At 39.8% G+C, this 125,551-nt stretch overlaps 6 protein-coding genes across 7 annotated transcripts; all 6 read left to right on the top strand.

Moving 5' to 3' along the window:
- Positions 1–5,407: 5,407 nt before the first annotated feature.
- acer3 (alkaline ceramidase 3) lies at positions 5,408–13,866 on the top strand. The gene is made up of 11 exons (XM_063014183.1): positions 5,408–5,510; positions 6,517–6,627; positions 7,839–7,891; positions 8,294–8,346; positions 9,520–9,601; positions 9,816–9,851; positions 10,213–10,271; positions 11,482–11,583; positions 11,898–12,002; positions 12,111–12,156; positions 13,281–13,866. Exons 1-11 carry the CDS (start codon positions 5,408–5,410, stop codon positions 13,332–13,334), a joined length of 804 nt encoding a protein of 267 aa, XP_062870253.1. The 3' UTR covers positions 13,335–13,866.
- Positions 13,867–24,406: 10,540 nt separating this feature from the next.
- Positions 24,407–37,381, top strand: LOC134332829 (collagenase 3-like). 2 transcript variants are annotated; one of them, XM_063014661.1, is made up of 11 exons: positions 24,407–24,443; positions 28,968–29,167; positions 29,247–29,491; positions 30,676–30,824; positions 33,825–33,953; positions 34,078–34,239; positions 34,895–35,030; positions 35,113–35,246; positions 36,148–36,307; positions 36,895–36,998; positions 37,083–37,381. In XM_063014661.1, exons 2-11 carry the CDS (start codon positions 29,072–29,074, stop codon positions 37,175–37,177), a joined length of 1,410 nt encoding a protein of 469 aa, XP_062870731.1. In that variant the 5' UTR covers positions 24,407–24,443; positions 28,968–29,071; the 3' UTR covers positions 37,178–37,381. The 2 variants fall into 2 exon arrangements, with proteins under 2 accessions (XP_062870731.1, XP_062870730.1); XM_063014660.1 differs by lacking the exon at positions 24,407–24,443 and having other exon boundaries at positions 28,812–29,167.
- An 11,944-nt stretch (positions 37,382–49,325) lies between these two features.
- On the top strand, positions 49,326–66,430 carry mmp30 (matrix metallopeptidase 30). The gene is made up of 21 exons (XM_063014742.1): positions 49,326–49,427; positions 49,943–50,178; positions 50,314–50,462; positions 51,453–51,581; positions 51,676–51,837; positions 52,203–52,338; positions 52,423–52,553; positions 52,645–52,804; positions 54,051–54,154; positions 54,254–54,349; positions 54,703–54,729; positions 56,788–56,906; positions 60,741–60,979; positions 62,062–62,210; positions 62,448–62,573; positions 62,687–62,848; positions 63,064–63,241; positions 65,247–65,377; positions 65,485–65,644; positions 65,923–66,026; positions 66,129–66,430. Exons 1-21 carry the CDS (start codon positions 49,326–49,328, stop codon positions 66,227–66,229), a joined length of 2,901 nt encoding a protein of 966 aa, XP_062870812.1. The 3' UTR covers positions 66,230–66,430.
- A 2,746-nt stretch (positions 66,431–69,176) lies between these two features.
- On the top strand, positions 69,177–81,869 carry acat1 (acetyl-CoA acetyltransferase 1). The gene is made up of 12 exons (XM_063014334.1): positions 69,177–69,264; positions 69,668–69,715; positions 70,474–70,591; positions 70,705–70,800; positions 73,996–74,096; positions 74,291–74,434; positions 74,561–74,711; positions 77,779–77,874; positions 78,955–79,068; positions 80,019–80,083; positions 80,159–80,316; positions 81,460–81,869. Exons 1-12 carry the CDS (start codon positions 69,223–69,225, stop codon positions 81,578–81,580), a joined length of 1,254 nt encoding a protein of 417 aa, XP_062870404.1. The 5' UTR covers positions 69,177–69,222; the 3' UTR covers positions 81,581–81,869.
- Positions 81,870–94,199: 12,330 nt separating this feature from the next.
- LOC134332735 (transmembrane protease serine 2-like) lies at positions 94,200–98,582 on the top strand. Its single transcript, XM_063014503.1, has 7 exons — positions 94,200–94,284; positions 94,789–94,957; positions 95,040–95,212; positions 96,390–96,491; positions 96,597–96,736; positions 96,840–97,001; positions 97,933–98,582. Exons 1-7 carry the CDS (start codon positions 94,203–94,205, stop codon positions 97,939–97,941), a joined length of 837 nt encoding a protein of 278 aa, XP_062870573.1. The 5' UTR covers positions 94,200–94,202; the 3' UTR covers positions 97,942–98,582.
- A 3,076-nt stretch (positions 98,583–101,658) lies between these two features.
- On the top strand, positions 101,659–120,970 carry LOC134332907 (transmembrane protease serine 2-like). The gene is made up of 14 exons (XM_063014741.1): positions 101,659–101,664; positions 109,592–109,744; positions 110,425–110,439; positions 110,639–110,708; positions 110,815–110,931; positions 111,037–111,166; positions 112,005–112,118; positions 114,568–114,611; positions 115,867–116,035; positions 116,157–116,329; positions 117,807–117,902; positions 119,235–119,377; positions 119,487–119,639; positions 120,909–120,970. Exons 1-14 carry the CDS (start codon positions 101,659–101,661, stop codon positions 120,915–120,917), a joined length of 1,392 nt encoding a protein of 463 aa, XP_062870811.1. The 3' UTR covers positions 120,918–120,970.
- The last annotated feature ends 4,581 nt before the right edge of the window (positions 120,971–125,551 follow it).

Here is a 125,551-nt window from a genome sequence, read left to right as displayed (position 1 = left end):
AGTGAAATGTATCATTATTTTCCTAACAAACAAGTCCCTGTTGGTCCAGTATGGGCTCATTTTGGCAGTGTTGGTTTGGGGAATTCCATACAAAACACACATGGGGCTTGCATGTGTAAGCTCACATTTTGTCCACAGAAACTGGACACACAGAGCCAAATACAGACAATATATTATGTTTGGAGCGGCCCAGAATCAGTTAGGGCTAAGTCAGGGCTACATATAGGGGGCATATTGGCAAATTCTCATGGCCCGCTCAGTCCAACCCATAGTGGGATTGAATTGGAAGTCCGAATGACATGACTTACAGACTCATCTTAACTTGATCTAACCACTACTTATTTATATAATAGTTTGCTAATTACATGTCATGCTTACTAGTTTGGTGTCTACTAGCCAGTGCTAGAATAGTCCCAAATAGATAGGAAAGATGACTTCTCCAAAAGTTAAAGGGAGTTGGTAAAACAGATACAATGCTGGCCTTGTTATCACTATCAGCCAATGAGAACAAGTTTTCTTCTGCTTCCATATGAGTTCTCCTATCCAAAATTCCAAAATTAGCCTGGCTCCGAATTATTCAATTAAAACGTAGCAATATGATGTGCTATCAGTCTGTTGCTAGGCTAAATTAGATTAAATAAAAAGTTTTCCATGGTTGTGCTTTTTATGTTTTACCAGTGTTGTATTATCTTCTGTGTATATGTAGGACCTGAATTGGTTTATCAAGTTAATACTTAGAGAGTAAATTGCATTTATGAAGCCTGACAAACCAGAACCATTTTTTTTATTTTTTATGTTTTATCATTGCTTTATCCTTGTCAATGTCGTGGTGGGTCCAGTTTTCCTTGAATCACTAGGCACAATGCAATAACACAACCCAGACAGGATGACAATCCATCACAGCACCACTAGGGATTCAAACCCGGCAGTAATTTACTGGTGCACCGCCCAAATGCCCAGAGTTATTTATTGTTATTTTAAGTGCTGTCAAGAGGATTCCACCTCCTAGTGACCATATGTTTAGTGTTTTTCCAGAACATCCTGTCTTCTGTTTAAGTCTACAGGCTTTGTAATAGCTGATTCCTCTGATTGTATCCACCATCTTTTAAGCATATTATTTTTCCTCCAATGAATTGGTTCATCTGTGTCCAAAATAAAAGAGCTACAGTTCAGCATTGTTAACTAAACGAAACCTTTCCAGTTAAAATCTTCCTAGCTATGTTACACCGATTCACAAAGCAATTCAAGTGGAAAGTAACTGATCAGGTCTTAAGCGTGTATGTAAATTCTGTCCTAGAATAAATCTAATTCCTGAAGCTAGAAGAAGTACAAACTTTATATAGCACTATTCAGAACCAGTTTGTGTCCGACCTGGTTCCAGTCTGCACTGAAAATGCTCCTCTGCATTACAAGACCTGAGATTACGTGTGTTAAATGTTTGGCCTTTTTGCATATAAACTATTAAAATCAATAAAATGAAATAGCTGTCTTTTAAATGATTTTTCCAGGTACACAAATGTTTTCTTTCCTATAGAATAAAAAAGTCATTTATTTCAAACAGTTATAACAAAGCAAAATGTTTCTATTTAATACATTCAGAAGTAATGCTTGTACTACATTTATAGTACCCACCAATACATTCAAAAGTCTAGAAACACTTGTAAAGGGCATGTACTGTATGTCATGGCATTACTAATTTTTGAAAGATTTCTGCAAACAATGGAAAGTTAAAAAGAAACAAATTTAAGTTTATTGTGGGGAAAATATGACAACATATGGATACAAGAACTTAATTTAGAGATTTTGAGCAGAGATTTTGGAAGTTCTGTATTGTACGTGAACTTTGGCATGTTGGTGGCACTTCTGTGCTCATATAAATAAGGTAGCTAAACAACACCCATTACAAAGTACATGAAACAGTGGTCTCTTGCCGAGGTAGCTTAACCAAAGTTTGTTGCTTATTACATTAACAAAAAAGTCCAGAAATGTCCAGAACTCACTACTGACTTTATTACAGACTGGAGTAAATAATGAAAAGCTCCAAATGTTTGTTTATTCTTTTCACTAATTATAACTTTTAGTTTATTAATTTTGTGTATGTATGGTTTGTGTAAATCATATTCATTCAGATTAGTCTCCAGCCCTCCCTGCTGAGTCTGCATAGTTTCTCTCAAGATTTCTTCCTGTAATTTTATTGGCGTTTTTCCACTGTCGGCCTTGGCTTGCTCAACAAGGTTGCTTTGAGACAATAAAAAGCGATATACAAATAAATTACTTGACTTGACATGTAGGGGGTTTGGGTTCTCATTTCTAAACAAGATACCACTTTTTATATCCAAGATGAAATTAATCGAGATAAAAACTATCCTTATTTATATGGACACAGTCACCAGATATAGTTAATCATAACAACAACAAGAAATTCAGAGGACAAGCCACAAAGTTAAATGACATTAAAGAACTTTCTATATCAAAAATTTGGCTGCTATACATATATTTCTGACCCATCATATTATTAGATATAAACATTTTTAAACAAAGAAATTTGTGTTCTAATTAGTAAGTCCCAGAAAAAAGGACAGAAACAGAAAATGAATTAAACCCAGACCCTCATTTTCCATCTATTTTTACACATGCCCAAACGTACCAAACTCTGGGTCCAAATAAACCCAGACTCTGAATAAAAGTGCAAGTGTAAAAACACCCAGAGATAGTGGCTTTGTAAATGTAAAATGTGAAGTGCTGGCTGAATTTCTATCTGTTTCATACATTAGTACAATACAGATGCTAAAACTGGGTTCGGAAAAGCCCTGACTTCATTTCCTGTTATGCATCCTAAAGTCAAAACACCACCTCAAACAATAGACCTGGATACTGAAATCGGATAGAGAGGAGTCTTTTCTTCACCTTCCAGAACATGCAGAAGGCGCACTGGCTGCTCTAAATTGTCATTTTGAAGGAGCAAGTAAGTGTGTTGCCTGTAGATAAATTGGTGCCCAGTGTTTCTGGGTGGCACCCGGCCTACTGCAGCCCTGACCAGGATAAAGAAGTTAGGAGAAATAAATTAATAAATAGACTTTCTGGCTTCCTGACAAGCACAGATCCTTCAGTTTTCCAGTCACTTGGATATAAAAAGTTTTCCACTGCCTTGTGTCCAGTGAATGTATGTCAGTACAGTATGTATATTTCAGCCCGGTGATCAGGGTGTCCGGGTGGCTCTGGACCCTGACAACAATAAATCAGTTAGTAAAGTTAAATTATATGCCAGCTCTGAAATAAACTCCTACACAGCTCTACTTGTGATGTGACCAACAGATCACTATTGGTAAGACGGGATGGCCAAAGCCTTCAGGGTATACCTGCCTTCTGCCCAGTGTTTCCGCCGCGGCCCTGACCAGGACAAAGCGAGGAATAGAATTGTAAATGAAGTGAAACTCTGGTGCCATCTACTGGATATTAGCTTAAATAACAACCAGGATTATACAGTATATAGACACAGAGTGCAGATGTTTACATATAGCTGTACTTGATGATGCAATGAAGTAATTCACCTTATACATATGAGAATTTATCTGAATACAAATGTAAACGTATAGATGTGAACGATTGTGAGGATGTGACACAGTTAGATGTGTGAAACAAACAAAATGGGCTAGCCCCACACTGCTGAGATTCGAGTTCAAAAGTCAACTGTGGTATCAGCTGGCTGGGTGTCTAAGGTTAGAATAGCCATGTAAGAGTGTCAATACCTAGCCTAGCCAACTAGTTCACACCTGAGATACTGACTAAAACTGAAATAAAGCATTCACCATAGTTATTATTATTATGAAATACACTGCCTGGCCAAAAAAAAGGTCACACACTCTAATACTTCGTCGGACCGCCTTTAGCTTTGATTACGGCACGCATTCGCTGTGGCACCGTTTCCACAAGCTTCTGCAATGTCACAACATTTATTTCTGTCCAGAGTTGCATTAATTTTTCCCCAAGATCTTGTATTGATGATGGGAGATTTGGACCACTGCACAAAGTCTTCTCCAGCACATCCCAAAGATTCTCGATAGGGTTCAGGTCTGGACTCTGTGGTGGCCAATCCATGTGTGAAAATGATGTCTCATGCTCCCTGAACCACTCTTTCACAATTTGAGCCCAATGAATCCTGGCATTGTAATCTTGGAATATGCCCGTGCCATCAGGAAAGAAAAAATCCATTGATGGAATAACCTGGTCGTTCAGTATATTCAGGTAGTCAGCTGACCTCATTCTTTGGGCACAAAACGTTGCTGAACCTAGACCTGACCCACTGCAGCAACCCCAGATCATAGCACTGCCTCCACAGGCTTGTACGGTAGGCACTTGGCATGATGGGTGCATCACTTCAGCCGCCTCTCTTCTTACCCTGATGCACCCATCACTCTGGAACAGGGTAAATCTGGACTCATCAGACCACATGACCTTCTTCCAAGGCTCCAGAGTCCAATCCTTATGCTCCCTAGCAAAGTGAAGACGTTTTTGCCGGTTAGCCTCACTGACAAGTGGTTTTCTTAAGGCTACACAGCTGTTTAGTCCCAATCCCTTGAGTTCCCTTCGCATTGTGCGTGTGGAAATGCTCGTACTGTCACTATTAAACATATCTTCTTCTGTTCTACTGCTGTTTTTCTACGATTTGATTTCACCAAACGTTTAAGTGATCGCCGATCACGATCATTCAAGATTTTTTTCCGACCACATTCCTTCCTTCGAAGATGATGTTTCCCCACTGTCCTTCCACTTTTTAATAATGCAATAATTTGACCCTTCTGAAACAGATTAACATCTTTTCCACGACCACAGGATGTGTCTTTCGACGTGGTTGTTTAACAAATGAGAAGCTACTCACTGCATCAGTTAGGGTTAAATAACTTGTTGCCAGCTGAAACATATCACCCATGCAGTAATTATCCAATGGGAGGCTCTTACCAGGTGGTGACTTTTTTTTTTGGCCAGGCAGTGTATCTGCCCGATGGATTACCGTTCTGTTCAGGCAGGAATTCCTTCCTTGCACTCAATGCTTTTTAATGGAACTGAGCCCACCACGACCCTGATGAGGCTTTGTCTAAAAGTCTTAGCTGCCCAGGCTTTTGGAAATATTCTGAGGCATTATGGGAAATGTAGTGACTGTAGTGAATTGGCACGGTATATCCTGTAGTTCTGCTCAGACATCTAGGATAAAACCGAACGTTTTGTTTTGGATTTATTTGAACAAGCTACCTGCGGCTGCACCTCTACTACAGTGCATACACTGTTGTACTGTTATCTCACCTGTGCACTGTGCAGAGGTTGCTGCTTTCCGATTGGCTACACTAGCGACTCCGTTACAACAAGCTCCTCCCACTAACAGGCAGTCGCCTCACCCCTCCTACTCATCATGGCTCCTGCGGCGGACAGGCAGGGTTACTGGGGCGCTCCGACCTCAACACTGGACTGGTGTGAGGAGAACTATGTCGTCTCGTTTTATATCGCCGAATTCTGTAAGTACAACCCGAAATGTCATTATTTGCGTTGGGCTGGTGACTGCTAAAAGCGTTAGCTAGCTATGTAGCATTAGCGTGGTAAGCGGTTCCCTTTAGCCGGGACAAGACTGAACTTAAAGCGTCAACAAAGCGTCTAAACACAAGCTACAATACTATTTATTTCGAAAATGCAATCTAACATGGAGTATAAATTACACCCGTGAGCTACACTGAGATTGCATACGGGGCGCCCCGGTCCTGTATTACCGGGTTTAATGACGTTCCGCTTGCTTTGGCTGGGAATTGATTCTTTGAATCCAGGGATTAAAATAAAAGGAAGTGGATGTGCTACGTTATGTCATTCATAGTGTTAATCATACTATACTACGAGATATTTATACATACCCTGATACATCACATTTCATGACAAATTATTTTCTTTTTGTGTTAAAGTTACAAGAAAGATTAGAGTCGATTCATTTATTCAACTCCAATTCACAACACCGTATATTTGTTTGGAGTGAGTCGACTCCTTGAACCGAGGAATCAATCAGCTGCAGTAATCGTTGAACTAGCTGCTAGGCAGCAAACGCCTTTATGTTCTGCCCTACGTAGTGCACAAATTAAGGGAACAGAAAGGCAGTTTGGGAGTTAACCATTATATACTTACTTATATGCTGTTTGTAAGTTCCGTTTATATCTGGTGTCTGATGATATGGTTTAAGTCCTCGTATCCGGTCACAGTCTCTAAGGAGTTTTGTATGTTCTCACGGGGTATTGCACATCTGGATGGGAGGTATCAGTGGGCTTTTGTCCATCAACTGCATACAGCATATAAATGGGGTGTAAGTCAGGACTTTGACAAGGCCACTACATAAATAAAGGTGTTATTTTGTTTCTTCATGAGTCATTCTGTATATTCCCACATTACAGCATGAAAACATTTAATCAATACCAAAATAAAAGTGAAAGTACTGCTAAACATCTTCTTTATCACTTACCACTGTGTTATTTATCTTTGTAGGGAATACAGTCAGTAACCTGATTATGATCCTCCCTCCAATTTATGGAGCGATACAGACATTAAAAGATGGACTGGAGGTCCGCTACGTCTGGTCCTTTTTAGGGCTTGCAGGTAAGCAGCAACAGGGCATTCTACAGACTGCTAGTGTTTGCACTGAATGCAGCCTGCTTGTGTTTGTAACAGTTAAGTGTTAGTTTATGGTTGAACTCAACCTCTGAACTCAGGTACTGTTTTCAAAACACACCTGTTGTCTTCAGGGCTGGACAGTTTGAGCCTCTGACTTACATGTGCATCTGAAAAAAGCCTGAATCAACTAAGAAACACTCGTACCTATGCGACTCGCATTGTGAATATCAGTGAAAAAGCCTGCCATTGATCTCAGTCTTCAGCATTTATAAGCAATGAATTATTAATCCACTAATGCGCTAGTCTAATAGGACCAAACATATTGAACAATACTATTTTTGTGTTGTTTTTTGGATGTGTCAACGTCTTATCTGCTTGGGTTTTCAAACTTCAGTGATATTTATGACCCTTCCAAGTTTATGTTTATTATTATTATTATTATTTTTCCCTTTTCTCTCCCCCTTTAGCGAATCCAATTGTTCAATTTGCATCGTGCTTCCTCTCTGTCTATGCCGAACCCTGCCCTGACCGAGGAGATCGAAGCTAACCCATATCCCCTCCGAAACATGGGCAGCGGCCGGATGCATTTTTGCCACCCACACCTCAGCCAGCAGAGGTCATAATCGCATTCTGACAGAGAGAGACCCACATCCGGTTCTTTGTCCCGCCCCCCAAATGAGCAACCGGCCAATCGTTGCTCATACAGCCACTCCGCCTCGAACCGGTAAGGCAGAGCTGGATTCGATACAATGTACTCAGAATCCAGCTCTGGTTGCAGCGTGTCTCTTTACTGCTGCGCCACCTGAGCGGCTTAAGTTTATGTTTATTATTAACTGGTACACCCAGTTGCACTGCCAGACACCTGCAGCATTACAACCACCACCCCGCTTCCCAAAAATCCCTTCTTGGTGTATTTCAAATCTGGCATTGTACTTATACCTGAGTAGAGACTTATGCTTGATGGCCTTCTGCGTCATTTCTGCTTCTGGATTGTTGAATCAGCAGCACTCCAGCCATCTAATGTTTATATAACACACTTCACTTAAGCTCTTAGGATGGAGATGTGGTTGTCCTAAATGTGGAAGTGAAAGTAGTATTGGAATGCAGGGTATGCGCTACTGATGGGTGTTTGAGTATATGAGGTGTATTAATCATGTTGCATCTGTTCTGTTCTTTTTTTGCTATTACTAATGTAGCTGTTGGCATTGGTTCTTGGTGTTTTCACATGACACTGCAGTATGAAATGCAGGTGAGTTCATGTTTACTGTTGCATTTAACTATTTATTTATACCCTGAGCTTTAAATGAAAAACTGTAACATGTTTTGCGTCACGGTGGCTTTGTGGATAGCGCTGTCGACTCACAGCAAAAAGGTCCTGGACTTGATTCCCAGTTGAAGCGGCCTGGGTTCTTTTTGTGTGGAGTTTGCATGTTCTCCACATGTCTGCGTGGGTTTCTTCCAGGAGCTTTGGTTCCTCCCACAGTCCAAAGACGTGCAAGTGAGGAGAATTGGAGATACAAAATTGTCAGTGACTGTGTTTGATGAATCTTGTGTAACCAGTAATGAATTACCTGTCCTGTCATGAATGTAACTAATGTGTGTAAAACATGAGGTTAAAATTCTCATAAATACATGTGTTCTGTGTTCGTAGCTGTTAGACGAACTGCCGATGATCTACAGTTGCTGCGTCTTTGTCTACTGTTTGTGAGTGATATTTCACATATGATTTATAGTTCTGGATAAACATTACCTTTATTCTTAATGTACGTTTTGTAACTGTGTGTACTGATGCGAATAAATTTTTAGCCTAGTCAGGAAAGCGGGCAGTCTGGTTTTACTGAGAAACACTGGGTGCATGGCGGGAATACCTCGGACAGGACGCCAATCCATCGCACGGCTTCGGCCACCCCAGACATGGTCGATCATGTCTGTGTTGATGCCCAGCTGGCCGATAGCACTGCTAAGATTCAAACCCAGATCTCAGTGGTAATGAGCTAGTGTAAAACGCCGCTCCTTCAGTATGATATTAAGTTATGGATGTGTGCATTTATATAAAAAACTGCAATATTATTGTGTTTTGTAACCTCCTTGTTTCTACACTCACTGTCCATTTTAATCAGCTCCACTTACCATATAGGAGCACTTTGTAGTTCTACAATTACTGACTGTAGTACATCTGTTTCTCTACATATCTTTTTAACCTGCTTTCACCCTGTTTTTCAATGGTCAGGACCACCACAAAGGAGGTATTATTTAGGTGGTGGATCATTCTCAGCACTACAGTGACAATGACATGGTGGTGGTGTGTTAGTGTGTGTTGTGCTGGTATGATTGGATCAGACACAGCAGCGTTGCCGGAGTTTTTAAATACCGTGTCCACTCTATTAGACACTCCTACCTAGTTGGTCCACCTTGTAGATGTAAAGTCAGAGACGATCGCTCATCTATTGCTGCCGCTTAAGTTGGTCATCTTCTAGACCTTCATCAGTGGTCACAGGATGATGCCCACGGGGGGCTGTTGGCTGGATATTTTAGTTTGGTGTACTATACTTAGTCCAACAGTGACAGTGAGGTGTTTAAAAAACTTCAGCAGCGCTGCTGTGTCTGATCCACTCATACCAGTACAACACACACTAACACACTACCGTCATGTCAGTGTCACTGCAGTGCTGAGAATTATCCACCACCTAAATAATACCTGCTCTGTGGTGGTCCTAAATGCAGTCAATGCAGTCAGTAATTGTAGAACTACAAAGTGCTTCTATATGGTAAGTGGAGCTGATAACATGGACAGTGAGTGTAGAAACAAGGAGGTGGTTTTAATGTTATGGCTGATCAGTGTATAATAATATTGTAATTTTATTTGTGCTCTCACAGATATGAATGCTTCAAGCAAGAAAACGTCATTAACTATTTCCCAATTGCGCTTCTGCTCTTCTTCAGTATTGTCGTTAGTGTGGTAAGGCCTTGGTTCCTAATTCATGACCTCATTTGTTTAACACACTTTTTCATTTAATTTATTTTTCATTTTCAAAGGAAGTGCATTTATTCAGGTGTATTTCCTGGGTTAACAATGTTCTTGACCTTACACCTACTCAAGCATTTCTTTTATGTGCTCAGAGCCCAAAGGTACTGATCTCATATCATACTTTTTTTTCTCTTATCTGGTGCAGGTGTACCTACAGTGGAAAGAACCAGTATTTCATCAGGTAAGCCATGAACTGATACATTTATTTGTTGCTTCTATTTAGTTTGAACCCACTACACCCAGCTTTAAATATGCACTCAAAAACAAAGGTGTTCCACCCAAGCAAAAAACGTCATACAAAGCCAGGCTTAACAAAGTCGCAGAGCCGGTTGTGAGTGAAGGCAGAGCCTCCCATGCTTGCCCTTGTAAGTCTGGCTGATACCCAAGCATGTAGGAGGATAATTGCATTGCAAGATCATGTTTTGTTTAGTCCTTGCTGTCTAAGAGAGCCTTAAATGCACTCACTTTTCTACATGCCAGGTTTGTTTGGATTCCTGTGTTCTAGGCAGTTAAACCCTGAAAGCTGTTTTTCTTTTCTTCAGGTCATGTATGCTGTATTGGTGGCTTTCGTAGTATTTCGGTCTATTTTTATAGTCACATGGTAAGTAAACATTAGCTTCAATATTTGTCCCCACATATCTGTCTCTTTGCTAGTATTGAAAGTTTAGCAAAAGGGCTTTACAGTTTACTTAGGTATAGATATCTAAATATTTCTTACTCTAGATTGTTGTTATCTGAGCAGTCTGTTATGCTAGCCCACCAACACTGAGATCCTGGTTCTGATCTCAGTGGTGGTGAAAATCTTATCTGGGCGTCTACACAGACTTGATTGGCTAAGTCTGATAAAACAGTTTTCCCAATTTTCCTTCCAATCTGGTCGTATCCAATTACTGGATTGCATTACACTTTCTCTCTACCGATGCTGATCTCCATTCCTGATTGTGGAGAGCAGGACTGACACACGCCCCCTCTGACGTGCGCAGTAGCCGACTGCATCTTTTCACCTGCACGAGGCGAGTTTACATGCGGATCAGCTTTGTGTACGGAGAGCCACACCCTGATCAATGCATTATTCCTCGACTCCTATGCAGGCGCTACCAATCAGCCAGCAGAGGTCGTAACTGCATCAGTTATGAGGTCCCTATCCGGCTCCCATCCTGTATAAACAACAGCCAATCGTTGTGTAGGCGCCCAGCCGGATGGCAGAGCTGAGTTTCGAACCGACAAGTTCAAAATGTCAGCTCTGGTGTGCTAGTGTTTTTTACCGCTGAGCGCCACAGTGGATCGTTCTTGACTGAGTACCAGGCTTTTACACCAAATGCCCCTTCCGGACGCAACCTTTTTTAATTTTTATCGGGTTTGGGAACAGCACTGAGAGCGCACTGGTAAGTGCCCCTCCCAATGGCTATTCCCTCCTTCTCAGACACAGCCAGTCATGTTTGTGCAGAACTGCTGAGATTCGAACCCTGAATCCCCAAATCTGAACAGTAGTGAGCTTTTAGAAAAAGAAAAGATTTAAATCTCTGATGTAAAACTTTAACACGTGTCTAGATGTTCAAATGGGGATCCGGCGGGTGTTGCCTAGCGGTTAGGGTACTGGATTAGTAGTTGGAAGGACCACTGACCGTATGCCACTGTTGGGCGCTTAAGCAAATTGTGTAGATTGTATACTGTCACAGTTCTGTAAGTCGCTTAAGGTAAAAGCGTCCACTGAATGCTGAAAATGTAAACGATTATGGAAAACATGTTTTTTTTTTTTTTTGGCCAGTAGTGTTTTCATTCAGCTGATCGAAATGTGCTTCATGTTGCAGGGTGTATCCATGGCTAAGAGCGCTGTGCTACACGTCATTATGTATCTTCCTGCTAGGATTTGTCTTATGGAACATAGATAATATTTTCTGTGAAAGATTAAGGTGAGATTTAATTCCGTCTACAAATTATATAAGACGTTTGTTCACCCCTGTTGTTTTCTAAGTTGAAATAAGTTACCACCTTGTTTAGAAATTTAACATATCTTTTTGTACAGTAACTGTTTAATCACAGAATTTATATGGTACGTTTAATAATGTTACTTGATCTTTTTCATATGTTAAATTGGGCTAATAAATACAAACTATGTGCAACAATTTGCAGACAAATCAATAACACTTATTTCAACTAGAAACCAGATCAACAGATTAAAGAGATGGCTGTTTGAATAACTGAAACTGAACATGTGTTGTTGTAGAGCCACAAGGCAGAAGCTGCCTCCCGTAGTAGGAGCCGTGACGCAGCTTCACGCGTGGTGGCATATTCTAACAGGCCTCGGCTCCTACCTCCACATCCTCCTCAGGTAATTTCAGTTCCATTTCAGCCCTGTGAAACATGACCTCATTTATCCTGCACTGGGTTGTTCACTGTTTAAATTGGTGTAAACATTTTATGTTTTCGTGTATTACAGCCTCCAGATTCGAGCCACCTACCTCAAGTACAGACCAAAAGTGAAGGTGAGTATGGGTTCATGCAATTCCTGTTAGCCCTTTTAGGTTGTTCGGCCATCCCCTCCTTCACAGACACAGCCAGTCATGTCTGTGCAGAACCCTAGGGGCTGGTAGAATTGCTAAGATTCAAACCATGGATCCCCAGTTTGAGCAGTTGTAGGCTTCCAGAAAAAGAAAAGATTAAGCACACTTGAACAATATATTAACATTTAATTCTAATCCAGAAATATACTTTAACTGCACTTAGAAAAGACTTTCATCTACAGTGAAATACGGAATTGTGGGGTTCTCCCTTCAGAAGCCATTTCCCAATTCCTGTATTAAAAGGAAATGAACTTAAAGCACTGCTCAACTACAATCATCACTTACTTACCATTTACTGCATTTTAGCAGACGCTTTTATCCAAAGCGACTCATAATTGTGACTGATTACAATGCAACCAATCCTGGCTCTGCTATTTAGCCACTGTTGGGCACTTGAGCCATAATCTATTCCTTTTGGCTCCAGGGGTGCCATACAATGGTTACCCTGCACTCTGACCAGCTTCCAAACAAGTGTAGATGTATATATGACAAATAAAGTGTTCCATCTGCCAAAGATGTTATCCTATATTTTAAGGGGCCTTGTCCAGGGTCCCAACAGTTGCACCTTGGAAGTAGGTAGGTCTTAATCCAGTGACCTTCCAATTAAGTCCAGTACTCCAACTGCTGTGGTACCACTTACTTACTGCCATCATTTAAAGACATCAAGAGATTTATCTGTTTAGACAACCAATTTATTTTAAATTCTCTTTGCCAGTACACTAAAGAGCCTTAATGCTTGCCTTCCTTAAGCCAAGCCAGGCTGTTTTTAGTTCTGGGTAATGTCACTATGTTGGAAAGGTAGCAGCATGTAACTTTTTGGCTATCTTAAGTCACTGAGCTGTTCAGTGCAAAACGTCTTATGGTCAATGTTTGTCTCTGTAAATAGCTTTGCTTTATGCTTTATTTATCACCTGTCAGCATGTCTAAAACGCACAGATACAATGATTAAAAGCAGTGCCTGCATATCAATTTTGTCTTTTTATTTCATTCCCTTAATATGGTTGATCTTTTTGACCCTTTTAACTGTTTTCCAATCATCCTTACAGTTTGCCTGTGGTGTCTGGCCCATGCTGCACGTTGAGTCTCAGAAGACAAGTTGAAGGCGGACGACTGCAGCAGCCAGTCACAGTGCTCGGATGCTGTGAGAGCCCCCGGCCGCTCGCCTACAGCTTAATCAGAAAACAAGCAGCAGCTGGACATTGGGTTCTCCCATCCCCGTGATCCTTGCTTCAGTTTGCTCTCTGTCCTTTGGAGACTACAGTTCTGCAGTGGAGAGGCTCCGTTTTGGTTGGTTGACCACTGCGTAGATCCGAAATCTGTCAAGGAAGGTAGCACAAGTTTTCATTTGCACATAGTAGTCCTGCATTAACATCCGCTGCCATACTCAATCATGAGGGACAAAATAGATCGTGAGTGGGGGGAGGGGGGTAGTGTCGGCACATGATTTTAGTTTTTGTGCTGATGTAATAATGATTGTGGATTGATTTACTGATGGCTTATTATCTATTTAATCCGATTAATTAGCAACAGAATTTTACTAAACCGCATAATCATGTGCTGATCATAAACGTTGATTTAACAGTCTGAAGTCAATCGTTAATTCATCTGGACCTGATTTGTTATTCTTTTGATTTTTCAAGACAAAACTTAACTACAAAATAGTAGGTCTGTCACAATCATGTGATTTTTGCTATACAGATACATTTAATTAAATAATTAATTTTTTTTCTGTTGAATTTGCCACTGGACACACCATCACCATTGCATTGGACACACCATCAGCTGATGACGATATTCAAAAGCCGATTCAGTCAAACACAAGTTGACACAGCTCTTCTACGTAGTTAAAGGTCGCTGGTTACTACACTAGTGATCACAGAGGTAGCTTATTTAAGCCCCAGCATCACTGGTTGCCGCTGTTGGGCTCCTGAGCAAAGCCCTTAATCCTCAGTTGCCTGCATTGTATTCTGGTGCTTTGGATAAAAAAGTCCACTGAATGAAAACAGGGGCTGTAAGGCTGTGAGCACATGAACATGCTTCTATTTTGGATTTTCCTTGAATTCAGTTCAATCTTTATTATAAATCTTGTAATCAGAGAAACTAATTAATGTAACAGTTGAAACTAAAGACCTGAAGAATTTTTTCCAAAGATCTTTAATGTCTCACTCTAATTCATTCATTATTTAATTGTCTGTTTAACCACTGATTTATCCTGGCCAGGGTCACTGTGACTCCTGATTCCTTAGCAAAAGGCTGGAAACACGCCTGATAAATCGCCAACCCAACAAAGTGCAGGCACACACACACACACACACACACACACACACTGAGAGCAATTTTTAGTAGTTCCACTTGGTCTGACTTGTGGGAGAAAACCAGATCACCTGGATGAAACCCATGTGGACACAGGGAGAGAATGCAAACTCCACACAGAAAGGACCCTGTCTGCCCAGCCGGTAAATCAAACCCAGACCCTTCTTGCTGTAAGGTTACAGCGCCACCTACTGCGCCACCCTGCCCCCTCATTCAAATTGTTGTATTGAATTTGAGACAAATTCAAAATAGAGGAACTACAAGAAATGTATCTGTATTCAAAACACTCTATAGACCAAAACCTTGTGACAGCCTACATATAATCTGTGTACAATTGTCTAATAAATAATTGTGGTCATTTTAAATAATAATTATTCAAGAAAATATTAATTGTGACAGGCCTACCAGGTCTTATTTTTCATTTTTGGGTTTAAAATCCATGTCTTTTAAGGAATTGACTGAAGTAGTATTGTGTAAATGAATGTAGGAATGTAATTTATGAACAATGCAAATTATACCAGAGAAGAGTTTTTTTTGATGGAATCAGTGTGTGATTGCAGTGCCTGTAAAGTTAAATGCCTTACCAGTTAACACTACCACTGGTCTGTTATGAGAATGATCAACAAATCTGGCTGCAGTTTGGTGGTACTAAAATCTGGACACGGCTGGTAAAAAATGTGGTGATTCACACATTATTGCGGTGGGAAAATGTGGTTTTTGCTAATTTGAAAGCATTTATTTGTTGAATTGCAGGGATGTAACGATACACTCTACCTGCGATGCGATGCGATTCACGATACTGGGTTCACGATATGATTTTTTCCCGATTTTTTTAAAATTGAAATTGAAGACAAATTATGACATTATTTCCTTTTATTATTTCTCCTTAACAAAGAAAATAAAATACTGAATTTGTGATTATCTTTTATTTTTCTAAATAATAAATGCCCTTTCATTTCTGAAGTATGTACAAACTATGCAAAACAATTTTGAATAAAGCCCAATTTGGCTGAAAAACCCCGAATCTGGTAACCAGGCGTATAGCGCCAGTGACGTCAACCAGGCGAGGTGTATAGTGTCAGTGCCCTCTGCTGTTTAAAGTGAATATCGATTCATTTTGCATGTCAAATCGATTTGAATCGTGGAATTTTTTAATCGGTTATTAACTGTCTTGTGGTGCATCGTTACATCCTTATTGAATTGTACATACTGGTAAGAAATTATTAAACAAAATATTTAATGTGTCATAACCTACTATGTATTTCAAGTTAAATCCAGCCAACAGTACTTTAACCGGTGCTTTAAAATCTGGAGAACTTTCTTCCCTGGGAACAATATATAATTAATAACTTAAATTACTGTTGCACTTAAATGAACAAAACACAGAATTCATCTGGGCGAGTTCAGACTTTTTGGGGGTTAATACATTATCATTGCTATGCTTGATCAAACCGCTACTCTGCATTTCTGGGAAAATCCAGAAATCGTAGTTGCATCATGTTTTAGTTTTTTTTTGGTTTGGCATTTTGTGCTCCTATTTCTGACTGGAGTGCTTTTCCTCGCCTCCCATCCCATGAAAGCTCATGGTCAGTAATGGACTACATAAACTGCCAGTGAACAATAATTGTTGAATTGTTGTGAAATCTGCATTGCCATCATGTCTGTCTGTATTTTTGTTCTTGAGTTTTTATGTGCAATGTTAGTTACCACGGTGTTAAGGAAGGAGCTACAGTGAACCAGAACAAGCAATACATGGCCAAGTATTTTGACACTTCTTTTCGACACACAGCTATGGCGCCACCTTATTCCACAAGACAGTTTATGAAATTTCCACCCAGTTAGGTGTTCCAGTCAACTCGTAAGTGGCCCACAAGTGCATCATAGAGCACATGCATATTAGCTTTCCTCGCACCAGGTTGCCATGGCTGTGCAGCCGCACACAGGCCTATTGGGACTCGGAATGCAAAGTGTGCAAATTGAAATGATGTAAAACGCACCACCATTAAACACTAATGGACAAATCCGGGATCTTTGGGATGATTCAAAGAGCTGACCCTGAGCCAGGCCTTCTGACTCATACTCAGTGCTTTACTCATCATCAGTACAAATCAAGTAATAAACCTTCCCAGAAAAATTATATTAATTAACAGGTATTTAAGGTGTCCACATACTTTTGGTCATGCATTGTATGTTTAAACTTGAACGTTTAATATTGAGGGTGCCTTAGATTTAATCGTAGCAGATTATTTCATGTTGCCTTGATGTTTTGGGTGTCAAATCCCATTCTTGTAGCACAAAAAACCTTGTCATGATGTTACCATTTATCAATGTTCCGTATTGAGCAAACAGAACAAAGTACTGCCAACATTTTTCCTGTGCCAGCTTCTGCTGGCATCAATACATCATTCCTTCCTATAGTGCTGCATGTAATTGGTTATTTGGTGTGTACTGGCAGCTGAGTATATACGTAGCATTTGTTAGGTAGAACAAACCATTGCTGCTTTCAGTGTTTTTAACTGTCCTATACATTGTCTGGAAGGAAGAGGGTTCTGGTTGAAGTTTGACCAACGTAAGGCCTATAGACCCGTCCAACAATCTGGGTACTGAGGCTGGACTGCATGTGGTGGTGTTGTCGGTAACATAGTTTAGTCAGTAATATGAAAACACTTATTTTAACTAACTTAATAAAGAAAACTGATCGCTTGCTCAGGTGGTGCAGTGGTAAAAACACACGCTGGAACCAGAGCTGGAATCTTACATACATCGTATCTAGTCTCAGCTCTGAGCAGCCACATGAACGACGATTGGCCTGTTGTTCAGATACGGGTGGGATATTAATAGCCGGATAGGGACTCTCTCATAACTAATGCAATTACGACCTCTGCTGGCTGATCGATGGCGCCTGTGCAGAGACGGGAAAATAGTTCGGTCAGGGTGTGTCTCTCCGTACACAGTTCTGATCCGCATTGCACTCGTCAATGTGTAGGTGACAAAATGCATACGGCTGCTGCCCATGTGTCGGAGGGGTCGTGGGTTAGCTTTGTTCTCCTCAATCAGAGCGGGGATCGGCATTGGTGAAGAGGAAGCATGATGCAATCGGGCAATTGGACGCGCATAAAAGGGAGAAAAAAATACACAAAAAAAAAAAAGGTTGGCCGAAGCGATAGATTGATGCCCTGTCTAGGGTATTTCTGCCTTGCGGACAGTGTTTCTTGGGTGAACCAGACAGGCCTCAAACTCCAGGACTGACCAGGATAAAGCAGTTGATGAAAATGAAAAGTAATAACAATACAAAATACATTATGGTGGCACCGCTGGTAGGTTGAGTGCCATACAGCACTGGGGACCTGGGTTTAAGAGTTTGGTCTAAACCCAATTGTATCTGGGTGCTGTAGGTATTTGGGTTTCCTTCAACCTCATAAAATATGCAGAAGGTGTATTGGCTTCATGCAGTGACACTTTGGTGTAAGGAAGTGAATGTATGGGTGTGTCCGGTGACCTATTCAAGTATTACTGCCATGGCGACTTACCAGAATAGAGGTTTGTAAAAATGAACGAATGAGGAAAACCTGTTGACGAAGGTCGACTGTATGAAACGTTATGAAGCTTAGTACACTATACTGAACAACACAAGCTTTTGTTATGTCAACCTAGTAACCAATATCCTGGGAACTCGCTGTGTCGCTGTATCACACACGGGACTGCGTGGTTGTTGCTCCAGATTGACAAAAACCACAACACAAGTTCCTGTTTGGTAGAATCATGTCGTTAACAGCTGTATCTTGAATCATTTCATGTCCAGATTGTGTAATTAAACTTGATGTAATTCACACAGATTGTTTCTTCTTTGCTTGTTTTTGTTATGCAATGTCAAGTTTGAATTCACAAAGGATGTGGAGGACATGATGGAAACACCACAGAGAAATAAGCCTGAATGTGAGGTAAATCGATATCAAACGCAGTTAGACAGGTGACAATTAGCTTAATCGGTAGTAAGCTGCATGTATACGCTATAAATGAGCTTTTAAAAAGCTACATAAAGCAGCATACAAATTTCCTCAGAGCATAAACAATGGGTGCTCAAATAATTAGTGTTTCAGTCACAAATAATTGAAGTCATGTTTGATAGTCTGAAAAGACTGCACTCTATTAACTAAATTCCAGAATAAAACCTGGGACTGTAGGTAAAATCCAATTTAGAAACAATCTGTCATAAAGCTGCACGATTATTTTTTTTATATACACCGATCAGCCATAACATTAAAACCACCTCCTTGCTTCTACACTTACTGTCCATTTTATCAGCTCCACAGCTCCAGTGTTGTGCTGGTATCAGTGGATCAGACACAGCAGTGCTGCCTGTCCACTCTATTAGACACTCTTGTAGATGTAAAGTCAGAGACGATCGCTCATCTATTGCTGCTGGTTGAGTTGGTCATCCTCTAGACCTTAATCAGTGGTCACACGACGCTGTCCATGGGGCGCTGTTGGCTGGATATATTTTTGGTTGGTTGACTATTCTCAGTCAAGCAGTGGCAGCGAGGTGTTTAAAAACTTATCCACTCATACCAGCACCATGTCAGTGTGACTGCAGTGCTGAGAATGATCCACCACCTAAATAATACCTACTCTGTGGGGGTTCTGACCATTGAAGAACAGTATGAAAGGGGGCTAACAAAGCATGTAGAGAAACAGATGGACTAAAGTGCTCCTATATGGTAAGCAAGGACGGATTAAGGATAGTCTGGGCCCCTTGGCAAAGAGAGAACCCCCACCCCCACCCCGCCCCCCCTCCAAAAACATAAATAAATTAATACATTAAACAACCTGTCAATAACTAACTAACTAAGAATTTATTTTATATAATTTTCTTTCTACTCTTCTTTCTTGCAAAGTCATCCACTAATTCATCAAAATTAAGCTGTCTGACCAAATCTGATTCAATGGCCAGAAGTGACAGTGAGTTCAGGCGGTTTTGGCGCATCCTAATCCTGAATGAAATATGAAATATGGTAGCTTGCCTGGCAATTTGTAGGTCCCTAGAAAGTCAAGGAGCCATGGTAAACGACTTCTATGGAAGTCAAGGGCCCCATAGCAGGGGCCCTCGTGATCAAGGGCCCTCTAATGGTATGCCCTGCTCTTCTCTAGGGCCCCCTGGTAGGGGCTCTCATAACCAGGGCCCTCTAAAAATATGCCCCCTCTTTCCTAGGACCCCTAATAGCCAGAAGTCGAAGTCAGAGCAGTGCCACAACGCCTCATCCATTTTCATAAGGGGCCCAAAAGCATGGCTAGGGCCCCCAAGAGGCCCTGGGGTCAAAGTCCCTAATAGTCAGAGGGAGAGTAAAATGGAGGGCCCTCGGAAATAAAAATATATTGTATCATAAATGTTGATAGGCATCGCAAAATGTTTTGGGCCAGGGCCCCCCCGGGGTCCCCTGACCTCAAGGGCCCCTGGGCGCTGGCCCCACTGGCCCGGTCAGTAATCCAGCCATGATGGTAAGTGGAGCTGATAAAATGGACAGTGAGTGTAGAAACAAGGAGGTGGTTTTAATGTTATGGTTGATGGGTGTACAATGACTAAAAGTCTATCTTATCGATTTATTACAGACTTGCAGTACGACTGTTTTGCGGGCAGATGTAGCAATGCCAATAAAATTCTATATAAATTATTGAAAGTGCATATCTTACATAGGGATTCTTCCCATTTCATTTTCTGCAGTCCATTTATTTCTTATTCGGTCTTTCCGTGTTAAATTCAGTGATTAAATGGATGAAAATTTACTGAACTAGTCTATAAACAGTGATATGTTACCCTGATGACCCGATTTACCCAATTTGACTATTCTAATTCCTTGCTGCAGTGCTGGTTTTTATGTTAATCTGAATACAGTTAAATCTCAAATGAGATTCGGTTTCTGAACACTATGATCAACTCTGAGCTTTAATGCTTGAATTACATTGTCATAAATTATGTCACAAATGCGTAGTTTATTTGGTTAAAACTGGCAGTTGTTCATTTTTAGCTTAGTTAGCTTTTCTGTGACTGAATGGGGAAAACCCTTTTATATTCAGCCCATGCTTAAGTAGCTTTAGTTCCAAAATTAGCATAAAGCGTGACTGAAATTTACTGGTGATCAGATAGATGAATACACCCAAACAATACACTCCCAAACACCAGGTACACCCAAATAATACATACACCCTAATAACACGACCACCCAAACACCAGGTACACCCAAATAATACATACACCCTAATAACACGACCACCCAAACACCAGGTACACCCAAAAAATACGACTATTCAAATACCAAGTACACCCAAAAAATGCAAACACTCAAACATCACATACATCCAAATAATATGAATGCCCAAACATGAGGTACACCCAAATAATATGAACACCCAAACACCAGGTACACCCACAAAATATGAACACCCAAACACCACCTATACCCAAATAATATGAATATGAATGATCACATAGAGACCACATACACCCAAATAATACGAACAGCCAAACACCAGGTACACCCAAATAATATGAACACCTAAAGATCACTTAAACCCACTAATATAAACAGCCAAACATCAGGTACACCCAAATAATATGAACACCTAAAGATCACATAAACCCAAATAATATGAACAGCCAAACATCAGGTACACCCAAATAATATGAACACCTAAAGATCACATAAACCCACTAATATAAACAGCCAAACATCAGGTACACCCAAATAATATGAACAGCGAAAGATCACATAAACCCAAAAAATAGAACAGCCAAAGATCACATACACCCAAATAATATGAACAGCCAAAGATCACATACACCCAAATAATATGAACAGCCAAACACCAGGTACACCCAAATAATACAAACAGCCAAACACCAGGTACGCCCAAATAATACAAACAGCCAAACTTTTTCATTTTTATCAACCACTTTATCCTGGTCAGGGTCACGTTGGACCCAGAAAACACTGGGTTCAAGGCAGAAATATGGCGGTGGGTAGCATAAATAGCTCCCAAAAACCAGGTATACTCATATAATACGAACACCCAAAGACCAGATTCTCCCAAACAATATAAATGCCCAAACACCAAGTACACCCAAATAATATGACCACCAAAATACCAGATACACCCAAATAATACAAACACCCAAACACCAGATACACCCAAATAATATAAACATCCAAACTTTTTCATTTTTATCAACCACTTTATCCTGGTCAGGGTCACGTTGGACCCAGAAAACACTGGGTTCAAGGCAGAAATATCTCAGTGGCGGTGGGTAGCATAAAAGAGCTCTGTGCCACTCAAGCACCCTAACATTTTGGTATTTGTATTTTTATATGAATGCTCTAAATTAACTGGGTATCATGTTCTAGTGATGGAAAATGTTCGACAGCAATAATTAGATAGACATTTATGTTATTACAGATTAAGATTAAACTGTAACATGTGGAAACACACAGTTCTTTGTTACACTGAGCAACATTTTATCTTCCATTATAAAACGGATAGTTCCTATTGGCTAAACCGCGTTCAAAGCCGTTGTAAAATCCCCGATATACGCACACCTATGACCACCTCACATCATTCCATGTTAATACGCCACTGAAAAGAAAAAGTACAAACTTGGTTGAACACTATTTTAAGTCATGTACTATACATGGAAATGTCCAGATTAATATAAACAGTAATCCTAATCATTAAGTCGGTGTTTTGTCCAAGAAATAGTGTAATAGTGTTTGTGGATGAATGTTTATTGCGAATGTTATTTTCGCCCTCATGTTGCCTAGCAACACTGTTAACGGACTACCTGATTTCGCGGAAGAATGCTTTTTGTAAGTGTTTTTGTAAATAAAAACATTTATAAATTGAACATTGTTGTATTTTATTATATTTTATGTTGACTGCCGTTTTATAAAAGCAATAAGCCACTTGAGACCGTGCATTACTGCTATGATTTTATCACGGGGAAAGACGTTTTAGGTTTTCAAATAGGAACAAAAATATCAAGTAAAACCGAGACAGGTGTCAAAACAGTCGTAAATGTAAAGTTCTACTGCTACTCTCTTCTACCCCACCAGTCAAACCAGTCATAACATCTAATCTGCTCCTTTTGAACTGAGTAAGGAATGAAGTTGACGTTACACACATTTCCTAATCCAGCGTTCAGCGAAATATTATGACTTATTTCCATAGAACCAGGTTCTCACACAATTCAGAGTTCCTTGGTCATTCATATTCGGTGTTAGCGGGTCCATAACAACAACAGTAAAAATAATAAACCGTGCAAAGACAAGATAGTGGACTTTGGATTTTTATATTTTTTTCAACACATTCCAAAAAAATTTGGGACAGTATCATGTAAATCAAACGTTCACCATTTTTTGTCATGACGGTTGCGTATGTTGCTCCAAAATACATATGTACTCCTCAGACACTGGCTTTAGCAGTTTGCATATTCCATTATTTCCAAAAACAATTGAAAACGTGGACTTTGCAGACCATTTTTTTTTTTTTTTTTTTATTATTATTTTTTGTTTATGCATTTTCTCCCCTTTCTTTAGCGTATCCAATTACCCAATTGCATTATGCTTCCTTTCTACTGATGTTGATCCCTGCCCTGATTGAGGAGAGCGAGACTGACACACTCCGACACGTGTGCAGTAGCCGGCTGCATCACCTGCACGAGGCGAGTTCATATGTGGATCAGCTATGTGTATGGAAAGCCACACCCTTAGCTGAGTTTTGAACCCATGAGATCGAAATGTCAGCTCTGGTGTGCTAGCCTGTTTTACCACTGCGCCACCTGATCGCCCAGACCATTTTTAAACATAAAACTTTCTCTTGTTTCTATTAACCTTTTAATAATGTTATGGACTGTAGATTGTAAATCCCTAGGTTTCTTGTTATTTTGTGTTAAAAGATCTTCTCAAACTATTCACAAATTTTTTTTTACAAATTGGAAAATTTTGATTCACCACTGAGTGTTTTGTTATGCCTCTTTTATACCAAAAATCATGTTAAGAAGGTATCAAAACAGTGGTCATTCAACTAACTTCCCGCTCTTATATTGGCTCTGTCCCAGCTGTTTCTGTAAAATGTTGCAGTCATCAAATTAGGAATTAGTAAATATTTACATAATCTATAAAGCTGATGAGGTTAAACATTATATATCTTTAATTTGTGCTGTGCTGTGTTCAATTACAAACCCCATTTTGCAAAACTGTAGTAGATGAGGAGTGATTATAAGACATCGGACTCCAAGAATGTTGGGCTGGAGTTGAGGCTCCCTGCAGCCCCCGCCCCCCTTTTATTTAGAAAAAAAAAAATGCATTTTGTGTTTATTACAGTATTGAGAAATTAGTTAAATTGCAATCCTTCATTTAAGATTGTAAATAATTCAGGTCTTTCACCCTTTACTGTACATAATATTATAAAAAGATTCAGGACATTCAGAGAAATCTCAGTATGTGTAGGGCAATGCTGGAAACCACTGCTGAATGTGCATGACCCTCGAGCTCTTGTTATGCTACTGTGATAGATAAATAAATATAACAACATGGGCTCAGAAGAACTTCGACTAACTGTTGTCACAACACAGGCTGCTGCTGCATCAGGGGTGTGTGTGTAAGTGGGTTGAGGGTGCATCAGTGCTCATGACATGGTTAATTTCACGAGTGAAGGTACCACTGACATGAAGGTATGTTTTGGGATTTAAGAGAGACATACAGTATGCTGCCATCAGTGTAACGTCTGCCTCATTCTGCACACACTACAGCAGCATGGCTTTGTAGACACAGAGTGCATATGCTTGACTGGCCTGCCTGCTGTCCAGATCTGTCTCCTATTGAAGATAAATGGCACATTGTAAAAAGGTGAATAAGGCAATGGCAAGCACGGACTGTTGTGGGTCCAAGTGTGATTATGTAAATAAATAAATATATAAATAAATTAGGGCTGTCGAAGTTAACGCGATAATAATGCATTAACGCGATCTCAATTTAACGCGATTAAAAAAAATAGTGCCGTTAACGCAAATTCTATACAGGAAAAATTTACCTATACAGGCAGTGAGGGCCATGTAGAATTACATCACAAAGACCCGCATTGTTATGTTTTGTACTTAACCACGAAATACAAATGACACTAATTATGTGGAGAACGTGTTTGTCTTTATTGCTTAATCCACAACTTGGAGCATCACACTTAAACATAACACGCCGTTACCCGCTGGTCACCTGATACACATATCAGCTCAGTGACGTACAACACACAGCGGTAACGTGATACGCAGATCACGTAAATGATATATATCACACGCATGATAATAATAAGCTTTTTTCTCTCTTAATTTTCCCTGACAAGTGAAAAACCAAAATATAGCAACCTTAACATTATGAGGAAGATATTCCTTTGCAATACTTTATCATTTCAAGAATATGATACAGACTGACCAACACTATTAAGCCAAATCAGCACTGAAAATTGACTTTACTTTTAATAGCCTTCTACAATGCTGGTGCTTCTTAAAACTGAATATTTTCTTTTAAACAGAAGTGTTATTTAAATGCTATTAAATTGTTTTCCAACAAAATCCGCCCAATCTGGCAACACTGGAACGCGTTGTTATTATTATCGCGTTAACTTCGACAGCCCTAATAAAAACGTATTCTGATATCCAGTTAGCAGTGTAGGGTTTATATAGCAGCAGGTAGAATAAGGTGAGAATAAGGTGCAAAAACAATGCAATATTGTGCAAAGATGCAAGTAATATAGTCACTAGTATGAGTTGTCAGAACCCAGGGAACAAGACTGTGTTGATTGTGAATGAGTTTTTGTGTATGTTAGTGTATGTACACCGATCAGCCATAACATTAAAACCACCTCCTTTTTATAAAAAAAAAAAAAGGGCGATTAATCACGATTAACTATATGAAATTCAGAGATTAATCGCGATTAAAATTTTTAATCGTTTGACAGCCCTAAAATAAATACATAAAAACTAATGAACATGCTTTTTTTTAAATGTGTTGCAAATCAGATTTAACATTTTTTACATTTTCTAAATACAATTAAGTTGATCAGTGAAAACATTGGAGATCTTTTCTTTGTACCTGTCAGGTAAATAAAGATTTAAGATAATTAGTAAATCACTGATTCTTTTTTTATTGCATCTCACTAGTGTCCCAACTTTTCCGAAAAAGAAGTTTGCAAAAACACACCAAGAACAGTTTACAAACACAGCCAGTGCTCACAATGAGTCACACAAACTGGTAGGAAGTGGTTTGTGGATAGTGTCAACACTTACAAGTTCCAGGATCACGCAATCAACCCCTTGCAGACGTATGAAGTGAATCATGTGACGGTTGTTTCCTACCTTTCACCCACTGAATTGTACCCAGTGCAGTCCTTATTAGGACATACAAACATTAATGATTGAATAATGAGCACGTAGTTTATAAGGAACAAACCTCTGTGCATTTTAGTGAACAACTGTTGTTTTATTTACTATTTTATTTATGCATTTTCTCCTCTTTTCTCCCAATTTCCACTGCTGGAGATCTCGATTGAATACAAGGAGGGTATATTTGCATGACACAAGCTCTCTCCGATGCATACGCAGTCCACCGACCCCTCATATTCGCCCATCCAGCAGACTTTAGTGGCCAGTTTTGTCTTGGACAGTGGTAGAGCTTTGGGCTATCAGTCAGACGACTGTCGGTTTAAATCCAGGCTCTGCTATGCAGCCAGTGTTGGGCCCTTGAGCAAGGCCCTTAACCCTGTGCTCCAGGGGCACTGTACAATAGCTGGGATATGCAGAAAAAGAATCTCATTGTACTGTACATGTGTATATGTGTATATGTCAAATAAAGGCATTCTCCGAAATAGGGCAGTGGTAGCTCAGTGGTTAAGGTGCTGGACTAGTAAACAGAACGGCTGCCAAGTTGCTACTGCTGGACCCCTGAGCAAGGCCTCAATTCGTGTTACTAAATTAAAAGTATCTGCTAAATGCTGCAAATGTAAATGCTGCAAGCACTGCCAATTGTGCCTGCTAGGGTTGCTCAGCTGACCAGTAGCAGAGCTAAGCCCCATGTCCATTTTCTTTCCATGAACTCTCAGGAAAGGCTCTGAAACCATTGTGACTTTAAGCAGGATGGTTAAGCAGTGGTTACTGAAGATGAAAGCATGAATGACATATGAAGCCTGCAGAGCAGAACTGTGGCAACAGACCTAAAGATCCTTGCTCTAATTTCCAAAATAAATAAATCTGGTTCGTCGCAACCCCTTTAGACCCTAGAACATTTATGCCATGTATTGTCATCAGGTGTATGAGGACACCTGTGTATAGGATATAATCTTGATGGACATCCTTTTCCAAAACCATGGGCATAAAGCTGCCCTCTCTGGAAAGCCTGTGAAGTCATGGGTCATTTCATCCCAAAAGTGTTTGATAGGGTTGATGCCAGGGCTCTGTGCAAATCATGTCTTTATGGACCTTGGATCACAGTAATACACCTGTTGGCAAAGGATGTACCTAATGAACACAAAATCAATAATTAAAGGGGTGTCCAGATACCTTTGGCCAAACAGTGCATCAATGGACATCAATGGGCAGTTCTAGCCTAGCACTTAAGGTACTGGACTGTTAATCAAAAGGTTGCTGGTTCAAGCCCCACCAGGTTGTCACTGTTGGGCCCTTGAGCAAAACCCTTAACCCTCAATTGCTTAGACAATATACTGTCACAGTACTGTAGGTCGCTTTGGATAAAAGCAAATGCCGTAAATGTAAATGGTATCAATTAGTGTTACTGGAGACAGTGTCGTTATGTAACACCACACCAAAATCCACAGAATGTAGACAGATCCTTCTAAACATCGTTCACGTCATTTATTAATACAAATCATTACAGTCTAATAGTTAAACAATGCGTATCTTATCACAAACAGATGGAGATTAATAGAAGTCAATGAATCATTTCATCACTAGGTAGACTGTGCCAGCAGGATTTTCCCAGTCAAGTTGGCAGAGGGTGACACATTTACACAGCAGGCAGACTGGGTGTAGCAAGGCAAGATTCTGGGTTCTGGGATTCTGGGTGTAATCCTCGCTTCCAGTCACTGACTGTAAATGTTCTCTGACAAGGCAGAAACGCGACCTGGACAAAAAAACTACAGTTAATTACAGGACGTGACTCACTCATTTACCCAATCACTCACACCTAGGGGTAATTTAGAGCAGCCAGGTTTTGAAAGTTGGAGGAAAACCTGGAAAATTACCTGGTGTAGACACAGGAAGAACATGCAAAATAGAAAATTCATTTATTAGGATTTTAACGTCATGTTTTACATTTTGGTTACATTCATGACAGGAACGGTAGTTACTCATTACACAAGATTCATCAGTTCACAAGTTTTAATGTCAAACACAGTCATGGACAATTTTGTATCTCCAATTCACCTCAATTGCATGTCTTTGGACTGTGGGCTCCCAGAGAAAACCCACACAGACATGCAAACTCCTCACAGAAAGGACCCAGACCGCCCCAGGACCTGACCCCAGGGATCGAACCCAGGACCTTCTTGCTGTGAGGCGACTCCGTGCCTCCCATACTTGCAAAACAGAAAGTGACCATGTTGTTGCGCGGCACTCGGTCAGCTCTGCCACAATGCCATGAATAAATAAATAAATGAATTAGGTTTAAATTGGATTATACAGCATATTCCATATATTTGTTTCATACGTTTATATAAATATATATTAATAAAATATGTAATAATAATAATAATAATAATAACCTAAAATTATTAAAGTTATTTATTGTTTTGGGTTGCACGGTGGCTCGGTGGGTGGCACTGTCACCTTACAGTGAGAAGATCCTGGGTTTGATTCCCAGCTGGAGTGGTCCGGGTCCTTTCTGTGTGGAGTTTGCATGTTCTCCCCATATCTGTGTGGGTTTCCTCCAGGAGCTCTGGTTTCCTCCCACAGTTCAAAGACATTTACATTTGTGGCATTTAGCAGACGCTTTTATCCACAATTATTACTGAATACATTACAAGCAATTGAGGGTTACATGCCTTGCTCAAGGGCCCAACAGTGGCAACTTGGCAATGGTGGGACTTGAACCAGCAACCTCATGATTACTAGTCCAGTACCTAAAAGACATGCAAGTGAGGTGAATTAGAGATACAAAATTGTCCATGACTGTGTTTAACATTAAACTTAAACTGAAGAATCTTGTGTAACTACCTGTTTTGTCCTGAATGTAACCAAAGTGTGTAAAACATGAAGTTTAAATCCTAATAAATAAATAAATGTATTGTTTTACTGCTGTAGGCTACAAATTCAGGGGAATTTATGCAATGAAGTCACTCTTGGTCTCCTTCTACATCTTTCGTAGGTAAATGATTCAGGAAGTCAGGATGTTGCTCAATCTCTCAGTGTTTTACTGTATATAAGCATCAGCAAACTCCAAACCAGATCAGTTTCCAAAAAAGAAGCAAGATGAAGCCGTTCTATCAGCTCTGTTTACTGATGGGTCTGGTGATCCACGCCCACTCTGGTCCAGTAAAGCTGAAGCAAGATGAAGAATTTGCTAAGGTAAGAACACACTGCACTGTAAGTCATTTAGATTTCATTTAGATCTGTATCTAACCATAAATCATTTCTGCTGAACTAGAATTATCTAAAGAAGTTGTACAACCTACAAGACGATGAGAAGAAGTCGCCGCGTGGCCGCAGCGACAGTGAGATGAACCTTAAGCTGGCTGAGATGCAGGAGTTTTTCGGGTTGAAGGTGACAGGAAATCTGGATGCTGAAACTCTAGAGGTGATGAAGAAGCCTCGCTGTGGGGTGCCAGACGTGGCCTTCTATTCTGATGGTCCTGTGAGCCACAAATGGAACACCAACAAACTGACGTACAGGTAAAAAAGCAGCTATTATAAAGCTATAAACAGTACAGAAGACAAATTAATAGTAAAGATCAGCTGTCAGTCAAAGTACATGGTGGTGAAAATACCTAAACTTGTAACTGCCATGCATAGAGTTGAAGCTGTTTGAACACAGGTAAAACCATCCACATTCAAGCTAGCTTTATATTGCCGTTGCCTTTGAGGTCCCTGCTCCATATCAGCAGGTTAAAGCTGGACTAAACATTGATGCAAATCACATGGATGAGTAAAACAGCTTTCTCGAAGAGAGTTATGGTGTTTAAATAGAGAAAAGGTGGGCACCCACACCAAAACTGGGTTTCTGAACTCTCTTGAGTTTAAATCTCAGCTCTGCTACCGATAGGCTGGGCGCCCTCTAGCAGGCACAATTGGCAATGCCTCCAGCAGACAAAATTGGCCACTAGTTTGCTGGGTGGGAATAACCAGACTAAAAAAGGGGGTGGGGTTTTGGTCACTGTGTAAGAATCCTGGTTAGTAGCCTGAGGCACCTGTACAGAAGTGGAGGAATGTGGAGATCAGTACTTGACCAGCCTTGTACAAAGTATGGGCGAATTAGAAGGTGTCGGAGGACTGTGCATGTGTCAGAGGGAATGTGTGTCAGGTATATATACCCCCCTCAGATGCAATTGTGGTCCTCAGCATTGGAAGACGAATTGGCTAAGCTAAACTCAGAGAAAAAGGGGGAAAATGCATAAATAAAATAATAAATAAGTAAATAAATAAATAGAGAAAAGGTGAAGGCTTTAAACATAACAACACTGTACCTGCTGTCAGCATTGTGTTGGTAGTTTTCTTGAAAAATTATTGGAACTTAGAAGCAATCAGGTGTTCCAGCAGGACATTGATCTAAACCCTAAACAAATATTATAACTTTTGGAATGGTCTTTCTAAAGTCCTGATGTTTACCAGCGTTTTATCCAGTGGTGGGTCCAGTTCTCCTGGAATCACTGAGCACACTACAGTAACAATCCTATAAATACTATAACCCTATAAATTTTGCCAAGTACATTGGTCAAACATCTAATTTGAGATGTACCAGAGGGCTGTTGATGGCTAGCTTATGATTAGTTAATAGGCATATCCTAAAATGCTTACTACATTACAATATACAAAGGCTGTGTCTAAGACCATTAAGATATGTGTTGCTTACTGTACAGGATTGAGAATTATACCCCAGACATGACTGTTGCTGAAGTGGACATTGCTATTGAGAGAGCACTAAAAGTCTGGGCTGATATCACCCCTCTGAGGTTTACCAGGATCTACAGTGGCATAGCCGACATCATGATTTCTTTCGTCGTCGGAGGTAAGTCATCTGCTTCCATCAGTCATACTGGTAACCCTATTTGATGATATTCTGTTAATACAGAGCACTTGTTGAGATATAACTCATTCCTTTAACAATAAATGTTGTAGAAGTACTACAGTAAACGGTTATTAAAGTAAGGTTTTGCACAGTAGAGGAGTGTACCACAAGAAGTATGTTTTATAGTCGTTGTTTTTCATATCAAGTTGCAAATGTCATAACACTTGCTAGAAACATGACCTGGCCAGTAGCATGTTCATAATGTATGTGCCAGTCCGAAACAGTAAGTAAACCGTATGGGGCAAGTAAGACACATTATGAAGAAGAATGCCTTTATTTATCATATATACATATACACGTGAACAGTACAATGAAGCAAAACAGGGTCAAGGGCCTTGCTCAAGGACCCAACAGTGGCTGCATAGCAAAGCCTGAATTTGAACTGACTGATCTTCTAATTGATAACACAAAGCTATATGCATATACAGTATATACATTTATTATGGATGTATCGTGTATGACTGTATGTGAACCATGGGGCCAGTATGTGCCCAGAAGAGTGACTGTCTCTTCGTAATCATGTTTATATAAAGTCAAAGTGTGTTAATGGTGGGTGTGCATGCAGGGCAAAATCATTTGGACACCTGACTTGTTGGACGTCCAATTTCAATAACAAATAGTAATAAAATAGTGACCTCTATGGGATCTTTTCAGCTATAACAACACTGCTACTGAGATCCTGTAGCTTCTTACAAAACTTTGAAATATGCTTGTGGAGATTTTTGGTCATTTATTCAAAAGAGCATTTGTATGACTGGGCAATGTTGGTCAAGAAAGCCTCAATTGATGTTCCAGTTTATTCCAGAGCTGTTCAGTAGGGCTGAGGTCAAGACTCTGTGCAGACCACAGGAGCTTTTCTTCATGTCTTTATTGAGCTTGCTTTGTGCACAGGGGCACAGTCATGCTAGAACAGGAAAGGGCCTTTCCCAAACTGTTGCTGCAAAGTTGGAAGCATATCATTTCCTTTATATACTTGTTTATTACAACTGTTAGCAGTTGCTGTGGCTGAAACACATAAATTATGTTGTCATGTAATAACAAGGGGGTGAGTGTAGTGTGCGTGCTTGGGTCCCTATTAATTCCAGGTTAAATAGAGTCTTCTTGACAGTATATATTAGAGATTATGAAATAAGGCAAAACAACTTTGTGTTGTTTGTATTACATGGTTGGGACATGTACTATACATTCCATCCTGAACTGTTCTCATGTCTGACAGACAGGCTGATGTCTGGAATTTTGCCCTTCAGTGTCCTCCTGTCTTCTACAACTTAAGCCTGGTATAGATTAAGCAACAAAAGACCTCATTTCAAACAAACAGGTGCTTTAGAAGCTTTAGCATTTAGAAACCTGATGTGTAAGAGATAACAGACACATAATATCCTTCATATAAGAGAATAATAGAGATATACAGATGTAGATGTTTTGCTTTCTTGTAACTCGGGGGTGTCCAAACTTTTTTTTGGGGTCCCAGATGTGAGGGAAAAGTGCAGTGACGGGCCACTGACACTGTGTAATAAAACAAATCAAATAGATTAATATAAACAACACATGCTTTTTATTTGAGTGAGTAACTTTAACAATCTATCTATGACAGTCTTGTGCAAATTAAGATCTAACGGGAACATTACTACACTCCATCATTGCAGCAAATTCTAACAAATTAAACATACACACAAGTTTCTATGAAGCCACCATGTCTTTCCAAAAGTTCAGGAACATAAAGGCATAATGTTTTGAGTTAAGGGAAATGAAATGGGGATCTTTAGACTGTATTTGTGTAACAGCGAACTAGAAATTTTGTTTCTTTAACCTAAATGTTTACTTTTAAAAAACACCTCACGCGCCGTTTTGAAAATGGTATCGGGCCACAAATGTAACTCAATGACTTAGGAAAAAAGCTTTTTTAAGAGGGACACCAAGGGGCTGATCGGGTGGCACATTGGCTAAGTGGGTAGCACTGTCGCCTCACAGCAAGAAGGTCCTGGGTTCGATCCCAAGGTGGGGCGGTCAGGGTCCTTTCTGTGTGGAGTTTGCATTTTATCCCCATGTCTGCGTGGGTTTCCTCCGGGTGCTCCGGTTTCCTCCCACAGTCCAAAAACATTCAGCCAGGTTAATTGGAGACACTGAATTGTCCTAAAGGTACATAGCTGCTAGGATGCATAAACCATTGGATTGTAGTGCCAGTCCCAAGCCCGGATAAATAGGGAGGGTCGTGTCAGGAAGGGCATCTGGCGTAAAAACTGTGCCACATAAATAATGCTGATCACGATCCGCCCCTAACGGGAGCAGCCAAGGAAATAGAGACACCAAGGGGCTGATCCCTGTAAGCTAGCAAAGAGTATGAAGATGGACAAAGCATTCCATATTGGAGATAAGGTAGATTGGCAGCAACGTTTTTTTCCTTTAAATTAAGCCATTTTTAAAATGCCACATAATACAGAAGTCCAGAAAGGTCATATGTTATTTTTTAATCTTGTAAAATCGATAACACAAGTAACTGCATTTTCATTAGTGCTATATTAGACAATTTCCAAATTAGTATTTGTCACTTAGGATTTGCCAGCGAGTGGAGTGGATTTGGTGGAGTGTACACTTCATTTGTTATCGCGAAAGCCCAGGAAAAATGAATTGTGACCTCAAGTGACATATAAAGAAATAAATTGTGATCTTTTGTCATTTTGAGATCATGAGATAAAAAATAAATTTGTGGTTTGATGTCACAGGCAATACCCCTGCCCACAACTGTACATAAAAGACCAAGTTTACTTAGTATCCGACTAATAGAAATTAATACACACCTACCAACCAGTTAGAAATAAGGTTTTGTTTTAGATTTACATGGTTTAACCAGCAGTATTTACTTTAGTTGTGTGAATAATTTACCTTGAACAAAATAAAAGTCTCTGCTTTACCAATGTGAATATTATTTTCCATTTTCAGATCACCGCGACGGTTATCCGTTTGAAGGACCAGGTGGTTTATTGGCTCATGCATTTTTCCCCTCACCTGGCATTGGTGGAGATGCCCATTTTGATGATGATGAAAACTTTACCTTCAGATCTTCGAATGGTAACTATTTTTCAAACACAACACATTCACAATCCATTATAAAATTCACATAATAAACATGTCAACATGATCAACAAACATGTCAGTCATTGACAACAATGTTGTTTTTACCGGTGTACTACAGGATACAACTTGTTCTTGGTGGCTGCCCATGAATTTGGACACTCCTTGGGCCTTGATCATTCCAGGGATCCTGGTGCACTGATGTATCCAACATACGTCTCCAGAGATGCTGACACATTCGTTTTACCCAGAGATGATGTTGACAGAATTCAGGCTGTTTATGGTAAGCTGAAATTCTTTACTTGGGGACAGAATGTGAATAATACAGTGACAGCTATGGATCTAAGTAATAATTAGGAGGGTCAGACCCCCCAATCCCCCCTGTAATTTGAACCATGCTTGGAGTTTTGTGTACACAGTGAGGGATTGAATTACATAGTGCACAATAATATTTAGAGCGCAGACCTTCTCATGCATTGGACTGCTTGGAGTTATCCAAAATAGTGGCGCTATCGGCCAGTCAGGTGTCGACTTACAGACATGATCAGCTATATCTGGCATATATCTGGAGTTGGCCTTATAATGCTACTTGCTAATAGCTTATTTTATTTTATAAAAAGGCATTAAAAAGGAATTAAAGCATGTTATGCACTTAGAGCTCTACTCAGGAAAATTCTGGCAACCTTAGAGGTGTGAACTGTAAACGGAAACTTTCCAATCTTAATAACCCATCCAAAAATGTGGTTATGTGCCACCATAGCCCAAGTATGAATACAAAAATCTATTAATATATATTTTTAAACCTGCTGACTGAACTCTTCAGCTCTAAATATAACAATTACAAGGGGATAAAAAGGAAATATTTAATAGTAATTAAACTTCCTAACATTTAATTCCTTTGCCAACCATATATTAACAAAGCAAACTTAATCCACCAGGTTCAAACCCTGAAAAACCTGTAGACCCCGAGAAGCCAGTGCCCACACCTCCACAAACACCTAATGCCTGCGACAAGAACCTGGTCCTAGATGCTGTTACAACCCTGAGAGGAGAGACGTACTTCTTCAAGAACAGGTACACATGCGCAAATAAATTAACCTTGTTTTTACTGTTTTTTGTTCTGTCTGACTATCTAATTCTGAATTCTATTGTTCAGATTGTTCTGGCGCAGTCGCCCTCAGAACCCTGACACTGAGCAATATCTGATCAAAAGTTTCTGGCCAGAGCTTCCAGATAATATTGATGCTGCATTTGAGGATCCAGTTGATGACCTGGTGTACATCTTCAAAGGTAAAAATGTTTTATTGATCAGCCTTATTGGCATTAATGACAAGCTATTTATATTTAAAATGGATTTGCTTTAGTATGTTTTAGAGGGAATGTTTCCAGTAGCCTTTTCAGAATTTAGAAATTGACCTTGCTCAAGAAGCAACAGTGGCTGCTTGGTGGAGCAGGGATTCAAACCCTTAACTTTCTGATTGAGAGCCCAGAGCCATAACTATTGAGCTTGTATTATATAAATAGATGATGCTGTAGTGGCAGTAAACAGTGTCAGATGGTGCAATGCTAAAGTACACTAGCCCACTACCACTGAGATCCAGGGATTCAGGGTTCAAATCTCAGTGGTGTTATCGGCTGTCTGTACAGACATGATTGGCTAATGTCTGAGAAAGGAGTAGGGGGGATGACCAAAACAAACAAAAAAAAAGAATTGCGTCAGGAAGGGCGTCTGATGTAAAAAAACAAAAAAACAAAACTGTGGTATGCAGATCAGATCTGCTGTTGCAACCCCTAAGTACAGGAGCAGCCGAGAGAAAATAAATGAAATGAACTGTTGGTTTCAATAATTTGATAAATTACATTATTATTGATATTAAAGATTATTACTGATCACTTTACAAGCCTTGTGTCTGTTTAAAGAGATTAAAGGACTCACTTCAGAAAAAAGTGGAAGCTGTGGTCATGGCGAAGGTGGAAGCATCTCCATACTGCCATAAATGGTTTTGAAATGGAATCATCCAATGCCCACATACTTTTGGCCATTCAGTGATTCTGTGAAACCCAATCAGCATTTGAGTTTGATAATACAACCACAGCTTAAATTACTGCACAGCTGTAGGGTTATAATATTCACTACTGGTATCATTATACAGTATAAGATGTTGAATAAATGAATGTTTACGGTTTGTAGGTCCCAAGGTTTGGGCTCTGAATGGATACAACGTCGTAGATGGGTTTCCCAAGACTCTCAGCAGTTTCGGCTTTCCAGCTAAACTGAAGAAAATCACGGCCGCACTTTATGATGAAAATTCCGGCAAATCACTTCTCTTCTCTGGAAGATACTACTACAGGTAAGTTTAATGAATGTGAGAGAGATAAAAACGAGATGCCTGCCGCTCAGGTGGCGCAGTGGTAAAAACACACGCTGAACACCGGAGCTGGGATCTCGAATACATCGTATCGAGTCTCAGCTCTGCCTGCCGGCTGGGCTGAGTGGCCACGAACAACGATTGGCGTGTTGTTCAGATAGGGGTGGGATATTAAAAAGCCGGATAGGTCTCTCTTATAACTAATGCTATCACGACCTCTGCTGGCTGATTGATGGCGCCTGCACAGAGACGGGAAAAGAGTGCTCTCAGGGTGTGTCTCTCCGTACACAGTGCTGATCCGCACTGCACTCGTCAAAGTGTAGGTGACAAAATGCATACAGCTGCTGCCCACGTGTCGGAGGGGAGGCGTGGGTTAGCTTCGTTCTCCTCAATCAGAGCGGGGACCGGCATTGGTGGAGAGGAAGCATGACGCAATAGGGCAATTGGACGCACTAAAAGGGAGAAAAAGGGAGAAAATGCATAAACAAACAAAAAAATTAATAAAAAATAAAAACAAGATGCCTTTTGTATTCCTGTTATTAACTATTCAAATCTGACTTGGTTTAAAGCTTTGACATGAGCAGCAAGGAAATGGACAAGGGCTTCCCTAAACGAGTTGAGCAGAGCTTTTCAGGAATCTCCGGACCAGTCACTGCAGGTTTCCAGTACAGGGGTCAGTATTCATACACTTGTAATAATAATATGGTGTATATTGTGTGTTCTTTATAATTCTGACTTTGCACATATGATGTTTTAGGTTTCACATACCTCTACAGTGGACCAGTCATGTACGAGTTTGGCTACGGAAGGCTCCTGCGTGTGCTGGGAAACAACTATTTCCTGCGCTGCTAGATGCCCATGATTATACACCACTCAGCCGATGGAAATCAAGCGATTTAGGAATGTATTTTATAAATGAAAGAGTAAACTATTCTAATTTATTCATACATTAGTGCAATAAGTTATTTATAACTTATTTAACGTAGTAAAAACTTAGTGTTACATTTTATTGTATTTCTATGTTTTTTTAAATAAACACTTAATAGCACATTTGAATTTGTTGTGAGATTGTCTGGTTGATTCATTTCTTCTACTACTGCTAAACTAAATCACTGGAAATAAAACATTTTCTAAATGATTAAAAAGTCACAATATTTTATCCAAGAAACCTTTACATACTGTACATACTTCCATACATTTATTATGGGTCTATTGTTACTTATTTAGCTGAGATTATTTACATTAACAGCATTTAAATAGAAGTGTTTCCTCTGTAAAGATGTCATTACTCAAGTGTAAATATGTAGATGTCAGCTCATCATCTAAAACTCAATCAAAGCAAAACAGAGCTGTTACTTATTCCTGGAGATCAATCTCCAACCCAGGACCTAATCATCTCTCTTGACAACTCCCAGATCAGACCATTTGATAATGTAAGAAGCCTTGGTGTTGTCCTGGATAACTGACCTTCTCTCCGTGTGTAGCCAACATGACAAGATCGTGCCGGTTCCTCATCTATAACATCAGGAAGATTCGGCCATTTCTCTCCATGAAAGCTACTCAGATTCTTGTGCAGTCACTCGTAATCTCACGGTTGGACTACTGCACTTCCCTCCTAGTAGGTGCTCCCATGTCCACTATTAAACCCTTGCAGCTCATTCAAAATGCAGCTGCTCACCTGGTTTTTAACCAGCCCAAACACTGCCACATCACCCCACTGCTGCGTTCTCTTTACTGGCTTCCTGTAACTGCACGCATTCAGTTTAAAACACTGATGCTAACCTACAAAGCCAGAAATGGACCAGCCCCAAGCTACCTTCGAGGTCTAATCAAACCCCGCTCTGTACCACGCAACCTCCGAGCCACTAGTCTCGCTCGACTTGATCCTCCACCCAGGACTCAAGAAAGACGAGCATCAAGGCTCTTCTCTGTACTGGCACCAAAATGGTGGAACAAACCTCTTTACTAAACACTTAAGCTGACTTGTACTTACTTACTAACACTCTTATGCCGTAAATGTAAATAGACACCAGTAGAATAACCCAGATCTGCTAAAACTCTGCTAAAAATAAGTACGATTACGACCTCTGCTGGCTGGTTGGTGGCGCCTGCACGGAGATGGGAAAGGAGTGTGGTAGAGGGTGTGGCTCTCCGTACACAGCGCTGTACTGCACTGCACTCGTCAAGTGTAGGTGATAAGATGTTCGATTGCTGTGCACGTGTCGGAGAGAGCGTGGAGCAGCCTCATCCTCACAATCAGGAGCAGGGACCAGCATTAGTGAGAGGAAGATTGACGGGCAGAAATTGGATGCGCTAAAGTGGGAGAAAAAATTAAAAAAATAAAGAAAAATAAATAGAAGGTAATTCTCTTGCATCGTCTGTTAGTAGTAGACATTTATATTCTCAGTTGTTTATAAATGTTTAGCGAGTATGTCAGCATTTCAGTTACGAATTTACTGTAATTCCATAATTAAATACGGCTGTTCCCGTTACTATAGCAATTAGTATTTTTACGCAAAATGCTAACTCGTTAGCGCTATTTACATTTGGTAAATTGCATATTGTACTAGATGTAACACTTAACTACAGCTATGTGCATGTACTGTATTAAGTTTTTTATCGTTTTTATTTAAAATACACTGTAAAATTGTACATAAACTGCATCTCCCACAATGCATGCCGATTCTGTGACCTGCAAAGTGACCGCATCCCACCACTAGACGATGTTGAGAAATATTTACAAATAATCCCAAAATGTACAAGAAGAGAAAATTCAAGCAGAAGGAGGAAATTTAATGAAACATGGGAAAGTGAATACAAGTTTTTGCTTCAAGAAGAAAAACCGGTACGTCTCTTGTGTTATGAGGCCGTGTCTGTGGTAAAGGAGTACAATATAAATGTAGATACATTATAAATATACTGTATAAATTTGGCATTGACACCAAACACAGAAATTAGCCTTAACAAATTGTCCAAGAATTAATTAAAAGGCAGACTGCAATCACAGCAGGATACGTTACAATCGGCTCTTTAAGGGTCACAATAATGCAGAGAAGGCTCTTGGTGAAAATGAGTCTGACACCCCTGCTCTAAAACATGAACAGACATCAACATCAGTGAGTGCAGGATCAATAAATAAGTGGTGTATAATGTTCTACAACTGAATTTAACACTAATTTACCTAATTTTTAGTGATTATGATTGAGATTATAATTATAGCTGGTGACTTTTCAGTACATGTAAATAAATATGGCTAGTTTGACTGCACCTATGTAAAAATTGGAACAATGGCCATTTTGCTTAGATCAGGAAGACAACTGCAGAGAGGAAGTTGGACAGAATGGTCACTTACAATCTAACAACTAGTAAAAACCAATTTAATAACCAATATTACCAAAAAACGAGTTTTTCTTGACTAAAGCTGGTTTTTCACCATGTTTACCATTGCATGTTGTGCCCTTAGTGTAATGGATATCTATAAAAAGAGTCAACTGCACTGAATTTCTTTCATTTATAGAAACTGTCTTCTTGCAAATTGACAAACATGCAGGTTTAGAAATGTTTTGGAGCATTTCCAGCTTTTCTGAAATATGTTTTGTTAAACATTCAATGTGAATGTATCCTGCAGCAAGAAAAAACAGAAGAGTGAAAGACCAATTCAAAAGTATGATTATTTACCACACATTTTAGATGTAAAGACAGATGTGTTAATCCATGTGTGTATGCATTGAGATAATGATAATAATTCAGGTGCAAAAGCACCAAACCCTCAGGTCATGTTGTAATATAGGAGTAGGTCGGAGGTATTCTGTTTTTGATGACTCTTAGAGGAAATTACTTTATTTAGAACACTGTCTTGACATGTTAAGCCCAGGGCTAATTGAGCCCAGGCACAAAACGTCACCGGGCGGAATGACGCACACTTAAACTCTGGGAATTTTTCTTTCCATATAGAAAAACTAATAATGCACTTATATACACTCTAAGAAGTAATGTGTCATTTTTTCTACATAGCTACTGTGTCCTGCGGTCTGTAACACGCTTTGTGTCATTTCTGGCCCCTTTTTACACAGACGTGTAAAGTCACTCCAATAGTTAGTCTACACATGTAGGCTATGTGTAGAACTGTGAGAAAATACATTGTTTAAAAATATATATTTATTCAATTTTACTTACATTTGTTGGATAAAATAATGGCATTTATGACTAAAAACATAGATTATTTCACATGTAAGATTTAAAATAAATTAATAAATAAAAATATGCGTTAACCAATCACATTTCTCCTATCAAGTATATCTGTGTTTCACGGTTGATTCCCTCTTTCTGGACCATGCAAGGAAAGGCAGCAGGATCTGTCCTTATACCCTTATTGGCAAGTTGCAAAAGGAACTAGTATTGACTTTGTTTTATTAATGTTTATGTAGTTCATATTTATCAGTGTTTTGTTGTGTGTTTTATGAAGTCAAGCAAAGCTATAAAACGTAGGTTTAAACCCTGTGACCTGTTTTAACAATTGACTTTAATTGACTTAAGTAAAAAAGGAGGCACTGAATTACATTAATATAAACCTAAGTTTGCTTTTCTGTTCCTATTGAGCAATGAATGTTCTGTTAAACCTGACTAGTCTTTCTTTTTATTGGTATTATTTATCGTTAGCCAACTGGCTAACCGTTAATTGGACTTTTAGTTTGCTCAAAATGGCACCAAAACAGACTGACTGTGGATAAAATTACCTCAGCAACCCTCTGTTTGTCGTTTTCTCAAGGTAATTTACTTAACTATGTGATTACAGCGATTGAGTAACATTATTTAAGTTAAATCTCATTATGAGAAGCGAATTTTAATCATTTTAACATTTGTTTTAGCTTAGTTTAGCTCAGTTCGTTTTACTGAATCGGTTCTTTTAAATCATCTGTTTAAACGAATCGAAAAACTGAAACGATTGATTCATTAATGGTCCTAATGCACTTGGTTCGGAAGTGCAGAATCGGTTCGGAAGAATCGGTTCTTTAAATCGAATTATTAGCAACATTGCTTATTGTTATTAGCATTAAAGTAGTAGTGGTGGATATATTTAGGGTAAAGCACAACTCTTCCAAAATTTATCATCCGATTTACTTTATTCTGGTAAAGGAAACATTTTAGCTTGTAGCTGTAGCTTTCAGGTGACTTGTTTAATAATTTGTTAAACGGCCTATGTGAATAATTAGACATCTGATGACACATTTGGAGGAATATTAGTTGTGTTAGCTGATTACTCATTTGGTTGGTTGACTAATCAGAATGTTATTCAAAATATTAAATGTTGTAAATGTCTCAGTTAATATTTTGTATTGTGATTACACAGTACCTTGTAATGATTTTTTTTGTCTTTCTTTTAGGACAGAGGAACAGACGTTTTACGAGTTTTTGCAACCATCTTTAAGAATGGAAAAGAAAAGTTCAAGGAAGATACATTTTGAACATTTACTGTTCAACTGTTTGTAATCTTGTTTTAATGTATTGTCACAAAAAAGAATGTTATTTAACCATTTGTAATATTATACAGTAAAATAAAATGGCTACATGTGTATTCGTCTTTATTTTACCCATTTCACCCATTTTCTTGATTACACATAATCAACACACATTGTGTGAGAACAACACATTGTGTGTGTTAAGTATCCTAACACGGTGGGTGTGCAAAAACCGGATGACCCATTTACTGTGTTTAAATCAACACAGTATGTGTCGTCCCTGAGCACACTCCGTACATGTGTTCAAATTCCACACAGTGTGTGTCGTTTTTAACACATGACTTTTTAGAGTGTAGTGTCGAAAAAAGTAAGATTATATACGATTATAAGTTTAACTACACTCAAACTTTCAGGCAATTTAATGAGCTACAGGTAAAACATATTTCATTAGAGTAAATGCAAATTTGGTGGGAATTTCTGAAGGACACAATAATATATATTGTTTAAAAAAAGATTCATTAGGCAAGTGTATCAATCAGAAAGGTCCCATTCAAATCATGGACATGCTCATAAGGTGTCTTAAATTCACCTCTCTTCTGCACTGCATTCTAAACTGTCAGTACCTTCAGTTAACATTGTAGTATTGGGAAATACTACAGTATTTGTTTAATTCACTACAAGTCCCAGGACAAAAACGACCTCATGCATCTTTAGGTATATTTGTATTATTTATTAGGATTTTAACGTCATGTTTAACACACTTTGGTTACATTCATGACAGAACAGGTAGTTACTCGTTACATGAGATTCATCAGTTCTAGTCTTAATGTCACACAGTCATGGAGATGGTTGTATCTCCAATTCACCTCACTTGCATGTCTTTGGACTGTGGGAGGAAACTACTGGAGGAAACCCACTACTGCAGGAAACCCACAGACACAGGGAGAACATACAAACACCACACAGGACCCGGACCGCTCCATATGCATAATGACAGTATATAAGAAATATTTGGAAAATAAAGCCATAAAAGCAAGCAGTAAAATGTTAATGCAGCAACAGGTGTGCCAGAAAACTCTTAGGACTATCAATAACTATATTCCTTAAGTCAGAACTTGTAAGTTTCGGGATTTTTATGGTTCATTATGTCACGAACCTCTGGGCCATTAAAACTATAAATAGATAAGGCAGTGTACATTCCTAGCTCTGTTAGCATTACCTGGATATTGTTTGTTGTGTGTTTGGGTTTAACAGATGCTCACATGAGATTATAGCTTTTATTTGATTCTTATTAATATTACTTCATGATTTATTAAATAACATACCGGTCACTTTATGTTTTCTAGATTAGCATTTATTAAATTCTTATTTGGAATCTTAGCATTAAATACTAATAGGCAGTAATCTGGGGCCACTCTCAAACAAAGTGAGTTAGTTATAGGGGGGTTTCCCGCCATTAGGAAGGTCGGTACTATTCCTGAAGCTAAAGCAGGGGGGTTAGTGTAGTATTGTATGTAGGGCGCTACTAAATTCACAGGGAAATGTGCTTAATTTCACAGACCTCGTTTTTAAAAAAAAATCACAAAAAGTGCCACATTTCACAGCAGTCATTAAATAACACTCATAAATCAAATTATAGAATCAATAGAAGCTACAATACACACAAAACTACCTTAATAGTGTCCTCTCAAAGACATATATTCTCGCCCGTGTTTTGACACACTATTCTATCACCGCCTCTACAGAACTGGTTGGGAGTTTTCCATATTTCCTTGTGTATGTTTTATTTTATATGAATAAGTGTGATTAGATAAGATATGATAATGAGTGTGATTAAAGTTACTGTAGTTGGATAGGCCCAAATATAAGGCTGAGGGAACAATATGCATGTTATAATGGAAACAGCAGTTTGTTGGACCAGGTTGTGTTTTTCAGACGTCTTAGCTTTTATACATTACACTGCTGCAAGTTGTCTGAACAGATAATTACAAGTGACCAGTGACAGTAATCATATGGCTATTTTTTAAATGCCACACATGACATGTATTTCCTATCTTTAATAACAAACTGAGAAATCTGAATTTCTTCAGAGGAACTATGAATTAATAATGAAGGAATTAGGATAAAGGACAGAACAATCAGGAAGGGATGATTTGATCCAGATTTTCCTGCTTCATTAAGTAATTGAGTAAGTTGTTGCTGTGCAGGTTGAATCCAGAACAAGGTGGAGGAGATTCTTGACCAGTGAACAATATGAAGATGATCTATTCTATACAGTCTGCATTTTTTAAAGTGCTGCTGAACTCTGTTTCTTCAGGGCCAAAAGTACGACCTGCACCTGATGTGCTTAATGACGATGAAGTTGTTGTAATGAGGTAATGAATTTTTTGAAGCATAAATGGTCAAAGTCAGAGCTAAACTCAAACTGATACCAAACTGAACCTATTAATAACATTGATGATGTATTGCTCTTTTTACATTTGATATATAAACAGTTAACAGTCTAACATATAAACAGTCTTTTTCTCCCACTTTAGCGCATCCAGTTTCTGCCCGTCAATCATCCTCTCACTAATGCTGGTCCCTGCTCCTGATTGGGGAGGACGAGGCTGCTCCACGCTCCCTCCGACACGTGCACAGCAATCGAACATCTTATCACCTACACTTGACGAATGCAGTGCAGTACAGTGCTGTGTACGGAGAGCCACACCCTCTACCACACTTCTTTCCCATCTCCGTGCAGGCGCCACCAACCAGCCAGCAGAGGTCGTAATCGCACCAGTCTGAGAGAGAGTCCCCATCCGGCTTAATCCCGCCCCTATCTGAACAACAGGCCAATCGTTGTCCATGTGGCCGCTCAGCCTCAGCCGGCAGGCAGAGCCGAAATTCAATACAATGTATTCGAGATCTCAGCTCTGGTGAACAGCGTGTGTTTTTACCGCTGCGCCACCTGAGCGGCCATTTTACATTAAATATGAATTAAATAAAGAGCGACTGAAAACTCCAGTCCCAGTTTAAAGGAGCAGTGCTTTTGTGCACCAGATACTAAAAGATAAACATGTAAAAAGTTTAGTTTCATTAAAATTATAGAGATTAATAAGTACCAGTTGTGATCACTTTATTTTTTTGAAGGTCTGGGACTATCAAACCTTTGTTTTTACAAAGAGCAATAGCCAGAAATCACATTTTTGTATGATGTAAAGGTGTCATTATCACTGTGGTTTTCCGTGCAAATACCTGAAACCTTTTCTTTGCTCCAGCTTTAATAATAGGAAGGAATGATGGACCCTGGTTTCCTCAAAAACATCCATACATATTTTACTGGCATCTGCGTCAGCGTGGGCGTTACTGTTGAACACTATGGTAAATGTGCAAGTCAATAAACAACACTATGATTAACTCAAACCATTTTTTTGGTGTACAATGTTTGTTTATAGACATGCTTTAATAGGTTTTCTGTACTTATTTGATGAAGCGAGCCAGACTACACTGGGAGCGTACTAAATGTGCACTGGGATTACAAGGTCCTGGGTTCGATCCCAAGCTGGAGTGGTCGGGGTCCTTTCTGTGTGGAGTTTGCATGTTCTCCCTGTGTCTGCGTAGGTTTCCTCCGGGAGCTCCGGTTTCCTCCCACAGTCCAAAGACATGCAAGTGAGGTAAATTGGAGAGACTACCGTAACTACCGTTCCTGTCATGAATGTAACCAAAGTGTAAAACATGATGTTAAAATCCTAATAAACAAACAAACAAACACTGGGATTATGGATGGCTTACTTGTTTTTAAACAAGCTTCACCAATTTATATTCAGTGCTAAATAAAACATCTATAGATCTTTTCATTTCTGTCCATATACATATACAGTGATACCTTGAAACTCGATGTTAATTGGTTCTGGGAGTGGTGTCGAGTTTAAAAGGCGGTGAGTTATAAGGATGTATGGTAAACCTGTTAATGCATTCCGTGGTCTCATGGAACTGCATATATTATAGACTATAAAATAATGGGGCTGTTTTTGACACTTATACACTGAAAATAACACATAAAATAACATAATATATAAAACACAGAAATATACAATTGAAAACAGTTAAAATCAGTATAAAAATACAACAAAACCTGCACTTTACATTTACTTCTTTACTTCCTTATGCTTCTTAATACCGTATTCCGTGCAGTAAAGGCGCATTCACATGAGTAGTGACAAAATAGCTTTTGTGCTTTTCCGCTTTTTTTCACCATTTGAAAAAGCACTGAACAAAGCGACTGTTCATTGTTAATATTAAATGAAATAAATACTTTTTTTTTAAAGGTTAACACGTTGAATTTAAGGAAAATGTCGTGTTTAAGGGTACAAATTTCTTTTAGGTTTAGGGTTTACTTTAGGGGACGTCAAGTTGCAAGGTACCACTGTATAATAAAATCAAGAATACATTTTAATTATTTCTTTATTACACTATAATCAGTCACTTTTTTCTAGACTGAATAGACTGAAATTTAACTAGATTAAGAACATCCAAAAATTTTATCTCACTGCAGAAGTGCTTTTATCTTGCATAACCTCTCAAATGGTTAAGAGTATTAGCTCCAGCTTTGCTGTCTGACAATGTACAGTTTAGTTATTCAGATATGAACCTTATTCCTGGGATGAATTGTCACTAAGTTCTTTGAAACGTCCACAAACCTGACCAGGATTAAATGGATAGTAAAAATAAATAAATAATATTCTTCTCAAAGCATAAAATAAATATTTTAATACATTTTTATCTTTAATGCCAGGTTTATGTTTTATCCAGAGAAAATAGGATTATTTTAAATCTCCACTACAGGGCTTATATACACTAAGGTTGTATATTTTGCATGAATCAGGTAAATCATGTGGACTAGGCATTTATAAAATATATTCTAAATGTGTTATGTCTGTATCCGTTTAACAGATTATGTCTCTCAATTACTTTAGGATAATCTAGTCTTTATTTGTATTTATTACTGAATACCTTTTCCTGCTGTTTCCCATTTGCCCTAAAAAGGTAATTTTCCTTCAGAAGGGGTTTGGTGTTTTTCCCTGCAGGATAATAATCAACACAGGGTTGTCAGATTACGATCATCAGTCATGTGATGGTAAACCTTTCACGTAAACTGATTCATGTCCTGTAAAAAATGTGAGGTGCCCCTGTGGGACTGTGTTCAGTCGTGATTCAGAAATGGCATTTCGGTAAACAACGGTGTGTGAGTGTGTGTGTGGATGTGTTTGTGTGTGTCATTTCCTTGATTTTGCAGCTTAAACGTGTATGAACTTGTGTTCAGACCGTTAGCATGTTACAATGAACCCGCATGTCTATCATTTAAATTAAATATATCAAATAAAATACATTATCTGACTCGTTCATTATTGTTTTATATAAACATAAATGTTTTAATAGTGATTTTTTTTAGAAATGATTATAATGAGAATAACAGATTTCAAACAGTAATGTAAAAAAAAATTATATTTATTATTTATATACAGTATATTATCTACACACATCCATATAGCTGCACTTTGAAGTTCTACAATTATTGACTGTAGTGACTCTATTTCTTTACATACCTTTTTAACCTGCTTTCACACTGTTCTTTAATGGTCAGGACCCCCACAGGACCACCACAGAGCAGGTATTATTTAGGTGGTGGATCATTCTTAGCACTGCAGTGACACTGACATGGTGGTGGTGTGCTAGTGTGTGTTGTGCTGGTATGAATGGTTCAGACACAGCAGCACTGCTGGAGTTTTAAAATGTCGTGTCCACTCACTGTCCACTCTACTAGACACTCCTACCTAGTTGGTCCACCTTGTAGATGTAAAGTCAGAGACGATCGCTCATCTATTGCTGCTGTTTGAGTTGATCATCTTCGTGACCTTCATCAGTGGTCACAGGACGCTGCCCACGGGAAGCTGTTGGCTGGATATTTTTGGTTGGTGGACTATTCTCAGTCCATCAGTGACAGTGAGGTGTTTAAAAACTCCATCAGCATTGCTGTGTCTGATTCACTCATACCAGCACAACACACACTAACACACAACCACCATGTCAGTGTCACTGAAGTGTGATGAAGTGCTGAGAATGATCCACCACCCAAATAATACCTACTCTGTGGTGGTCCTGTGGGGGTCCTGACCATTAAAGTACAGGGTAAAAGCAAGTTCAAAAAGCATGCAGAGAAATAGATGGACTAAAGTCAGTAATTGTAGAACTTTAAAGTGCTTCTATATGGTAAGTAGAGCTGATAAAATGGACAGTGAGTGTAGAAACAAGGAGGTGGTTTTAATGTTATGGCTGATCAGTCATATATATATATATATATATATTTAATGCTGTTATTTTGTTGAGGGTGGCAATGGGTTTGTTGCGACAGGTCTGAAGCGGATAAACTGGGGACGAAATAAAACGATACATTGCAGGTTTTAAGTTTTTCTTGCCACTGTCACCTTCGGCTTGCTCAACATGGGTTTTTGGTCTGTTGGTCCTGGATTCTGTAAAGTTGCTTGAGACAATATCCATTGTAAAAAGTGCTATACAAATAAAATGGCTTGGACACAATTTGCTGTGCCTGTAGGAAGCAGGTCATTGACGTTCCTCATTGCTGCCACAAATGTACTGGCTGGTCGAATGATCTGCATGAGAATGGCTGACCACAGAGTCACATAGCGTGTCTCTCCATACATGATACGGCTCTCTGTAAGACTCCGTCCGCAGACTCACTAGTCTGCAGCTCAGATAGGGTGGGAATAATGCAAGCAGTAGAGTCAAAGGAATCAGCAATCTGGGGAATTGGAAAACAACTAGATTGGGAGTAAAAAGGGGGAAAACATACTTAAGGGAGCTTAGCTGATATAATTAGCATTGTCTAAGAGAGCACAGGATGGATGTGTTTTTGCCTCCTTGGCATTGCAACACCAACTCCTACTGTTTGGTAAAGGTGTCGGCGCTAGTGGCAGGACCCTAGCATACATTAAATGTATTTAAGAGCTGTTGTTGAAATGTTTTTGTATTAAACATAATAAAATAAATAAAACAAAGTATTTAAAATTTTAATTGAATGTAAAATTACAAACAAATTTGATAAAAAATTCAAATAATAAAAAATTACTATTTTCCTAAGATAACTTTGTTTCAGAATGTCATACACTTTTATAAATACACTATTAATACACTATCATACACTATTAATAAAGATAAATAAATACAATCTTTAAGAAAATAAATGTAACATCACTTTTTATGCTAACGTTTAATCAATGATGTGGGTCAAAGATTAAGCAACAACAAAGAAACTGGGATAAAGGGAATAGAACAAAAAGGAGGAAGAGAACGTTTTGATGATGGGATTATTTGGGGCGGTGAAAGCATGTCCATCAATCCTGAATCTTCCAGCCAGATGCATTATGTGGTGAGTCAACACATTGCTCAACACCTCGCCAAGCTCAGTATATAAGCCGCACTGAGTCTGAATCCAGAGCAAGGTGGAGAAGATCCACAACTAGAGGAGGAGACAAGACATCATGAAGATGATCTACACAGCCAGTATTCTGCTTGCCCTGGTGATCTCTGTTCACTCGGGGCCGATATCACGACCTGATGAGAAAGATGATGCTTTTGCTGAGGTAATGTATTTGCATTTAGTGTGTTTAATATTCGTGTGCATTAGAGTTTCTCATCTTCAGTCCTGGATGTTCACTGTCTTATACAACTACTAAGTTCTGTAGGACAATAGGTCACCAGGACTGGTGATGAAAAACCTTGTTGTGCAGAATATACTGTATATCAAGCTGCTTTACTCTCAAACACCAAAACTAATTATAACCTATAATATCATTCTACATATCAACAAAGGAAAATGTAACACTAAATGCCAAGGCAACTTGTTCTTGATGTAAAATTAGAAGTAATTGATTTGCTAATGTATACATTTAAAAACATTAACATAGATTTAAGTTTTTTTTTTTAACAAAATAGAATTATAGAATTATAATGTTGGTATCAAAAGTAGAATAAGGAATTGGAATGGTGTTCCACCGAGTCTAAATTATTTTATAGATCAAGGTATATAGAAATATAGGTATATAGATCAAATAAAATAAATCCATAATGAACACTAATTTATCTTTTATTTCCACAGATTTACCTGAAGAGGTTCTATAACCTCACACAGTCTCCAAACAACAAATCCAAGCTCTCTCAGATGAGTGTGAGACTAGCCGAGATGCAAAAGTTTTTTGGACTTACCGTGACAGGGACTCTCGACAAAGAGACTTTGGATGTGATGAAGAAGCCTCGTTGTGGAGTCACAGATGTGGCCGCGTACTCTACTTTCGGTGAGGGGCTCAAGTGGAAGACGAACCAGCTGACATACAGGTGAGGACATGTCATGGAATGTACTGTAGTATAAAAAGCACTGTTACAAATATCCCTTGCTTTTGTACATGCTTTACTGGCATACTAACCATATTGGTCAAACAAGTAAATTATGTTAATGTTGATGTTAAACAGGATTGAGAATTATACTCCTGACATGTCTGCATCTGAAGTGGACACTGCTATCGAGAAAGCGCTACAAGTCTGGGCTAAAGTCAGTCCTCTGAGATTCACTCGCATCTACAGTGGTATCGCCGACATCATGATCTCGTTTGGAACCGGATGTAAGTCAGTCAATCAAATCATGCAATCTATCAATTGATCTATCTATTCTTAGAATTAGATACACATGTACGAGTACAATTTAATGCTTTTAGTTGCATATCCCAGCTTGATTGAAAGCTGGGGTCAGTGCACAGAGTCACCCAGTTATATGGCTCTCTTGAAGCTGATAGGGTAAAGGGCCTTCCTAAAGGGTCCAACAGTGGTTGCTTGGCAAAGCCAGGGTTTGAACCCTTAACTTTTACTTTATAACCCAGAGCCCTAAGAACTAATCTACCATTGCAAATTAAATTTAATATGTTCACTTACTGGCTATTTATTAGGTTTACTAATCTTGTATATACTGTATTGTATTTAGTAGTCATTTTTGAAGCCACACCCACCACATAGAGGCATTTTTTGGATACAGTTACTGACTGTAGCACATATGTTGCTTGGTTGACTTTGCCAGCCCATGTTTTCGTATATGTCAGTGACAATGGATCAATACATGTCATCTACTGACTAAATACGTTTTGAGATTTGGAAGTGGCAATATCATGGTAGTATGTGATAGATAGATAGATGGATGGATGGATGGATGGATGGATATTTTATTGATCCCGAAGAAAATTAAAGAACAAATGTGTTGTACTGGTATGAGTTTATCAAGTGCAGCAGTGTTGTTGGGATTTCTAAACACCGCAGTGTCAATGATGGGAGATGGCATTGCTCTACTAACTACTTGGACATGCAAAGATGAATATTACAAATGTGTTTTAGCCTTGTAAATAGTGCATGTAAATTGCATAATACAAACACTATTGCTTCAGTAGGTGCATTTTATGGTAAATCATAAAGCATTTCTGTAATACGTAAACACAGCAGAGATCTTCAAAATGTACCTGCCAGTTTAAGGAAAATATGTACAGAAATAGTCATTTAGAAATGATGTACAGTAGTACAGGTTTGTAAATCCATCAGGTGTGTTAAAACCCAGCTCTCTTTTACAGCCCATGGTGATGGTTACCCATTTGATGGCCAACACGGCACTCTGGCTCATGCTTTTGCCCCATCTACTGGCATTGGTGGAGATGCACACTTTGATGATGATGAGAAATTCACCTTCAGTTCCACTAACGGTGAGACAAATGAACTCCTAACCTCATGGATAGATAAACTAATCCCAAAATAACATGACATTGTAAATAACTTGAATGTATTATCTGTCTTCAGGATACAATCTCTTCCTGGTGGCTGCCCATGAGTTCGGTCACTCGATGGGTCTGTCACACTCCAGTGACCCTGGTGCCCTGATGTACCCGACATACAGCTACAGAGATCCAAACACATTTGTTCTTCCCAAAGATGATGTGAACGGAATCCAGTCTCTGTATGGTAAGCACATGGTGCTGTTAGTTAGAAACTTAGGCAAACCAGAGGGTGTGGTCCTTTGGAAAGACTGTTAACCCCTAGATTGTTAACTGCTATTAGTCAGGATTAGATTCTGTTTATGAGCAAATCAGGTTGGATAAACTATATGAACTGATTGTATAAACACCTAGCTGTAAAAGAAACACAACATTTACCAAGCCTTCCTAGTGGAACTGGACCTGCAGCAACCTTGACCAGGATAAAGCATTATAATAATGCACAATGGAGCAATACTAGCCATGAGTGGGGTTGTGCATTTTTCAGAATAATGTGTTTTCAATTTAAATGACTTTAAATTTCTATCTTTTTCCTTTTTAAAATATTACCAGGCCCCAACCCTGATAAACCAGCCGACCCCAGTAAACCTGAACCCACTGCTCCAGTCACCCCTAATGCCTGTGACCCCAATCTGGTCCTGGATGCTGTAACAACTCTTCGTGGAGAGCGGTTCTTCTTCAAAAACAAGTATGCACAAATACAAATAACAAAATACATCAGTGATCAAACTCTCTGTGCCACATAGACTGATCAGGTGATTCTGTTCTTTAGCATCTTCTGGCGCATTGCTGGAAACATCGAACCCCAGCAGCATCTGATTAAGACCTTTTGGCCAGAGGCTCCAGACAACATCGATGCTGCATTTGAAAACACAAAGACGGACAGGGTGTACCTCATCAAAGGTAATGAACACTTCTTCTAAATGATTCATGTTTGTGTTCTTATGTTCTAATGCAATGCAGGGTGTGATGATCATGTGCTTCTGCTCCACAGATCAGAAAGTCTGGGCTTTTAGTGGTTATGATCTTGTGCGTGGATATCCCATGAGCCTTAGCAAAATGGGTCTGCCCACTAAGGTGAAGAAAATCAGTGCTGCACTGTATGACACAAATACAGACAAGACCCTGTTCTTCGTAGACAACAATTACTACAGGTAAAGAACTCCAGAAATGCTGGAAATGTAACAGTTAATAAAAAGGACAATACATCGACTGGAATGAATATCATAATAGATAGTTAGGCAACAATAGATATACACTGATCAGCCATAAAATTAAAACTACCTCCTTGTTTCTACACTCACTGTCCATTTTATCAGCTCCACTTACCATATAGAAGCACTTTGTAGTTCTACAATTACTGACTGTAGTCCATCTGTTTCTCTACATACCTTTTTCACCCTGTTCTTTAATGGTCAGGACCCCCACAGGACCACCACAGAGCAGGTATTATTTAGGTGTTGGATCATTCTCTGTGTGTTGATTTGGTATAAGTGGATCAGACACAGCAGCGCTGCTGGAGTTTTTAAATACTGTGTCCACTCACTGTCCACTCTATTAGACACTCCTACCTAGTTGGTCCACCTTTTAGATGTAAAGTCAGAGACGATCACTCATCTATTGCTGCTGTTTGAGTTGGTCATCTTATGGACCTTTATCAGTGGTCACGGGGCGCTGTTGGCTGGATATTTTCAGTCCAGCAGTGACAGTGAGGTGTTAAAAAACTCCATCAGCGCTGCTGTGTCTTATCCACTCATACCAGCACAACACACACTAACACACCACCACCATGTCAGTGTCACTGCAGTGCTGAGAATGATCCACCAACTAAATAATACCTGCTCTGTAGTGGTCCTGGGAGAGTCCTGACCATTGAAGAACAGAATAAAAGGGGGCTAACAAAGCATGCAGAGAAACAGATGGACTACAGTCAGTAATTGTAGAACTACAAAGTGCTTCTATATGGTAAGTGGAGCTGATAACATGGACAATGTGTGTAGAAACAAGGAGGTGGGTTTAATGTTATGACACACCGCGGGCCTGAATGACACAGCGTAATGTACACCTGCCAACTAATACTCCGAGAATCAGGGTTAGAATTTACAAATTAAATCTGGGGTTGGGCATCTACACAGACATAATTGGCTATATCTGATGGGGTATGGCCAAATTTTTTAGTGAACTCTGAAATAAATAAATAATTAAATAACTAACTAAATAAATAAATGAAAAACAATTATCATAAAATAAAAAAAAATTACAAATATTGTTTGTATTAATACATTTATACTGAATAATAAATGCAACCATACATATAATAAACAAATGTTTTCAAAGAATTTAAATAATACAATCATTTATTTCTGATGTTATATTAATATAATGAATACGTTTTTGCAGCTATAACGAAGCCAGCAAGAAGATGGACACAGGTTACCCGAAACTGGTGGAACAAAGTTTCCCAGGGGTCACTGGTAAAATCTCTGCTGCTCTTCAACACAAAGGTCTGTCTATAAGTACATACATTTACACCCTTGAATGCTAAAATCAGAGATTGTAGAGATATTCGCTAATGCTAACATCATGTCCTCCGTGTGTTTCAGGTTTCACCTACCTCTTCAGTGGAACTCGAGTGTATGAGTACAGCACCACCAGCAAGAGGGTGCTGCGTGTGCTAAAAACCAACTTCTTTCTGCCGTGTTAGCTGTAAACTTTTAACCCAGGCGATCTGGGTCAATTTACAGAGCTAGCATGCTTAGTTTATTTATAACAGACATATTTTACTTAAATTATTTCAGATATTTTGATACAATAAACAGTTTTTGAGTTATTGGTGGGTGTACTGTGTAACAGGATGATTTGAAAAATAAAGATTGCTTGTATCTCTCAAATTTGTCTCGTTACAGTATTTTCAGATTCTTTAATATTAAAATGTACTAATGATTAATAAAGATGATTAATAATGAATTCTAATGCACCATGGCATAATATGGAGTTTAAACCCATTTGCTTGAGTAACAGACTTCACTCTTTCAGTAATGCTTTCTGCTAGATTTGGAAAATGACTGTGGGGATGACCGTAAGCTTCTATCAAACCACAAGAGCACAAACATTGATGATTGGAATATCAATCGAAAGCTTGTGGGTTTAAATTCTGGCTCTGCCACGCAGACACTGTTGGGCCCTTGAGCAAGCCCCTTAACCTTATCAGCTCCAGAGGCGCCATGCAATTGTTGACCCTGTGCTCTGACCCCAGCATTTCAAAGAAGCTGTACTGTACACGTGTATATGTATACATGACAAATAAAGGCATTCTACTTCTAAAACTCTCTCAGGGCATTGTTCCTCATCCCCCAAATTTTACACTTTACATTACATTTTTAGACTGCCGGATCTAGAAGTGTGATTCACCACAAGAATGTGCTTTCACTGCTCCAGAGACCAGTAGGGATATGTGCTACACCACTTCAACTTACAATTCACACTAGATATTTTAAAGACTTGTCTTCAACTGCTTCAGACTGACTTAAAAAAGATGCCATTCTCTAAGAGATAAACTACTGTATATGGCTAAAGGTATACACACACATGACCAACAGCTTGTTGGATATAGTAATCCAAAACAATGGGCAGTAAAATGGGATAAATTGTAATTAAATGATGCATACACTGCTTAACAAAATATGTCACAAATAGTACTGTTATAGTAGTATAAAATATTACATATCCAATAGTATTGCGGATATTGTAGATGAACATCACCCTCCATGGTGTACTCTTTAAAAGACTTTGCTCTTAGTTTTGTCATTTGCACCATGATCGTTCTGATGCAGTGTGTTTATTGATACTTTGTGGGTCCTGTCATGGTTGTTTGTTTAACCATTGATATGATAGAAACTGTGTTGTCTCTCTGTGTATTGTACACCGTATATGGCTGAGATGACAGTAAAACCCACTAGTAATTTCTAATAATAAGGTGTGGAGAGGAATACTGTACGGGGTACAATACTGTAGGGTGCAATGTACTTATTTAATAATATAGAGCAGCAATGATCACTCATTGGTTGATGCCCAATGTGAGCAGCTTAACTGTTTAGTACAAGAGCATGAAATACTTGAGGCTTTGAAACTACTCCGTCATAACCTTTAAAATCGCCTCATAGGTGCCACATGTATACTTTAAATGAACTTTTACTCATTCTTTGCTGTGGGTAAGTGAGTGTATGGCGCCCTGTGATGGACTGGGAGTATTCTGGTCTTGTGCCAGACCTACTACGACCCAGACTCTAAAACACATAATACTGGACAGTGGGCAAATGCATTGCATACTCACACCCACACCTAGAGACAATTAATAGTAGCCAATCAATTCACCACATGTCTAATGTAAACCCACAAAAGACCTGACAAAAAGAGGTAAGGATCATATCCAAGTCCAGGTGCCCAAAGTCCATGTCCTTGTGCAGTACCCATGCCCACACCACCTTGCTCCCTGGTCTGAATACTGTGTAATGTATTTTTTTTTTAATTACATCTAACTTTGTTTCGTTAGTCTTAATAATTTTGGGTGCTTGAGTGGCACAGCGGTAATATACACTAGCCAGCTAATGTTCTGAGATCCAGGGACATCTACACAGACATTATTGGCTATATCTCGGGGGGTATCAGAGCCGAACAGCCTAGTCGGGGTGAACTTTCACTGCACTCTAAATGCCAGGTCCAAGCTTGAATAAAAATATGGAGGGATGCATCAGGAAGGGCAACTGGTGTAAAAACAGTGCCAAATAAGGTATGCTGTACAGAATGATCCACTGTACTTTGTACTTTTGTTCTCTTACCGCTTAACCCTGCATATTTATTTGTAAAGTAAAAGAGCTTGAAGGATTTTAAGTACAGAAAACATGGCCTGTCTGCACCTGTATGGTATTCTTTCAGTCAAGTCACAAAATAACCCATAACACACTCAGTTGTTTTGATTAAGGTCTTGTTGAGACTTGGTTACCCCTACCCCCGATTCATACTGTAGACTACTCCCCCCTCAAAGTTCAGCTTTGCTTTCGGGAAAACGACACATTCTTTTTCAGTAAATAGAGTGGTGGGTGGACACAGAGATATAAACGTCCCTGATTCTCTTCAGAGCAGGAGATCCTGAAGATGGTAGACGCAGCACTACTGGCGTTGACACTTGCAGCGGGTCTGCTGCTTTGCAGTGGTGCACCAACTGATGTCAAACCAGACGATCAAGAGAAAGCAGAGGTACAAAACATGCAATTATTGATATTATTTAAATATGCAGTTGTCATTTGTCAGTCATCAGAAGCTTTTATATGCAGCTTACAGGTTTTTATATACGTTTATTATTCATTCATTGTCTGTTTTACCACTGCTGTATCCTGGTTAGGGTTGCAGTGGGTCTGATTTATTTGGTGGAGGGCGGAAAACATTCCAGACAGGTCACAAGTTCATTACACACACATTAACACACACACTTACACTCAGCCCAACTGCATGTTTTTAAACTTGTGTGAGGAAACTGGAGCACCTGGGGGGAACCCAAATGGACAGAAGGAGAACATGCAAACTCCACACAGAGTGCTTAGAATCAAACCTAAGCACTTTTTGCAGTGAGGTGACGGCACTACTATGAGGTGACAGCACTACAATAGTGGGACAGTGGTAGCCTAGTGGGTAGAGCTTTGGGCTATCAACCGGAAGATCGGTGGTTCAAATCCAGGCTCTACTATGCAGCCAGTGTTGAGTCCTTGAGCCAGGCCCTTAACCCTGTCTGCTCCAGGGGTGCGGTACGATGTCTGACCCTGCGCTCTGACCCCAGCTTCCGAACAAGCTGGGATATACGAAGAAAGAATGTAATTGTATTGTACATCTGTTTATGTATATATGACAAATAAAGTATACCTTCTCTTCTATACTTACTGCACCACCATGCCGCCTAGGTTTTTTACAAAGGTGCATGGAAAAATTTTACAGTAGAAGTCAAAGTTAAAGTTAGAACATAATCTTTTAAGGAACAAACTATATGGCCAAAAGTATGTGGACACCCTGACTAATTACTGTGTTCAGGTGTTATTGCTACAGGTGTATAAAATCAGCGATATTAAAATACAGTGTATCACAAAAGTGAGTACACCCCTCACATTTCTGCAGATATTTAAGTATATCTTTTCATGGGACAGCACTGACAAAATGACACTTTGACACAATGAAAAGTAGTCTGTGTGCAGCTTATATAACAGTGTAAATTTATTCTTCCCTCAAAATAACTCAATATACAGCCATTAATGTCTAAACCACCGGCAACAAAAGTGAGTACACCCCTTAGTGAAAGTTCCTGAAGTGTCAATATTTTGTGTGGCCACCATTATTTCCCAGAACTGCCTTAACTCTCCTGGGCATGGAGTTTACCAGAGCTTCACAGATTGCCACTGGAATGCTTTTCCACTCCTCCATGACGACATCACGGAGCTGGTGGATATTCGAGACTTTGCGCTCCTGCACCTTCCGCTTGAGGATGCCCCAAAGATGTTCTATTGGGTTTAGGTCTGGAGACATGCTTGGCCAGTCCATCACCTTTACCCTCAGCCTCTTCAATAAAGCAGTGGTCGTCTTAGAGGTGTGTTTGGGGTCATTATCATGCTGGAACACTGCCCGAGACCCAGTTTCCGGAGGGAGGGGATCATGCTCTTCTTCAGTATTTCACAGTACATATTGGAGTTCATGTGTCCCTCAATGAAATGTAACTCCCCAACACCTGCTGCACTCATGCAGCCCCAGACCATGGCATTCCCACCACCAGGCTTGACTGTAGGCATGACACACTTATCTTTGTACTCCTCACCTGATTGCCGCCACACATGCTTGAGACCATCTGAACCAAACAAATTAATCTTGGTCTCATCAGACCATAGGACATGGTTCCAGTAATCCATGTCCTTTGTTGACATGTCTTCAGCAAACTGTTTGCGGGCTTTCTTGTGTAGAGACTTCAGAAGAGGCTTCCTTCTGGGGTGACAGCCATGCAGACCAATTTGATGTAGTGTGCGGCGTATGGTCTGAGCACTGACAGGCTGACACCCCACCTTTTCAATCTCTGCAGCAATGCTGACAGCACTCCTGCGCCTATCTTTCAAAGACAGCAGTTGGATGTGACGCTGAGCACGTGCACTCAGCTTCTTTGGACGACCAACGCGAGGTCTGTTCTGAGTGGACCCTGCTCTTTTAAAACGCTGGATGATCTTGGCCACTGTGCTGCAGCTCAGTTTCAGGGTGTTGGCAATCTTCTTGTAGCCTTGGCCATCTTCATGTAGCGCAACAATTCGTCTTTTAAGATCCTCAGAGAGTTCTTTGCCATGAGGTGCCATGTTGAAACTTTCAGTGACCAGTATGAGAGAGTGTGAGAGCTGTACTACTAAATTGAACACACCTGCTCCCTATGCACACCTGAGACCTAGTAACACTAACAAATCACATGACATTTTGGAGGGAAAATGACAAGCAGTGCTCAATTTGGACATTTAGGGGTGTAGTCTCTTAGGGGTGTACTCACTTTTGTTGCCGGTGGTTTAGACATTAATGGCTGTATATTGAGTTATTTTGAGGGAAGAATAAATTTACACTGTTATATAAGCTGCACACAGACTACTTTTCATCGTGTCAAAGTGTCATTTTGTCAGTGTTGTCCCATGAAAAGATATACTTAAATATCTGCAGAAATGTGAGGGGTGTACTCACTTTTGTGATACACTGTAAATGATAAGCTTCCAACTTCTCGAAGTCAACAAAGACAAAGCATTACAATGGAAGTCTTAAAAGCTTTGTACAAATCACAGTAGTTGTCCCTAAGCTAAATGAACAGGGCTCTATTTTTTTTGCATGGCGTACAGGTATTTAGAATAGAAGCATTTGTCCAGGATTGAGTAGTGGATTTTTGAACTGCATTACTGCAACGAATTGCTTGCTGGCTGCTCTGCACTTTCTTTAAATATGTTAATATAATAATTATTAATACACTAATACACCAGTCATTCCGCATCTTGATTTTATAAATAGGTATTATTGTCTGTAGGCAAGTAGAAAAACATGTTTTTGCTTTTTGCTCACATTTTTTGCTCTGATGGTAGTGTCAGTGAGATATTTATCTGTGGAAAATAAATGCTAAAAGTGACATATAAAATGCAATTATTTAGATCAAGAACATAAGAGAGGTATATATTTACCATAAACACGTGTCAAACACGTGTGACATACGCTGATCAGCCATAACATTAAAACCACCTCCTTGTTTCTACACACTCTGTCCATTTTATCAGCTCCACTTACCATATAGAAGCACTTTGTAGTTCTACAATTACTGACTGTAGTCCATCTGTATCTTTTGTTAGCCCTTTTTCATGCTGTTCTTCAATGGTCAGGACTCCCACAGGACCACTACAGAGCAGGTATTATTTGGGTGGTGCGTCATTCTTAGCACTGCAGTGACACTGACATGGTGGTGGTGTGTTAGTGTGTGTTGTGCTGGTATGAGTGGATCAGACACAGCAGCGCTGATGGAGTTTTTAAACACCTCACTGTCACTGCTGGACTTATAGTAGTGTACCAAGCAAAAATATCCAGCCAACAGCACCTCGTGGGCAGCATCCTGTGACCACTGATGAAGGTCTAGAAGATGACCAACTCAAACTGCAGCAATAGATGAGCGATCGTCTCTGACTTTACATCTACAAGGTGGACCAACTAGGTAGGAGTGTCTAATAGAGTGGACAGTGAGTGGACACGGTATTTAAAAACTCCAGCAGCACTGCTGTTTCTGATCCACTCATTTCAGCCCAACACACACTAACACACCACCACCATATCATGCTAACAAAGCATGCAGAGAAACAGATGGACAACAGTCAGTAATTGTAGAACTACAAAGTTCTATATGGTAAGTGGAGCTGATAAAATAGACAGTGAGTGTAGAAACAAGGAGGTGGTTATGGCTGATCAGTGTATATATATATAATATTTTATTTCAGAACTACATATTGATAAGATGTGTCTGGTTGTAACGTTCTGTCTTTTTTTCTTCAGGAATATCTAAGGCAGTTCTACTTTGAATCCAGCGTTCCATCTCTCAGCAGGATGAAGGAAAGCAGTTTTGAGGACACCCTGAAGCAAATGCAGGAATTCTTTGGACTCGAGGTGACGGGCAAGCTGGACAAGAAAACTGTTGATGTGATGAAACAGCCCCGCTGTGGAGTTACTGATGTTGCCAAATACAATCTTTTCTATGGCAAGCCCAAGTGGGATAAAAAGCTCGTCACATACAGGTATAGACTGATAAAAATAGAGTTATACTCCTGCTTAATGACTTATATTCAAATGAATACACAGAATCAAATGATCAACATGCTTTATTAATGTTTACAGTAGAATCTGTGGACGTCACCAAATTATATCATCTAATATTCACTATACGGTATGTAGACATCTGACCATAAATTGTTGGGCATCTAAACCCATGGCCATTAAATTCAGTCTTAAACTGTGATAAAATAAACATTGTTTTATTCAATTCAGTGTTATCACACATTATGTGTAATATCAAATGCTAATATGTGGAGGTACTAGCAGTTCAGGTTGGTCCACCATTGGTTGCCTCATAGAGAAGTGGCTATATATGACTAAAAGTAGGAGTGTAAACAAAGCGTCCTGATCCTGAACATTTGCAGAGATAGGACATACTTGCTTCAATTACACTGCTTTAACAATTGTCTCTAGATATACTGTAGATAGATACTTACAAAGCCATTGAAGACGAAAAAAAAAGACTATTGCCACCTAATTTGCAAAACTACGAACAATTAAATATTTAAGGCAGCACGGTGGCTCGGTGGGTAGCATTGTCGCCTCACAGCAAGAGGAACCTGGGTTTGATCTCCAGGCAGGGCAGTCCGAGTCCTTTCTGTGTGGAGTTTGCATGTTGGAGTTTGCATGTTTTCCCCGTGTCTGTGTGGGTTTCCTCCGGGAGCACTGGTTTCCTCCCACAGTCCAAAAACATGAAGTCAGGTGAATTGGAGACACTGAATTGCTCTATAGGTCAATGGGTGTGTATGTGTGTGTGCGTTATTGTGTGTCTGCCCTGCGATGGGGTCCAGGGTGTTACTGTGTGCCTTGCGCCCATTGAAAAGCTGGGATAGGCTCAAGCATCCCCCCGTGACCCTAATTGGATAAGCGGGTAAGAAAGTGTGTGAGTGAATTAAATATTTGGTGTTTTATGTAATTATTTATGAGTAAGCCAAGTAGCTATGAAATGTCCATTGACACACACACACACACACACACACACACACTTACTCTAACACACCACCTGATGTCCTCATTGAAACACTTTTCTTTTCCCACATTGTAGAATAACCCAGTACACACCAGATCTGACCCAGAGAGAGGTGGACACCACCATCGCTAAAGCTTTCAAACTCTACAGTGATGTCATTCCACTAGACTTCAAGCAGATCCACACTGGAACAGCTGATATTATGATACTCTTCAAAGCCAAATGTGTGTTCTTTAAAATGTTCCTTCAAATATTTAAACACAATTATTTAGTAATTATAATAAATAAACCATAATTATTTAATATTGCAACATCTTGGTGTTTTTAATAGGTTTGACAATAATGACTTCCGGTAGAGTTACAAACATGCATTTTGACCACTACACGTGTCCTTTATGGTGAATATGAATCTGGTTTAGGACAGAGCTACAGTATTCTGAGCTTATAATGCTTTTTTTTAGATCATGGAGACTTTTCTCCTTTTGATGGGCCAGGAAAGGTTCTGGCCCATGCTGTATCTCCAGGACCTGAGGAAGGAGGGGATACTCACTTTGATGAGGATGAGCACTGGACCCTGAGCTCAGCAGGTAAAGAGGGGCTTTACCAAGTCTGACTTTTTTTTTTTTTTTTTTGCAACCATCCCACCTTATAATAACAGCTTTACACATTAAATCTGATATTTAATTTCATTTTGTTGCAGGTACAAATCTGCTTTTAGTGGCTGCACATGAGTTTGGTCATGCACTGGGTCTGGATCACTCACAGGATCACTCTGCTCTGATGTACCCTACATACTCTTATGTTAACACGAATGGATATCAGCTGCCTCTGGATGATAAGAAAGGGGTCCAGGCTCTCTATGGTAAGCAGTATGGTGCACGTTAGTCATCCAGACACAAGACAGGACTTTTAAAATAAGGGGCCAAACGTCTGAGAACATGACAACATTACAAATGTTACTTAACAAATCATAAAACCTTAGGAATTAGTTATATAAAAAATACATTATATAGAACTTGGCAGACTTTTGGCCCCCACTGTATCTATAATAATTGTGTATTTTATCTATTACTTTAGGTGTCCGCCAGTCTTCAAACCCCCAGCCTGGACCTGATCCTAAACCACAACCAATGCCCAATCCACAACCTCAACCGCAACCCCAACCACAACCAGTACCACCGGAGGCATGTAACCGGAATTTGGTTTTCGATGCTGCAACCAGCATAAACAATGAGCTGTACTTCTTTAAAAATGAGTAAGACGATATCTTATGTTTGTTTTAGAAAGCAAAATATGTTTTCTAAAAGTCACTTAAATAATGATGAGGACTTGCCGCTAAGGTGGCACAGCGGTAAAAACACACACGCTGGAACCAGAGCTGGGATCTCGAATACATTGTATGCTGGTTAGGCTGAGAGGCCACATGAACAACGATTGGCCTGTTGTTCAGATATGGGTGGGATTAAGCCGGATAGAGTCTCTCTCCCATGACTAATGCGGTTGCGACCTCTGCTGGCTGATTGATGGCGCCTGCACAGAGATGAGAAAAGAGTGCTCTTAGGGTGTGTCTCTCCATACACAGTGCTGAGCTGCACTGCACTTGTCAAAGTGTAGGTGATAAGATGCATACGGCATGCTGCCCTCGTGTTGGAGGGGGTGGGGGTTAGCTTCGTTCTCCTCAATCAGAGCAGGGATCGGCATTGGTGGAGAGGAAGCATGACGCAATCGGGCAATTGGACGCGCTAAAAGGGAAAAAGGGGAGAAAATGCATAAATAAAATATACAAAAAAAAATAATGATGAGGACTTAACTAATGACAGACAGACGGTAGTTTGATGCATAAATAGTGATTAAACTATACACTGTATAGATTAGGGTTTTTCAAACTTTTTTTAAGTGACCCACCTTTTGTTCATGATTTTTCATGCGACCCAGGCAACACAGACAATGCATCCTACTGTACAATCTGGTCCCACTTTGATTTACAAGATGTAACATAAAGCTTCCACAAGGGGGCGTTCACTTAGAAGTTTATTTAATTTTTCTCAGGGATCCATTTTTTTGTCACAAGCCATCAGTGACTACACTGTATAACACCACCACCAGCAGCAGCAAGAATCAACCACAAAATACTGCCACTAGTTCTATCACTTTAGCTTCATTTACTAATTACTACTGATACAACAAGTACGATCATTACTATTACTCCTACTACTACAGTTACTAGTGTTAATACTATTAATACTATGTCTAAAAGTATTACTACTGCTGCTGCTAATAATATCACTACTGGAACTGCTTCTAATACCAGTACAACTGCTACTAATTTATTTTAAACTGTTGCTTTTCTGCCGCTACTTCTGCTACTACTACTATTACTTGAAATAATAATAATAATAATAATAAAAATAATAATTAACCAGGGTCCTTTTAGTATGTAGTTTGCATGTTCTCCCTGTCTTTCCTTAAAGTGCTGCGGTTTTCTCCCACAAGTCCAAAGACGTGCAGTCATGCCAATTGGAGATACTAAAATTGTGTGTGTGTGTGTGTGTGTGTGTGCACCTTGTGGTGGACTCACGAGCTGTCTGGGGTGTTTCCTACCTTTAGCCCAATGAAGCCCAGACCTGCCACGACCCTGACCAGGATAATTAGAAGAAGAAGAAGAAGAACCTTTATTGTCATTATACTTGCGTACAACGAAATTTAGTTTGACACACTCCGAAAGATAAAAAGAAGAAGCAAAAGTATTTACATAAACATATGGATATTTACACAGGACAACCAGTACAATTTGAAGTATGGATTTCAAGATAAATAAAATAAAATAAGGGTGAATATGAATATATAAAGTGACGATTTTATGCTTGAATGAGAGAGTGGTTGTATGAAGATGTGAAAATATGCAGTGTTCAAGTTCATAGTCTATGAGGGGTGGGAGGGGTGATGGAGGCCACAGCTCTTGGGAAGAAGCTGTTCTTCAGTCTGTTCGTGTGTGCACGATTACAATGAAAAGAAAATAATAAAAAAATGTAAATAATAATAATAATAATGTTTTATCTTCTAATTATTCATCTATCTTTGTATCTAAAATACAAAGTAAAAAAAGCAACAAAATCAAGCCCTTGATTAAAAAATATAAACTAATGCCAAAGAACAGAATATTTATTGCTTGTAAGTACTGTAGATGTAAATCTGCTCACCAATTGTATTGTGCATTACAATATAATTTTTCCCTTTTTATCTTTATTTTATGTTTTAAGCTATTTTTGGAAGAGAAGTTCTCTGTTTGAAGGTGCTCCTCAGACTGCTATAAAATCCACCTGGCCCTCTATCACTTCAATCGATGCAGCTTATGAGCTAAGAGGAAAAGGCATCAACTTCTTCTTTAAAGGTATCACTTCAGTTTATTACATTTATCACAAGACCTTTAAATTCACATTGCAGATCCTTATGTGGTGTACAGTGTACAATAATACCACGTGTGCTCTCGCTGTGCAGGTCAGCAGTATTGGGGAGTGAAAGGAAAAACAGAATTTCCTGGCTATCCCAAACTCATCGCTGGCTTTGGTTTCCCAGATTCAGTCAAAAAGATTGATTCTGCAATCTATGTGGAGTCCATCGGCCACACTCTGTTTTTTGTTGGTACTGAATATTGGAGGTAATTATAATAATGATATGATCACAGTACTTAGCCATACTGAAATGAAATAACACTTTGTCTCTGTGATAAAACCCCTCACATTCAGAAGGCAATTAAATGATTGCAAACAGTTTATATTGGGTTGTTTTTTATTACTGTATGTTTAGCTAAAGGTGCATCAGTGTTTTTTTTTTGCTTTTGTGTACTGTTTATTAGTATGAACCAGAAAAACACAGCATTACTAGGTATTTTTACATAAGTACACATAATAATTGTTACACTTTGTCTTGCCATAGCTACAATGAAAACACTGGGATGATGGACCCTGGCTTTCCTAAACCAATTTCGGCTGATTTCCCTGGCATTGGCTCCAGAGTGGACGCTGCTTTTGAAAACTATGGTAACCATCAGTGTTAATTATCACCTCTTATAATCTCTGGTACAGATTCATATGCTTATTTTTAATATATTTTCTTTCAATTTTGTTTTTTTTTACTCCCAGGCTTTTTGTATTTCTCTGATGGTGCCAGCCAGACGGAATACAATTTTCGTTCCAGAACCATAAACCGTGTGCTTCGGAATTACAGCTGGCTGAAATGTTAATAAGCAAAGTTATACATTTATAAACAGACTGAATAACACTTAGATTCTATACAATACATTTCTACTGATCTGCTTATATAAACAGCATGTTTTAGTATTATTTCTGTTTGTAATCTGTGTTTCTTGAATATTTTTTTTCTATTTTATCTTAATCTACCATGTTAGTGTTGGCGCAAGAATATAAACAAGGACGTCACATTTACTTGTACTGAAAAGATTAATAAATGAAAAAAAAAAATGCTGTGTGTCTTCCATTTACTTTTACCTTTATTTCATTGTGGGTAGCACTAGTGGCTAACTCATACCACATAGTTGGGGGCGGCACAGTGGCTCGGTGGATAGCACTGTCGCCTCACAGCAAGAAGGTCCTGGGTTCGATCCCCAGGTGAGGCGGTCCGGGTCCTTTCTGTGTGGAGTAAGCATGTTCTCCCCGTGTCTATGTGGGTTTCCTCCAGGAGGTCCGGTTTCCTCCCACAGCCCAAAGACACGCAAGTGAATTGGAGATACAAAATTGTCCAGGACTGTGTTTGATATAACCTTGTGAACTGAAGAACCTTGTGTAATGAGTAACTACCATTCCTGTCATTAATGTAACCAAAGGGTAAAACATGATGTTAAAATCCCAATAAACAAACCATATAGTTGTGTTTGCTGGGTGAATAAATTTGTAAATGTTTAATAGTGACTGAATATATGTGTCCTTGTTCATTTAAAATAAAAAATAGATCCTATTCTGTTTACATTTATAGGCACAAAGTTAAAAGAAAAGAGCTTATTCACCAAAACACACGGGATAAGAGCCTCACTACGCATGCTCCGATTCAATTGCATAGGGTGCGCAAAGTGCGTAAGGTGTGTTCGTACTTTACGTACGTATAATTTACACTATTATTTACATAAAAATGACCCTATTTTTGTATCTGCAAAGCAAAGTATTCAAAAACTTACAATCTTCCAATGCCTACCAATGTACTGATGTCTGTTAGGATTTTAACAACATAACAACGTGACGGTACCACAACAAAACACAGCAGAACAGGAGGGGAGGAGCAAGGGGTGCATGTAAGATGTGAGAGGAGTGGTGTCTGTACAGACATTAGTGGTGTGCGATACTGCAAAATTTGGTATCGATCCGATACCAAGTAAATACAGGGCCAGTATCACCAATACCCATGGCTGGATTACTGACCGGGCCAGTGGGGCCAGCGCCCAGGGGCCCTTGAGGTCAGGGGGCCCTGGGGGGAGGGGCCCTGGCCCAAAACATTTTGCGATGCCCATCAACATTTATGATACAATATATTTTTTTTTCCGAGGGCCCTCCATTTTACTCTCCCTCTGACTATTAGGGACTTTGACCCCAGGGCCTCTTGGGGGCCCTAGCCATGCTTTTGGGGCCCCTAGCCATGCTTTTGGGCCCTAGCCATGCTTTTGGGGGCCCTAGCCATGCTTTTGGGCCCTAGCCATGCTTTTGGGCCCCTTATGAAAATGGATGAGGCGTTGTGGCACTGCTCTGACTTCGACTTCTGGCTATTAGGGGTCCTAGGAAAGAGGGGGGCATATTTTTAGAGGGCCCTGGTTATGAGAGCCCCTACCAGGGGGCCCTAGAGAAGAGCAGGGCATACCATTAGAGGGCCCTTGATCACGAGGGCCCCTGCTATGGGGCCCTTGACTTCCATAGAAGTCGTTTACCATGGCTCCTTGACTTTCTAGGGACCTACAAATTGCCAGGCAAGCTACCATATTTCATAACAGACGTTTTGTTGCAAATATGCGATTCAGGCCCTTACTTAATGTTTCTGAATTTGTATTGTTTCAAAATTATTATGTTCAATTTCTCTTAAGCGCAGAGACACAAATTAATTTAGCAATTTTGCAATTATTTATATTTAAGACAAGCAATTTCAAGCAGTTTGAATGCATACACACACTTAACTGAGCTATTTGATGTTCTTTTCATGCCTGACAATATGTCCAACAGTGAGCTCACTTTAAAGGCTAACTCACTCGCTGCAGCATATCCTTCAGATCTGAACATGAGCCTGGCAGATGAATTGATACAATACAAATCATTCATAACAGAAAAAGAAAAATGTCCTAGTAAAATGCTCAAAACCATGATAAATTAGAATTTACAGTCAACCTTTCCAAATGTCTACATAGCACTTAGACTTTTTTTGACTGTGCCTATCACAAATTGTGAAGGGGAGCGTTCATTCTCCAAACTGGCTCGTATTAAGAATGAACTCAGGTTTAGGATGCGCCAAAACCGCCTGAACTCACTGTCACTTCTGGCCATTGAATCAGATTTGGTCAGACAGCTTAATTTTGATGAATTAGTGGATGACTTTGCAAGAAAGAAGAGTAGAAAGAAACTTATATAAAATAGATTCTTGTGTTAGGGTTAGTTATTGACAGGTTGTTTAATGTATTAATTTATTTATGTTTTTGGAGGGGGGGGGGGGCGCAGGGTGGGGGGTGGGGGTGTTCCCTGGGCAACTCTTTGCCCAGGGGCCCAGACTATCCTTAATCCGTCCTTGCCAATACCGATACCAATAACGATACTTTTTAATATACTGAATGAATGTTCATTACCTTTAAGTGTATTATTAACATATTATTATTATTATTATTATCATTATTATATATTATTATACATTCACACAGTATGAACCCAAAATATTTCCTGTTTGGTCTGGTCAACTTCATTATGTATGTTAATATACATCAATTCCTGCATTTTAGGCCTGCAACACATTCCAATTTAGGGCTAGTAAATTAATGAGGTAAAACAGAATTTACCAACCAGCATAAGCGATTAGATGAGTAGTTCTCTGAACTACAGCTCTTTCTAGCTTTCTAGCGGAATCATTAAATAACTACACTACCCATAACCCCTTGTGGGAAGGCGTGACGCATCCCCGCCTCTGGATGTGATTGGCTGTTTTCTGTTGAAGCGTTTTTCAGGATCAAGGTGAAACTCTCCTGGTAGCGCGATGTCACTATTCACCTCTCACAGGCAGTTTTGCCGAAAACTGGTAAGTTCAACAAAAACAGATCGATAACTGAACTCTGTTTTAAACCCTAGAGTCAATAAAGCATGTAGCTTAACGAGCTAGCGGAATTCTTCTTTGCGATAGAGTTAGCGCACTGGCTTGGGTTGGATCTCAAACGGTTCCACAATCACCACACAAGTGCACTACAGCTGCTGTTTATTAACGGTTACTGCACGCTACCTAGTGCACTATTTATACTGTAAAGATCAGTTTAGGATTCAGCCTGAGTCTGCAGCTACTTACAGGCCTTTAGTTTTGTTTTGACTTTGTCCTGTAGTTTTGCCTGATACTCAGTGAATGAGTGGATGTTGTATGACTTATTAAGAGTAATTAGTTAAGGTCTTTACCACAAATGTAACTACAACGTACTTTTATTATCTTACAGGCACACAAGTATGTATCCAGGACTTTCACCTCCCGACCCTCTCTCAATGTGAGTTTAAGTGTCTGTCTGTCTGTCTGTCTGTCTGTCTGTGTGTGTGTGTGTGTGTGTGTGTGTGTGTACGTATGTATGTATGTGTGTGTGTGCACATAATAAAAGTAAAAACGTTTACATACAGAAATCTGTTCTTTTTCTGTGCTAAAACATATACATACAGCAGCATGGATCATTAATTTGGTTGCTTGCTGCTAGGGCTAGTCTAATTAAAGCCATTAAAAGTGAGTTGGAATGAGAACATTTATCTGGATGGCTTGGAGAAATCTGAGAACCACAAAACATCTGTCATAAATTAGATGCTGCTGGACCTGTTCCTGGGGGTAGTCAGGGATTGAACCCAAGCCACAAGACCTTTGTAGTGTATGGCACCCAGACTACCTACTAGGCCACCGTGCTGCTAATATATAATTATGAAGAAGTTTATACTTATTAGGACCAGTCTGTACCTTAGGATCATCACTAATGCATCTTGGAACGCTCTTTTGTAAGTCATTAATGCCTCATATTTTTTAGGTTTTATATAACCATGTAAAATAATCAGCAGACTTAAGGATTTCCGCATGCTGGCAGATCAAAACGTGGCAGCAGAGATTCCATTGCTCATTGGCAGTCTATAAACTGCAGCTGGGGGTTATGCCATACAGTGTTTTGGAAAATTGGTCACCGAGGCACTCATTCAACCATTTAATTACATTTCATTTTATTTAGATACTTTGTTTACATATTATTATTGATGTAAATTCATCCCACAGGAAGTTGTCATTGTCAGCGCAGCTCGGACCCCCATGGGCTCCTTTAAAGGAAGCCTCTCCACAGTTCCTGCCACCAAGCTGGGCTCGATTGCCATTAAAGGAGCAATCGAGCGAGCAGGTAAAGATCTGTAAACTCACCTGTATTGACCATTCACGTGTCAACATGCATCATCTTGTGCTTTTATTTGAGTTTGTAACATCAGGTGGAAATTGTACGTCTTTATGTTTCAGGAATCCCTCCTGAGGAGGTGAAGGAGGTGTACATGGGTAATGTGCTGCAGGCAGGTGAAGGACAAGCTCCAACCCGACAGGCTCTTCTAGGTGCTGGTATGTAGTAAATCAAGGAATTGGTAATATACATTTTCCCTGACCCCAAATGGTTGATTGGTCAAGACATGTTTGATGTGTAATGTTGCTTCCATGGATGTTAATGATGAACCGATAACAGACATGGCTGGATTACTGACCGGGCCAGTGGGGCCAGTGCCCAGGGGCCCTTGATGTCAGGGGGCCCCGGGGGGGCCCTGGCCTAAAACATTTTGTGATGCCTATCAACATTTATGATACAATATATTTTTATTTCCGAGGGCCCTCCATTTTAAGGATCCTCTGACTATTAGGGACTTTGACCCCAGGGCCTCTTGGGGGCCCTAGCCATGCAACTCTTTGCCCAGGGCCCCAGACTATCCTTAATCCGTCCTTGATAACAGATGAGGTTGATTTGAATTGAGCAGAGTTACAGACATGATTGGTACAGACAGAGAGGTTTTTTTTGTTTAAATGCTCCTAAAAGGGGTTATGGGAGGCAGTTTGTGTTCAGTGAATTTAGGATGTTTCAGGACAGAGAGAAGCAAAAGAAATCAAAATCTTCATACATTCTTAGATTTATCAGCCATATACACTGACTAGGCATAACATTATGACTGAAGTCATTATAAGTGAAGTGAATAACACTATCTCCTCATCACGGCACCTGTTAGTGGGTGGGATATATTACACAGCAAGTGAACATTTTATCCTCAGAGTTGATGTGTTAGAAGCAGGAAAAATGAGCAAGCGTAAGAATTTGAGCGTGTTTGACAAGGGCCAAATTGTGATGGCTGGTCGACTGGGTCAGAGTATCTCCAAAACTGCAGCTCTTGTTGGGTGTTCCCGGTCTGCAGTGGTCAGTATCTATCAAAAGTGGTCCAAGGAAGGAACAGTGGTAAATCGGCATGGGCGGCCCAGGGTCATGGGCGGCCAAGGCTCATTGATGCACGTGGGGAATAAAGGCTGGTCCATGTGGACTGATCCAATTTCTAAAGAAGTTAATGCTGGTTCTGATAGAAAGGTGTCGGAATACACAGTGCATCACAGTTTGTTGCGTATGGGGGTGCATAGCCGCAGACCAGTCAGTTAGGAAGGTGGTCATAATGTTATGCTTGATTGGTATGTACAGTGTATCACAAAAGTGAGTACACCCCTCACATTTCTGCAAATATTTCATTATATCTTTTCATGGGACAACACTATAGAAATAAAACTTGGATATAAGTTAGAGTAGTCAGTGTACAGCTTGTATAGCAGTGTAGATTTACTGTCTTCTGAAAATAACTCAACACACAGCCATTAATGTCTAAATAGCTGGCAACATAAGTGAGTACACCCCACAGTGAACATGTCCAAATTGTGCCCAAAGTGTCAATATTTTGTGTGACCACCATTATTATCCAGCACTGCCTTAACCCTCCTGGGCATGGAATTCACCAGAGCTGCACAGGTTGCTACAGGAATCCTCTTCCACTTCTCCATGATGACATCACGGAGCTGGTGGATGTTAGACACCTTGAACTCCTCCACCTTCCACTTAAGGATGCGCCACAGGTGCTCAATTGGGTTTAGTCCATCACCTTTACCTTCAGCTTCCTCAGCAAGGCAGTTGTCATCTTGGAGGTTGTGTTTGGGGTCGTTATCCTGTTGGAAAACTGCCATGAGGCCCAGTTTTCGAAGGGAGGGGATCATGCTCTGTTTCAGAATGTCACAGTACATGTTGGAATTCATGTTTCCCTCAATGAACTGCAGCTCCCCAGTGCCAGCAACACTCATGCAGCCCAAGACCATGATGCTACCACCACCATGCTTGACTGTAGGCAAGATACAGTTGTCTTGGTACTTCTCACCAGGGCGCCGCCACACATGCTGGACACCATCTGAGCCAAACAAGTTTATCTTGGTCTCGTCAGACCACCGGGTATTCCAGTAATCCATGTTCTTGGACTGCTTGTCTTCAGCAAACTGTTTGCGGGCTTTCTTGTGCGTCAGCTTCCTTCTGGGATGACGACCATGCAGACCGAGTTGATGCAGTGTGCGGCGTATGGTCTGAGCACTGACAGGCTGACCTCCCACGTCTTCAAGCTCTGCAGCAATGCTGGCAGCACTCATGTGTCTATTTTTTAAAGCCAACCTCTGGATATGACGTCGAACACGTGGACTCAACTTCTTTGGTCGACCGTGGCGAAGCCTGTTCCGAGTGGAACCTGTCCTGGAAAACCGCTGTATGACCTTGGCCACCATGCTGTAGCTCAGTTTCAGGGTGTTAGCAATCTTCTTATAGCCCAGGCCATCTTTGTGGAGAGCAACAATTCTATTTCTCACATCCTCAGAGAGTTCTTTGCCATGAGGTGCCATGTTGAATATCCAGTGGCCAGTATGAGAGAATTGTACCCAAAACACCAAATTTAACAGCCCTGCTCCCCATTTACACCTGGGACCTTGACACATGACACCAGGGAGGGACAACGACACATTTGGGCACAATTTGGACATGTTCACTGTGGGGTGTACTCACTTATGTTGCCAGCTATTTAGACATTAATGGCTGTGTGTTGAGTTATTTTCAGAAGACAGTAAATCTACACTGCTATACAAGCTGTACACTGACTACTCTAAGTTATATCCAAGTTTTATGTCTGTAGTGTTGTCCCATGAAAAGATATAATGAAATATTTGCAGAAATGTGAGGGGTGTACTCACTTTTGTGATACACTGTATATATATGAGAGAGTGAGAAGATCTAAGGAAGTTACTTGTTACTCTCTCTCTCTCTCTCTCTCTCTCTCTCTCTCTCTCTCTCTCTCTCTCTCTCTCTCTCTCTCTCTATATATATATATATATATATATATATATATATATATATATATATATATATATATATATATATATATATATATATATATATATATAAATAAATTTGATTTGTTTTCCTTAGGCTTCTCCCTTATTAGAGGGTTGCCACTGGTGTGCACTGACAAATCCACATTCCAATGGCTAAGGTATTTTGTCACCCCTCCCTCAGACATAGCCATTCATGTCTGTGTAGACACCTGTCTAGCTGAGCACCGCTCGAGTGTCCTGTGTGCCATAACTGTAACAAATCTTTTATATTAAGACCCCTAAGCATGCTAGGTGCTTAGTCTAAAAGACAGAGTATTTAATTCTATTAGATAAACTATGCTTGACCATTTTGCTTGTTGTATTTTGTAGGCCTGCCTCTTTCCACTCCAGCTACAACAATTAACAAAGTATGTGCCTCTGGCATGAAGTCCATCATGATGGCGGCTCAGAGTCTGATGTGTGGACATCAGGTAAACGTCAAACACTGCTATTATTAACAAGCTCATCATTTTTCACCTTAAAACATGTAATTTTCACCTGAGAACAGTAACAACGCACTTTACTGCTTAATTCTTATATCAGCACATGATTTGTCTCCTGAATTTGAATTGGTCTTTCACATCCATTATATAATTGTGTTGTTTGGATGAAATCTGTTTTGTAGGATGTGATGGTAGCAGGTGGTATGGAGAGTATGTCTCAAGTTCCCTATGTGATGGCCAGAGACGCACCCACCTATGGCGGGGTGATGTTGGCTGATCTTATCGTGAAGGACGGCCTTACAGACGTCTACAACAAATTTCACATGGTCAGTTTAGCGGCTTATTTGTTGTTCTTTTGCTGCAGTGCACATATTTTTGGTTGTTTGGTGTTGTAGGAATAGCACTAATTAATGTTTTTGGGTTTTTTTGGTGCTTCTGTTCATCACGTGTAGGGTAACTGTGCAGAAAACACAGCCAAGAACAGCAGCATATCCCGAGACGAGCAGGACAGTTTCGCCATAAGCTCATATTCACGCAGCAAGGCAGCATGGGAGTCAGGAATCCTGGCCAAGGAAGTGGTACCAGTCAGCATCCCACAAAGAGGTCAGTCTGACTGATCCTTACTGCTTTTACTTACATTGTACAGCCAAAAATATGTGGACACCTGACCATGAGCTTTGTTTGTGGATGCTTGTTTCTAAACATATGAGTTTAATATAGAGCTGGGTGGCACGGTGGCTCAGTGGGAAGCTGTGTCAATTCACAGCAAGAAGTTCCTGGGTTCGATTCCCAGGTGGAGCAGTCCAGGTCCTTTCTGTGTGGAGTTTGCATGTTCTCCCCGTGTCTTTGTGGGTTTCCTCTGGGAGCTCCGGTTTCCTCCCACAGTCCAAAGACATGCAATTGAGGTGAATTGGAGATACAAAATTGTCCATGACTGTGTTTGACATCAAAACTTGTGAACTAATAAATCTTGTGTAACCAGTAACTACTTGTTCTATCTTGAATGTAACCAAAGTGTGTAAAACTTTCCACCTTCAAGCCATTTAGTCAAAAGAGTCTTAAGGTTCAAGGTTCAAAGCTTTATTGTCATATGTACAGTAGGAAACGTGTTTCCCTGTACAATGAAATTCTTATTTTGCTGTCCACACATGATGTAACAAGGTACAAATAGGTAATAATAATATAAAGTCAAATTAAGAAATAAAAGTTATGTACATTGTGCAAGAAAGAGCAGATATATTGCAATCGGTTATGAATAAAAGTATGTACATTGTGCAAAAAAAAAGAGCAGATATATTGCAATCAGACATTATAGTTACATGTGCAAAATGTAAGACAGTAGTGTAAACATACATGTGCAGATGTATGTGGACCTGTAAACAGTCATATGTAAGACAGTAGTGTAAACATAAATGTATGTAGACCTGTAAACAGTCATATGTGGTATAGTGCAAGTATTGTGTGCAAGTGTGATAGTGTCTATGAATAATCATCTCAGCTGTTTAAGAGTCTGATTGCTGTGGGAAAGAAAGAGATCTTTAGTCTTGTTGTCCTGCATTTCACACTTCTGTATCTCCGGCCTGAGGGTAGAAGTGTGAATAGTCCATGTTGGGGGTGGGTGGGGTCTTTGATGATGGACGCAGTTCTCCTGTGGACTCTGTGATGGTAGATGCTCTGGAGAGAGGGTTGTGCCGTCCTGGTGATTTTCGTTGCAGTCTTTATCACTCTCTCCAGGCGTTTGCGATCCTTCACAGTAGAACTGCCGTACCACACGGTGATGCAATTGGTCAGGATGGACTCAATGATGCAGCGGTAGAAGTTGCTGAGTATTTTGGGTGACATGCCAAATTTCCTCAGCCTCCTCAAGAAATACAGCCGCTGCTGAGCCCTCTTTAACACCTGTGTGGTGTTTAGTGTCCAAGTGAGGTCATCACTGATGTGGACCCCTAGGTATTTAAAACTGTTCACCCTCTCCACCTCAAGGTCCCGGATAAACAGTGGCTGATGAGGTCTCCTCTCCCTCCTCATGTCCACTATCATCTCCTTGGTCTTGTCTATGTTGAGTGTAAGGTTATTGTCCACACACCAGGTAACCAGACTGTTCACCTCACTCCTGTAGGCTGCCTCCTCTCCTCCAGTGATACGACCTATCACAGCAGTGTCGTCAGCAAACTTCAGGATGATGTTGTCGGAGTGGGAGGCGACACAGTCGTGGGTAAACAGGGTGTAGAGGATAGGGCTGAGGACACAGCCCTGCGGGGTACCAATATTGGTGATTATGCTGGTTGATGTCCTGTTTCCAATCCTAACAGACTGAGGCCTGCCAGTCAGGAAGTTTAAAAGCCAGTCACAGATGGTGGGGTGTAGTCCAAGAGATGACAGTTTATGTGTAAGTTTGTGAGGTATAACCGTGTTAAAGGCGGAGCTGTAGTCAATAAAGAGTATCCTGACGTAGGAGTCTTTATGTTCCAGGTGTGAGAGAGAGACATGAAGGGTTGCGGCGATGGCATCCGAGGTAGACCTGTTGGCCCTGTATGCATATTGTAGGGGGTCTGTAGTGCCTGGTATATTGCTCTGAATGTGGGCCAGCACCACTCTCTCGAAGCACTTCATAATGATTGGAGTGAGTGCTACTGGCCTGTAGTCATTCAGACAGGATGGGGGATTCTTCTTGGGGAGAGGGACGATGGTGGTGGTCTTGTAACAGGTGGGAACTGTGCATTGTCTGAGGGAAAGGTTGAAGATAGAAGTAAAAACATCAGCCAGCTCGTTAGCACATGCTCTGAGGGCCCGCCCAGGAATGTTGTCAGGTCCTGCAGCTTTGCGGGGGTTGATCCTCTTCAGGGCTTTGTGTACCTGGGCTGGTGAGACAACTGGTGTGGGGGAGGAGGGTTGCGTAATGGAGGTGTGTGTATTCTCTGTGGGGCTAGTGGGGGTCGACGTCTCAAAGCGGGTGTAGAATGCATTGAGGTCGTCTGGAAGGCTGTTTGAGGCGCTTATGGTGTTGTTGGGCCTAGACCTATAATCTGTAATCTGTTCCAGACATTGCCACATATGCCTGGGGTCAGTAGTGGAGTAAAATCCCTCTGTTTTCTCTCTATATTGTCTCTTGGCTGATCTTATGGCCTTCTTCAGTCTGTACTGTGCAACTTTGAGCTCAGTCTCATCACCAGATCTAAATGCAGTAGAGCGTGCTCGTAGCATTTGCAGTACCTCACCATTTATCCAGGGCTTCTGGTTAGGGAATTTCCTGACTTTTATGGTGGGCACAATGTTCTCAATGCAAGTGCCAATGTACCCAGTCAGTGCCAGACCTCAGCGTCTTAGTGAGGTCTGGCACTGATGTTGGACCAGAACTTCTGATTCATCCCAAAGGTGTTCCATGGAATCGATGCCAGGCCACTGTGCAGGCCACTGTACTGTAGTTTTGTCAGAATATGTCTTTTTGGACATTGCTTTGTCCCCACAAACAGTCATGCTGCTTGTCTTCCAAAATCGTTGCCACAAAGTTGGAAGCCATTGTTACACTATGGCTGTGGCTAAAACATGTGTATTAATTAGTAGGGATGTCCACATACTTTTGGCATGTAGTGTGCATTAAGGAAACTGGTTGATGATGTATGTGAGGCCAGTATATAAACATTTGTAAATGGTACATCTTTTCTTCCAGGCAAACCAGATGTTGTGGTGAAGGAGGACGAGGAGTACCGGAAGGTGGATTTTAGCAAGGTACCTAAACTGAAGGCGGTCTTCCTGAAAGAGAATGGTAGGCGACTGTGATTTGCTTTGATGTATTGTTTAATGATTAGCATTAATGATGCACTGTTTGATAAATGACCTTCTGCTTGCTTTGGATTATGAATGGAACAGTGTTTGACTTCATTGACCATGAATCTGTATTGAAGCATAAATATACAGTTTTTACAGACATGCACTGTGCCAAAACATTTGAACCACCTCTTTAAAATGCAGTCAAAACAGCATTGACCTGCAAAGGCATAGACTACACAAAACCTCAGAAGTTGTCCTGTGGTATCTGGTAGAAGGACATTATAAAAATTTTTTGAACTTGTCTACATTGTGAGATCCTGGTGTGTCTCGTCTTTAAGTGAAAAGATCTTGGAGGAGACATCTAGGAGAATGGAGAAATTGTCAGAGTATGCAATCTTCTGCTCCAATCTAACAGTAGACAGGAGTTAGCATGGGCACTTTAACTTGTTCCATACACAGAAGGGTTAGCCAGTTGTTAATGCCAGATGACAAAGACGTCAAAGGTATACGGTATCATCCAACCAAAGAGCTTAAGTTGTTCAATTATTAGATCATTTTAATTCTGTTTTTTGGGCTGCACAGTCATCAGTAAATGTGCCTGTGCTAGCTCTTGTCCACCATCAGAAGCACCTAAAGTAGACACATGAGCATCAGATATGGGCACTGAACCAATGGTAGAAGGTTGCCCAGTCCAGTGAATGATTAGGAGAAAGGCCAACCTAATGGTAACCTTGAAGACCTTCTTGTCTATTATGCTAGTTCACCATTTCTGAGATCTGGGTTTGAATCTCAGCAGTGCTAATGGCTGACCAGACATCCATACAGACTGGAATGAACTCCTTTTGTCTGTTCAAAGATCAGAGTCTCTCACTGTCTTCAAAAAGCAGATGTTTTAATCCTTGGATTGGTGTCTGCTCTGAATAAGAGCGTCTGCTAAATGCCTCAATTGACTTAATTGGCTATGTCTGAGGGCCTGGGACTGAAGCCCTGGGGTGTGATTGGCGCCCTGTCCAAGATATTTCTACCTTGCCCTAGTCTGAAGACTGTGTGTTTTTTCCCTTTATTTGGTGTGCAGGTACAGTGACAGCAGCTAACGCTAGCACCCTGAACGACGGTGCTGCCGCCGTCGTCCTGATGACAGCGGACGCCGCAAAGAGGCTCAACGTCAATCCACTGGCAAGGATCGTAGGTGAGAAAAAGACCCAAACTTTACAACACAGACAAAAAGTTATAATGATCTACTTCACTACTTTCCTACTATTATGACAGTTCTTACGTCATATGGCCAAAAGTATGTGGACACTTGACCATGACTTTGTTCAACATCCTCTTCTAAAGCTATGGGCATTAATATGAATTTACCCCCATTCTGCAGCTATAACAGCCTTAACTTTTCTGGGAAGGCATTCTGTTAGATTTTGGATTGTCTCTGAAGATTTATGCCCATGCATTCAAAAGAACATTTGTCAAGTCAGGCACTGATGTTTGAAGAGAAAGCCTTGCTCCCAGTCAACATTCCAATTCATACTGAAGATTTTCAGTACTTTTGAGGGCGGGGCTATGTGCAGACTACTGGAGATCTTTTAAAATGCAGAGGTGGTACATTCATGTTGAAAGTGGAATCTCTTGCTATTATGTCTGAAGTATTTAATCTATTTAATATAATTGATGGGTGGCACAGTAACACTGTTGCCTCTTAGCAAGAAGGTCCTGGGTTAGATTTCCTGGTGAAGAGGTCCAGGTCCTTTCTATGTGGAGTTTTCATGTTCTCCCTGTGTCAGCGTGGGTTTCTTCCGGGAGTTCTGCTTTCCTCCCACAGTCCAAAGACATGCAAGTGAGGTGAATTATAGGTACAAAATTGTCCATGACTGTGTTTGCGATTGAACACATGAACTGATGAATCTTGTGTAACCAGTGTGTACCCAAGGTGTGTAAAATATAATATTAAAATAATAAATAATTAATTTTATATAATTGGTTTTGCATACCTTTGGAAAGCTGTGTGGTCTAAAACACCTACAATTTATCATTTTTGATGGTGTCCACATACATTTTGGCAAGGAAGTGGATCTCTGGAATCATCTTAGCTAGCTGATGTGTTTCTCTATTAAATTTAATCTAATTGCGTTTCTTATTTAGCTTTTGCTGATGCTGCTGTTGCTCCTATCGACTTCCCCATTGCTCCAGCATTTGCAGTTCCCAAGGCAGGTTAATGGTTTCTTTATTCGGACTGTACAGCCCTGGTGTCTTCTGAGTATTAAGTCCTGATTCTTGCGTAGGTGCTGGAGGCAGCTGGTGTGAAGAAGGAGGATGTGAGTATGTGGGAAATAAACGAGGCGTTCAGTGTGGTGGTGCTGGCCAACATCAAGATGCTGGACATCGACCCCAGCAAAGTCAACATTAATGGAGGAGCGGTTTCTCTCGGCCATCCTATTGGGTAATTAGCATTAGCTTGATGGAATTCAGATCACTAGTCAGCTTGTTCAGTATGCAGAGCAGAAGCTTAGCGCTGATTGTAGCAAAATTGAAATCTGCCAATCGCATGCTCCTTCATCTCCCAATTTAGTCATTTCCAATTATTGATTTTGAACCCACTGCTGCTTGCACAACCCCAATCATATCAATGACTGCCAGATCACCACACGCTCCCTGTAACACGTGTCCAGTCTGCTGTTGCTTTTTTTTTACATGCCAGTGTTGGGTTTCCAAACACAGCCGTATCACTTTCGGACAGACACGCTAGGCTCTGTGTATTTTATCCCCCTCTTGCACAGGTGTCTGGACCAGTCCTGAAGATCCCGTATCGCAGTGGCCGTGGGAAGATTTACATTTTCAGCATTTAGGAGATGCTTTTATCCAAAGTGACTTACAGTACTGTGACAGTATACAATCTAAGCAATCGAGGGTTAAGGGCGTTGCTCAAGGACCCAACAGTGGCAACCTGGCAGTGGTGGGGCTTGAACCGGCAACCTTCTGATTACTAGTCCAGTACCTTAGCTGCTAGGCTACAACTGTCAGACCCTGTTTGACTTTCCCTCCCTCAAATGTGGCCAATTGTGTTTGTGTGGACACTCGTCCAGGTCGGGGGCTTTCCTGGGATAGCGGTCTAACACGCCAGCCCACTACTGCAGACATTTCCAGCTCTCGACTTCGAGTCTCAGCTGTTCTGTTAGCCTGTCTCTGAGAGTAGGGAGTCGGCTAGACCAACTTTTTTTTCCATTGCCCACATTATGCAACCCAGGCATTACAAACAATGCATCTTACTCTCTGTTTTGCTCTGTATAATCTGGTCCCACTGTGGTTTACAAGATGTAACATAAAGCCACCACAAGGGGGCATTCATGTGCAAGTTCATTTCACGACCCACCTAAGGGTTGGGCTAGGGTGTCTCCTCATTGCCACTGCAACACCCCTCCTTCTGTCGACTGAGTCACTGGCAGGAGTGGTGTAAGAACACAGAGCATAGCATGACCCTCCCCATGCAAATTCTTAGCCAGCCAAATGACTACATTGTGAGAAAAGTAGGGAAATGCAATTTAATGAGGTGTATTAATACTTTTACTCTGATTTTCTTTTCTAGGATGTCCGGGACGAGGATAGTCGGGCACATGGTGCACAATCTGAAGGCTGGGCAGTACGGCATGGCTAGCATCTGTAACGGTGGAGGTGGAGCTTCATGTATTCTCATTCAGAAATTCTAGCTTGTTGATGGTTATCTTTAACATCTAAGGTCACAGGAGGATAGATTATTCCTTAAAAGACGGAATTTAGAAAGAGAATGTTGCACTTATCAGCCTTAAATCTGACTTCTTCAGGTTACTGTCACTCCAAAATAGGTCACTCCTTCTATCGTGTCCTTTTTTGTCGAATGTTAAATCAAGTAGGATATTTATTTTGAACATTATTTAAGCCAGGAGATCTTTTTGCTTGTGATAATTTTTTCCATGTTGGGTGCCATTTTCAAAAATAATGCAGTCATTGACAAACCAAGTCTGGTCACGTGTGTGTTATTTTAGGTCATTAACACAAATGTACTGTATTTATCTGAGCTTCACAGTACAGTGGTACAGGGTGGCACGGTGGCTCAGTGGGTAGCGCTGTCACCTCACTGCAAGAAGGTCCTGGGTCCGATCCCCAGGTGGGGCGGTCCGGGTCCTTTCTGTGTCGAGTTTGCATGTTCTCCCTGTGTGTGCGTGGGTTTCCTCCTAGGGCTCCGGTTTCCTCCCACAGTCCAAAGACGTGCAAGTGAGGTGAATTGGAGATACAAAATTGTCCAGGTGTTCGATATAATCTTGTATAATGAGTAACTACCGTTCCTGTCATGAATGTAACCAAGGTGTAAAACATGATGTTAAAATCCCAATAAACAAACAAACAGTACCGTGGTACTTTGAAACTCAACGTCAATTGGTTCTGGGACTGGCGTTGAGTTTCAAGGTATATTTTCCCATAAGGATGTATGGGAAACCTGTTCATGCGTTTCATGGTCCCATGGACTTGCATATATTTTAGGCTAATGTAAAATAATGGTCGTTTTTGAGACTTATACACTGAAAATAACACAAATAGAATATAAAAACACTGAAATAAAAAGCTGATTTTCACAATTTCTCAGAATTCAGAGCTGTAACACAAGTTTAAAAGTGAAACAGTAAGGAAAATCCAGCACGTGGAGCTTTCAGAGTGAATCTGATGGTTATTCCACTCAAATGCAGTTTCGTCTCACACACGTGCACACTTTGATGGCGTCTTACTGCACCACTCAAGCCGAGCCAAAGCGGCTGTTCATTGTTAATTTAAAATTAAATCAATTTTTTAACAAAACGAACTGAACATGTTAAGTTTAAGAGAAACGTTGAGTTTAATGGTACAAATTTCTCGACAAAGGACATTGAGTTTCAAAGATTTTGAGTTTAGGGGACGTTGAGTTACAAGGTACCACTGTACCTTGATTAATTGGAAAGCACTGTCACATCAATCAATTTTTGTCTACTAGGTGGCCAGAATAACATGACAAGATGAGATTCATGCTTGACTTTAAAGTTACCAACACACAGTTCATACATAAACATAAACAGCATCATGAACATGGGACAGTGGTTGTGAGTCAAAGTTATCTGACCGGTAAGGATGCCGATTCACAAAGTTAACCAACACAGGCACTAAAAATAATGGCTTTAGTGTGACATGTAACTTGGTGTAAGGAGCACACAACCTGGACCCCTGAGCAATAAAATAAATGAATAATTTAACTTTCACCAATATTCCTGCAAGCACTCGGGTGGTGCAGCGATCTGTTACGCTAATTTATTTTATAAAATTGATTTTTTTTTACACCACTTAGCAGTAGTGAAGTCAAGTCAAATTTATTTACATAGCGCTTTTTACAATGTATATCGTCTCAAAGCCACTTTACAGAATCCAGGACTGACAGACAAAAAAAACCCTATTGAGCAAGCTGAGGGCGACAGTCGCAAGGAAATACTCCCTTAAAATTACAGCAAGAAACCTTAAGAGGAACCAGACTCAGCAGGGACCCCCATCCTCTTTGGGTGGCTTGGAGGATACTTTAAATAAACAGGATTTAAACAATGTATACAAACACAAAATTAAATTGAACTGAAAGTTGTAACTGGCAAAAAAAAGTCCAGTCTGTGATAAAGTTTGTTGTAAGTTCTGGACATTTTTGTGCAAACCCGCCAGGTTTCCATCCCATCTAGTAGGAGCAGCATTGTTGGCACTGCAGTCTCGACTTGCAGTCTTTAACCTCGAGAGGGTAAACAGGTTTCTGTCAGAACCACCTCAGGGTAAAACAACAGAAGGTGTAGTAACAATGTGCTTTAGACTCCGGCACCCCTAATTATTACAGCATAACTAAGTTTGCTTGTTTAGTTTGACAAGACTAATCAAAAACCTGAGTTAATAAATGTTTTCAATCTAGACTTGAACATCGAGACTGTGTCCGAGTCCCGGACAGAGGCAGGGAGATTATTCCAAAGTTGTGGAGCTTATAGTTATGGCTAAAACAGATTCGAACCAGGATCTCAACGACCACCTAATGAGGCTTTGTGGAGTCGGCAGTACAGAGCTAAATCCTTATGAATATTATGTGACCTCCTGCAAAAAGTTTCTGGGTTCGATTTCCAGGTAGAGCGCTCTGTGTCCTTTCTGTATGGAGTTTGCATGTTCTCCTGTGCCTGTGTGGGTTTCCTCTGGGAGCTCTGGTTCCCTCCCACAGTACAAAGACATGCAAGTGAGGTGAACTAGAGATACAGGACAGTATTATCTGAGCCGAGACCTCAAACCATTTGGGCACATTTACATTAGTGGTATTTAGCAGATGTCTGTTGATGCATGCTCAATAATCCAGGTACACAAATCCACAAAGTTGAATCAGTTCATCTGGACACAAGTTTGTTGTAGAAATACGTTTCGTCACTCAATCCGAATGACTTCTTCAGTCCTGAATGACTTCATCAGACTGAAGAAGTCATTCGGATTGAGTGACGAAACGTATCTCTACAACAAACTTGTGTCCAGATGAACTGATTCAACTTTGTGTATTTAGCAGATGCTTTTATCAAAGCCACAGATAACTGTGGTATATACAATCCAATCCATTCAGGGATAAGGGCCTTTCTTAATGACCCAGCAGTGGCAAGTGGTCGTGAATCCAGTACTGCTCTACAAGATCTACACCTTTGTAATCAGCTGGAACATCTATTACATGCCAGGCCCTTCCATCCCACACTAGCCTGACCTCACAAATGCTCTTTTGCCTGAAAGGTTTCAAATTTCTGCAAACACAGTGGAGGCTGTTGTGGCTGCAATGGAAACAATGCAGTTCTATATTAATGTCTGTGGATTTGCCAATGGAAATGTATCATATGACTGAATTTTGTGACACGAGTGGCACAGCTGCTAGACAAGGTGCTTCAGGGCAACGTGTGCGTGTTTGCTTTGTAGGGGTAAAGATGTGTAACAGTTCCTATTAGAGTATTGTTCATTTATTCATGTGGTTTGTTTACTGTGTGTCCATAAAGAGCTAGAGGTCTGGCCCATCCCAATGTTCAATGGAGTTTATTTCCTGACATCATAATTGAACGCCAAGCCATGTGACTTTGATGCCGTGATTAGATAGTGCCAGAGTTCTTTTGATGCATTTTAACTATGAGCTAAAATAAAACAATCAGTTTCATCTCTCACACAATGTTCCTATTAAACTACTGCTATTGGTGTCAGAAGTAGCACGTTTAAGAAAGGCAGAAACACCCTAGACATGGCATCATACCATGACTTTGGCCATCCAACCCCGACCCTCGGGTAAAGCCAATGTCTGTGTAGACACCCAGCTGACCGACAGCACAGCTGAGATTAGAACCACCCGAGTGCCCAATAATAAAATAAATTTTTTTGAAGACCGTAAAAGAAGGTAACAAGTATTTTTTACACTAAATATATAAAATAAAGAAAATTTAGAATGTTGGTTGGATGAGCGTACAGAACAATTTTCAGTATTTAACCCAGTTAAAAAATATACACCCACCTGACAGGTGAAGTGAATAACACTGATTATCTCTTCATCACGGCACCTGTTAGTGGGCGGGATATATTAGGCAGCAAGTGAACATTTTATCCTCAGAGTTGATGTGCTAGCAAGGAAGCAGGAAAAATGAGCAAGCGTAAGGATTTGAGCGAGTTTGACAAGGGCCAAATTGTAATGGCTAGACGACTAGGTCAGAGCATTTCCAAAACTGCAGCTCTTGTGGGGTGTTCCTGGTCTGCAGTGGTCAGTATCTATCAAAAGTGGTCCAAGGAAGGAACAGTGGTAAACCGGCGACAGGCTCATTGATGCACGTGGGGAGCGAAGGCTGGCCCGTGTGGTCAGATCCAACAGACGAGCTACTGTAGCTCAAATTGCTGAAGAAGTTAATGCTGGTTCTGATAGAAAGTGTCAGAATACACAGTTCATCACAGTTTGTTGCGTATGGGGCTGCATAGCTGACCCATGTCCAGCGCCGAAAGCGCCAACAATGGGCACGTGAGCATCGGAACTGGACCACAGAGCAATGAAAGATGGTGGCCTGGTTCGATGAATGACGTTTTCTTTTACATCACGTGGATGGCCGGGTGCGTGTGCGTCGCTTACCTGGGGAACACATGGCACCAGGTAGTGTGATGTTTTGGGCAATGTTCTGCTGGAAAACCTTGGGTTCTGCTTTGACTCATACCACCTGCCTAAGCATTGTTGCAGACCATGTTTACCCTTTCATGGAAACGGTATTCCCTGATGGCTGTGGCCTCTTTCAATAGGATGCACCCTGTCACAAAGCAAAAATGCTTCAGGAATGGTTTGAGGAGCACAACAACGAGTTTGAGATGTTGACTTGTACTCCAAATTCCCCAGATCTCAATCCAACCGAGCATCTGTGGGATGTGCTGCTAACATCTTGGTGCCAGATACCACAGCACACCTTCAGGGGTCTAGTGGAGTCCATGCCTCGATGGGTCAGTTTAAAAGGGGGACTTACACAATATTAGGAAGGTGGTCATAACGTTATGCCCGGTCAGTGTATATATAATAATAATAATAAAAAAAATTCTTCAGTAGCCACTGGCTATTTCATCTTCATCAGGATTGTGGTGGTTCCAGTGCTACCCAAAACACTTGGTACAAGTCAATAATATATAAAGAGCAGGTCAATACATCGTTTTATTTTCATTTCATGACCTGTTTTTTTTATTTTTTTTATTTTTTTATTTTTTTATTTTTTTATTTTTTTTAGACCATAAACATTTTTCACATTTATTACCGGTTATTTTGGACACCTGGAGAACACCATGTTACATGTTTATTGATGACATCAACAGCAGTATGTTGACGCTTTAAATCCATGAGTCATTCACATCAGATAAATTGAATAGGTGTGTATTTAGGTTGCGTCACGTTATTACGCTTACATTTTACATGTTCCAGTGTTACTCAGTGTTCATGCAGACGGGTGAGAAATGCAAGCAAAACCAGACAAACCAGTAAAGAAATATGAGTACAGATGTTTACGAGCAGATCTACTGCATGATTTGGGTGTACCTGTCCCCTTATATCAGGGGTGTCAAACTCACGGCCCAGTTACAAATTTACCGTAATTAAATACTGTTCTTACCGTTACTATAGCAATTAGTATCTTTACACAAAATGCTAACTCGTTAGCACTATTTTACGTTTGGGTAAAATCCCATATTGTACCAGATGTAACACTTGACTACAGCTGTGTGCCTTTACTGTATTAAGTTCTTTATTGTTTTTATTGTTTGTATTTTTACTTCATTCTGGTGCACACAGTGTATCACACAGCTGGGAAGCAAATAAAACCGACTATTCTGAAGAGAGCTGTCTGTCTGTCTGTCTGTCTAGCTGAGCAAGGGGGATAAACTATTAGTGAGGGCAGAACAATTGTCTTAAAATACACTGTAGAATCCTACATTAACTGCATCTCTCAAAATGCATGCTGATTTTGTGACCTGCAAAGTGACACAGCCCGCCAGTAGATGATGTTAAGAAATATTTACACATAATCCCAAAATGTACAAGAAGATAAGTAAGAGAATTAAGCATAAGGAGGAAATTTAATGAAAATGAAAACAAGTTTGTGCTTCAGGAAGAAAAACTGGTGCGTCTCTTGTGTTATGAGGCCGTGTCTGTGGTAAAGTAGGACAATATAAATGCAGAATTTAGCCTCCAAGAAAAACAACAGATTGCAATCACAGCAGGATACGTTACAATCGGCCCTTTGAGGGCCACAATAATGCTGATGTGGCCCTCGGTGAAAATGAGTTTGACACCCCTGCCTTATATGAAAGGGTTACTGCAAATCAATGGAAGCTTAATCTGACTGGTCAGTATGATGGAACCTTTGTACCCTGTTAGGTGGGAATGCTTACGTACACAGGGCATGAGGAAATACTGAATGGTTTAATGACAATTATATAAACCACACACTGGCTTTTACAAATTCTTAAAATCTGTGTGAGATTTTACAGTGTGGTATTTAACAGTGTGTTTACCCCCATCATCAAAACATTATTGGTTAATCTCTCAATGTTCAGTTTCAATATCTAGTTGCTTCTGGTGGAATGTGGAGCTAATACCCTTACGAAGAAAAATGTTGGTGTTGCCTTTAGATTGTCACTACACTCACCATATACACTCACTGAGCACTTTAGTAGGAACACCTTGTTGGTACCTACATTCATTTATTATTTTATAAGCTACGCCTGTCATACAAATGAATTTTAGGTTAACACTGACTGTAGTCCATCTGTTTCTCTACATACCTTTTTACCCTGATTTCACCCTGTTCTTCAATGGTCAGGACCACCACAGAGCAGGTATTATTTAGGTGGTGGATCATTCTCAGCACTGCAGTGACACTGACATGGTGGTGGTGTGTTATTGTGTGTTGTGCTGCTAGGAGTGGATCAGACACAGCAGCGCTGCTGGAGTTTTTAAATACCGTGTCCACTCACTGTCCACTCTTTTAGACACTCCTACCTAGTTGGTCCACCTTGTAGATGTAAAGTCAGAGATGATCACTCATCTATTGCTGCTGTTTGAGTTGGTCATCTTCTAGATCTTCATCAGTGGTCACAGGATGTTGCCCATGGGGTGCTGTTGGCTGGATATTTTTGGTTGGTGGACTATTCTCAGTCCAGCAGTGACAGTGAGGTGTTTAAAAACTCCACTGATCCACTCAACCAGCACAACACACACTAACACACCACCACCATGTCAGTGTCACTGCGGTGCTGAGAATGATCCACCACCTAACTAATACCTGTTCTGTAGTGGTCCTGTGGGGGTCTTGATCATTGAAGAACAGGGTGAAAGCAGGCTAAAAAAAGTATGTAGAGAAACAGATGGACTACAGTCAGTAATTGTAGAACTACAAGGTGCTTCTATATGGTAAGTGGAGCTGATAAAATGAGCAGTGAGTGTATATTCTGTGTATAGTTGGTGTATATTCTGAAAGTGTTTTAACCGTCTCAGCTATTTTAACAACACTCGCTGCTACCTGGAGCAGAAATTTGAACATACTGGTTAAACAATCTCAGTTCTCACACTGACAGCCAAGACTTAAATCCTTCAGTTGAGTTTCTACTGACAGCTGACGCAGGAGCCATGCCTGAGGAAATTGTCATGTGTGCTATGAGGTAATTAGTGAGGTGTGCATCTTAAAAAGCCAGGGAGGGTACATGGAGAGGTGTGCCCAGACTCTTCATTAACAGCTACACAAGAAAGGTGAAAAGAAAAGAAAGAAGACGAGCAATCCGAGGAACCAAGCAGAGCTCAAAGGTAAGAGCTGTACCAGACTTTTACATGTATTATGTTTATATTGTTGTTTTGTTTTATTCATTATTTGCAAAGTTAGAGAACGTTGCAAGTAAGGATTTATTACTAAACTGGAATAGAGTTTGTTCTAGAATGATTGACCCACTGTAAGATTTGTGAAAGGTTATGGGGTATGTCTTTGTGGCTACAAACCTCCTTAAATCCGAGGGAAAACAACAATAATAATATTAATAATAAACAAAACCTCACATTTACAGCTATTGGTTTTGTTTATTACTGTGTTCATCCTGCCTGTGTCAGTCTGCTTTAGTGGCTTCGTGTCCCAAGGCCATCTGTACAAACACTTGTCCATTGGTACAAAATACATGGAACACTGGTATCCTGCCAAGGCTGGACAAAAAACCCAAACTGCCACACATTCTCAAGGTCATGTCAAGGTTTCTATTCATAAAGAAGCTCCAAAATTGGAACCGTAAGGCTTGAATGAAGTCTGTTGATGGTTACATAAACCTGACAAAGCAGGAACAGGGGTTTTAGTATTATACATGTCTATTATTACACATGTTCCTTTCAAGTATTAGTAGATGTTTGACTTGTATTTTGTATGTATATTTATGCACATTTAGCACATTTATGGACACCTGAACAATTTATTAGCTATATACATTAATAACATTTAGTTTCCTTTGATTTTATATTTGCTTATATTAAGCAATCAAAATTTGATGATGATGGTCAATAAGGATAGATAATAAGTCCTGGCTCCAGATTCTTATTGTATTCTGTAGCTTCAAGATTTTCAATAAGTGGTACTTAGCAGACGAAGGCAGCACTGACCAATATTCGTCCTCCACTGTACTTCACAGATAGCATTAAAATGTAAAAATACAGAGTAATAATGCTGGATGTTTCGATGGAGCTGTTCTTCTTATTTTAGTGAGATATAAGGATAAAACCAGCACTGTAACTATCTATCAAGGCTAAAACATCTGTTACTGCCTGAACACATTGGTATTTTTAAACAGTAACACTAAACATTCTTTGACTGAATACTGAGAAGACTGTTGGTTGAGTTCTGAATGTTCATTATTGTTGAGTTTGGCATTAGTGGGTGGTATTTGGGAGTGGAACATAAGGTGTGGTGGTTGTACAAATTTCTCCAAACAAAAAAAACTATGTTTACACTATGTACATGCACATTTTAATTTATTCATAAATGTAGAAAATGTTCATTTGTCAAACTAGTTCAATCAGTTTTTAAAATGTTTTTGGATGTGAGTCAGAATGGGATTGTTATATAAGACTGTCGCTGACTCATTTATTAATGTGTCACTGACCAAATTCTATGATATGTTTATTTTACATCCTTTTATATAAGAAAACAACGTTTTAATAAGTGTGGTGTATATTGTATACAATCTACAATTAGTCAGGATGTTTCATTTGTACGGTGTGTTTGGTGTGTTTGCCCTTTGATGGACCGGCGGCCTGTCCGATGTGGTTTCTACCTTTTGTCCAGTAAATTGTACCCACTGCTACCCAGAATAAGATAAAGTGGTGGTAAAACATATAATAAATGAATGAATGAATGAATGATGTTAAAAGGTGATTTGTTGCATATAAGTTTAATAGTAGTCAAATCAATTATTTTGTAAGTGAACATTTTATCCTCAGAGTTGATGTGTTAGAAGCAGGGAAAATGGACAAGCGTAAGGATTTGATTGAGTTTTACAAGGGCCAAATTGTGATGGCTAGACGACTGGGTCAGAGCATCTCCAAAACTGTAGCTCTTGTGGGGTGTTCCAGTCTGCAGTGGTCAGTATCTATCAAAAGTGGTCCAAGGAAGAAACAGTGGTAAACCGGCGACAGGGTCATGGGCGGCCAAGGTTCATTGATGCACTTGGGGAGCGATGAGCTACTGTAGCTCAGATTGCTAAAGAAGTTAATGCTGGTTCTGATAGAAAGGTGTCAGAATACACAGTGCATCACAGTCTGTTGCGTATGGGGCTGCATAGCCGCAGACCAGTGAGTTAGGAATAATGTTATGCCTAATCGGTATATATTTTAATTATTTGAAGCCTGGGTCCTTTCTGTGTGGAGTTTGCATGTGTTCATGTGGGTTTCCTCCATGTGCTCTGCTTTCCTGCCAGGTTAATTGGAGATACTAAAATTGCCCTTAGGTGTGTGTGTGTAAAGGTGTGAATGTATTCGTGTATCTGCCCTGCGATGGACTGGCGCCCTGTCCAGGGTGTTTTTGTGTGCCTTGCGCCCATTGACAGCTGGGATAGATTCCAGCAACGACCCTGCTAAGGATAAGCGATATAGAAATTGAGTGAGGGAGTGAAATATTTGATTTTAATAGATATGAATGATTTGATTTTAAAATATTTTGTTTTAAATATATTTTATATCTTTGATTTTTAGATGTTTTATTTTTTTTATTTTGATATAATTGAATTCTTTGTGAAATAATGTCTTTGATTTTGATCTATTTAATGTCTTTGATTGGGAAGTTGATTTCCGTCTCTATTTTATTTTACAGATGTACCCATCCTACATAAATTATGCATTTCAACATGCTGATGAAAACCAGCAACAAGGGCCTGCATATGCAGCTGTGTACACTGCTGTACCACAGAATCAGGCTTCACGTGTTGATTTAATCAAAACGGGCCCCATGCAGCCTTTTACCCAGCCGCTCACTCAGCCGCTCACTCAGCCATTCATCCAGCCGCTCACCCAGCCATTCATCCAGCCGCTCACCCAGCCAGTCATCCAGCCAGTCACCCAGCCATTCATCCAGCCGTTCACCCAGCCTCTTATCCAGCCAGTCACCCAGCCATTCATCCAGCCGCTCAGTCAGCCATTCATCCAGCCGCTTACCCAGCCGTTCACTCAGCCGTTCACCCAGCCGCTCATCCAGTCGGTCACCCAGCCGCTCATCCAGTCGGTCACCCAGCCGCTCAACCAGCCGCTCAACCAGCCGCTGCCGGTCACCCAGCCGCTCAACCAGCCGCTGCCGGTCACCCAGCCACTTGACCAGCCGGTCATCCAGATAGTAGAGCCACTTATATCACCCACCAAAAGTAACTATAATGTCTTAAGTGCTGATTTTTCTACTAAAATGCTGCATTGTTTTTGAAATAATTACATTCTTTATTTGAACTTTAGTTTCAGTTTCATTTAATTAATGTTATTATTATTATGATTTATAATTTTTTTATAAATAGTTTTTAAATAATGAGAGAGGGCCCATGATAGATTGGTGCCCTGTCTGGGGTGTGTTACTGCATTACAGCCAGTTAATTCGCCGGGGTAAACCAGAGGCGCTGTAACCTTGATCAGGATGAATCATGAAAATAAGATAAAAATAAATACATTAATTATAAATATCATAAATATAAAAAATATTAGGCAGTTGTAGTCTAGCGGTTAAGGTACTGGACTCGTAATCAAAAGGTCACTGGTTCAAGCCCCACCACTGCCAGTTTGCTGCTGTTGGGCCCTCAATTGCTCAGATTGTATTCTGTCACAGTACTGTAAGTAGCTTTGGATAAAGGCGTCTGCAAAATGCTGAAAATGTAAATAAAAAAACCTAGTAGTTAGACTTTCTAACTAGCTAGGCAGTGTTAGAGTAACTAATCTGCTGGCCATCCACCACTTTGGTCATGTTGATTTTTGCAGTTTGACCACCTTGGTCAAGCTCTTTATGTTGGTCAACCACCTTGGTCAAGCTTGGCATGCTGGTTGAATAGTTACTGGAAGTATACAGTATGTATATGTATACATGTTGAATACTTGGTTCACTCACTGTATGTTGGACCTCAGCCACTCAGCTTTTGTGCAATACAAAGAAAACCAGCTAGTAATTGCTAATAACCAAATAGGGAATAAATATTATACACTAATCTTTTCACCTAGTTGTATTTTATACTGTATATGATGCTCTAAACCTAATAGTTAATCAATATCTGTACCTCCTTGGTCTGTTTTTGACAGAAATCTACAAAGGTCGAATGATATTTGGACTAGCAATACTGTTCTTCCTTTTATTCATCATGACCATGATCGGACTGTTGCTCTGGTACTTCCGTAAGTAAAAAACCTACCAATCAATTACACCCCCAATAAATAACATGAAGTTTGATTGTATGTGGTGTCTGATCTCTGCCCTCTGATTTGGTTTGAAACAGTGTACGATCAGTGTTCCACAGGACGAAAGTGTGGATCCAAAGCAGGGTGTGTCCGTTTTACGCAGTGGTGTGATGGATACAAGGACTGTCCACTGGGCGAGGACGAGTCTCAATGCTGTAGGGCTGAGTTCTTTATTTAAATGTTGCTCATAGCTGAAATGACTGATACTTAACATCATTGCTTGTGTGTTTTTGTAGTTCGCTTTTATGGGCCGAATTCTATGCTGCAGAGTTTCTCACATACAGACCAGAAATGGAAGACGGTGTGTGCAGACAACTGGGCTGACACTGTCGGAAAGAGAACATGCCAACAGATGGGATATAACAGGTCAGGGATGGGTGTGAATTTTTAAGTACTGAATTACTTACAAGCATTATTAAATAATTTACATAACATTTCAGAGCACTTTGTAAAAACACTTTTGATTTTGTGGTTGATTTTTAGTTCTGACTATGTTTCATTTCGGACAACAAATGCAAAGTTAGGTGGCAACTACAGCTTTTTGACTCTCAATCCAAGTTATCCTGGTGATTCTGCACCATATGTACATGGCTTCCTCACTAGCAGGTGTGTATTATTATCATTATTATTGTTATTATTATTATTATTATTATTATTATTATTATTTCTATTATTTCTATTATTATTTTCAGGGTCTCGTCAATAGCAGGGCAGACACACACACACTCAGACACAGATGTCTTTGAAACTCACAACTGGCTTTGTCAAAAATGGATTATGTAGAGATTGAAATAATTTGCTGTATAACATTTATTTACATGTTAAATTTATTTCTTTATTGCTTTTGTTTCTACAGTGTATCCTGTCAAAGCGATTTTGCCGTTACTCTGAACTGTATCGGTAAGTCATGATTAATCCTCTACTCCAGTCACTCACTCTGCTAACTGCCATAAACGCCAGTATATAAACATAACATTTATTAATACCAGGAGTAAACCTGAGAAAAGTTACACAGAGAAGAGTTCTACAAACCTGATAAAGATTAGATAGATGGATGGATGGATAGATGGATGGATGGAAAGATAGATGGATGGATGGATGGATGGATGGATAGATGGATTGATAGATAGATGGATAGATAGATAGATTGTTTGATGGATAGATGGCTTGACAATTTAGTATTTTCAACTCGCCTTATTTGCATCTCTTTGGACTGTGGAAGGAAACCGGAGCTCCCGGAGAAAACCCACGCAGACACTGTGAGAACATGCAAACTCGACACAGAAAAGATCCAGACCGCCCCACCACGGGATCGAACCCAGGACCTTCTTGCTATGAGAACCCAAGGCTAAGAATCACTGGCTATGTATTTAATCACGAATTCCTTTTCATTTTCTACTCTAGCTTGTGGCAAACGTGAAGATCCTAACCCAGCTGTCCCTGAAGGGGAAGTTGTAAGCTCGGAGGGGTGCTGGCCCTGGCAGGTGAGCCTGAGATACTTGAAAGTCCACCGGTGCGGAGGAACGATCATCACACCCACCTGGATTGTCACATCTGCCAACTGCGTTCACAAGTAAGACCACACTGATTGTGATATTTTTATTTAATGTTCTAGTGTTTAGTGATGCTCAGTGATGGTTTTTGTGGTTCTAAAGACTTCCAGGTGCTGTGAACTGGACGGTGCACGCTGGGGTACTCAATCAAATTGAAATGAAAAATTCCCCTGGCATCAACATTACTAAAATCGTCAAACATCCCGACTATGATAAGGTCACCCATGAGAATGATATTGCCCTAATGAAACTTAATACTTTGCTCATAATGTCACGTAAGTAAACTAATATTATCACAGTGATTGATTTAAAGTTAAAGCCAAATGTCTAAGTGGTAAACTTATCACGGAAAAATGTGCTTAATTTCATGGACCTTGTTTTTCAAAAATCACAGCTTTCACAGATTTTTTAAGAAAAGTGCCACATTTCACAGCAGACTTTAAATAACATGCAAATATTAAATGATATAATAAATAAAAGCTACAATACACAGTACAGCTTATCTTAATAGTTAAACCTGAAACATCTAGCAAGGTTGCAAGGCTTCATGTTCCTCCTCAAAGACAAACATTCTTCCCTCGCCCGTCCACGGAATTGGTTGTAAGTTTGCAAACTGAATTGCTTGAGTAGTGTTTTTGGCTGCTTTAGACTTCAACATCTTGGGCATTTTGACTAACCAATTGCGTAGGATTGCTAGTATAACAGACTTTACTTTGTTTTAGTGTGCTGACAATGTTTGATGTTCGTGTTTGTGTATTGAGTGTATTTTGTCTTTTTGGGGATTCCATAATCAATAGAAAAGTGTGTTTCTCTACACACGTGATCATCTCTCTGTGCTGCGCCTTAAAAGAACAAGCCAGTAAAGTATTACGCTCCCGATAGTTTGTCTATGTACAGTTTATTTCTTTATTTATAAACTCTAAAGACGCTTGGTTACAGTAGGACCGCCTCATAGTGCAAATTAACCAGTAAACGTCAGGCACTTGAACGCTACGCGAATAAAAAACGTTAAATTGCTAAACAAAAACCTTAATTTTTTAATTTTCACAGTGGCAAAACATTTTGTTGTGTAATAACACTGAACTGGAACATTTTGGCCTGAATTTTAAGCACCATGTGTGACGTAACATGGCACATTAGCTAGGTAGCACCATTACTACTGCAAAATATGGTGGTGGTAGCATCATGTTCTGGGGATATGTGATTCAGCAGCAGGTACTGACAGAATTCGGTTAGGAAAAATAATGGTGCATAATACAAAGGGATTTTGGGAAAACCTTCTTGATTAAACGGTTAAGCATTAAAATAGGACGAAGTTGAAAATGAAGTTTTATAGATACCTGAGTGTCTAAGTTCACTTGTATTTAAATTTTATTTTGTGACAATTATATATGTGTAAAAAAAAACATGACACTACGAGAAAACATGACCATTTGCTTTTTCCTGTTTTAGCTTCGGTAAGTCCAGTGTGTTTGCCAAATTCTGGTATGGACATCTCCGCTCCAAGGCAGGCCTACATTAGTGGATGGGCACCAGTTTCAACAAATCCTACAGGTAGGAACATCTTAGCATCTCATGTTCCAAGTCATGTTCCTGAAAGCAATAGGACTATTGGGCAGCAGCACTAACCACAGACTGTATATCCCTGTCTCTCTTCAGCTCCTATATCGACTTTGTTACGTCAGGCCAAGATCACCATAATAGACAAGTCTGTCTGTAACGGCTCGACGATGCTGGACGGCCAAATCTCAGACTCCATGGTCTGTGCGGGTGATCGGACAGAATCCTTCCCCTGCAGGGTCAGTATCCAGACCTACCTGACACTATGACTTTGTGATACTGTGCATACTAAAAATGTAAAAGTGATTAATGAAGGAAGTAATGTTTATGTTATCTCTGCAGGGTGACACAGGGAGTCCTCTGGTTACTGAGATGAATTCATTATGGTGGCTTGTGGGAGCTTTTAGCTGGGGTGATAGCAATAATGGCTGCCCTTACCCATACCAGCCGGGTGTTTATACAAATGTCACCTCCTACGTAGACTGGATTTATGAAAAAATTCTGGTAAGAAAAGTGACATTATTGATTAATTAACTGATTATTGATTGGTTCCACCTTTCACACTAATTTAAAGTGTAATGGGTAAACTTTAAAGTTTTAGGGGTTTTTGGTCATGGTAATCATCTTAAAAAGGGAAATACTGAGTTCTCCTTTTGGTGGGACATGTACAGCTAAAGCCATAAACTGAGAAAATATATGTATTTTATTGTACTCGGTAGTACAATTACAGTATGGTAGTTAGTCCACCTTGTAGATGTAAAGTCAGAGACGATCGCTCATCTGTTGCAGCTGTTTGAGTTGGTCATCTTCTAGACCTTCATTGGTGGTTACAGGACGCTGCCCACGGGGCGATGTTTTTGGTTGGTGGACTATTCTCAGTTCAGCAGTGACAGTGAGGTGTTTAAAAAATCCATCAGCGCTGCTGTGTCTGATCTACTCATACCAGCACAACACACACTAACACACCACCACCATGTCAGTGTCACTGTAGTGCTGAGAATGACCCACCACCTAAATAATACCTGCTCTGTAGTGGTCCTGGGAGAGTCCTGACCATTGAAGAACAGGGTAAAAGGGGGCTAACAAAGCATGCAGAGAAACAGATGGACTACAGTCAGTAATTGTAGAACTACAAAGGGCTTCTATATGGTAAATGGAGCTGATAAAATGGACAGACTGTAGAAACAAGGAGGTAGTTTTAATGTTATGGCTGATCAGTGTATATTATTGTGCTGCAGACTGTCATGCTTTCAGAAAACCCACAGTAAACTTAAGAACTCAAACATCTTTCCCCAAAAGCATGTTTTAATTAATCTAGTAAAGAAAACATCTGCAAAAATCATTAAAATCTCAAAACATTTTTCCATAACATTTACATGTGTATGGAAATCTCTGGTATTTAAATCCTGCTTTGTCCACTGTTTGTTTTTCCTAGGAAAAGTAGCTGAATATCCAGGAGAAATGGACCTTCATTTCAGAGCCAAGAAACAGTGAAGAAACAGCTTAATGAAGTTCAGTGTTATGACTCCTGGAAACACTCACTCACTCACTTTCCTAACCGCTTATTCAATTAGGGTCATGGGGGGGGTGCTGGAGCCTATCCCAGCTTTTCAATTGGCGCAAGGCACACAGTAACACCCTGAACGGGGTGCCAGTCCATTGCAGGGCAGACACACACACACACATTCATCTATAGTTTACATTACATTACATTACATTACATTACATTACATTACATACTATAGGGCATTCAGTGTCTCCAATTCACCTGACTGCATGTTTTTGGGCTGTGGGAGGAAACCGGAGCACTGGAAACCCCCGCAGAAAGTACCCGGACCGCCCCGCCTAGGGATCAAATCAATGACCTTCTTGCTCCTGGAAACAGTTCCTGATATTTTTGCACTGAAATGCTGGTTACATGCCAAATGATTTTGGTTCAAATTATGGTAACACTGTACTCGGACCCTCTGACATGATACTGAAATAAGCATGTTATAACCAGTCATGACATCTGACCTGACTTTTTATAACAGCTCATGTCAAGTATTAGAACAGTGTTTTGTTATTCTCCTCTGTATTTGTCATGACAGCTTCTTAGCATGTGACATAAGCTCTCATGATGAATTATGTTATTACAATAGTACCATACTACAACATACTTTATGACACCTGGCATAACAGGTTTGTACCATGTTTATGTCAGTGCTGCATTATTTATATACTGCTTATTGTTTATTATTACGTGGTACATTCATTCCCACATACATATACAGGAATGTATGAATGTATAAATCAGTGTGTTTTAATCAAGTTAGCTGAAGTGTTTTACTCCTCATTCTCTTTCAATTTCTTGAGCTTTATTTGCACAGTGTTTATTTCCTGAATCCTACAACCTGGCACATGATTCAGAACCAAGGTGTGATCACGTGATCACCCTGTTACAGCCAAAGCACCACTTGACTAAAGTTTACAGAGACCTTTATGGGTTTTAAGTAGAAGTTAATGATTTATAATATGTACTGTTTTTATTTCATATTCCTACATCTTTAAATGTAAGTGTAAAAGAAGTACTGTTATGTAAATGTTTGTTGTAATTTTTTTTACACTGACTGTAAAAATTCATTTATTTGGGCAGTGGTAGTGAGGGCGCAGGTTCACGCCCCATATTGCCACTGTTGGGCCCTGGCAAAGCCTTTAACCCTCCATTGCTAGCACTGTATTCAGTCACAGCTGTAAATCGCTTCAGATAAAAACATCTGCTTAATGATACATGTAAATATTTATTGTAATGTATATACATACTAAATAAATCCTATTTTATTCATTTTTATATCTATTGTACTGGGTTTAAATGTACACTTAACAGTTCAGGTCAAAAGTTTACATACATGTGTGTGGAGGAACAGAAAGAACAATGACTTTATTGTTATACAAATACAGGTGTACAGTACAATGCAATTCTTCTGTTTGCATATTCCAGTTTGTTTGGAAATTGGGGTCAGAGTTCAGGGTCAGTCTTGCCTCTTTTTCTGTGACTGAGTATTTGAAACACTTCTGAAACATATAATGAAAGTTTTCTTTGAAGTTAATTGTTAGATTTTAAAAATTATGAATCAGATATTCAACCATTAGTGCTAATTTTGGCAGTTTAGTTTTATGATGGGTGGGGGTGGGGGGTTTGGGCGAAACAATGGGCGTGGGGTGGGGGGTTTCTGCCATTCAAAAACATTTATGCCATATCAACAACTGATGGGAACACTGATGGGTCACAACATTACACAAAGCAAGTGAGAGAAATACCCCCTCCCCCATATATATTGTTAATATGGCTTAAAATTATAATTATAAACAAAACTTATGTTCACTATAACCTTTCACCTTGACCTTTACCTGTTTCTTTGGGATTTTGGTCTCCTCCGACTTTCTAAAAACATGTGATAGGTGGATTGCCTGCTCAACATTACCCCTATATGTGAGTAAGTGAGTGGTTGATGAAAAGTACTAGAAAAGGACATTAAGGAACTTATTTATGGATTTAAAAATGTATTCAGACCAGACATATTAAAGAAGAGTACACAGAGACTTTGTCCAATTAATTTAAATTGCAATAGTTGGATTCCAGTTGTGTTCTAGATACCTGAGGGGTAAGTGAATAAGAGATTTTAGTTTTTAATTTTTAATATATTTTCTAAAAACATGCTTTCACCTTATCATTCTGTGTGATTAAATGAAGATTAATGGTAAAATTATATCTCTTCAAAATCAAATCACAAAACATACAATCTACTGTCTGTTTATAATTTCTAAAATACATTGGTTAAAAAGAACCCAGATCATGATTTAATTTACCTGTTGAACTAAGTTATCCAGTGCATATCACCTCTGTAAAAAAAATCATTTGTAACTCAGTCACCCAGTTCAACAAGGGTTTTTAGTCAGCAGGTGTATCCAGCCCTGTAGAATTTGCTAAACCTTACAATTAGCCGAGCAGTCATTACACTTTCTACAGGAAGACCATGCTATGATCGCTAAGGACCCCTCCCACGAATAATAAATAAATAAATAAATACTATCCATCCATATACGTAACTGAACCACAGTGCTTCCAAATTGAGGAAGTTTGGTAGAGTGGTGAATCTACCAGGCTTGTAAAATTCCCCCAAAGAGGAAATATGATCCCAAATCATCTTATCAGCTAAGGTCAGTGTTTATTTCTTCACAAAAGATAAAACTAGGCAAATTGTGATATATTACAGGGTATTAAATTAAACATCTGAATAAAATAATTTTATTTATTGTTTTATTTTATGTATTTTATTTATTGTATTATTGTATATATTTTATTTATTGTATTTCTTTTATGTATTTTATTTATTGTAGTATTTTATGTATTTTATTTATTGTATTATTTTATGTATTTGATTTATTGTATTTCTTTTATGTATTTTATTTATTGTATTATTTATTGTATTACTTTATGTATTTTATTTATTGTATTATTTTACATATTTTAGTTATTGTATTGTTGCATATATTTTATTTATTGTATTATTTTATGTATTTCTCACATTTCTAAAGTTCTATTATAAATGAATGTGCTATTTTTTCATTTTTACACACTGTGTTAAATTCTATGCTAGATTCATTGTATTCAGCCATTATAATTTTTTTAAGTAAATGTTCTAAATGTCCCCATGCTTCTCGTGACTTGAAGGATACAAGGTACAGAATGTGGTTTAACCAGGTGTTTTTTATAGGAGGCTCTCATTAATATTCTAGATCTAATCTGGGATAATAGATAAAGCCAGTGTAGGGAATGTACTTCTTGCAGTGATGTGGGGCTGCATTCTAAATTACATGCAGTCATGCAGGAGTGTTTAGGAGTAGTCTAACCAGTTGTGAGATGGCACAAGCCTAAATAAGCACCTGTGTGGCTTTTGTTCAGAGGAACAAATCAGACAAAATGCAAAACTCACAACCTACTTTAAATACTAAATCCAGATGCAAAACATCGATGTAGCTTCCTTATAGAAAAGCAAACCACCCTTGTTCATGGTGACAGTCGTGCATCTGACTCAGGTGGTTCTGTTCACTTTTTCTAGTGGTTTACTTCTGTAGTGTTAAGTGAAGTATGCTGCTCAGGAGGCCTGGGAGTGTACGCATGGAGGTGTGACAGGTTGTTTATTACCTGTCAGACAGGAAATGTGGACATAGAAAAGAAAAAAAGAGAGGCGTAGTGGTCAAACTGGAGGGACAACGAGTCCAGTAGACTGCAGAGGTAAGCTCTTTACAAATGGTTCTCTTTATTTATTTATTTATTTACATTTATTTATTTATTTAGTGGCTTGGTGACAGTTGAGGAACTATTTTGATCAGATATTTAGCTATTCAAATGTAAACCTGACTGAGTGGTTAGTTTATCAGTTACTAAACGGCTGGAACAAATAATCTGGCAAGTCACGTTCTGACCTGTTCTGTGTTAAACATCAAGCAGTGGGCTTGAATAGTCTTGAGAGGGAACATTTTAGCAAAGGATTTTTGAGTTTGAGTTTCATGTAGGTTGTATAGTGTACCTTTATAAAGCACCAGTTCCTTGGGTAACAAACTTATTTAATGTTTTGTGCAATAGGACTTACAAGCAAAACCACAATTATATGGGAACACCTTCTATAAAGCCCACATTTTAAATGTTGATGTCTTAAGTTATTATTATCTAAGAATTACATCTAAATTAGTAATCAGTACATGTAATGTACAGTGTATCACAAAAGTGAGTACACCCCTCACATTTCTGCAAATATTTCATTATATCTTTTCATGGGACAACACTATAGACATGAAACTTGGATATAACTTAGAGTAGTCAGTGTACAGCTTGTCTTCTGAAAATAACTCAACACACAGCCATTAATGTCTAAATGGCTGGCAACATAAGTGAGTACACCCCACAGCGAACATGTCTAAATTGTGCCCAAAGTGTCAATATTTTGTGTGACCACCATTATTATCCAGCACTGCCTTAACCCTCCTGGGCATGGAATTCACCAGAGCTGCACAGGTTGCTACTGGAATCCTCTTCCACTCCTCCATGATGACATCACGGAGCTGGTGGATGTTAGACACCTTGAACTCCTCCACCTTCCACTTGAGGATGCGCCACAGGTGCTCAATTGGGTTTAGTCCATCACCTTTACCTTCAGCTTCCTCAGCAAGGCAGTTGTCATCTTGGAGGTTGTGTTTGGGGTCGTTATCCTGTTGGAAAACTGCCATGAGGCCCAGTTTTCGAAGGGAGGGGATCATGCTCTGTTTCAGAATGTCACAGTACATGTTGGAATTCAAGTGTCCCTCAATGAACTGCAGCTCCCCAGTGCCAGCAACACTCATGCAGCCCAAGACCATGATGCTACCACCACCATGCTTGACTGTAGGCAAGATACAGTTGTCTTGGTACTTCTCACCAGGGCGCCGCCACACATGCTGGACACCATCTGAGCCAAACAAGTTTATCTTGGTCTCGTCAGACCACAGGGCATTCCAGTAATCCATGTTCTTGGACTGCTTGTCTTCAGCAAACTGTTTGCGGGCTTTCTTGTGCGTCAGCTTCCTTCTGGGATGACGACCATGCAGACCGAGTTGATGCAGTGTGCGGCGTATGGTCTGAGCACTGACAGGCTGACCTCCCACGTCTTCAACCTCTGCAGCAATGCTGGCAGCACTCATGTGTCTATTTTTTAAAGCCAACCTCTGGATATGACGCCGAACACGTGGACTCAACTTCTTTGGTCGACCCTGGCGAAGCCTGTTCCGAGTGGAACCTGTCCTGGAAAACCGCTGTATGACCTTGGCCACCATGCTGTAGCTCAGTTTCAGGGTGTTAGCAATCTTCTTATAGCCCAGGCCATCTTTGTGGAGAGCAACAATTCTATTTCTCACATCCTCAGAGAGTTCTTTGCCATGAGGTGCCATGTTGAATATCCAGTGGCCAGTATGAGAGAATTGTACCCAAAACACCAAATTTAACAGCCCTGCTCCCCATTTACACCTGGGACCTTGACACATGACACCAGGGAGGGACAACGACACATTTGGGCACAATTTGGACATGTTCACTGTGGGGTGTACTCACTTATGTTGCCAGCTATTTAGACATTAATGGCTGTGTGTTGAGTTATTTTCAGAAGACAGTAAATCTACACTGCTATACAAGTTGTACACTGACTACTCTAAGTTATATCCAAGTTTCATGTCTATAGTGTTGTCCCATGAAAAGATATAATGAAATATTTGCAGAAATGTGAGGGGTGTACTCACTTTTGTGATACACTGTATGTATCATAAACAATAATGCATCATGAATCATTTGTAACATGTGTAACCTGTGCATAGTTATTAAACATTAAGTATACATATATAACACAAAGTACAATGTATGTAGTCTAGTAGCTACTAAAATGAATACTTAATAAACTACACAGTACATACATGTATTTATTGTCCATCATATATAAGCAACAACATATATATATTTTTTTAAAATAGGAACACGTAGCAGTGATGTTAGATGTTTGGCATTTTATATATGTTGGATATCAATTACAATATACTGTATATGGAAGCTTGTTCAGGTAGCAAAATATTATTTTTTATTTATTAATCAGCCCTTATTATATTAAATACAAAAATAACATAGTTATTGGTTATTAGAAAAGTACCTAATAAACTACACAGTGTACAGGTGTATATACCGCAGGTTGATTATTAATGTTCTGTGTTAAACATTAAACTGTATTGTACTCTGTAACATTAGTAAAGTAAGTTCAAATATATGTGATTGTTCAAGCATACAAGGAAATGAAAACGTTTTATTGTTCTGGTTTCCGGGTCAGTCTGGTGAGCTGTGATGTCATTTATCATTGTAGCTTTCACAGAAACCCATCCAGGGATTTGAATTGTGTCCTGTGGTGACATGGCAGCTTTCTTGTGTTTTTGTCGTCATTCTTGTGTGTAGCAGTTACAGGAACCCAACCTGGACTCGAGTTTAGTCCAAACATTTAATGCTAGCTTTCTTGTGTTTTTATTTGTTGTTATTCCTGTGTAGCAGTTAAAGAAACTCAACCTGGACTTGAGTTTTATTCAAAAGTTTAAAAGTTTAATTTGCAGCTTTCTTGTGTTTTTTTGTTGTTATTCTTGTGTGTAGCTGTTACAAAAATTCCAACCTGGACTCGAGTTTAGTCCAAACGTTTAATGCCAGCTTTCTTGTGTTTTTGCCACTGTAGGTTCGCTGGGTTTCTCAGTATGGTTCTCTAACAAGTATTCGTATTGTATCTTGCTGGTGGATTGAGTAGCTGGCACAGTTGCACCCTAGCACTCTTTTTGTTTCCAGTCTGTACCTGTTTTTATTTATTTATTCTTCACGTTTCTTGGTGCCCACAGTTGGGCTGTGATTTGGTTATGTTGTGTGTACTTGGTTACCTAGACTCGAGTTTTGTCTGAAAGTTTAATGCTAGCCTTGTTGTTGTTTTTTTTGTTTTTTTTTTGTCATTTTTGTGTGTAGCATTTGCTGAAACCCAACCTGGTGATTTTGCCACTGTAGGTTTGCTGGGTTTCTCAATATGGTTCTTTCACAAGTATTCATATTGTATCTTGCTGGTGGTTTGAGTAGCTGGCACAGTTGCACTCCAGCATTCTTTTTGTTTCTCTTTTTGTCTGTACCTGTTTTTATTGATCTATTTTTTGTGGTTCTTGGTGATTGCATTCCTGTGTGTAGCAATTACAGAAACCCAACCTGGACTTGAGTTTTGTCCAAAAGTTTAATCCCAGCTTTCTTGTGTTTTGCCGCTGTAGGTTTGCTGGGTTCCTCAGTATGGTTCTCTAACAACTATTCATGTTGTATCTTGTTGGTGGATTGAGTAGCTGGCACAGTTGCACTCCATAACTGGAATAGTCTGTATCTGTTTTTATTTAGTGTTTTTTGGTGATCACAGTTCAGCCACAGTTAGGCTGTGATTTGGTTTTGTTGTGTGATCTTCTAAATGTTTATTTTTTTGTTCAATCAATCAGTGTCACCTTCTTTGATTGGGCTCAGGTCCTGCATTACATTTGTTACCACACTAAAGGAGAATTTAATCTCATCACCCACTACACTAAATCTGGTGATGACAAGATGACGATCCCAAACATACAGCCAGTCAAACTAAAGACAGCCAATCTTCATATGTGACATCCAGTGGACGTCCAGTAGATTGCAATGACAGCCCGGCCAGTAAAAATACTGGCAGAACAGTGGCATGAACATACTGCAGGCTATAAGGCACCAATAGCTGCCAGACTTTGGTTTCTGCGACTGGACCAGTACAGTGTACCATCCCCGTTCACTGAGCGATTACGCTGGGAACAATAAGCCTTGACAATCAACTTGTGAGGAATCCTAGCTGACCATTCCAGTGTTGGTTCAGCCCATAACAGGTCCCAAAGCACAGACAGCTCTGGGTTGGACTCAGACCCAAGTTGATGCTTAGTGCCTCTGCCCCTACCACCAACCACAGTTACAACAGCACACTTCTCTGCACACTCCAGTGTAGCGTCCATCCTCTCACTGGGGGTACAATTCATCCCGACAAGGCTGTTGAGAAAGCACATCAGTGTTACTGTGTTACTGGCATGCATGGTGCTGGGTGTCAAACGGGTACTCCTGCAGCACAGCTAGTACCATGTCCCGGGAGCATGAAAGGCACTCTTTAGATATAGGTTTTGAACTGCTTCAGTCCTGTCATGACTGCTAACAGTTTTCACCAGGTGACACAGTAATTCTGCTTGGTTTTGTAGAGTCACTGGCTGAAATATGCAAAAACCCATTCCTCATCATCCTGTTCTAGAGACAATACAGAACCAATTCCACAATTACTTGTGTTAGTATCCACAATAATGTCCAGTGCTCCAATGTCCACTCAAAAATGACACCTTTGTCCGTGAGCTGGCGAAATGGTGCATCAATGTCTGCAAAGCCTCTGACAAATCGTTGATGGTAAAATGTGAGCCTTATAAAAATTCATAGCTGGTTGAGGTTGGTTGGTGTTGGCCGGTTCTGCATGACCCTCCTCACTCACCATGCCAAGCTTCAGAATGCACTCCTGCTTACATTTTATGACGGTGTTTTCCAAGCAGGTTGAATACTTATTTAGCCTTTATGTAATCTAAATGTTAGATTTTCTTTAATTGAGAAACAACCACCCCCATATTTGAGGATTGAAGTACTATTGGTTCTTGTTGTCTCTTGTAACTAGTACAAAAGTGTAATGTAGAGGTAAAGTAATGATTAGTTTAGATTAGATTACTAACCTCAAACATTTTCATTCTTGAACACTGACTTTGGTGTTTGGTACTGGTGTGACTGGATTTGAGAGTAAAAGTTAATTTGAGTTCATTTCAATACTTTAGAAAGGCGTTTCGACAAAATAATCTCTGTTTATTTTAAGAACATTGACTAATATCTCAGAGAACCAAGCAACCAAAATACTAAAACAATTCACACATTCCTGCTTTCTGCTTTCTAAGCTCTATAAGCTCTGAAAGTACAACTGACATTTAACACTGTTGTAACATTGTTCAACTATTGTGTTGTAAAACCGTTCGTTTCTAAATGAGTCACAAAAGGAGAGGCAAAGATTGTAATTTGCAAAACTTCATCAAGTGACGCACTGGAATATATGTTTAAGTTCCTTTACGGACATCAGATATTTATAGAATCTGACTAACTTGACAAAAGGTAACTCCATTCTGTATTTTTTTGGCTTGTCATCATCGCTGGTACAGTCAGATGGTGTTAGATTCAGTTTCTGTGACATTTCTAGGGTTGGATACTGTGTCTTAGGGACTGTGTACTTATTTTTCTCTATTAATAATATAAGAATAAAATAAAGATTTGGCATTTATACGTGCATGTTTATACTTAGTTTATACCTAGGGATAGTAGTAGCCTAGTGGGTAGAGCTTTCGGCTATCAACTGAAACGTTGAGAGTTCGAATCCCAACTGTTGGGGCCCTTGAGCAAGGCCCTTAACCCTCTCTGGCTGTCCCTGCGCTCTGACCCCATCTTCCAAACAATCTGTATATATACACCGATCAGCCATAATATTAAAACCACCTCCTTGTTTCTACACTCACTGTCCATGTTATCAGCTCCACTTACCATATAGAAGCACTTTGTAGTTCTACAGTTACTGACTGTAGTCCCAGGCTTTGTTAGCCTGCTTTAATGCTTTTCTTCAATGGTCAGGACTCTCCCAGGACCACTACAGAGTAGGTATTATTTAGGTGGTGGATCATTCTCACTGCAGCGACACTGACATGGTGGTGGTGTGTTAGTGTGTGTTGTGCTGGTATGAGTGGATCAGACACAGCAGCGCTGATGCAGTTTTTAAACACCTCACTGTCACTGCTGGACTGAGAGTAGTCCACCAATCAAAAATATCCAGCCAACAGCACCATGTGGGCAGTGCCCTGTGTCCACCGATGAAGGTCTAGAAGATGACCAACTCAAACAGCAGCAACAGTTGAGCGATCGTCTTTGACTTGATCTAAGGAATACGAGATCTAAACGTTGAGTTGCCTGTTCTAGCTCTTCAGGCTCTGATGGTGACACAATTGTTAATTCCGGTAAGCTGTTTATAAACTCTGTGCTTAAATTGAAAGCGACGTGGTAGCTGATTATTATTAGATAAACACACTTCATATAAAAAAAGAGAGTGACCTGAGTGACATGAGGTCATTTTGTGGTAAAACAACCAGGTTGTCTATGTTTGTTTGTTTATTAGGATTTTAACTGTGGATATTTTGACTGTGGGAGGAAACCCTACACAGACATGGGGTGAACATGCAAACTTCACACAGAAAGGACCGATCAAGAGATCGAACCCAGGACCTTCTTGTGTGAGGTGACAGTGCTACCCACTTAGCCACCATCCCGCCCGGTTGTCTATATCAATACCAAGAGTTAATATTAAGTCGATCCTATTAGGTGGGTCCTGCTACATTTTAGATGATATCCATAGATTCTAAAATAGAATCAAATGCGATTTTAAGTGGATCATGCTTGTTTTCATACTGAATATTACAGTATCCAACAATTAAAGCCTTTTTAGTTCATAGTACTCATTCAGAAAGAAAATACGCAAATTCTTGAAGATTTTCTAACCAGGGACCAGGAGGGCAATAAATACTAATCAGCTTAAACATCATTTATTTTTTAGCAAATACAGATTGATTAGTTTTGTCAAATGACTGAGTTATATGTTTTGTTTTTACAGTGTCTTTGTCATACATTGTGGCTACTCCTCCTCCATGACCAATAAAATGTGGCTTATGTTCATTACTGTATCCAGGAGGAGCTGCTTCATTTAACCCTTGATACACACCTAGATACTAGCCCAGGTTTCAGTTAGACAAAGTGCAAAGACAATTATCTGTAATCATTTTATTTACAATTATGATTTTAGACACAAGCAATTTAATGTTTTGTAGTTCTAACTTTAATCTTTTTACCATTTCCCCCCAATTTTTCTCCCAATCGAGTTGTATCCAATTACCAGGTTGCATTTTGCTTACTTTGTACTGCTGCTGACTTCCACTCCTGACCGAGGAGAGCTGTGACTAACACGCACCAACCGACATGTGTGCAGTAGCCAAGTGATGTGCACCTCAGCCAGCAGAGGTCATAATTGCAGTAGTTATGGGAAATTCTCTCCTGCATCCAACCCAATGGACAAGCCAATCATTATCCATTTAGGTGCTCAGCCTGCCTGTAGCAAAGCTGAGATTCAAACATACTAGTTTGATATGTCAGAATCTGACTCTGGTATTGTTTTTATGATCCTTTATATTAATATTAGTTAGGATATTAGGACATACTTTTTGAAAATGACACGGTGAACAGACAGTTTCAATAGTTTAAAACCTAAAGTTTATAGGTGTGCACCAAGGGAAAAGAATAAATCCTTGGCCAAATGTCACCAGCTCAGTATATTTTAAAAAATTTATAAATTGGAGCTAGAGGACTTTCCAACTTTAATTTTGTTTTTCTTTCTTTCTTTTTTCAGATGTACAGCAACCCTCATGTAAACTATGGATTTCAGAATACAGGGGAAAGTGTGCCTGGATATCATGGACAAGCACCACCACCATACTATCCCAATGTACCACAGTATCAAGTTTCCCCGCCTGTACCAGTCAATCAGCCCACTCAGGTCATCGTCAGTAAACCGCCATCATCAAAACGTAAGAACTGTGCTAACATCTACTTTATACACCGATCAGCCATAACATTAAAACCACCGCCTTGTTTCTATACACATTTACTTACCATATAGGAGCTTTTTGTAGTTCTACAATTACTGACTGTAGTGCATCTGTTTCTCTGCATGCTTTGTTAGCCCCCTTTCATGCTGTTCTTTAATGGTTAGGACCACCACAGGACCACTACAGATCAGGTATTATTTGGGTGGTGGATCATTCTCAGCACTGCAGTGACACTGACATGGTGGTGTTGTGCTGGTATGAGTGGGTAAGACACAGCAATCCTGATTGAGTTTTTAAACACCTCACTGTGACTGCTGGACTGAGAATAGTCCACCAACCAAAAATATCCAGCCAACAGCGCCTTGTGGGCAGCATCCTGTGACCACTGATGAAGGTCTAGATGACCAACTCAAACAGCAGCAATAAATGAGTGATTGTCTTTGACTTTACATTTACAAGGTGAACCAACTAGGTAGGGGTGTCTAATAGAGTGGACAGTGAGTGGACACGGTGTTTAAAAACTCCAGCAGCGCTGCTGTGTCTGATCCACTCATACCAGCACAACACACACTAACACACCACCACCATGTCATTGTCACTGCAATGCTGAGAATTGCCTGACCTGACCATTGAAAAAAGTCATTGTAGAACTACAAAGTGCTTTTATATGGTAAGTGGAGCTGATAAAATGGACAGTGAGTGTAGAAAGAAGGAGGTGGTTTTAATGTTATGGCTGATTAGTGTATCTACTGCACTATATTGTTATGTTTACAATTTCAAATGAAACACAATTATTAATATTTCACTGTTGTTTTATTTTTACAGGATGTTGCACAAAGGTTTTGATCTGCATTATAGTGTCGATTATCATCGTTTTAATCATCTTGGCCGTTATAGCAGTGTTACTTTGGTACTTCTGTAAGTAACATACCATGAATGCTGTTAATAAGTTCTTTAAAAAAAAAAAAAAGGATCTGGTTAATCTGATCATCTGATTTTCTTTTCCCTATGTGTCTTCGAACAGTGACTCATCAGTGTTCCACCGGACTAAAGTGTGGAGCAAACGGGGGGTGCATCAGTGCTTCACAAATGTGTGATGGCAAGAAGGACTGTCCCAGTGGCGAGGACGAGCTCCAGTGCCGTACGACTGACTTTCTATACAATTAATACTTACAGTATATGTGAAAGTAAAACCTTAAAAGGACAAATAACTACAATGACTGACAACATTTGTGTGTGTCTGTAGTTCGCACCTATGGGCCTGATTCTTTGCTGCAGAGTTTTTCAAGTACAGACCAAAAATGGAAGCCGGTGTGTGCGGACAAATGGAACGACAACTATGGAAAAAAAGCATGCGAGCATATTGGATATAACAGGTCAGACATCTTGGCATGCTTACTTATGATCTTTCGTGAATATCAAAAACAAGTAGAGAGTTACATTTCCTGAAGAAAATGCGAGTGTGATTGCTCTGCAGCGGGCGGGTGTGTATATCCAAATGCTGTTTGTAAGTCGTGGTGTCATCAGTGGGCCGAATGATTTAGAGTTGGAACGGCATTGATATCTCAAAATATTTAAAAAATGGGCATGGCTGGCGGGCGGGGCTGTGTATCCCCATGCTGTATCCAAGTTGGGGTGTCATTAACTGGCCGGACGATTTACAGTTGGAACAGCGTTGATATCTCGAAATTTCCAACAAAATGAATGGAAGTGAATTGGACAAAAAAAAACAGGAGTGGTGGCCAAACGGGCGGGTGGATCCAAAAGCTCGAAAATCTGGAAAATTGTAGACGAAAAAAGCCTGACAATTTGGCCAAAAAAACTGTAAAAATGGGTGCGGTGGGCAAACGGGTGGGTGGATCCTAAAGCTTTCTTCAAGAAGTGATGTCATTAACGGGCCGGATGATTTAGAGTTGGAACGGCGTTTCGAAAATGAATGGAAGTCTATAGGAAAATATTTTTGAAAAAACGGGTGTGGTGGGCGAATGGGTGGGCGGATCCAAAAGCTGTATACAAGCCGTCCATTCCCGATATCTCGAAAACTGCGGACGAAGAAAGCCGGACAAAAACGGGCGGAATAATAATAATGTGACTGACGAATAACAAGATGAACTAAGATCAAGCAATGCACTGTGTGATAGTTCTTCATCATTTGTCTGAAATGCCTCCTGGTCACCTGACCTCAGTTTTCTTTTTTCTTTGGTTGGTTTTCAGTAACGACTATGCGTCTTCTGGAACCGTTAGCACCAGTGACACAAACGGCTTCTTGACTGTCACATCTACCTCCACAAGTACTTCTTCAGATGTCCACATTAATCTCACTGATAGGTGTGTAGCAGATTTTCTTATTGCTAAACCCTAAAAAGTGTCATTACTGTCTTACAGGTTTCAGGCTTCATGTACTCAAAGAAGGCTTTGTTGTTTAAAATTTGAAGCAACTAGTAATTGGTTAGTGGTAGCTCAGTGGTTAGGGTATTGTATTAGTAATCAGAAGGTTGCTGGTTTAAGCCCTTGCCACATATGTTAACTGAGCAAGCCTTAACTTCAATTATCTGCATTGTATTCAATGACAATTAAAAGTATATACACTGATCAGCCATAACATTAAAACCACCTCCTTGTTTCTACACTCACTGTCCATTTTATCAGCTCCACTTACCATATAGAAGCACTTTGTAGTTCTACAATTACTGACTGTAGTCCATCTGTTTCTCTACGTACTTTGTTAGCCCCCTTTCATGTTGTTCTTCAATGGTCAGGACCCCCACAGGACCACTACAGAGCAGGTATTATTTAGGTGGTGGATCATTCTCAGTACTGCAGTGACACTGACATGGTGGTGGTGTGTTAGTGTGTGTTGTGCTGGTATGAGTGGATCAGACACAGCAGCGCTGATGGAGTTTTTAAATACCGTGTCCACTCACTGTCCACTCTAGTAGACACTCCTACCTAGTTGGTCCACCTTGTAGATGTAAAGTCAGAGACGATCGTGTATCTATTGCTGCTATTTGAGTTGGTCATCTTCTAGACCTTCATCAGTGGTCACAGGACGCTGCTCACAGAGCGCGGTTGGCTGGATATATTTTTGGTTGGTGGACTATTCTCAGTCCAGCAATGACAATGAGGTGATTAAAAACTCCATCAGCATTGCTGTGTCTGATCCACTCATACCAGCACAATACACACTAACACACCACCACCATGTCAGTGTCACTGCAGTGCTGAGAATGATCCACCACCCAAATAATACCTGCTCTGTAGGGGGCTAACAAAGCATGCAGAGAAACAGATGGACTACAGTCGGTAATTGTTCAAAGTATTGTTCTATATGGTAAATGGAGCTGATAAAATGGACAGTGAGTGTAGAAACAAGGAGGTGGTTTTAATGTTATGGCTGATCAGTGTGCAGTATATATATATATATATATATATCATTGACTAGCTCTTCCCGTGTAATTCTGGACTGACCTCACCTTTCTCAGAATCATTCTTACCCCACCAGGTGAGATCTTGCATGGAGCTCCAGAGTGAGGGTGATTGACTGTGATCTTGTATTTCTTCCATTTTCGAATTATCGCACCAACAGTGGTCTCTTTCTCACCAAGCTTCTTGCTGATGGTCTTGTAGCCCATTCCAGCCTTGTGCAGGTCTACAATCTTGTCCCTGACGTCCTTTGATAGCTCTTAGGTCTTGCCCATGGTGGTCGAGAGATTGGAACGGAAGAAACTGATTCTGTGACAGGAGTCTTTTATACAGGGACAGGACTAATTTGTGTGCCTTTTGTGCACATAACCAGTCTGTGGGGGTCAGAATTCTTGCTGGTTGGTAGGGGATCAAATACTTATTTCCCTTAATTAAATACAAATTAATTTATAACTTTTATTTAATGTTTTTTTTCTGGATTTTTTGTTGATATTCTGTCTCTCTCTGTTAAAATAAACCTTCCATAAAAATTATAGACTGTTCAAGTCTTTGTAACTTACAAAATCAGCACGGGATCAAATACTTATTTCCCCCACTGTATATATACTGTATATATATATATATATATATATATATATATATATATATATATATATATATATATATATATATATATATATATATATATATATATATATTATATATATATAATTTGTAAATGTAATATTTAACTCTCTAGTGGTAGTTAGTCAAAGGTAATGTCTGGGTTTCTAGCGCCCGGTAAAACATTTTGGATTTCTCTACCCAAAAATTTCCTGAATGTTTTTTACCTCTTGAAACATCAGAGACAAAGAAGAAATAAATATTTTTATTTTCTTTGACTTTATGATTAGTTAATAAGACTTTTCATTGTTTCATTGTTTCAAGATCATGAAAAAAATCACTGGTGAGATCCTTAATAGTATAGCCAGGCATATTTTGTCCTGGGTTATAAATGTTAATATGTCAGTAAATTAAGTTTGCTTTATTAAGTTTTTTTTTTTTTTTTTCGTAATTAATCCATTTACCTGTTATATTTTTAATCTTTTTAAAATATAATGTAATGATTTAACTTTTTCTTCAATCTTATAAGTATAAAGTCGAACAATATTACTCGTAAAAACATAAGTGGTTTAATGGTTATTTTTTACCACTGCATATACAATACATTAACTGAAGCCAGTTAAAGTTACTAAAGAATGTTTTTTAAAACCCATATGGAATGATTTGTTATTGCTATGTCTGTATTACACTCTAACTAAATAAAGTATGTATTTATCAATTTAATAAATAAACATATTATTTATTACTGCAGTTCATCTTGCCCATCGAATGCCGCTGTGGCTCTGAAGTGTATAGGTAAATGATTTTTAATTTTCTTCACTATTTCATCACTTTGCTAAGGATGACCTTTACACCATTACAAAACTAAAGCCTGTAAACTTTGTTTTAAACGAAAATTTCAGTTTCTGTCACCACTGGGCCCTTTTAAATTTAGATTTACTTAATAAGATAATTAGTTTCTCACTGATGACCAGTCTCTAATCTCTGTAAAGCTTTTCAGACTCAGTTTTGAGAGTCTGTCCTGGTTTTTACTTGGAGCTCTCTGGCCTGAAGTCAACTGTTTGCATATGGACAGCAAACTGTTTCAAATATTCAAATGGTCACAGTGTTCTGAATATTTAACCAATGTTGGATTTCAGGATTAATTAGCAAATTTAGGTTTCCATTATCATACAGATTCAAGCGGGTGGTGCTGAATAGTCCAGATTTCTTAATGCATTTTCTTCCTTTTTCTCCAGATTTTTAGCGTGTCCAATTTTTACCCAATTGCGTTATGCTTCCTCTCTCTACTGGTGCTGACCTGCCCTGATTAAGGAGAGCGAACTGACACGCAAGCCCTCTGACACTTGTGCAGTGGCCGACTGCATCTTTTTAGCTGCATGAAGCGAGTTCATGTGTGGATCAGCCTTGTGCACGGAGAGCCACACCCTGATTGCATTATTCCTCTACTCTGTGCAGACGCCATCAGTCAGCCAGCAGAGTTCGTAGTTGCATCAGTTATGAGGTCCCTATCCGGCTTTCTCCCTGGATGAACAACAGCCAAACGTTGTTCATATAGCCGCCCAGCCAAGCCGGATGGCAGAGCTGAGATCTGATACGATGTATTCGAAATCCCAGCTCTGGTGTGCTAGCGTATTTTACTGCTGTGCCACCTGAGCGACAAATAGTCCAGATTTTAACTTTAATGCTCTCTGTTTAGAAATGGCCAAAAGCAATGTGTTATAGCTCCTTTAACAACCAATTAAATCGGATGGAGAAGTACTAATCATCTACCACATTTTTGTGAATGATTTGTTTGAGCAAAAAATTTTAACAATGACTTCTAGTACTAGAAGCAAGGACCCATAATCATCAACATCAGCTACTAAAAGTTAAACTGATGATTAATGGTGACTGGAGAGTCTTTTTACAAGTCATAGCAGTAAAGCATAAAAATCATCATCAATTACATTGTATAAAAATAGTCACACAATATTTATCATTATGATGTCATAAACTGATTTAAGGTTTAGCTGTTTAATCATAAATCTTTTCTCATGTGTTGCTCTAGCTTGTGGCGCACGTGATAGCTCTATTTCACGCATCGTTGGAGGTACTACCGTAACCACTAGGGGACGCTGGCCCTGGCAGGTGAGCCTGCAGGCCTCAGGGGGCCACTGCTGTGGAGGATCGATCATCACTCCATACTGGATTGTAACAGCCGCTCACTGCGTTGAGAAGTAAGGCCTTTCAAGTTTCCCAGCTGGATATTCATCAAATATTAATCAAATATTTAAAATTCCTTTTTTTTTATTTGCCAGTGTTTACTGCAGCTGAGTGATATCTTTTTTTTGTTTGCAGAATTCCATATGCGTACCAATGGACAGTGTATGCTGGGTATCTTACTCTGAACGAAATGAGAACGAGCTCAGGCAGCTCGCTCGCGACGATAGTCAAACACGCCAGCTATAACCCAAACACCAACGTTTACGATATCGCGCTGATGAAACTTAGTTCTCCAATTCAAATGACACGTAAGTTGTGCCATTGTACACTGCTGAAGTACTTGTAACAGTTTCTAATCATTTAAAAATCACTCAGTCACTTTCTTAACCGCTTATCCAAATAGTGTTGTGGGTGGGTGCTGGAGCCTATCCCAGCTTTCAATTGGCGCAAGGCACACAGTAACACCCTGAACGGGGTCCATTGCAGGGCAGACACACATACACACACCCATTCACCTATAGGGCAATTCAGTATCTCCAATTAACCTGAATGCATGTTTTTGGACTGTGGGAGGAAACCGGAGCTCCCGGAGGAAACCCACGCAGACACGAGGAGAACGTGCAAACTCTGCACAGAAAGGACCCGGATTGCCTCGCCTGGGGATCGAACCCAGGACCTTCTTTACCACAAGCAGTCAAATAAAAATAGTTCCCTTCTAGAAATTTACTATCCAGTGTTCAATTGAAAACTAATTATTTGACTTTTTAATGTTAAACTCTGGGCACACATAGATTAATTGATTGAAATGTTGATCAAGGTCACCAGTGGGTCCTTGAAAAATGCCGTTAGGCCTCACTTCGACTGTATCACATATTTATTTTAGGTTGCTTTAGATAAAAGCATCTGCCAAAAACCTACATATAAATGTAAAATGTGAACTTAAGCCCCCTAACAGGTGCAACAGTTTTACAATCTCCCAGTGCTGGAGCCTATCCCAGCTTTCAATGGGCGCAAGGCACACAGTAACACCCTGAACGGGGCGCCAGTCCATTGCAGGGCAGACACACATACACACACACACACACACACATTCACACACATTCACACACCCATTCACCTATAGGGCAATTTAGTATCTCCAGTTAACCTGACTGCATGTTTTTGGACTGTGGGAGGAAACCGGAGCTCCCGGAGGAAACCCACGCCGGTAAACAATGCCGTTAGGGCTCATTGGATTGTATTGCATACTAATTTTATGTTGCTTTAGATAAAATTATCTGCCCAAAACTGACATATAAGTGGAAAATGTGAATCTAAGCACCCTAACTGGTGCAACAGTTTTACCATCTCCCAATGACTGAAATGTTGTGAGTGCCATTCCAAAGATGCTGTAGCCACCTGTGGTCAGGTGCATTAAAAGACATAATAAATGCTGCATTATGTTATGGTATTACTGTCTCAATAATGTGTAAATTACACTAATCCTGGGCAGTGGTAGCTTAGTGGTTAATGTACTGTACTGGAGAGGTAAACAGATCACAGGTTCAAGCCCCAGCATCAGCAAAGCCCTTGGCCCTCAATTGTACTTTACTTTGGATAAAGGTCTGTTAAATGACAACTTTATGTCGTTCATAAAGAGGCAATAGATGGCATAACTGAAAAGACCAAATTGCTTAATAATGTGTCATGAAATGTTTTTGTACAAAGAGTCTTATTGGTTTAACTTATTTCTACTAGAAAATGTAAGCATATCTTTTATTATTATTTATTTGTACTTTTTTTTAGCCTTTGCGAAACCAGTATGCTTACCAAATGCTGGTCTTAATTTTGTTGCACCAAGGCAGTGCTACATTACCGGATGGGGAGCGACTTATTCTTCAGGTAGGTACTTTTTTATTTCTTTTATTTGTCCTAAATCACTAGTGACTAGTGATTTAGATTCATTAATACTATTATTACTGGTTTTACCTGCAAAGATTTTAGCCATTCAAGTATTTTAAAATAAATAGAATTAATGGACAACAGTGGTACCTTGAAACTCAACGTCAATTGGTTCTGAGACTGACCTTGAGTTTAAGAGGAGTTGAGTTTCAAAGGTTTTTTTTTCCATAAGGATGTATGGGAAACCTGTTAATGCTGTCATGGCAAAAATGTTTTTCCGAGATATTAACCAGACCAGACCAGTTCGCCTTAGGAATTATGAATACCCTTTATTCTTAAGAACGTAATGCCAAAGGCTTCAGACTGTATCTGACCAGACCTTTCCCGAACTGTTAACACTTGTGTCTTTTATACTTCAAGAACACCTTTCAACATGAAATGCATACAGTTCGTGGTGTAGTCTCAATGGCTAATCCCAAATGTCCATCCGTTGACCATGCGTTGTTCACAGGAATCACGGGACCCCCCAGGGTGAAACAGATGTAAGATTTTAGAAATGAGCCCAGTTGTAACTTCCAGACCCCAACCCCCATGGGTGAATCCTGTTCCTGTTGTAAACCATTGTGCCTTTCAACTAGAATCTGGATGCCCCCACTCATACACATACACAAAATATTATATAATATGCATACACAAATTATTAGACACATAAAATTCCACCACAATGTGTTCCACGTTCCCATGGATCTGCATATATTTTAGGCATATATAAAATAATGGAGTTGTTTATGACACTTATACACTGAAAATAATACAAATATAATATAAAAACACTGAAATAAAAAGCTGATTTTCACAGTTTCTCATAACCGGAGCTATAACACAAGTTTAAAAGTGAAACAGAGGAAAATCCAGCTAAACACAGATACACGTGGAGCTTTCAGAGTGAATCTGATGGGTATTCCACACAAATGCAGATTCGTCTCATGTGCACACTTTGATGACGTCTTACTGCACCGCTCAAGCTGAGCGCTGAACAAAGAAACTGTTCATTGTTAATTCGAAATTAAATAAATATATTTAAAAAACAAACAAACTGAACATTTAGTTTAAGGGAAACGTTGAGTTTAAGGGTACAAATTTCTTGATGAAGGGTGCTGAGTTTCAAAGATTTTGAGTTTAGGGGACGTTGAGTTACGAGGTACAACTGTACACAAATCCCATTGTTTTGATTTACTTCCATTTACTAGTTTAATACTTCACTTAGCTTAGCTTATCTTCTTGTCTAAGTGTAACATTATTAACCATCACTATACATTCATATTTGTTAAGGAGGTGCCACAAACCAGCTGAAAGAGGCCCAAATTAACCTGATCGACAGTTCTGTCTGTAACGCTGCCAATTCCTACAAAGGCCAAATCACAGACTCCATGATCTGTGCAGGCTTTATGGCGGGCGGAATTGACACATGCCAGGTCAGCATGCTATACATATCTGTTGTGATGAATGTTTGTTGTTTGTTTCTGTACTTAAATAAAAGGTACACATTATCAAGTAAATAAGTAACATCTCGTGTCCTTGCAGGGTGACAGCGGTGGTCCTATGGTCACTGAGGAGAGTTCACTGTGGTGGCTCGTTGGAGACACTAGCTGGGGTGACGGATGCGCTTCCCCAAACAACCCAGGTATCTATGGAAATGTGACACTCTTTGCCAACTGGATTCTCCAGCAAATGAAGGTACGTGTGGAAAATTTTGCAAAAAAAAAACTTTTCTTTTGTTAAGGTTTAAGTTGGTTTGAGTATAATTTTGAAAAGATGGGACCACAGTGTCTGAAAACCAAATCTAAGTAAAAACCAAAACCACTTGGGACACTACAAACTGGTGAAAATAGTACAGTATTAAAACCACTTTACAAGGTTTAACAAAGTAGAGCATTTCCTTTGAAACAGAAAGTCTGGCTGGTGGTTTGTTGATGGGCTACAACGGGCAAAATATTGCCGACTTGCCAGACACTAAAATCTAAAATAATTTAAAAGTAACTCAGCTAGCTGAGTATATACATATAAATCTAAGATATCTAAGCATGTTTTACAGAAGAGTTTTACTATACAGTCTTTGCTCTCATTCCTGATGTCTTCTGATCTGTCAGATTTTATTTATGGATATTTTAGCAGACCTAATCATTTCAGATCAGATTTTTAAACAAAACTGAATAAAACAAGGACAGAGATATAACACACTCTGCACTATAATTATAAAACAAGCCTGATCACAGATAGCAAAATATTCAAGAACATTCATAAAATGGTTACCTTCGCTGGTTGACTTTGCCAAGAATAATTATATTCTAAATGCAACAAACCACAACCAAGAAAATGTTGGGAAATAGAACATCAACCATCGTTAGAGTTAAAGACACTAGATGCTTTTTGAATTTAAATCAGTTACCCATGTCTTAATGATGGTATTAAATGGAGTTTGCATGTTCTACTCATGTCTGTGTGGGTTTCTTTAAGGAGCTCTGGCTTCCTCCAACAGTCCAAACAATTGCAAGTGAGGTGAATTGGAGAATTGTGTTTGACATTAAAGACTTGAACTGATGAATCTTGTGTAATCAGTAATTATCTCTCCAAAGAGTGTAAAACATGACAATAAAATCCTAATAAATAAATAAATAAATAAATAAATAAAAACATTTATTAGGATTTTAACATCATGTTTTACACTTTGGTTACATTTATGACAGAAACTGTAGTAACTATTTACACAAGATTCATCAGTTCACAAGTTTAACGTCAAACACAGTCATGGACATTGTGCATCTCCAATACACCTCACTTGCATGTTTTCGGACTGTGGGAAGAAACAGGCACAGGGAGAACATGCAAACCCAGGACCTTCTTGCTGTGAGGCTACCCACTGAACCACTGTGCCGCCCTGTTGTGTATTAATATGCTACATTATTTATCTTTATTTACATACTGTTTGTTCTTTGTCTGTTACAGCAAAATTAACTGAATGACCAGGAGAAATGGACAGCCTTATGGACCTTTATTTTAAATCCACCTGATGAAGAAACAGCTTAATGAAGTTTATTAATAATACAGTGTTACATTCACTGAATTACCTTGATTGCCTGATCATGTATATTAGTTAACCTCTTTGGGCCTTTCTAAATAATTTGGATTGAAATGCTGGTTAATTATCATCAAGTGTTTATTTATTGTCTTTACTGTTGTTTCCCTAATAACTTGAAGGATTTTCTGTAATCTGTATGTAAGTCTTGTATGTTGTGCTCAGCATTTTGCACCCAGGATACACTTGATAGCTGAAGTGTTTCCACTGGCTCTCATTGTTTTTTTTGGACTGTACAAATTTGCTTTAGGTTTATTTGCACAGACCTTTTTTTCTTTTCTACAACACTACAATGAAGCATGTGAACAAGCAAATAGGGTTTGTGTGATAGAACAGCCGGCTTTATTTGTCTATGTGTCTCTTGTATGCCTGCATAAACTAAGCTTATATTTTTATGTAGCAGTTAAATAGCACTTTAAATGTTTAAAATACATCAGTGAACATACAAACAAATAAAAGAACACATTACTGCTTCTTTATTTGGAATGATTAAATAATTTATGTTTAAATATGTCCTGTATGTTTTTGCTCTTTTAAACAATACAGCAATCCTTAGAATGGATGAATGTAAAAAGTAAGAAAAATATATACACTGATCAGCCATAACATTAAAACCACCTCCTTGTTTCTACACTTACTGTCCATTTTATCAGCTCCACTTACCATATAGAAGCACTTTGTACTCCATCTGTTTCTCTACATACCTTTTTAGCCTGCTTTCACCCTGTTCTTCAATGGTCAGGACTCTCCCAGGACCACCACAGAGCAGGTATTATTTAGGTGGTGGATCATTCTCAGCACTGCAGTGACACTGACATGGTGGTGGTGTGTTAGTGTGTGTTGTGCTGGTATGAGTGGATCAGACACAGCAGCGCTGCTGGAGTTTTTAAATACCGTGTCCGCGCTCAGGTAGAGGCGCTCAGGTGGTGCAGCGGTGAAATAAGCTAGAACACCAGAGCTGACATTTCAAACTTGTTTGTTTGAAACTCTACTCTGCCATCCGGCAGGTAGGCTGGGCGCCTGCACGAACAACGGTTGGCTGTTGTTCAAGGGGAGTGCCGGAGGGGACCTCATAACTGATGCATTTACGATCTCTGCTGGCTGATTGATGGCGCCTGCACAGAGACGAGAGATCATGTGATCAGGGTGTGTCTCTTCATACACAAAGCTGATCCACATATGAACTCACCTCGTGCAGATAAAATGTGCGGTCGGCTACTGCAAACGTGTCGGAGAAGATGTGTTAGTCACGGCTCCCCTCACTCAGGGCGGAGATCAATATAACCTTGCCACAGGTCAGCGTGTGAAAGACATTTGGCATGTTCTTACCATATGTTCCACTTTCCAAAACTTGCAGCCTCCAGGTGTCTGTAAGTTAGCTAGTGAAGGTATTAATAAATAAAATGTCTTAGACTAAGCAGCACCAGACCCTCTACGACCCAGATCAGGATAAAGCAGTTGTTTCAAATAAAGGAATGTACAGAAGGTAATTGTTTCATTCATTCTCCTCTCTTTCATTCTCTTCATTCATTCTCTTCCTCTCTCTTCCCCGTGCTGTGTCTAATCAGCACTCATTGGGATTGCAGCTTTCATTGGCAGATGCCCAACAGTGTAGAGTGCATCTGCTACCTGTTTGTGCCAATTAGCAGATGTGCAACCTCTTCAGCGGGTTAACAGATGTGCCAATTAGGGACTCATTTGGCTGAATGTTAGTTTAGCACAAGGGTGCTGCAATTACACTGCCAGCAGGATGTGGGATTTGATCCACAGTTGTCTATTTTTGTGACCTTGTGATCAAATTAGTAGGGAAATAATGGCGTTTACAATGCAGTGTTTATTTTTATCATCTACAGTTTTGTGTTATGTAATATGATGACGAAATTTAGGTCTGATGAATCAACTTATACAGAAAAAAAAACCCAGTTTAGAGGCAAGATTGATATTACAATATTCAAAGCAGCTGTGTCCCAAATAACACACTATTGTACTAAGTAGTGTGTATTATTTGTGTTTAATAATCAATTTGGTTACAGGTGGTAAGGTGGTAGATCAGCTCCACTTGCCATATGGAAGTAGTACTTCGTAGTTCTACAATTACTGACTGTAGTCCATCTGTTTCTCTGCATACTTTTTAACCTGCTTTCACACTGTTATTCAATGGTCAGGACCACCACAGGACCACCCCAGAGCAGGTATTATTTAGGTGGTGAATCAATCTCAGCACTGCAATGACAATGACATGGTGGTGGTGAGTTAGTGTGTGTTGTGCTGGTATGAGTGGATCAGACACAGCAGTGCTGCTGGAGTTTTTAAATATCGTGTCCATTCACTGTCTACTCTATTAGACACTCCTACCTAGTTGGTCCACCTTGTAGATGTAAAGTCAGAGACGATCGCTCATCTATTGCTGCTGTTTGAGTTGGTCATCTTTTTGACCTTCATCAGTGGTTGCAGGATGCTGCCTACGGGGCGCTGTTGGCTGGATATATTATTGGTTGGTGGACTATTTTCAGTCCAGCAGTGACAGTGAGGTGTTTTAAAACTCCAGCAGTGCTGCTGTGTCTTATCCACTCATACCAGCACAACACACACTAACACACCACCACCATGTCAGTGTCACTGCAGTGCTGAGAATGATCCACCTGCTCTGTGGTGGTCCTGTAGGATCCTGACCATTGAAGAACAGGGTGAAAGGGGGCTAACAAAGCATGCAGAGAAACAGATAAACTACAGTCAGTAATTGTAAAACTAAAAAGTGCTTCTATATGGCAAATGGAGCTGATAAAATGGACAATGTGTGTAGAAACAAGGAGGTTTTAATGTTATGGCTGATCGGTGTATACTGTCTAAGCAATTGAGGGTTAAGGGACTTGCTCAAGGGCCCAACAGTGACAACCTGGCAGTGGTGGGGTTTGAACCAGAGATCTTCCGCTTACTGCTCTAGTACATTAACCAATAGGCTGGAACTAGGGATGGAACACAGAGGTAAACACGCCTCTGTCCCAGCTTGTTTCAAGTGTGTTGCAGGCATTAAATTCTACATTTTTTATGTTGATCAGTGAAAACACCTGAAATCTTGTCAGAAATAAAGGTTCAAGGGAATTCACAGAACAATCACAGATACTTGTTTTTTGTGCTTTCCAAAATGTCCCATCTATTTAAAAATGGGATTCATATATGTTTTTGGCTATACAGTGTAACTGAAGGTGAATTGAGTTTGTACTTCGAGCTCAGTGGCCCTTATAGGCTTGACTTTGCTGCAGCTCTCACTACTACTTCGTGTGTACATGGATCAAACTGTGCGGCTAGTGTAACAGCGATCAAACGCACATGTTTCTCCAGCCAATGAGCACTGAGAGACTGTTACTGGGCAGTTATGGGGTTTTCTTCTCTCTCTCTCTCACACACACACACACACACTCTAGACTTGGGGTCGATGTGGAACATCAAAGCTTATAGATGTGTGAGCAGTATAAGACCAGTACTCAACATCACCGTGTGTGTGTGTGTGTTTGCATAATTTGTAGATCAGATAACTCTACACTATGATGGGCACCAATTTCCTCTTTCCTTCCCTCCAGTGAATTCTATTTTTGCTTAGTGTGTTTTGTATGTGGACGCATTAAAGTCACAGTTTTGACTGTCCAGATGTTTTGGCACTGAGCTGTTGGAAAAAAATCTACAGACTTGTTACTATGGGTGTGTTCGAAAACCTAGTGAGCTCTCTACAGAGACTGCATTTTACATCATCCTACGCACACTCCTGAGAAGAAGACGTTTAGAATTCTTAGATACATTAAAATGCTGCCTAGTAAGGCACCTTAAATTTGAACTGTATTTTGACTGAATGATGGACGTGGAGCAATGAACTGTGTTATTTTCAAACGTAAATAAATTTTCATTGATTTTTAATTTGTATAAACGTACATAAGTGTCATTTATTTGCAAATTTGGGCTTGTCAGCAAATTTAAATGTTTTCGGTACATGTAGAAGAAGTTAGTTGTGCAGGTGAAAAGATGCAGTCGGCTACTGCACACGTGCCAGAGGGGGTGTGTTTTAGTCACAGCTCCCCTCAATCAAGGTGGAGATCAACATAACCTTGCCACAGGTGTGTGTGAAAGACATTTGCCATGTTCTTACCACATGTTCCACTTTCCAGAACCATGCAGAAGGCAGATTGGCTGCTCTAAATTAACAGGGTTAAGGGCCTTGCTCAAGGACCCAACAGTGGCTGGTTCTGCTATGCAGCCACTGTTGGGTCCTTGAGCAAGGCCCTTAACCCTGTCTGCTCCAGGTGTGCCGTACGATGGCTGACCCTGTGCTCTGCCCCCTGCTTCCAAAAACAAGCTGGGATATGCAAAGAAAGAATTTCATTGTACTGTACACCTGTATATGTATATATGACAAATAAAGTATATCTGTCTATCTAAATAACCTCCAGGTGGCTGTAGGTGAAGGTGTTAATAAATAAAATGTCTTAGACTAAGCAGCAGGTCTCACGGATCATGACAG

This window comes from Trichomycterus rosablanca, chromosome 18 (genome assembly GCF_030014385.1).
Source record: "Trichomycterus rosablanca isolate fTriRos1 chromosome 18, fTriRos1.hap1, whole genome shotgun sequence".
Lineage (NCBI taxonomy): Eukaryota > Metazoa > Chordata > Actinopteri > Siluriformes > Trichomycteridae > Trichomycterus > Trichomycterus rosablanca.
Note: the sequence above shows the minus strand (reverse complement) of the source record. Positions and strands in the feature narration are given on the sequence as shown.

Excerpts from the sequence above, each read along its gene's own strand:
- acat1 (XM_063014334.1), top strand. The coding sequence starts at position 69,223 with ATGTCACTATTCACCTCTCACAGGCAGTTTTGCCGAAAACTG. Across the intron at positions 69,716-70,473 it reads CCTCCCGACCCTCTCTCAAT|GAAGTTGTCATTGTCAGCGC; the intron begins GTGAGTTTAAGT and ends TTCATCCCACAG. Across the intron at positions 79,069-80,018 it reads TCCACTGGCAAGGATCGTAG|CTTTTGCTGATGCTGCTGTT; the intron begins GTGAGAAAAAGA and ends TTTCTTATTTAG.
- LOC134332735 (XM_063014503.1), top strand. The coding sequence starts at position 94,203 with ATGTTAAATTTATTTCTTTATTGCTTTTGTTTCTACAGTGTATCCTGT. Across the intron at positions 94,958-95,039 it reads TCTGCCAACTGCGTTCACAA|ACTTCCAGGTGCTGTGAACT; the intron begins GTAAGACCACAC and ends GTGGTTCTAAAG. Across the intron at positions 96,492-96,596 it reads AGTTTCAACAAATCCTACAG|CTCCTATATCGACTTTGTTA; the intron begins GTAGGAACATCT and ends GTCTCTCTTCAG.
- LOC134332907 (XM_063014741.1), top strand. Across the intron at positions 110,709-110,814 it reads AGTGTTACTTTGGTACTTCT|TGACTCATCAGTGTTCCACC; the intron begins GTAAGTAACATA and ends GTCTTCGAACAG. Across the intron at positions 114,612-115,866 it reads TGTGGCTCTGAAGTGTATAG|CTTGTGGCGCACGTGATAGC; the intron begins GTAAATGATTTT and ends GTGTTGCTCTAG.
- LOC134332829 (XM_063014661.1), top strand. The coding sequence starts at position 29,072 with ATGAAGCCGTTCTATCAGCTCTGTTTACTGATGGGTCTGGTGATCCAC. Across the intron at positions 34,240-34,894 it reads CAGAATTCAGGCTGTTTATG|GTTCAAACCCTGAAAAACCT; the intron begins GTAAGCTGAAAT and ends TTAATCCACCAG. Across the intron at positions 36,308-36,894 it reads TCTGGAAGATACTACTACAG|CTTTGACATGAGCAGCAAGG; the intron begins GTAAGTTTAATG and ends CTTGGTTTAAAG.
- acer3 (XM_063014183.1), top strand. The coding sequence starts at position 5,408 with ATGGCTCCTGCGGCGGACAGGCAGGGTTACTGGGGCGCTCCGACCTCA. Across the intron at positions 8,347-9,519 it reads TGCGTCTTTGTCTACTGTTT|ATATGAATGCTTCAAGCAAG; the intron begins GTGAGTGATATT and ends GTGCTCTCACAG. Across the intron at positions 11,584-11,897 it reads ATTTTCTGTGAAAGATTAAG|AGCCACAAGGCAGAAGCTGC; the intron begins GTGAGATTTAAT and ends GTGTTGTTGTAG.
- mmp30 (XM_063014742.1), top strand. The coding sequence starts at position 49,326 with ATGAAGATGATCTACACAGCCAGTATTCTGCTTGCCCTGGTGATCTCT. Across the intron at positions 56,907-60,740 it reads ACGATCAAGAGAAAGCAGAG|GAATATCTAAGGCAGTTCTA; the intron begins GTACAAAACATG and ends TTTTTTCTTCAG. Across the intron at positions 62,849-63,063 it reads AGGGGTCCAGGCTCTCTATG|GTGTCCGCCAGTCTTCAAAC; the intron begins GTAAGCAGTATG and ends CTATTACTTTAG.